This window comes from Danaus plexippus, chromosome 5 (genome assembly GCF_018135715.1).
Source record: "Danaus plexippus chromosome 5, MEX_DaPlex, whole genome shotgun sequence".
Lineage (NCBI taxonomy): Eukaryota > Metazoa > Arthropoda > Insecta > Lepidoptera > Nymphalidae > Danaus > Danaus plexippus.
This window is the reverse complement of record NC_083539.1, coordinates 5,949,633-6,093,811: the sequence shown is the minus strand read 5'-3', so window position 1 is coordinate 6,093,811 and position 144,179 is coordinate 5,949,633. Positions and strand designations below refer to the sequence as shown.

General features: G+C 32.2%; 2 protein-coding genes and 2 long non-coding RNA genes across 5 annotated transcripts in view; 1 reads left to right on the top strand and 3 right to left on the bottom strand.

Annotated features, from left to right (window-relative positions):
• Window positions 1-8,328, bottom strand: part of LOC116769106 (homeotic protein antennapedia-like) — a 169,565-nt gene extending 161,237 nt beyond the window's left edge. For both annotated transcript variants that reach the window (XM_061528251.1, XM_032660116.2), the window contains exon 1: window positions 7,801-8,328. The gene's annotated coding sequence lies outside the window, so the exon portion shown is untranslated. The remainder of the gene's footprint in view (window positions 1-7,800) is intronic.
• A 31,541-nt stretch (window positions 8,329-39,869) lies between these two features.
• Window positions 39,870-59,711, bottom strand: LOC116769201 (uncharacterized). Its single transcript, XR_004353446.2, has 2 exons — window positions 59,664-59,711; window positions 39,870-40,706 (listed from the first exon to the last, which is right to left on the bottom strand). It is a non-coding gene; the product is annotated as an uncharacterized LOC116769201 (long non-coding RNA).
• Window positions 59,712-59,723: 12 nt separating this feature from the next.
• On the bottom strand, window positions 59,724-130,858 carry LOC116769200 (homeotic protein ultrabithorax). The gene is made up of 2 exons (XM_032660231.2): window positions 130,041-130,858; window positions 59,724-60,864 (listed from the first exon to the last, which is right to left on the bottom strand). Exons 1-2 carry the CDS (start codon window positions 130,495-130,497, stop codon window positions 60,563-60,565), a joined length of 759 nt encoding a protein of 252 aa, XP_032516122.2. The 5' UTR covers window positions 130,498-130,858; the 3' UTR covers window positions 59,724-60,562.
• Window positions 92,323-127,362, top strand: LOC133320401 (uncharacterized). The gene is made up of 2 exons (XR_009753772.1): window positions 92,323-92,472; window positions 126,102-127,362. It is a non-coding gene; the product is annotated as an uncharacterized LOC133320401 (long non-coding RNA).
• Window positions 130,859-144,179: the final 13,321 nt, after the last annotated feature.

The window sequence follows — 144,179 nt, the reverse complement described above, 5'->3', positions numbered from 1 at the left end:
TGCCAAAGATTAAATTCAATTGTATAACTATATTATCTATATTGATTGTGAGACGGGATATCATGGCATTCTGTAGCGGGTTTCTTCAACGCGATACATTTTCATAGAATTTGCTAGTGTTTTTCCAACACCTTTCGATTGCGTGTGTCGAATTCTAGAAAGCGATGTTGTTTTTTTTTACCTTAATTGGATATGGTACTTCGAATGTGAGTTTCCATTAATATTATATTACTTTTAACGTTAAAAAACTAATGCTAGTGAGTTTTGATTGACTTAAGACTGACGGTTTGAAGAGTTGCTTATTACACACGGCTTTTGAAATCGTGTTTATGATTTCCGTAAACACAATTAACTTGCTTAATCCGCTTACATTAATAAATAAGTCAGTTGTTGCTATATGAGTGCACCTTATGTTTGCTTTTAATGGGTGTTTGTTGGTGGTGTTGCGACATGCGGTGACAGTTCTATCAATTTATATTAAATAGCAAGTTTTATGAAAATTTATTGTAGCTCATATTTTTTTAAATAATTTACTTAATTGTTTCTATGTATAACAAAAATAAAAGATAAGAAGAAGAATATTTTGGGGTAAGTCAAAAGCAATATTATACAAAAATTTTAGCTACAGTTGTGGAAGTTGCCTGCAAATGGAATAAAGTAGAGGCATAAATAAGAAGAGGTTTTGCGGCGAGCGGTGTAACGAGACGACGAAGCAAGTTCTAGCGGGAATTCTTAGAGTTGGGAATTCTTCAAGTTTTCAGATGTAACGAACTTTAGGTACTATGATGCGGTTACTCTCAGTTTAAGGGAGGGAAATTCAATTTAACGCTTTATACTCCAAAAACTTAACTAAACGCGAACCAATAATAAGAAGTAGTACTGTTATGATTGTTTATAATTTTCATCATTCTTTATGTAACTCGCGTGTTTGAGAAACAATTCTTACTTAGACTTTGTAGTGCAGTGGGACTTGTTAAGTTACGCTCCAATAGCCATATCACGGTTAAACCGTTCTCTTTGATAATCGGAGTTAATTAAATGAAGCACAAAATTATCATATTGCAGAACATCCTACTATAATTAAGTATTTTAAGATGGCTGTTTATTATTATTTATTGTAAAAACTGTAAAACATATTATTTAATAAAATTATAAATGAACCTTGTTAGCAGAATGTCACATAACTGAAAATGATTGTTTGATTGATCAGCCAGTAGGCGAAGCTGTAGGAAATAACTAGTTCTAGACATATCACTGTGAGTCATTCAAAACAACTTAAGTATGGAAAGATATAATTGTATTATTAAATCCTTCGGATGAATTGTATGAATCATAAACATAAGATTTGCAGATAAAATATTTAAGTGGGATAGTTGTCTATTAACATTCCATGTCTTAATCTTTCGCCGTGTTTCATAGATCATACTACTAAGGTATTTGATTAAGCTAACTCAAAATAGGCTATCAATGTAGGCAGCCGAACTTAAATCTAAATTTCTTAACAACGCTTTGTACGACTCTATAATTAAATTTTTTTTTAGCAGAAAGCCTTCACTGAAATTTAATTGAAATAAATCATTTAAACGGAATAATAATAAATTAGGCTTTAAGCTGTAAAGCACCTGGTTTAATACTGGACAAAAACTATGCCTTTCTCTTTCAAGGACTTTAAATCGTCTTTATCCTTATGTTTCGTCTAAGAGATATTTAATAGACAAATGTTCCAAATAACTACAGCATAAGTTTTTCCAACCGAAACGATGTCTCTAACATTGAATATATTCTTGAGTATAGTAGCCACTAAACATAAGATGTCACACCTGATATCTGGCTATACTTACATAGGCATATTTCAAATAAATATAAGTAAAAATATAAAGATTAAATCGTTGTATTGTAAGCAAACTAGTTATATGATTATATAACAGAAGAATATGAAAGAAATATCTATAACATTAATTTAAATTGAACAAAACGATTCCCGTTATTAAAAGAAAAAAAATTAATTATTATTTATTACGTTCTACTTATGAACCTTTGATATCACAATCAAGGAAAGCAGTGTAGTTTCCACACGGTTTTTACAAATACCCATCGTAACAAAGGGCGACTAAAAGTGAATTGAGGAATAATGTCGTTTAGAGGTTACTAGGCTCGCTGGGACCGGTTTGTCACATGGTCGAGACCACGTGCGGCCTCTAGCAGAACGACATATGTTTATAACAAAATCACTCAGGTATATTCCATTGAATTTTATATAACTAACTTGAAAATTTTCATATTTATTAGAAAATAATTATCTAAGACGAGCTCATAATGTATTGATGATTATCAAAGAAAATAAAAATGAGATTTTAACCTGTATATAATTATATTATTAGATTTGAAATATTCATCCTTATACGGTCTGTCTGTATGACGTATTTATAAATAGCATGTTTGCGAAACGAGAACTTAAAACCATTTATATCTAAATTTAGTTCTAGTAAATTATTATTTTGGAAATTTCAAATTCTCTAAGATTATAATAATTAAAGTATTAAGAGAATATTTTGATAAAATTCTGTAACAGCACTTCTAAAGAGGGAGGCACGCACGGGGCTATTTCCCTCGCAAACTTATCGCATTATTCAAGCGAGCGAGACTTCTGAGTAATTTTGAAATATTACAATTTTGGAGCGCGCCACCATCGCTTCGACGAACCAAGTTACCATTAATAAATAAGAAAGTATTATGCTTCCTATAATGACTTAACGATAATTTATTAAAACAAACATATTGCTAATGATAATATATTATTAAGAAATAAAATAAAACCTTTAAATCAAGTCTACTTGTCAGTTTATAGGTTAGGAAGAATTATACCTACTTTGTTCGTATTCTTTATATAAAAAAAAAACATTATATTTTATGTGTTTAATGAAGCATTAATCAAATATTTTTTGATTCATTAGCTTTTTTCACTTATTTTTTATTTCGTTCCATCATCTTGTTGAGATATTATTTTGAATAGGGAATAAAAAAACTCCTTTGAGTGCGATAAAATATTTAAAATGTACTATATCATGAGCAAAGTATGAATGGACGCATCGATTGGAAGTTGAAACAAAGACGTATATATAATATATAAAAAAAACCTTTAATAAAAAATATGTTTGTTTGTTAGAGCTATTGATTAACAAAGGCCAAAACAGTGTACAGTAGCATTTTATAAGAACGAAACAACAGATATTTTAAGTTAAAACAATAGAAAACAAAACATATGTCTGTGTTACTTAACAGTATTAGGAATTCTTCCTAAAAATGTATCACCGTACTTCACGGGACTAACAAAAAATGGCACATTGTTTCTGTATTGTAATGTAAAGCAGTGAAAAGATGCAAATGCGGGGTGTTTCTGTGCCGCTATGTTTACAAATTTCTTTTAAATGTCCGTTAAGTCGTAAAAAATAAAGGTCGTTTAGATGGGAAACAATATAAATGTCCCGTAAGCAAAATGTATTGCGCAAATTGACCAAGAAGATTTACAACGCCTAAACAATTCACCTGTTTAAGCAGGTAACCGATTATGTTAATACATAATACAATGGACGCTTCAATATTTTGAGGAACTGCGGCCAGACTTGCATTACAGCACCTTGTGATAATTTATGGTCCTATTTGTGAAGTTCATTACAAAGTTCGTTTCCGTGTTCTTTATCTAAAAATACTATCATCCGACAAGAATATTTACAGCCGTTCATTCTCTTTCTATTATCTATTGGTATGGTTTTTTGAATTAGCTCAAATAACATTATTTTTCTATAAAAAATAAGTACAAAAAATACCATATAATTCTCTGTATTAAGATGACTATAACGGGATATCTGACGACGAAATCCATCAGGCCTTTTAAGATGCAGGGCGAGCCTTGAAACATACATACATACATGATATACACTCTAAAAACAAAGCAGCATAACTCGTAAAGGCGGTTAAAAATAATATCTATTAAAATCGTTAATAACATATCATGCCTAATTAGAATCTACACTGTGTAATAAGCGAGGTAATTAAAAATCTATACAATTTTTTTCACACAAACTCTTTGAAACTATTATCGAAATTATTTACAACATAATTGAATAATTAACACTATTTGTACGCAAAATGAGTTATTGAACAGATGCGGTGAGTTTACGATGGCTAATAGAGTTTATAGCTTTTTTATTGACATTTATGTTCTCTTGAGTCCAGCGTTTACGACCGGCTCATTCATTACCGAACCGGGGTCAAAACATCTTTAAATCATATACAAAATATGTATGCGGTGACGTTACATTCAGCCAGCGAATATTCTATCGGTCTATGAATATATTAATACATCGATAGTTTTACGATTATCGTTTTTTCATATCTTTATGGTTATGCTCTATTTTGACGTTTCTTGTAATCGTATCGAATTGACAACGGTTTTGAAATATGCATATATTTTTTTAAAGAATTACCTCTTTTATTTTTTATTCAGTGTTATTTTTTTTTGCATTAAATCTAATTTATTTGTTTTTTTTTTTTTTGTAATTTAAATAAGTCAGCGATGTTGTAACAAGCGGTTCTCGATGAGAATACAAACGACGCGTGCACCCACACTACAATTTATGGCCTATTCGATAATTATCCGGATTTAAAGCTGAAGTGCGGTGCTTTACGGGTCGGTTTACGGTTCCTCACGGTGCAACGATAAGCCAATTTGCGTTTTATTGTACGACCGATTCTAAAACTTATTACGATTGACTCCACATAGTTACTGATGAGGTAGGTATGTGTGTATGTGGGTTGATTTATCGATTTGTAAGAACGGCGATATCACCTGTTCTGTGGGTTAAACGCCGTTCAATACTTTTTTGTCCAAATTAAAAATTCGTTACAGCGTGATCGTCAGCGCGTGAGACGAATGTCGTATGCAGTTTAAAATAACAGTGCTGTTTTATTTATAGGTTTGTATTTAAGATCGGCACCTTAAAGTGCCTCCGTAATTAACTTTAAACTATACGTATTTTACACTACGATTTATAAGTTATGTTATTTGTTTTAAACTGGACTAGAATATCGTCAATGTTATATTCCTAAATTAAAATGGATTTCTTATTTGTTTTTTAATATATATATTTTGGGAGTAATATTAATACGTATGAATTGTTATCCACAACGTTTATTCAGAGTTTTCTTTTCATCACGATATTATCTGCCCTTTATGACAGTAATGTGGACCGAAAACACAAAAACAATAGTTATAATTTGCCGTCGTAAATGGTCATTCGTATTAAATAAACAATAAATATACATGAATTTTAATAAATTTCGCTATAGGCAGATGTTCGCAGGGACTTATACGGTAGTAACGACTACCAGCCGCTACACACCCGTGAAACCCTGCTATGCAAAAACCAAAAGTATTGTAAGTATCACTCATTAATTTATTAAGATGGTAATTCATTACCACCACGACGATTTCTTCACTCTATAAGCCATTTTTTATTATTCACTCACACCTCTATTTATTCAGATTGACTCTTTTTCTTAGCCTTTTAATATTTATTCTTAAATTATTTTCTAGCTGGTGTTTTGTAGTTATCTTAATTTTTGATGGCTATTGGTGTTAATACCTAACCAAGCATTTACGTTATACAATTAAATTTATATTTGTAAAACTTTTCCTAAGTAAGTCGTAAGTGGAGCAAACCTATGAATGGTATAACAGCTCGCTATATTTACCTTAATAATACCGAGTCATTCAAATGTACTGTAAATTTAATAAAGAAAATTACTTTCTTTATAATTTAAGCTGAACAAAAAAATGCAATGCACACAATAATACATATACTTTAATTATTTTTATTTAGTAAAATTATTAATTTTTTGTTAATTTGTCACATTACACAGAGTGACGGTCATCTGTATAAGTGGCGATTAAAATCTATCACAAAAAACGTAATAAGACGAATATGGCGGCGGACATTGGTGGAATTTCAAGTAGACTGCGCCCGCGCAGCTACATTATGAAACAGATTTTTCGACATCCAACAATATTTTGTACGAATTATTGTGTCTTTATCATATACAACATACCTTTCATCTTAACACGCTCGGTCGCGGGATTGTTGGCAGTCAATTATCTCGAAAATTTCAAGTGTTGGCAGAATTATTGAGTTTTTTTTTTGTTTTAAAGAAATATAGTAATTTTATCTATGACAATATATAATAGGTATTGACTGAAGGTTTTCCTGTTTAATTTACTCATTCGCATGATAAATTCGTCGTTTAGATAAAGAGCTGTCTATGTGTTACTTCTACTGTGCCACGTTTGATTATATCTTGAATAATTACATCTAGTGGTAATAAAAATGGTCTTTACTAATTATACGAAAAGAACGAGAGGAGGAGGATGAATTTAAAAAATTATAAGAAGAGTTTAATGCTTTCTTTGTAAGTAGATCTTCATAGAATTTATTATTTTTCATGATTCAAATAAAATCTATTCATAACTTATAATAAATTTACAAAGGTTTTTATTGTAAATAATTTTAAATCTTCACTTTGAATTGCATATGATAGGTGTATAATTTAATTAATATTTCTCACTTTATGTTGTAAATTTCTGCTGAACAAACAATTGAAAGATTATGTTTTATTTCAATTATCTCGTTTTATATACACATAATACGAAATATGTGACAACGTTTTAGCCAAACGAAATATATTTATATAAAATATATTTTTTACATTAATATAATTAATAAATGAATAAAACCAATACATATGCATATGCATCAATCAAAATAAGTTTGTAATAAATTAAATCGTTATGAAAAAACATCACAAACCTATTGTTATAGTTTAATTTTTGTACAGTTCACTAAAATAAATTTATTATTTTGACCTCAGATTCAATAATTATTTAATATACAATTTACACTCTCAAAAACGTTTCATTTTCTGATAATTTTAGCTTTTATTAAAATGATATTGATTTGTGACCATGATCTTTATACAAAACTGATTTTGTTTTGTACCTTGAAAAAAACATTTCATCTTTACAAGTCTTCATAGAATAACTCTTAAAGCATATAATCTTTGTCATCTTTTGTATATAAATAATATTATTACAATAAAACTTTATATTGTGTCTCTATCAAGTAAGCAAAGAAAGTTTCATCATCCAGTCTTCAATCTTATTACAATGTGATAAGATTCAATTTCGCTTAACGCTCACGCAAATTTTACATATGGGAACTCTTTTCTCTAACTAGAATATTTGATACATTACTTTTTGGTTATATTTAAATATATTTATGATATATTGTTACCGATATATGAGTTTATATTTTTCAAAGTAACCTATTCTCAGAATATTCATTTGTTATGTATCGTTTGTCTATATTAGACATTGTTTCATCATAGAGTTAATTTTGTTCAAAACGTTTGTTAGGCTTTATTTATTAGAAAACTATAATTTTGAATTATTCCTAAGGTGTCTAGTGTGGAACTTTATCAGTTATAAATATTATCTCACTATACCCTATAACGACGAATTGTATTTATTGAGTTCGTAGTAATGTTTGTTGCATCTATTGATTTAGGGCTATTTGAGAACGGCGCTTCGATATAATAAAACAGTACGTTATATGTTAAAATTTGTATCGGGATGTGTTTTAACGGTCACAGGGACCTTGAAAAGTTTGTTTTGTAAACAAAACTCGGTTGGAACCCTCTGCTCCCGGTCGGGTAAAGTTGGGAGCTATAAATCGTCAATAAACTCACCTTAAGCGTTCCGAACGCCGTTCGCCGTCGGCAAACGTTCGCGCGTCATCCCGCTTCTACTATAAACTTCTTCACAACACACAGTTCTAAAGAGTTCCGATAGTTTCACTCCGCCGAGTCACGTGTCGGCGTTTTGGATCAGATCATGAGGGTAATACTTAATGCGGCACGTGGTAAGCGGTACGTGGTAAATGGTGAATGGTACGTGGTAGGTGGTAGGTACGTCAGGTGGTGAGCCTGATCGGTTCACGTCGTGTTGTTTATGGCGCGGTGTGTTACGCAACGCGTAGTCGCCAAGGCGCGCGTCAGTAGAATGTGCCGACCGATGCTTTACGAGCGACGCCTCACCCCCCGCTAGGCGACGCCGCACGCCGCGGCGCCGCACTAAATCTGCGACCAACAGAAAAGTACACCCCCCGTTAATCCGACACCATTGATATCCGGAGACAACGTTAATCCGACCGATTAATTGAACTCGGATCCGTTCGCTCCACTTGGATGTGATGCGATCGTACCGGCTGCCCGCAGCACGGCCGGTCCGAGCAAGTGCGGCCTCGTAAACTTTCTTGGTGTATCGTTCGATGCACCAGACGCTGATAGCACTGTGCACGACCGGTTATATGCTCCACTTCACTATTATTATAACAAATAATATATATAAAATAAATTTGTATGGTATGTTTTACGCGAAAATATTAATTAGTTTAACTATTGGTGACTAGATTTAGATACAATTGTGTTTTTTTGGTTATTCCCTTATAATAATAAGGGAATAGCCAAAAAATATCCATCTTCTATGTTTAATTCAGTTTTGGTTACTACTTTTCTGGACATTTAAGGGTTTTTGAATATTTTTGATATAATATAAGGACTTATTGTGATATGCTTATTTTCCTCACCAAATCTTTTGTAATATAACTGAATTATTGTTTTCAAATTTAAAAACATTGTATATTTAATACAACAATCACTTCAGGCATATGTTGCTCGACAGAAATTGGAAGAATTTTAATTATCTTTTTGTAAATAGCCAATTCTATGGACATTTAAACTGTAATTTCCAGAGGCTTGGCCGCCTTTGGAAGAAAGAAATATAATCATTGAAAAATAAAAGGTAGATCACTATTACTCTTTTCTCGCTTATAACACTAAAATCAGAAATTTTAAACCGGTTTTAAACAGGTGACATTAACAATGCTGCAACCTCATATAAAGTAGGTATAGGTAATTATAACAAGAACTCATATTCCTGGATATACCTACTTATATTATAAATCCAGAGGTAAATAATATGTAAAAATTTTGTTACGGTGATTTCTATTTCTACATAAATACCTAAATATACAAAGAAAAATTCATAATAATACATGGGATACACATATAAATATTCCATAAAATTAAGTATGTTATAATAATAAACCTATTATTAATATTTTAAAAAGTTAAAATAAACTTAGGTGTTTATTTTTTCTAACTGTAACATTGTTCTTCTAACACAAATGTTCTCTTTCATCTAAGCACCAAATTTTCAATACATTTTGGGAGGAACTCGAAAACTGCCAATCACAGATGAACATTTGGTCGCCATCTTGTTACCCCCACCACCGCACACTTTGAGATAAACGTCCAGTCAAATTCATCTCTTACATTGTGACGTACGTGTCTATCAAATATAGTTACAACCATTCTGTTTATAATTTTTACTTTGTTTAACTCAAAAAATAACGTGTTTTTTTATTTCATTTGTTATCAAAACGGAAGATGTAATAAAACACGTAAGAAAAATTTATTTTGTTTTGACTTAATTTTAAACCCATAATTTTATTTATTATTAGAGTTTTAGTTTATTCTTATACCTTTTTCAGATTTGTTTAAGAAAATTTATATTCTATAAATAATAATATTTAGGAATTAAAAATAAAACCTTATTTTTTGTATTTTTTTTTATATAGACATCTAGGTACCATTAAAGTTTATTTTTTTGGTGATTTATTTATAGGTTGAGTAAATTTTATTATATTTGCTGTCACTTAACAAAAGCTTTACTGTTGTAGTCTGTTTGCATGGCTCTTGATATGTCCTTTCAATATATTTATGGATAGGTTTTATTAAAATTTAAAATTTTCTACGTATGTATTATTGTACATACGTAGAAAATTTTATTTTATATACCTTTAATCAAATGTTGCTGTTCATACGTATTCATATACATATTAACATGTTTTTCAGAAAATTTGTTTTCCTTTTTACCTAAGTATATAATTAAAAAAATGAACTACAAAATATTTAATACTTGTTTCTTTTAGGACATAGACATGGGAATATATTTATGAATATATAATTATTTTTAAAAGAAACCGCCGAAAGCATGACCTGTATCATTTTATCTGCTCTCAATTAAATTATATCTCTTTTTTCTACTGAATCTCAAACGCCTGACCACATCTCCAGAGGCAACACATGTATGAAGGTTGTGTAGAAAGAGATACATAACTAGTTATATTCAGGTCAACCATCGCCTCTTTTTTAGTGCCACAGAACAAACAGCAAAATTTTATTCCAAAGTTGATTACCAATAAGGTCCTATGAAAGTTTTGATGGCTCTTATGGAATAATTACGGGCTATACAACTGAATAGTGGACTATAATGATGGATGCGTAAGAGAAACAATACAAAATCCCAGAGGATATTTGTGCGTCGTCCCCAAGACGTTGTGCTAATAGAGCTTACGGTTCCTTGGGACACCAACATCCCCAAAGACCATGCCATCATGGTTAATAAATATTACGAGCTTACAAACGAACTCACTCGAAATAGGTTCATCATGGACTTGTACCCAGTGGAAGTGGGAGCGAGAGGTATAACGGCAAAATCTCTCTACAACCTTCTAAAAGACTTGAACTAATATGAATTCATTCTTGAAACGTACTTCAAAGGTAGCCCTAACAGGTTCTTTTCAAATTTGGTTAGGTAGAGAGAGGAGCTTGGACGGTGGTGGTGAGCGTTTAACGCGCGTTAAATAGGTATCTATAATCACCCTTAAACCTACACCTGGGTCGCAAATCACAGGCACTGTTGAAGCTCCTCTCCCTGCAACGCGATGGACCCGGCACCCGCACGGTGAATCCATGGAATGCTAGGAGGATTAGTTTTTGTCTTTGAATAAAAATAAAAACTTATAAAAATACAATTTTTCATATACCGAACTGTGGAATTTTGTGGAAGTATGGAATTGTTTTTGACATTGAAGCAATTTGGAACTAATGCTTCGATATAATTAAAGAGTAATGAAAAATTCCTCGCCATAGGCAGGTTTCGAACCCGCAACATCCCGAATATAGCAATTCAGTTACTTGTCCGTGTTGTCAACATCACACACATAAAATTACTGCTAAAATGTTTCAGAATTGAAAGGAAGGAAACAATAGTTAAAATTACAAATATTTTACAATAAAAAAGGAACAAATAAGTATAGCGAACACAGTTATTGAAGACAGACAATAAGCCTTCTGATTACAAAAGAAGATAAAATTTGTGACATAACATTTCTGAGTTGTTAATTTCATTAAGAGCTAATTATGAAAACTTGATCTATTAATAATTCAACTTTCTTTAAAAAATCCACCCATAATAATATAATATGAAGAAAATAAACGAAGTAGAGCAGTGTTCATGCGAGAGCATAATACATTTTGTTCGCCACATTCCTGAGTACGTTTGAAGCATACCCTAAACAGCTGATTTCACTGATATAGTCTCATCTCCTTTATCGTTCAGTAAAACACGCAATAAAACAGAGAGAACTATAGTTTATGTGCTCTCTCCTGAGTCGCGAGGACGGCGTGCGTAACCTACATGCGGCCATTTCGAGATTTACGATCTGGGAATTGTGAGTTGGAAAGGGATGAAAATATTACAGTCTTTGCCGACGGTTAACTTTAATGTAACGGGCCTGCTGATACTCCGAGGGCAAGGTTCCCGCAGTATATGCAAAATAAACAGATATTATTATATCGAATGATTATGCAGGCAATACTAAGACCGAATCTAGAATTCGATGAACCCAAAAACATTTTGAATCGATGTACCAAAAGCGACAAACCTATAAAAGTTGATAATTCTAGCAAGGTTTATCTAAAACTTTTCGGTATACCTGCACTTTCAGTCGCATACTAGCTCATTTCGTTGCATTTGTGTGTGTAAATTAAACTATTCACTTGGGACTGTCGGACGTATAGCTTTCCCTTTTGTTTACTAGAATTATGACTGCGTTAGAGTGAGAAGTCGTAAATCGCTGTATACGACCCGAAGTGACATGTTAATGGGCGGGGAATAAACGCCGCGGAGTGGGAACGCGGCAGTTGAGAGCATGGCGCCGGTAAAGCGGCAATGCTATTGAATTTATTAATAAAATAATAAAATTAAAATTAGTTTTTGTCATTCATTAAAAAAAATATTAAAATTTAAAATTTAATTATTTTATCTGTGTTTAAATATCACCTTTATCTTACTGACAGAGTATAAACAACGTTACTTATCGAAATTACTTACATTTAAATAGTTGATTAGCCAAAGGAAGTAATAAAGGAGAGCTATTATAGGTATTATAGAGGTTGTTATCTGAACATCTAACGGCAGCAATTGCCACGTAATTAACAACAGTCGTTATAAAATCCACTGACGCATTGAGTCCTACAGGTGGTAGCTTAAGTACTGTGAGGCGATATTAAAGATCGGGGTAGAATACTATTATAGTATCGACACAGTGATTATTTATTCATTATAGATAAATGATTTTTATTATAAACAATTTTATAATATATTATAATTATAATTTACACAAAAATCAAATAAAATTCTAAATTAATTCAGACGTAGAGCAATCTATTTATTATGTGTAGAATTCGAATGTAGTTTTCCAAAAGCTTACTACCTAATGTGTTTACAATCAATGAAATACATTTTCGGTTAACGTAACATAATTTGAATATTATTTTTAGTCTATGATATGATGTGTACAGTCATGGCTTCACATCCAAAGTGTTCAATGTCATAAAACAATGTGATAATGATGTTAATATTCATATTAGTATACTCCATGTGTCCTGAACCTGTAAACTAATTGACAATTACACTTCAAGTCACGACGCGTACGCATTCCCCCGATGGAAAGGGATCTATAGATCAGAATGATCTATACATAACTATAGGTATATCGATTGACCTATACATCGATGACAACCATCTCTCTCATACGATTAGCCGTTTTAAAGAAAAATATATTAATTTATTTAATAATGATTGGTCTCTCAAATAAATGTATAATACGCGCTCTACAATATTCTATATTTATAACAATATAGCTAAATAAACATATTTTACATCAAATAACTGACATCCATAAATTTTTACATCCTTTCCAAAGAGACAGTAATTCAAAAAAAATGTCGCGTATGAAAATTTTTATACAACACTAAAAGATATATCGCCTTAACTTCATACAATTTATCAAGAGACTATTAAAATCGAAGAACCTTATCATAATACCCTGAGGATATTGCAAGCAGAACTGGAATTAAAATACTTATACGGTTCGAACAAGTCTTAATTCATATTTATTTAAATTATTCAATATTAATGGATCATATATAAATAATTAGTTTAACATTAGATAGTATTATTATTATAACTCGTTGTACATAACAGTAACATCGTTAAAAGAGAATTCGTACCACAAAACTTTCATTCGTTAACAAAAGAAAAACTCGGTTCCATGTAAGCTTTGCATCGCCATTTATCTTTTTCCACAAAAGCCGGACATTATTGTTCGGTCCAAACACTCCTAAATCTTCGGAAAAGTAATATATTTTCGTTTTGCCCAGTGCGGTGTACGGTACATAGACGCCAGTCGGTTTGCTTCGGTACTTTTCTGTATCTACTAATGTTTTATACATCGCTCGTTCTGTTTGTAACGCTTCACGTCACTCCGCAAGACCGCGCAATGGAAAACGGTACAAATTATTATCTTCTTAAGTCGTATTTTCTGAAATCTATGCATCCGCGTTTAGGACCGTTTTAAGCTAACATTGCGATTGATGTGAGCAGCGTATGTCACAGTACAGGGACAGTGTTGTACGTAATCTAAATTCGCAATAAAATTGCACTTTATATCCATATAATAAGGTCGGTTTTAGTATTGGGATATAATGTGTCATAAATCTTTATTGTTTTGTATGTTGTACCAAATTGTTCGTGTATAGACAAACTTACAAATGTGGATGAATGTTAGCAAAGTTAAGATGATGTTTGGAATGGTTAAATTTGTCATCCCTTTATAAGATTACGAAAACGATAAACAAAATTTCCTGAAATTTTATAAAAACAATAAAAGTTTATTATTATTTACTCAGTGGATTTATTTAAATAAAATATTTGCTTTCATTCTCTACAAGTATGTTTCTTCTTGTGCATATGAATATAACTTAAAAAAATGCGTAAAAAAACTAATAAAAATTAAACATTAACATCGTCTGTAGACACGAGCCCATATCGCCTACTTGGAAATAGTTCTTTCTGGGTATTAGGTAATGGAGGCGCGTAATTTGAGAATAAGCTCCGTAAAGCAGCGTCAAAATATGTAAAGATTTTTATCTTTTCCGTAAAATGGCTTGGGAAAAAACATAAAGAAGGTGGTGTCACCTGATCCCGACAGACGAGATTTATGGACCCCAGTGTGGCCGCGGCCTTAGGACGAGCCACGGAGTTATGATGCACGGAAATAATTTACCTACATGTGACAAGAAATAAAAGTAGGACCGGGATAATGATCACGCGGTTACTGTAGTTTTTTTGACATTTCCAGTTTTTGATATTTCGTTGTTTTTTTTTATTTGTTACGTTCCGTTGATTCATTGTGATGTATTTAGCATTTTAAAAATACATAAAACATTTTTTTCATATAATTTACGAGGTCTCTCGTTGCATTCTAACACGTGTTCATTTTTTCTTGGAAGTTTAATTCGTAATTCTGGGTCGATAGGTTATTATATTTAAATATAAAAAATCGTTGAATATAAAATTACGTTAAGTTTTGGTAGAAGAAAAACATAATTTTTATTTTATTTTTATTGCAATAAAATAAAAGCAATTTAAATATAATCTCATTACAAGCTAAAGACATTTGTAAGGAGTGGGAAAAAATGATCGGACCTACAAAGTTATTCTAAAGCATGAGATCTTAGCGGACAGAAGGCGGAATGTAATAATATAAAGCAAACCAAAATAGACTTTAAAGAAATAAGGATTAAATGTATTTTCTCCTGTTGCCAGATTGAAGATACGTCAGCTTAGAAGAAGATAAAGGAGCTCAAGTAAAGTGGAAGAAGTCCCTGAGAAAATTGGCACAAGTGGTTTTAGCTACGTCGGGGGGATAGGGGGAGGAGTTGGAAGCAAAGTAGAAAATATTTAATATAGACATGCCTCACATTGTATCATACCTACAATGTGTAATATTATGTTTAATAATAAAAAAAATAAAAGAAGTAACGACAGACAGTTGAGATGTCAAAGATATACCTACTAAGTTTTTTGATAGCACAAATTCCGATAAAATTACTTTCTTTGAATTTAAATTTTAAATTTGCAATTATAATATCATCTACAATTCTATTTATTTTGAAGTAATAGATTACTATATAAAAACCAGTTCGATTTTCATAACATAAAATGCAAACAGGTAAATAGGTATAGTTTCCAATGTCTTTAATTCTGTCATTTCTAATTAATAATCTTTGATTTCATAGCATAGGGGTGGTCGTCGAATGTTCGCCCAAAGATAGGACTCGCTACAAGATGTATTGCTGCTTACGAAAAATTTTCAACAGTAGCGTCTATCGGATTGGCCTCGAACGGAAAATAAGAGGGGACATTCGCAAATAAATGAACGCTGTAAATTTCCCTATGACAATATACAGGTCAGCGAAGATACTATCGATGATAGCTGTTATTAATGTAAGAAAAGCAGTAAAATCACGATCCCAAATAAAACTGTGTATTGATTGGATAAGTTTCTGTTTGAATGACGCGATTTTGAGACGTTTCACTGTATTTAAGTCGTGTGTGAATTATATATCATTTATATTACACTGAATAAGTGTCATGGATACTTTTATTTTATTACGATTTTCCGTAATAAAATTTCACGAGGCTTGTTATATACTAAATCCGCGTTTTTATTCGAAATTATTGAGGATAAAGGATATAAGTAGGTCTATTCTAACAAGTAATAAAGGGAATGTCTAAAAGTTTACTAACTAAAAATTGTTTAGATGAAAACAAGCAACAGAAAAACAATATTTTAAGTTACTTTAATTTATTATATCAAGAACATAAAACTCTATATAAAAATCAGATAAAACATTCTGCGAAGCGAGTTCAATTAATAATCCAAATCACACGTACGGAGAGAAACCTTCGCGGATTTTTCTTCAAAATTTATACCCTCGGTGGTGGGGAGGTTCTCGTGGTGGGGAGGGGGGGGGGGGGCAACTTCATTTCGCCCACGTCGTTTATCTTAAGGACCATAACTCAGAGAAGTCCCTGTCAACTTATTCTTCTTTCGCCTAAGCGTAAAATGGGAGCTTTTTACTGTATCAATGTGTTTTATTTATTGTTTAATTTATTTTAAAGTTTTTATATTATATACATATATATTCCTCTTTTGTATAAAATGTTGACTGAAGCCAAACTTTTATTTTGTATTTTATAATGTAAAAGGTGTATAGAAACATTACTTTTATTTGATATCAGCATTAACTTATTTACATCCACAAAAGCTGTAGAAAAATCTGACCTACATGTTTCGTTTTTGGAAATCTAAAATCATCTTTTCCAGTATAACTCATTCAGTAACCGAATATAATGGCGATATGATATTGGGTAGAACGTTATCTATCGTCTGCCAGTCTGCGGCTCATAAATAACGGGCATTCATTACTCCCCCACAGACGTTAGGAAAGTATTTAATACAAAAATCACTATTATACTTGTAAGTGGAAGCGGCCATTATGCGGCACGACTAAGAAACCGCTGTTGTATTTGAAGGATAGCTAATGTTTCCTGTATCACATTTTCTTATCATTCATATAAATAAACGCTAATGTTATTAAAATAAATAAACTGTTTATTTATTTCCATTATAAAGCAGATATATAGATCCAAATACAATAAGCGCAATAGAAAAGTCCTATCTATGGAGAAAAAACCTAAAGCGGTAATTTTTGGGGTCTGGACAGACAACACCAGACGCTAATGACCAACTTACAAGATCGCCCACGTCACGCTCACGCCATCTTTAAGCTACGTACATAAGTACAACCAATACGTCATTTGACGCAATAACGGTCAGACAATAAATATCGCTTTGCGCAGACAACACGCGTAAAGTAATATATGAAGTTAAGAATAAATAGGCAATTTAACCCGGGACGCACGTACGCCCGAATATTGTCGAATATTGCCGACGGGAGACGAATTTCCATATCCTATCGCGATTCGTGGGGTGCTTTTATGGGGTAAAAATTAAGTCGCGATGGTTAAGTGTTGACTTTCAATTGGTTAGTTTTGTGAGAGATAACTCACGTCTAAGATTGATAAAATATATTACAAATAGGTTAGGGTCTTAAGTAATGATCAATTTATTGAACAATTTTTTGGTTACAATGAAACTATGTGATTACGGTCTATTTCAGCTTATGGAAGTACAAACAAAAATAAAAAAAGGAAAAATATGTGTTATTTAGTGATAAAGAAGTAAATGAAAATTTGAATATAATCTTACCCTTCATAGTTTAAAGTACATTTAAGCCGATGAGACATTTTTATGTCATGACACCAGTGTTTATCGTTACCATACTCAAAGAGTCACAGATGTTTTGCTTTGTTATAATTTAAAACAGTCATAAAAATATTGGAAATAATTTCAACCATGCTCTTATGTAATTTTGATGCTTTACGTGGAAATAAATTAAAAAATTTATACAAAAGATCTAAATTGTAAATGCTTATTATTGTCTATAGAATATTTCAATATATTTAATAAATTGTTATGGGCCGTTAAATAATATAATTATTATTTCTCTAGGCTTACAAGAGAAATAACATTATTTTGAAATATCATTAATTTTAAAATATAAACAATTCATAAAAATCACACAAACAGAACGTGAAATGCACAATTAAATTAAATAAAATTTTTTAAAAAATGTTTAAGAAAATCGGTTAGAATGAAGCATGTGAGATGACATTAGTTAATACCTACTATATAATTATGAATCAAATTCGGTTCCGTGTACCTAACGCGGGGGCGCCGCGCGAAATGTGGCTTTAAAAATTTGGAACACAATCCAGCTATTTGTCTTTGGAACGTCTCTTATAAATCAAGGAATAAAGCAGCCAACAATGCTTTATGGCGGAAAAAAAGGAGCTACATAAGACGGAGAAATAGCATACAGATCTTGCACATACATTATGAATGTTAGTGTTGCGTAAGATAACTTCAACTTTCAAGATACGTTACGAAACTGGTCGTTTGTAACGCGGCTTTAGATTAATCATTCTGACAATATATATAGGAACTCCTTTTACAATGACTTAATTTTTACACATCGTCCTTTAAGAAATGAACCGTTGCATTGTTTACAATTAACATACACAATTTTACAAATGTTATATAGATTATACGTTAATACTAACCTTTCATTGACGTCCAAAAATTCACATTACAACTAATAGTTTATCACTTCACTGATGATTCACATAAAACTATTTTTTTTTAAATATTTAATTTAGTTTAAAATAATCGCGTGTTAGTTAGATTATTTTATAACTCCTTATATTTAAAAGGCTTGAACTGCTCGGTCTAAGATCATCTTTCGAAATGAGGTCCTTAAACAAATTACTGCTTAATTGTATTGCGTACACAAACGTAGGCATTTCGATCAATTAATGGGCTTTACAATGCCAGGTTAGCATGTGTTCTTGAAGGACGACAAAAAAGTTACAATTCGTCGAATACCGAATTACATTGTAAAGGTATGCGCATTTAGTAACAGAGCAGAAATAAAATGAAAATGGTATGTTTACATTTCGAAATAGCTAGAACATTATCTTATACTATAATGAGTTATGTTAATTAACATTCAAAGCATATGTTACAATTTTTTACAGTTCGTACTAAGCTAGTTATTTTTATGATCCTAAGTAATGACGGCAATTTTTTATTAAATTGAACAAAATTAAATGTAACCTTATTGCTTTAATATTTACCACAGGCCTAAGGTTAGTTTATCTATTTTTTATAGGCACACAGTTGTACCTATACTTCACTCCAAATATACCTACTTCTATACCACTTCTACCTTCTATAGGTTCAGTAAAGTAAACTTTTGTTGGAAATATTAGTAAAACATGTTTTTTTATTTTTTATTATAAAAACAATACGAATTATAAGTCTAAATCTAGATTTAACTCTTGGTAGTATCTTTTTTTTCCCGATTTTCTTTGTAATTTTCCTAATACTAAATCGTCAAAACTTTGAGTGGTAAAGTAATGTTTTTTAAGTAATGTTTAAACAGATAATAATTTTTAAATATTTTATTAAAATAATATAATGTTTTAATATGTTTTTCCTAATGTGAACGTGTTTTTTGCTTCAAATTTGTTTCAATAATATGGGGTCCTATAGTTAATCCTTAACACAAAAAAATATTATGTATATATATATATTCATATAAGGGATTATGATTTAATTCATATCGCTCTACTTAAACGTACATTGGTACATATATTACAAATACAGACGAAGCTATAGACAATAGCCAAAAATCCATATTCGGCGGCCATTTTAATATTCAACGTCATTATTTAACGCGCGTCACATCCGTCCACACTAGCGAAGCACTCGCAGAGTTATTACCGTGTAACGCACTATATCACGCCGAATTTACGACAACCTGAATATGATAGATTTTCAATCCGGCCCCCATAATGTACAACGAAAAACGTTCCGCTGTCAAAATAGAGATATAAATAAACTTGTGACAACCAATTAATAACTCGTAAAGTGTCAGTGTTGAAGACGATAAAAACTACGGATCGGATAGAAGGGGCAGAAAAAGGCGGTCACAATAGCGAAATGAGAAGAGAAACGACTCTAAAAAGGTTGATATCAGCCATAAATTTAGATCGGTTCCAAAACAAATCGCCCTTATTCATTACATGTATGACATATTGCTGATAAAAAATATAATGCTCTCGAAACGGCACAAAAGGATAGAATTCGTTGTAAAATTTTATTCAGCCATAAAAACAATCTCGGTAAAGAGAGAAATTCGGCTCATTAGTCACGTACGTCACGGGATGAGTAAGGAATTGAAATGTGGAACTGTTTGTTAATACATTTTTTTGGCGTATAAACTGTTCCGACTTTAATTTTAATGTAGTTCCACAATCACACGTAATTGGCGTTTATACAATACTTATTGAATTGAACTGAGTAATGCTTATTGACAGACAATGTTTGATAGATTTTTTTGATTTAATGGTACAGAAAAATAACTATCCGTTTTGAATTCAGTTTAGCAGAAGAAAAAACATATTTCATAAAAACTATCCCTAACACAAAGATAATTTTTACATTATTTTGATACTGAATTATTTAAGTTGTTTAGTAAATTGTTGAAATGTTTTTGATTAATTAAAAATTCGACTTTTCAAATGTATCAATAATTAATTACTCTTAAGAAATTTTCAAACCCCGTCATTTTTGTTTCCTTACCTTATATCTATGAAGAAATTACACTCAACATTTTCAAGGACGAAGTGCTTGTAACTAACGATAAGTATACTAACTATACCCATCTAAGAACTTCTTTAAGTTAAACTGTATAAAATGACAGCTATAATCAAAGTCTTTCGTTGTTTTGCATTACAATAAAACGAATATTTAAAGTAGAATATCGTGTAAATTACCAAAAATATGTTTTATATACACGTATATTTATATTTTAATCAAATTTGATGATAACTTCTGACGATCTGACGCCCACTTGAAAGCATTTATTCCGTATATTCGTACATAAAAAATAATCAAAGCTTGCTGTAAATTTAGAGTAAAGCCGTGGCTTAATGGAATGGTTCTTTGAACGGCTGATTTAATGACGTTGAAATGTGTGATTCGAGATCGAGATGCACAAAATGGGGATAAAACAACAAAATGATATATACGTCCATCAAAATGAATAATTGGGCATTTATTTTACTAACAACCGTCTCTTACATAATACACTATCGAAAACGTTTGAACCCAATTTGTTACCTGATGTTATTGGTACCTAATACGATTTTAGAAGTAAATGTAATTTTACAAAATAATATTACTTATTTTTAAAACTAAATTAGTAAAAAAAACTTTTATTACGACTTGAACAGCTTCAATCAGCATATATACTTAAGATTTTTTCTAAATAATAAATAGACAGTACGTTGAAATAATTTAAATAAGTTTGAATGGAGTATGTAAAGAATTTATTATCCTACAATCTTATTTAACTACCACAAATCACGGCGCTACTTTGAATCTAATTGAAAATACATTACGCAACCAAATTAAAGTGGGAAATGGTACAAGTTAGGAGAGAGGGCGGCAGGTGGAACCCGCGACATCTCCCTTCCCACAGAATGTTTTGGCATAAAATATCGTTTCAATTATTTACGTGAGAGATTTATGGCACTTAGAAAAGTGAGCGCAGAAAAAACTGCCAGCGACGTGTGTACGAAAAGCGTTTTTCTTGGAAAACTTATAATGGGTATGAGTGTAGGGAAAGTTTTGAATCTCTTTTCTATGGTAATTTGTTTTGGGCGCGCTTATAATATTAGGTCGACGGTCTTGTTGTTGAAAAAATAATAAGGAACTGTGATGGATTCGCTAATGATTTACCTAATTATCACAACTCTCATCAGAAGTACCTAATATTAAAAATAATCTATTTTAAGCTTCAAAAACATTATAGTTACTATTGGTAGCAGAAAAAATGTTTTAAATCTTGTGTTTAAAATTTTGCAGAATTGTGTAGGTACGTAACAAACATAAAACAACTAGCAATAGGTCAATAGTCATAAGTTATGTTAATAATAACATTACGGAAGTATGTATACTAAAATGACAAAGTATAAGAAAACCAATATTAACTGTACGCTTACAATGACATGTGAATGATTTTATTCACAGCCTAGTAAATAAAGAATATATATATCTTTGACATTCACACATTACAGTAGTAAATTGAAGAAAACAGTGTGAATTCGCAAACAATGATAATTCGTGTGACATCCCGACACATAAAGCTCAACGCATGTTTATTTTTCATTTACGATCGTTCTGGGTAAGCTCCGGTGCGAATTAAGTAACGATATCATAGCATACTTCATAACGTTTGATAGAGATTGGTAATGTCAAAAACACAAAATTTATGTACTCATTATTTAACATAGGAATTACTATATGAAATTAATACATGTTAGAGTATAAATGCATCTTTAAATGTATATGAGCAAGATCATAATAATGTAATTATCCCACTTTTTTTTTAACAGTACACAGCTTTCAATATTTAGCTTGAATTGTCAACTTAAAATAATAAAGATATGATTTGATTCCATTTGCTCGAACGCGTTAAATGAAAATGTACCTGATTAGTTATTACAGAAGTGTAAAATAAAAATGAAAGCATTTGTTAAAATGCTTACACGTAATAGAGGTCGCTATATCGCTGCGTGATAATGTTCAGTAAAAATTTAATTGAATCTTGTAAGCGAGCGCAGATGGGCATTGTACGCCCTTAACGGAGCCTTTGTGTCGAAACAGCCTAAGGATTTACTTTTAAGAAGTATTACCCACTCGAAGTTTGCTCCTAGGTTTTATGGATTTTTATAACGGATAAAGTACATACATTTCTTTTTAGTGATTATATTTTATTATTATAGTAAAAGAGATTGCAGCAGTCATCAATTACCTTTTAGTTTATCTATTACTAATATTATACATAAATGGTTCCATAAGCAAATAATTAACATACTTTTAAGTATCAGTTACATAATTCTATAAACACGGCTTAATACATTTTCAAGATCGTTTTCAGTGCTGAAATAAATTTTATGTAATTCTGTAAAAAAGCGACAAAAAAGCAAATTTCCCGTGAGCTTTAATAATAATTTGTTAATGATAAATAAACTCATAAATCGAGTCGCGCGCTCACGAATTTGTTTACAACAGATTCACATTTAAGATATCGCGCCGCTTTGTCGCTAATCTCCTAACAACTTGGTAGCGAAAATTTTAAATCCACTAACGTTACTGGATTTTTAATGAAGAAGAACCTTCCATCGCTTCAGCTGGTTTAAGTCAAAAGTGCTATATTATTTGATCTGTGCAACAGTAAACGAACAGAATAAAAACTCTATAGAAATTATATCTCTGTATATTTTTATTATAGTATGTAAGTATATGAAATAATATGTATTTAAATATACCTCAAAGAACATATGGAGGTAGTTAAGTTTTAATAATCCGGTAAATTATAGCTGAGTTATTTACCTCTTGGCATTTCGAAACTCATCCACATTTCAAATTAGGGATTCCTAGAAGACGAATTACGGGAGCTTAGCATCCTCAGCGCCCTTCCGAAGGCATTATGCTAAGGCACGTAGCCGAATGTTTTCACGCACCCCCCCTCATCTCGGGAACAACCCCAAATATAATATATCCGGCAAACTTAACATATATTTGTACCGTAAATCCTATTAAAATATCGCTCTATTTTTGTCTGTTAACACTAAATTTAAGCCGGGAACGGTATTTAATGAATGTTAATGTCAACTTGTATTCGCGTTTTGCAATTGGTGTAACGCCGTGCGGAATTCGGGTGCTGTGTATCTAAGCGATAAAGTAAATGATATTTAAACATAATTCCTCTTAACTCAGAACTTGAATTCAGATTTACTATCAAAGTAATTAATGTTGGGAATTTCGCTTTTGTATTTAATAGTTAAAGTATTTCTGGTAATTTTAGTAGAGATATAAAAAAAAATGTATGCAAAGTAGAATTTAAGGTGTAGCCGTAAGACATCTATCTTAGTAATTACCAACGTCGTAGTGCGGTCTGTTCCACATTAAAAAAAAATTCAAGGAAAAAAAATGGAGATTTATCGAGCGCTTAAAAGACGTATGGCGGACGATTCGTAACCTGAAAATGGCCAGGCTTTACCCGTATTTGACGTAGCGTATAAATTGATATTTATATCAAGGGACATAGACGCCCGCCGCGTTTAGAGGGATTCCCTTTATTGCTTCTTCTTGAAGGGCAAACTGGTTCCTGTCTTGCTCCGAGTTATTATGAAATATACCAACTCTGCGTAACGTCAAAATGTCGAAGGTATATTTATTAGTAGCGCGAGCAGGAATTATCGGAGAGGTCGGATGTTGGGGAAGCCATTATCATCCCTTTTATTGGTATAATATTTAATTTTGAACCTTTAGCTAGTCCGAAATAGAAGTAGTGAAATATAAATCGAAAAATTATTTACTCCAAGTCCGTAAGCAGAGTAATTTTCCTGTTACAAAGACGATAAATTACAAGGGGGTGAAGAAAAATAATACACAATATATACAAGTACGGGTTATTTATAATCATATAGAAAAACTTTTGCTTAATGAAGTATATTTATATCCTCTTCTTAATATATTTCATATTTTTTCCGTGTTAATAATGCGAGTACAATGTTTTAATTTATAAATCAGAAAACAAAAGAAACTAGAAACGGATCCCAATAAAATATATAATACATTGTAACATATGTTTGTATGATTTATGACCCGGTCCAAGTAATCACTGAATTGAACAAAATCTCATTTATGTCATTGATTAAGCGTAATGTTCACGTAGAAACGAAAACATTCCTGTCGATTGGTAAATAATTAACTTTCTTTTTCATTGTCTTAAGCTGCACTAAATCGCGGCACGTTAATAAATTATTGTGATCGGCTGCAAGTTTCAGGAGGTCAGAGGTGTTCAGGGGCGAGGCGGACCGCAATTATAGCAATGGAATTATACTAACTGGAAGCAACCTTACTTTTTTAACATTTACGTATCCAAAACACTCATAAATATACATAGGTATACACCGATATCGAACTAAAAGCGAGAAACGGTCAGACATTGATAGGTACTAAAGCATTAAAGGAATAAAAAAAGAAGAAGAAAAACGTTCTGGATATTTGAAATAAAAAGGAAGGATTATAAGGAAATGCCTTTGAAATAAATTTTCAACAACATACTTCTGTAGAAAGAGATACAAGCCATAATCCTACAACTGCAAACAGAGACTGAATTCATCAACTCAAACAGCTACATAGCATCATCGAAGTAGGTATATTTGTTTGTATATATTTATAATGTACATAATGAAAGATGAACATAAAACATAATTTAACATCCGTTTCATTACCTACATATAATCCACACCTGGCTGTTACGAATGCTGCCTCACCTTTGCAAGTGAGATTCCACTTGAGTTTATATATGATATCCTTCATTCCTGCTCACAAAAAATGGAATCAATTAATCCATATACTGTTAATAGCTTTTTTATTTAACATCCAAAACAAGAAGATGTCATTTACGAAACTGGATGTACCGTAATGAGTTTTGACGCCCACTGTTAAGTATATATAAGTGGATATATAATTATAATGGAAACACAATTACTTCAAACACGTATGTTAATATATTCTTTTATAAAATACCGTATGTTTTATGTCGTTCTTTTAAATAAATCAATCGTTTGTTATAAATAACAAATATGAGAATAGGTACAGGGAATATAAGTATATAAATTGAAATCTCTTCCAGTGTATATATACTGTGGTAGGCTAACGTCACCCGCAGTAGATAAAGTAAAGGCCCGAAGCGTCACCCCTGATTTATGCAAGAGCCCTTATCCAAGATTACGATGACCGCGATCCAGTCGCTTAACTTAATAGTGCCATGTACTGTACCGTTACACGTTCTCTTGATATATTCACGAAGAATGTTTATTTAAACTTAGCTATTGTTAGTTACGTTTATTTTAATAATATTTTAATAACTTTGGTTCGAACGCCATTCTTTAAAACGGTTGTAAAAATTGGTTCGTGACCACACGCTATTCAGAGCATAGCACAAATTGAAGGAAGGCGACTTGTAATAGTAAATGTCTGAAACCTATTGTCTGGCTGAAACTTTATTTTATGATACCCTTTAGTACCTACCTCGGATAAACAAACAGGAAATCTGTTACATTACATATATAATTTATAATATATAAGAAATTTCAAAATTATTACGATAATCCAAAAATGATTCCGCGGCGGTTTGTATAAATTTTCTTCGAAGTACCAAACAATTTTCCGACGATTTTCGCTTACAAAATGTGAGTAATGTGTTTGAATTTGATTATAAAGATCACTTTGGATTTATAGACGGTATGCTCCAAAGGGTGTGTATTTATTAAAATGCTAATTTTCGTTCCTCCGGCTTTGGATGCGCTATCGGCCTCCCGCACGCTTTGTGTACAGCCTTTAGATTTATTTCATATGCTTATAATAAACTACGGGTTCACGCTCTTAACTCGAATATAACTCGTTTTACTAAATAGCCTAATGTTAATTACTATTTCGGGCATTTGATGATATTAAATTAATTGCAAAATAAATGTTATTTAATCTTATTCATCATTTAGTCTACGACAAGTGTTTTACCGTCATTCCATAAGAGAATGATTTTTGCTGTGGAAACAGTGTTTGATATTATTAAAAATTATAAAACGAAAGAGTTAGGGGCAGTACGCACAAGGGGCTGCGAAAACGCAAATTCAATCATGGTAGATTAGAGCCCCCTTAATATTTTAATGCTTGACCGGCGGCCGCTAACGTGGAATCGATTCCCCTCCAACAATATATAATATAACCATATATAACATCTCGACTAATTGGGGTCGCTTAATATGGCTTACCGACGTAAGTACGTAATTTATTTCCTTTTCCTGTAAGAGCGCCATGTTTAACGCCGTGACCAACGCTAAATTACAACTAACAAAAAGTTGAAAATAAAATAAATTTATTTATTTTAAAAGTTGGTCTCGTTTAACAGGAATAAAAATTAAATATTTATTTGATTCCATTTTAAACAAAAATATGTCAACGTCATAACACTACTTGACTAGGAAATAAATACAATGCTGTCGGTTTTGACAAAGATATCAGGATTAAATCGTAAGCACGGTAAACGAATAATCGAGGCATGCAATCTTTACTGTTAATTCCGACTCAAACGATACAATTAAAAACACAGTCATTGATTGGTATTACTAAAAATCATTGAAACTAAATTAGTTTTTATTACCGACGCAAAGAATTCAAGATGTCAACGGATGCTGCAGTCTCTGGTAGCACGCGAACAGCTTAATGCGGGTGAAAAAGAAAAACTAAAGCAAAAACTTCGTTTAACATGCAAATTTGAAAGTATCCTCGACAGAATGAGCGTCGATACTTAATTACCGGCATATCGTTCAATCTCAGCGGGTAAGGGTGACTGTGGAATCAAAAACACTCAGCATCTTATATTTACAGCGGCCCCGGGTTTTGGATTGCGAATGTTTATTTTTAAATATGTTTTTTTCTTTTTTACAAGTAAACAAACATTTATCTATTTCATTAAAAACTGTAATCAGATTTTATTTCTTTGTATTAACACTTTCTCCATGTTTATTTTGACAAAAGAAAAAAACACTCTAATAATTTATAGAATTTTCAGCTTTCTAAGTTAGTAGTATCCAATTTTAAGTATAATTTTATTAATTTAGACTCGCTTTTGGTGGCATGTTAATAAAGAAATCGTCGTCTTTCTTCTTGCGATTTGAGCTTCCGGAAGCTAATTATAGTAATTTCTGTAGACTCAATTAATAAATTACAGTAATATCTCTAGAGACAAGATACCAAGGGAGATGATTACATTATATTACGTAACATAGTGATCATGTTGTTCCACACACTATCAACACAAGCAATACGTACAATGACAAATGTAGCGAAATCGATTTATTGCTTATACTTATTTTTGTAGTTTTTATTATATCCCAGACCCTATTCGGTCTGATTTATAACCCCAATAGCCGCGACAAGAACAATTATAAACAAACATAAATAGCACTTTTTCTGTAAAAAATGTTAGATACATAATCATCTATAATTTTGAAAAAATATAACAAATCAATTTTGTCTTAATGACTAGCGTCATTTAAGATTACTTTAGGTTAGATAGTAAGTACATCAAAAGAGAACATCAAACAAACAAATCTCTTCAAAACGCAATGAATCAATATACGGAACCACAAATAACTTTCCACTTTGAATTTATTGCAAAGCAATCCATTTCTACCTCTGGAACGGGAGTTTGCCAATTATTTGAGCTGCGCATCGAAGAGTCCCGCCATATTACATCCACCTACTTGCCACCGAACTGAAAATAATCAAAACTTTGCTCATAAAAATCCAAAACAAAAATGCATTATTCATATTCGCTACTCCGCGTATCGCAAGACCAACGGATAGAGAGCTATCGTTCCTCTCTTATTTATATAAAAATGGACGAGATAGGAGAAGATTAAGAATTTTCATGGGTCGCAATAAATTGGATGTGTTCAGCGCCCGAGAGGACATCGTGAACAAAGTATGAAACTGTCTGAAAATACATAAATATTGTATTTAGGGAACGTATTATACGATATTCAAGATAAATAGCTGTACGGTAAGTTTGACTTAGTATATATGGATGTATTAGAATACAATGCATATTACATACCTATCATGGTATTAAATTATTTGATGTCTCATAATTCATAATTTTTTTATATTATTTAAAATGATTTCTATTATAATACTTTCGTATATACTGTCCACATTTTCATAATATTTCTTAGAGGATATTCCACGGTATGTATACTATAAATATACTGTAAATAAACTAAGGTATGTACTAGGTAACATATTACATTATTGAGAGTGCAAAATAAAACCGGATTTATCTAAGAAAAACGTAGCTATTTTCTTAATTCGGCGGGCACGTCTGCTGGATCCTGCATCGCCGGTCTTGGCGCAGATTTATTAGAGTTCTATCAAAGAAAAACTTCTCGCTTGCGACCCGCTAGGCGCCGTGACAAAACCCTACCTAAAGACGCTTGCACATTAACTTACCACAGTATGTACTTAAAAACAAAATCTGTCATAAATACAATAATAGAAACCATATAACACAAGTATACATTTAATTCAAAGTAAATGAAACAAGAATAATATAAAAAGATGCGTAATGTATTACGGTTTGGTATATACACTTTAATTTAATTAATATCATCAATGTGAAGTGCCTAGCAGGTACTTTGTGTCTTGCTGTACATTATATACATTTGTATTATGTGCAGCTTGTCTTGGAATATTTCCTCTCATGTGATATCTCCTTATAAAGAGGATACACTGTTATTTTGGCATGCAAGCAGCTGTTTAATACACTGTCAATTGCAACGGAGTCGTTTGTCGATTTAAGTGCCTGGATATTTTTCAGCCAATACGAACTATTCATAAGCCATCTCTTTACTATAAAACGATGTGCAATTTTTCATACGAAAAGGATTTATATTCATATAGACATAAAAATAAATATATTTAATACTTCAGTTTTTTTTATTTATTGTAAATATTAAAATCAACTAAGTTTCTTAATCATACAGATTTGAAATATAAGCGTTATAAGATTTTTCTTATAAAAAATAAATGTCCCATAAATCGACTGCAAAAAAAATGTATAGTATAATGTTGACATAGACTTCCCACTTTAAAGTGTTATTAAGGTCATAAACAAGCTTGAGTTACACATGCCGATGAGAAATTGTTTACTCACCGTGTTTTTAATCGTCACACAAAATGTAAACATGTTTACGTCCTGCAATATTTCTATTTCGCTGTCTAGGTATTTCCATTCCACGTTTGCTGGCAAAGCTACAAAATCTAACTAGAAATACATCTTTGCGAACGAAATGCAAAGAGGCATTATACAGTATAATGCTTAGTAGTCATTGTAGGAATGAGGATCAACATTAGCATTTGCTTCAAGTTGTTGAGCAGGTTTTGAAAAAACCGTAGAATTTTTTCTACTTTGGTTTTTTAGATTTTATGATTTTGGTCACTGTTGTTACGCAAAATACGTTTACTTTGGTTACTTTGTTTTAAAAGGTTAAGGTTAACTGCAATTATAAGCCGGACTTCGTACGTGAAATAATGTACCAAAAATAACATAGTATACCTACACAGATACAACTATTAAAAATATTGATAAATACAATCTATGTATATAAGAAGATAAATGATAGAGCTGTATTCAAGTTTCATAAAGATGCATGATGTAAATAACTGTTGTTGACATAACACAATGAAAATGAATGCGAATAATTTATATCATTTTTCTCTGAAATACGTTATTTCAGTAGTTATATTTTCTACCAGTTTTACGGTTTTATCAATCTTTTATTAAAATGTTGTTATTATTCTAGCTTTAATAGCTACTCATAGTTATAGTTTATAAATTCGAGCAACATCTGAACAACAATTTTATAACAGATACTTAAGCGGTTTCACTTATGGTAGTTTAATGCCTTAGCTTAAACTAAAACTAACTTCGAAGTCTAAATGTTCACTTAACATACTTGCTCAAAGTGAATTTGAAGAAAATTCTCGGTTTGGTCATGAAATAATTTGCTTCTCTGTAAATAATTAAATTAATTATTTAAAGACAATAACGTTCCCAGTGGCTACCGTACTCTAAGAGGCGGACTTGTTTCAAATGACAAACCGGGTGCTACACGTTGTTTATAATACCGAGCTGTGCGCATTAAGTATTCAGTCCTTATTTTTGTTTCGTCATTTATTACAAAAGCAAGAGCCGCTTTATTAAGATTCTTAGTACATAATAATTTATGGTTAGCGTCCAGCCAGTTTGACTCAGATTAAATTGTGGGATTTAAGATAATTGTCATGAACAGAGAACCTCGGGCACGATCAGTGTGCAGGTCAGAAAACGTTTGCTAAGCCGTGGAAAGTTCCGAGGTTTGAGGTCATCTAATAAAAATATTACGTGACTGTTGTAGTTTAGTTTGATTATCATTATAATATAACAACAAAAACTAATTTTGTTCTCTATTCTAATATTTATTACGGGACAGGCAGGATATACACGTACCTACATTACGAAGATGTGGCTCATCGTGTTAGCGATTGATCGCGAATGAACAATACAGATTTTAAATGAAACTCATATTTTTCTGATTACTACGCGTATATTATTATTTTAAAAACTACATACTCAAAACGTTTTGGTTACTTTGCAGCAACCGTGATCACGGCATCTCATTAGCCCGTGTAGTAATCCGAAAAATAATAGTTTTATTTAAATGATTACTTGCGAAAGTCTTAGATCTCATAACACAGATATTTATTTGTTTAAAAATGTTAAAACCTTGTAACGGGAGACGTTGAAAGTTAATAACCAAATGGGCCACCGGCGATTCGTTAAAAATTAAGTTAACATTTGGGTCTAAATAAATTTAAAATTTCGTCGTCTGATTTATGTAGTCATCCCCTCGTCTGAGCGTTTGTAATTGTCTCTTACATTAGACACAAAGGGAACAAAGCACTCCATTATTATTATTTTTCACGTACAGACTTATTTTTATTTATGCATATCATGATTTATATAATTTCCTCGCTCTATTTAAACTCGTCCAACCAGTTTTTAATTTAAATAATATGAAATGTAACCACAAAACCACGGCATCACAAATACGATTATTTAAACAGTCACGAATGTCTTCAGTCAACGGCGACATTAAATAAAAATATACCTACCTATAATGATCTTAACATATATGTAAATATATTTCGATAAACCGAATTTAACATATTTTAATGTTAAAAACTATGATATAAAATATATCCTATAAAATTCAAATACACGATAAAATGTGCATGTAATTTATTAGATAAAAAAAAAACAAGCCATAACCTCATTAACGGAGAGAATTTTAAATTAAAAAATGTTAAAAATGTACTATTTTACTTAATTAACCACCGACCCTATGAATAAATATATTTCTGGCTCATAATTCTAAAATGAATCACCTCTGAAACGGGACATGCAAATTGTGTGAGAATATTAAAAGATGATCACTTTTTAAAAAACTTTCCGACGGCGCGCCGTCACGTGGGCGCTGATGCTTACGTTACAGTGTACGTTGACCATGTCATTGTAGTATTATTCATCGCACTTTGTGGATAATTATAATTTAAAAGGAATGACCACGGAGCATTAAATAAAAATTTCCACGAAACCTTCCCAGAAACTCACAACGTCTTCTCACGTCCGATTACAATCGGATCGATTACGTTACGTTTGGACAAGTTAAACTTGAATTCGCCTTATATTTACCACCGGTAAAATGATACTAGATGTGAACAAAAGATCAACAATTATCAATTACAAGGAACTGAAGCGGTGGACTATAAGCTTGCATTTCTTTCTTCAAAAACGATTATATTGACGTGATTATATGCTACTTAGTGTTTGAGGCGCTTTAGGTCCTGCATTATTGTTTAACGATCGCATCAGTCAAAGGAACCTAAAAGGACAAACACAAATGATGTTGATTAATGATATTAAAGTCGTATCAGAATTTGTCAACTGTAAATTCCTACGTGTGCATCCATATCAATAAGTGGAAGATGTGACGTATATGAGATTCTTGAGCGTAGGTATCCAGTTAAAATTTTTAATTTACAATAATTACAACATTATTTTGATAACTTGCGAAGCTGTTTTCAGTAATCGTTGAAGCTCACATTCTTGATAAATTTCTGTCCAATTTAAAATTATGTGATTCAATTCTGTTATGCAATGTAATTTTTAATTGTTAACAATACGCTACATTCGTGTTTGTCTTGAGTTCCATAATACACAGTTAAGTAAAGCTTTTCATTTAGTTGAAACCTCCGTTAATGAACACGTATGAAACCGAAGTGATGAAAAGTATGCAAGCTGTGACGTCATATGAGGCATTAAATATGCAAACTGAGTGATGAACCTGTAAGGGTTGATACTTCATGTTTATAAAATGTTTGAAAGAAGTAAGTCTGTTATCAAAACAGTACATATTTTGATATACCAAAGTGATAGAATGTAATTGGAAGTCAAAAAAAAAACTATACCAAATATGTATGTAAATAAGATCGGTCACGATAACATAGCATCAATTGATCGCAGTCAACAAATTAACCATTGATTTTGCAGGTAATGAGAAAACGGGCGACCAATTCAGAGTCCTTGTAAAAAATTAAACGTCCCCACTAAGTCTGTAAGACACATAGCCCTGGACGTGTCTGCTGAGGTAATTAGTGGAGATACTAATTTACATTTGTATTCAAAATTCGAGCTCTCTCTCGCCATTCGCCGTCGTCTGTTTATTCTCATCTCTCCTTTTTTTCTGCGAAACGTACCGCATTGCTGTGTTTCGCGTAAAAAATTGCGCGGTCCCCTAACAAATGTCCCACTGTCATTGTCTACTAAACAGTAAACTTACTTGGATATAATATAAACAAAAACGGATACGAGACATCCTCCATGAAATTTTTTAACTACGAATCTTAATGATATTGTGTACGACATTTATTGTTTAAATAAACATAAGTGTGTTTTATTATAAGAGACAGATTGTGAATCACCGGGTGAGTATTTTTAAAGTTACTTTAAAAAAAATTGTTACGTATTATTATAGCGATTCAGTATTTCATAAAAGTGCTTTGAACTGACAATGCTCATTGAATATTATTAGGTGTCCGGGTAGCCTTAATGAAAACATGTTGTTTTTAAGCAGATTATTAAACAAGACATGAATAATGACCGTCGCATTACACACACAATAATAAATGTTCGAAAATAATATGAAGCGAACCATTAATGAAAGCACGTAAAATCCATTTGGTATTTTCATTTCAATTTTATTTAATTAAGGCTTATGCGCAAAAGTCGGCGTTATTTTGTGTTTTAGTGTTGTTCATTGACATATTTTAATTAAATCGGTAAAATATATTGAGTAAGATTTATTTTACTGTAAATTATTCTACACTCACCCGCAATACTGCATTAATTGTAATAAAACACAATTGTATATTTAATGTATGCGTAAACATATACTCTATCATTTAAACTTATACGAAGCAACATAACTTTATGACCATGATAAATTGTTTGTTTTAAATAATAATATAAAATAATATACTAGTTTAACAAATATTAAAGAAAAAATAATATGCATATAACTTTAAGATTATTCACAGGTTACCAGAAAAAATGTCGTCTTCAGTTACTCTACGGTACGATAGTACCATAGTATGTGACGGAAGTCCAATTTCCTGCAAAAACCAAATTTGATACACCATTGTCACTTGTCCAATTTTAGGCTTAGTACATAAAGCAATTTATGAGTTTATATACACTACCAGAACATCCGGACTACCAGCCTGTCATACAATAGTATGACAGTTCTCAAATGTTCCCCACTGTCTATAAACAAAATGCCGTCATGTTTGGCGCCAGCATAATTGAAATAATCAATACTCAATATGTGCAATGCGAACGTGACCGATCAACATCGGAGCTAAACAGATCTACAGCATCGAATTATTTTAAAAATACATATGTATATTTCATTTATATTATTTATGACATATAACATGTGAAGTTAAACGATAATATTAATCTAAGTCTTTTGATGTATTACAGATATGATAAAATATAGAAATGCTTTAATTCAATGGAATAAATTTACGCGCATAAGATTTATCTCGTATCCCTAAAAGGTCTGCTAATTAACTCTATAAGGTCTCGCTATACTAGGCTAATTAATTGAGAAATCAGAGTTTTTATTTGAATGGGCCTACGATGTCATTCCTAACAAGGAGGTGACGCATTGCTTGGTATTCAGCAAAACGTTCGCAAATAAAAAAAACTTGTTAGTATTCTGTAGTAACTCTTAGAAGCGATGATTGACAAGACATTAGGAAGGTATGGGGAATTGCTCATGCCGGTCGCCTTGACTTGTCATGTTGGTACTATTGTTTGTTGAATAATGAAGAGCGTTTGATTTCAACGCTAAATTGACGACAATTGTGTAAATGCTGGAAGATTATTATACTGGGCCTCTTTGGATATGATTTGAATTTAGAATAAGGCAGGACTTAGATTTATTGCTGGCATTGTATTATCACTTTTTATATAGTTGGAAGATAAATTTGCAGTTTACGATGGTACTTATTTACTTTTTCTTCTTTAATTTTATTTTTTATAAATTTCGTCATCATAGAAAAATTTTCATTTCGTATAGAAAAATATAAAAAAATATATTATCACTTGAAAATATGTAAATAAAACGGCCTGTAATTTTTTTAATGTAACTCGATTGTTTATTTTCAAAGTAATTTCTCAGCTTTACTTCATGTTAGCGGGCGGTATACTTAACGCTATCTGTGAAGTCAGGTTCTAGCCTCGAAACCAAACCGTGACTTTATTTACCCACTCCAAAGTGATAAACTTAAATAGACCTTTTATGAATAATATTAGAGTTCAAAACGTGCTGTAACCGTTGTCTTAGCCGGTAAGGTATCGCTGTAGGTTGTCACAGGACTGAAAAGTAATTTATCGTCTCCTTTGCAATGTAATTGCGTAAATCATGCATTTATGACAGCCTTGGTCAAAGACTGCTTTGTCTACTCGCATACCAGCGGCCTCGCACTCGTTATTGTTGTGATAAACAAAATAATGTGTATTGTTCTGATTTGGGTTTACCTGAATGTATTGATTTAGATACACCTTAACTCGACAGGCGTTTAGTACAAATAAATGAGCATAATAATGTTTTTAAAAAACTTATTGTGTAACTCAAAAAATAAGCCCACGCAAACGTCCTTTACAATTAATATTAAATGTAAGCGGGTACAATATCTATAAATGGAAAATATCGATTAAATTAAGTTATATATAATCTTTATAGTAGAATGTTTGCTATAAACTTACAATGTTATCAGTACCAAATGATTGCCTTATCCGCCACCTAATAAATATAATCGCAATAAACAATTCAATCACTCAACAGGGTGTCAACATTGCAAAGATATTTTACTAGATTAAGACTTTAATTCTATTAGTATATAAACTATAAAGCATGAAGTTAAAGACTTAATTAGCGTTCGCGGCGGGGCTGCGCAGGCGCAGTTTATCTTATCTTCCATAGTTGCACGATTCGCGCATGTCTGCCCCGAAGTTTTCTCTCTCGATATTGCAGACAGAAGGATTTATGTTCTCGTACATGAAACTTATACTTAGTGTCTATGTTTTATGCAATTTAATGTTTCTATGCATTATTATCTAAATAAGTAATGTAATTTTTTAACGCAATATATCATATATGATTATTTTAATATACTACTTATTACTTAGATATATCAAATAAACACGATGTTGACTTATAATAAATATAGCCCACTATAAATTTCATGATAAATTATCTCTACTTCAACATTTTCTGCGCTTAACTTTGGAGCAGTGTTCTTCGGAGGTATATTTTACTCTGAACTGTAATTAACAAAACAGATTCCGCATCTTCAAATACCAGTAAACAAATGGCTGTAACATGAAAATACTTAATTAAAGTACCAAAATCCGATATCAGAGCATCGGGGCATCACGAAACCCCAACCACCTAATAAAGTAACTCTCACGTTCCTAATTAGAACGTTAATTATAAACCTCTCATGGAAGCCTTAATTTCACAATGAAAGACCAAAGTCACTTGAACGGATTTTGTTACTAGGCGTTGGATTACCGTCTGCATTATTAAGGACACTTTATTTAACTAACATTTAGAGCTTACTTTATAATAATTTATATTCTGTAAAAATATACACCGGTTAGGTGCATTCGGAGAGCTGTCTTTAAAAACAGATGAATAATTATATTGTTTATGATATTTATCTATGAATAAATACAACTAAGAAAATATTATTACGTCTTTCAAGAAAAACAGTTATAAGTATTATAGCAGTATTTTCTTTAGATAAAATTCATACATTTTAGATCAACTAAATAAACCTAATTAAAACCTATTGATAATATATTTTTATAACATACATAAAGTTTATTCTTTCGTACCTATGACGTTATTTATAGTTAACCACTGTCCAGACAAGATTAAGATTCTAGAAATCTAGATTTTAAATCTAGGAGGCTATCCCTGGACCTCACGGTAGAATGAACGGCTAAATAATAGCATTACCTCAGCAGGTGGACTTGAGTCATTACTCTAACGGTAATCCGGATACACCCTGATTTATAACGGACGAAATTTACGTGTTTTATAAAAAATGGAGCTTAGCTCGCCCGTTAATAATACGAAATATCTAAAGATGTTCCCGCAACGAGCTTCTGACTTTACATCTATTGTTAAATAAACAAAATTGAATAACAACATACTATACTTAGTCTATTGTACTTTAATATATGCATAAGACTTCAAGATCACATACACATGTATGCAACTTATTCTTTGCTGTAAGGCAACCTACAAATTAAGGAATATTTATATAAAAGTCAAATTCATTCGACACAGATTATATAATTGTGTTTTGTATCAATAGAGTTCAGTATCGCCCGGCGCGGCATCGAACCCTACACTTCCTGTTTGGCACGACACTATGGCTTCTCTTTATACCTGCCAAGCTTGCATTTATTTCCTAGTAAGTATATATTATGATTTTTATATATAAAGGAAAATTATATGTGATTTGGACTTCAACTTCATGTACACGGACATGTCTTTGTGAATTCGAAGTAGACAAATAGCTGCTAGCTAACTCTGTTAGGTGAAAAATGCATTAAGAATATTATAAATTTTACTTTATAATTCTCACAAATAAATTCGAACATTAGAATAACGAATTTTTTAACTAGAACAAGATAGTTGAAGTTTTTATGAATTTCCTGCAAACATTATGATTTTTCTAAAACAAATATGTCTGCTACGTTAACACTTAATATGTACAACGGTTTTTTTATATACTTAATTAAGGTTATTCCATTTTATGTAACGAGCTAAAGAAATATGAGAATTCATACATTGGAATCGTTGTATACATGAATAATACAAAAATAGTATTTGAAACAGAAATTGATAGATAGATTTATATTGAATTTATAACTTCTATAGGTAATTAAAATTAATAACTACATGGGTTGTTATATTTTGTGAGGGAAAAAGGATAATAAATAATAAACATAGTACAGTAACAGAATTTTATTTAATGCAGATCCTTGCACTATAGCCAATATTGTACAAAAATGATATCGCTTCACATATTTTCACACAGTTACATTCATAAAACGCAAACATTAAAATCATTTAACTAGATTCCCTCGTTTTAAGTATTTTCTTCATTAATACTAATTAATATAAAGTATATTACATATAAATTGCGCCTAACTATTTACGTATGACCATACTTTGTTACGGACAAATTTAACGTATGAAATTCATGAGCACGTTCCTTTTAAAATAAATATAACATATAATGTAAATAAAATTTCGTTCAAAAATAATGAATGTGAAATAATTTGTCATAAAAATCACCATCAATGTTAAAAGCTTTATAAATAAGTATACATTATTTACAATATATTTAACAATTTTATTAATAAAATTCGGAAGTTGATTCTTTCTTTGAAATTTATTAAGAAGATAATTTTATGAATAAAAAAAAATTATAAAAAATTAACAGAAACTATTTTTATTGACATGACATTTGAAACACAGACAATAAATCTTTTTAAATAATTGTATAAGATATGCAGAGGATACATAAAGAGCTGAATAACTGACTGAACATTTGGCACTTAACTCGTTTATGAAATAGAAAGAACCACGACCAAATTACATTAAAAATTACTTTACTAAAATACAGGAGACGAATTACGTATATGTTTATAGGAATCCAAAAATATTACCACTACTGTATCTTAAAATAAATTATAATATTACTTAGTCTATTAACTATTCGTATACTGGGCACAACTAGTTTTGATTTTGTCATTTAAAGTGACTATAGGTAAGCTAATAATAAGTTAAGCTATCGACTAAAAAATGGAATATCTTTCATACTAAAGCCTTTTACGTTACGTATATAGGTTACTGAAGTGACGCTTTATACACGGAATCACTGTATAATAAAGATCACATGTTATTATAATGTGCTTTTATACATTTCTCTCCTCGTAATTCCGTTGGATAAATTTGCTTCACAACAGTGGATGCTTTAATATTTCACAAAGACACATTTCAAATATAATTCTGAACGTATACAGACGTTGTACATCAGTTGATTTACTTTATTTATTTTTTTTGTATTTATTCTAATAATATTTACAGGAAAACGCACGCTACTGCAAAAAATATGTTAAATGTGATATTAAAATCAACTCAAAAGATCTTAAAGACCTGAGCATATTTGATATAATTTATTCGATACACTTTGCAATAGTATGGTAATCATAAAATCAACCCCACCACTTCTCATTTAGAATATATTTATAAAAAAATTGCTAAGAATTCTTGCAAGAATTCTAAATTAAACCTTTTTTTTTATTAGAATATGAATATCGGAGGTGAATTTAATGAAAAAAGGTGACATTTCAATAATTATGTTTTCGATCATCGAAACGACAGAATCATGATCCGTATTCAGATATCAGTTAAGAGTAAGTTAAGAGCTGAAGAATCGATTCAACTCTACGTTTTGGCAGATAAACTGCGATTCCGAGTGAGCTATAGTGGGGCAGAATTCGCACGATAAATAAAAACACAATTCCATTTGAAGCTGGAGGCTGCGGCGCGGCTGTGTCCGTGTACCTCAGCAGGCGTTCAAGATTTATACATGGAGACATGGGACAATATATCACAAGCAGAACAACGCGGGAACTTATCCTATACCTAGTGTGGAACTGCCACTGTACTGATGGCATAGATAGCAGATCACCCGTCCCGATACCAACAAACAAAGTGACACTCACCAGCCATCTCGCCCATTGACATCATACATATGTATGTATGTATGTATGTTATAGATGGAAATTTAAAATATATAATATTGACAGAAGCTAATTAATATTAATAGAAACGTGTATTTAATAACGAGTCGAGATTAACATAACGTATGCATACATAACTCAAGCTAAGCGATAAATAAGCGGACATCGAAACATGTATTTTTCATACGAGCTTCATATAATTTATAGTCGACGATGATATCGCGACTGGTTCTTTTATTTGTGAAATAGTGATACGCGGAGTGTGCTCGGTAAGCGTTACTAACGGGAAATTTTGACAATAAATCTTCGGCAGTCGATTGCCTAAGCGTTCGTGTGGGCTGGCACAAAAATTTATTCGACAGTCGAGTTTGATATCTCGATCTTTGGACGTCAAACCGAGTCGGGCGGGTGAAGTAAATCAAGTAGCTATAGAACAATCCGCAATACACATTTTACAGCCAACAAAATGGCAGAGGCATGACAAATTACGAAACGAGCTGACTGTTTTGATATCCTACCACCTACCACCTCTACACCTACCCAAGCATCGACAACGCATTACACGCGACGACCACCTGAAACAAAAGGAAAGCGAAATTAATAAAACGCCAATCATAAAATAATAGCTGTACAAATAATAAGCTCTTAACGTTATTGATTCCATATTTATATTTATTAAATTATTATCATAAACATACATTTCAAAATAACAACACCTTATATGAATAAAGCCCCAAGGCCGTGCACAGCGGAGACTAACAGCTAAGTCAATTTATCGCTCACGCAAACGAAGGATTTTTAAAACTAAGTTAATTTCTAGCGTAATGTGAATTTGATAAAATGCCGTATCTCTGGCAGGCAGGCTCCGACGAGCCGGCTCTGAAATTAAGATGTAACATGATGCGGGAACGAGCAAGAGCTGCTAGATTTATTGCTATACCACTTTGCATATGCTGATTTACAAAGATGTTGGACATCACACGGAGATGATTCTGTGTCAACTATATAATTTTATTTGCATATTTTTAAGAAATCAGTCAGTGAATTGTACTACAATTATATATTATGACGTTTTATTTCAGTTGTTTTATGTTTAGATATGAAAATCAATTTTACACAATTTTAATTAGTTTTTGACACATTTATCATAAAAACATAAATATTGGTATTATTATTCCAATCGAAACAATAACTCATAATAATCAAAATATCATATAAAATCAAACAAATCTGTAGGAATAACACTTTAGGCCTTCTTTGAACGTGTGTTTATCAGCTCTATAAAGTTCCCTGTGCTGATGTTGCCTGTTCTGTAGACGCGGGGCTGTCTGCCGTCCGCAGCAGAAAGAAATAACACTCGTACATTAATGTACAACTACTAAGCTTTAACTACGCATTTTATATAAATTAAATATAATGCTTTTGATTTGATGATCTCACATTCAATTACATTCCTTAAACGTCTAAGTTCTTAATTACATTAAAATTTTCAGACCTTCGACATGACAACAACAGACATATATATCAAACAAAAAACATTAATGTTGATAAAGCTAATGTCCTATTTTAGTCCTGACCAGTAAGAACAATAGAAGAGCAGTGCTCGCTCCGTCAAGTACGAGAGACCATAAATCGAATAGGACGAGTAATTCGTTGAATTACAGCATGCGCCAGCCACCGGCCGACTCGAAATTAGCTCCCACAGAGATAAATTGACGGCCCGCTAAATAAATTATTTGGGAAAACCGAGAAAAAACGGGCGTCTTCCCTTGATAAGGGTTGCAGGCATTCTACCGTGGAAATAATGAATATCAACTGGCAAGTTTTGAATTAGATGTTATATTTAATTAATGAGATACTTCTTTTAATAATGAACCGTTTAGGAGAAGTATTAAAAAACTACACACAGCGTTACAGAATTTATAAACCTATGTTCTTAATGTTATGTTATGTTCTTAATGTACTTTAACAAAACAACGCTACTGAAGGTTTTTAACTCACCGCCGTCTGATTCATAACAAAAAAAAAATTACTACCGGTAAGTAGTTGATAATAAATATGTGCAGTATTTTATCACTGTGACGTGTATCTTGACCATCAAAAAGTATTACAAATAGTTGTTTTACTGTGTTTGTAATAAGAAAAAGTATATAAAAAATTATTGTAGAGTGATAGTTACATTGAAAAATATTATGCCGTATAAAGTAGTTAAAGCGGTATATGTTATATTTAAGTGCATTAACGCGTTTGCTGCACACAAAAGGGTTGGTACACCCTTTTCTTTCAGCGGGAATTAATCTTAGTTGTATATTCGAGATTTAGCCGGCAATAAGAAAGACACATAGGTGGGCTTACAGAGGGGCGCGAGTGGCAAATTGTCTCAGATTCAACTTCCCTGCGAAGATTTTATTACATTCGTTAACGCATATTAGATTAATGTGTAAATTCTTTAAATTTGTATGAAAATTAGAAATAACCAAAATATTCTTTTTCTTAAACAAAGATTTTTTTTTTAAATGTTGAATATAATGCTTTTTTTGTAACAGTAAGGAAAATATAACCGCCATCTTGAATGCCAAAATGGACGAAGAATGATTCATACATGCTATATTAAAAAAATCTATAGAGATTTGGATCCCATCTTTAGACTACCCCTACCTGCTATCAATTTTATCCCCACCGACAAATGCGGGCCGATATACGCCATTTTTATTTGTTATGTATTGAAAAAAGTTAGATAGGAGATATATAAAAACGTAGGCGTACATTCTTTAACATTCGTGGCGTTTGAATTAGGCAATTTTTTAATATAAATACATGTTTTTATATGGAAGTTTCAAAAATATTTTTTGAATATTTAGCTAAGTTAAAGACCTACCTATCTAGCCTACAGAACAAAAGTATAGATACCATACGCCTATAACAAACGAAGAAATAATTTATGAATTGTAGGGTAATAATAATAATTAAAAAATATTCAAAAACTGATCTTCGGTTGAGACTCCGAGTCCGCCCCCGTCGCACATAAATCAGGATTTTGGACGGTCGAAGCTAAAATTTTGAACGCTTTAAGCTGGGCGTAAATTTCCTAAAACATGACAATTGAAAAAAAAAAATATCAAGCGATGCTAAGCTATGATGGTTGTTAATATAATTAAAAAAAAACTATTTAAATATTAGTAAGATTATAACAAAAACTTTGTGTTAAGAAGAATAAAAAAGTTTTAGAATTTCCTATTACATTTAATTGTTTATTTGTAATAATCTAAACATCCAATAATATAACTGTACTTAGAGAAAAAAGTAAATTTCTAGGTATAATGTTTACAAAATCATTCAGACTATTTACTTAAACATTTCAACAGTTTTTTTTAAAGTAATTCAAGAACATTTTACTTAATATATAATCAAGAAGCTATCAAAATAATTAAAAAAGTAAACGGAGTCTGGTTATCAGCTAATAATAAGATCATATAACTCAGAAACGTCAGAAGGGATTGTTGAAGTTAACAAGGAGCGTTAGTTGTTAAATGAACTTTCACACTTAGCAGATCAATTTTATTTCTGGAGCGTCTAAGGCGAGGACTAATCCTTCTTTTTTCTTGCTATCTATTTCCGTAACACTTTGTTATGTGTCGCCATTAGGCCGTATATGTTGGGGTCGCTGCTATTAAGTTTCAGACATTAAATTAATTTATTTATAACTACTTTGTTGAGTAAAGCACTCAAATGTTTTTTTTTTTTAATTTTGGGTTAAGTAATAGTTGAAGTAAATAATTATTTTATTAAGTTAAAAATTAAATAACTTAAAAATGTACAGTTATTTTTGTTACAATATTTTTTATTACATACAATTTGACCTTTCACCATTTCAAAAAAAGAACGTCCTCACACATTAATTTCAAAAATCTAGTCGACAAAGATATTAGAAAATAAATAGTATTCCAGGCTTAATAAAATCCTCATGAATCTTAGCTCTATGTCAACGCAAACGAAATATATCACGGGCTTAATTTAAAATGCCGACAAGAAAAAAAAATATTTTTGTTGCCAAATATTGAAACGAGAAAAACTATTTAATCCGAAAACTTTTGTAGGTTGGTACAACAGAATAAATCAGAGCTTCGTCGTCGATGCCAAGCAAATAAGATGATATTATGTTGGCAACATTGCAATTTATACGAGTCCGCATACACAATCTATCATAGCTACCATACGAGTGATACCATCACGTTGTGAGTCCGTGTCCGCTATTAATTACGAATAATCCTTAACGTCGTGATAAATTCCTTTGCTTGTTATACTGAGCTTTTACTAGGTAAATGTTGCCTTATAAAAGTGATAATGCCTGCATTCTGTAAGGAGAAATGTTAATTGATTTTAAACCTGTTCCTTTAACAAATCCTTTCTATTAAGGCGTTGTTTACACGCCTTAACGACAAAAAACCGACATTCATAGTTTTAATGAATATATTTTCACCTTCCCTCCTTTTAAATCGAAAACGTAGGAATTGGTTTAACGAAATTAACTAAAAAACCAAAAAAAAAAAACTTATTCAATTATTATGTATACCTACTATAACAATAACGAATTACAAAAATTATCGTTTGACACACATAAATCTTTTATTTAGCAAATAGATCACAGCGTTTCCTCATTAAAAACAAAGAAGCACGGTGTTTGTTGAGTGGAGAAATTACATTCTTTCATTCCTTAACAAACAAGGGAAAAAATATAACAATTTCTCGGAGATTACTCCTGGGATGTGATCTTTATTACATAGAATCACGTGATCCAACAATAAACTATACTTCATCACTGTTATTTAGTACGCTGCGTTCACACTTATTTTTTCTCTAGAAAAATAACAATCGTGGGCATACATCAACATCCCAGCGCATTACCGAAATCACGCTCTTCATTTATCACATTCGCCTCAAACTATCCCAAAAACGGAAGAGAATAAGTTTAATCTTCCGCGCAGGCTAATTCGATTGCTTTTCCGTTTAAACAGGGATTAGAGTGCCATAAACTCGTTTGTTTATTAAAATGATACGATGTAACAAATCTCGCAGCCACACACGACGAATTACTGACCCGGCGCAGGAAAGTTGGTAAGAATTACATTAAAAATTTGCTCTTTCATCATAGTTATGTTCAATCACGGTAAAGTGTATTAAAATTAAAATTAACAATACTGTTGGTTAACCTCCTAGTTATTTTTATAACAATAAAAATTAAAAAAAGTAAATATTTTCGAAGCCAGATTTTTAATTGAAAATATCAGGAAATGTCGATTAAACATTATTTTAAATCAATGACTGTAAAAGATTATTTTTAAAAAATTAAAATAAAATTCTAACTCCAAACAGCGTTTCTGAACGGAATGCCGCAAGATGGCGCCGGCTCGAGACACGATTTGTCAAAAGGAAAACAAACAGCACAGAAATAGTTTCAGTTGACAAGTTTATAGCATATCGCAATCTTGCTCCAGTGATTTTATAAGTTTATTTAAATTCAACAATAACAAACATTAAAATGCTAAAGTTATTTGTTACGACGAACAACGTAAAGCTTTTTATCATTAGCTGGAGATCAAGTTGATTTTTAATGAACATTTCAAATAATGGAATTTTAAAACAAAAAGGTTCCCCGCAGATAAAAAAAAAATAATCTTTAAGGGATGAACATAGATTAAATAAAAGTTGCTTTATATAAGATATATCTGAGGTAATAAATATTAAAAAGCTACTTACATTAGAGTCAAAACACGTAACTAGTTTCAGTGGATATTTGTCTAAGCAGAAGCTTCTGGGAATGAAAGAAATATAAGGAGGACTAATCACGGACGACTATTTTGACGCATATCAAGCAAATTATAAATATTGGACACTATGTTATTAAATAAAAATTGCATAAACCTGAGAAGTTGTTGAGGAAACGAAGGATATGATTAATGTTTAATTAATTTGTTTCTATGAATGATATAATTCCTTTTCCGGTATCAAGTCTGCGGGCTGCTTAAGAGGGTTGAAGTTAGGCGGGACAAGTGCGCAACAAGAATAATACAAAATGTTTTTCATTTTCTTTATGTCACCCCCGACAGTCGTAAAGGCATTAAGCGTGACCGAACTTTCGTTTGATACCGACTGTGAGAGCATACATTGCACTTTAAAGGATTTAATATTTGAAAAAAAAAACACAATTTTTCTATGATAATTCATTTAAACTAACCTGTGCTGAAACAATCGAACTTCGCTTATCTATGAGAACAAAATAAAGATACTTTTTTATTACAGTTCTGTTAAAGTTCCTTATCATCAGCAGCGTTTTCAAAATAAATTCATAAAAACAGTTGATTTCTATTTAATATAAATTTCACACACGTAGTGCTGTTTCCATTTTTATCACGAATCCTGATTCAAGACAGAGGGGAGAAGACACATGGATATTGAAGAATTAACAAGATTCCGCCGAGATAAAATAACAAAGGAAAAATCTCATTAAGTGCGAGATATCAAGTATTTTTTACCTACTACTATATTAAATATACACAATCAAAATGAATATTAATTATAATAAGGCGAGGACACATTTTTGTATGTTATGTAATTAATTATATATATTTCATGACTGGTTACAACCACAAATAACCAAGTTAGGATGTATTTTCACTTTATCTTGATCATACATTTTTTTTTAACATAATAAGGTGTTATTTATTACCACATTATTACTTATTATAACTGACAATACCCAATTAAGTTATATGGACATTATTAAAAACATCTATGGCGTTTACTTAAGGCTTCTTTAATAGATTTATGGGGAAGGAAGTTGCACATAGGAATGGGCTTTTGATGTAAATTAAACTATCATTATGGGAAATTGAATTCGTGGTGTTATTTTTATGGTTTGTGTGATGCTAATCGTGTGTTCAACTCGTTTTAATTAATATAGTAGAATGTGACTTCAAATAAGACATTAAAATGGTAAAACTGAATTCTTTATAACGGCTTGAATTGGATCGTTAAGTGCCTCCCGTTTATTACCTAAGTACTAATATATCAAAATTATAATTTCAATAGATAGAGTTGATTATAATCACCTTATTCATTTTAATAACTTATCACAGTAATTTCAGCTTGCTAGAAAATTAATAACTTCAACTGCTTAACAGTCCACACCGAGCGATATCTCAAACTAGAACTGACCCACTACCTGTAGCTCTCAAAATAAACGATATTTTATGACTTGCGATAACACTGGACCTTTTTACAATTCAATAACAAGTATTAAAAAAAATAAAAAGTTTGTCTATTGATCTCAGCAGCTTTTTATTTTCTTACAATTGCGCATTCTCTTTTTAAAGGTCCAATTTTTTTAACGGCCAGTCCTTTATGTTGGATTTTTAAAAATTTAAAATTAAAATTGCATTGTATTTTTTAAAGAGAAAGTCCTCTAGTAAAGTATAGTTGTAGGAAGTCGCCGACGGGATGGGGATGTGCCAAAAAGAGATAAAGTAGTTTTATTGATCTATACGGACGTTCGGGCGGCGCGAGTGTGAGTTGAATGAAACGAAGATAACTTGCCGCCCCAGCTTCGGCTGTCCCTGTCAGTTGTTATGATGTTTATATAGCGCTGTCTCTATCGAGCCACGTGACCTAAGCAGGGTGTAACTCACCCCACAACGGCCATAACTTACTCATAGCGATAGGCGGTACTGTCGCGAAAAACATGTCCACTTTATGTTTATTTTAAACCACTTTTCTATACGTTTGACAGGAATTATATCATACCTGCTTACAACATTTCAACCAACAGGGAATACCTTTTGAAATATTTCCCATACAATCTTTTTAAATAAACACTACATTCATTTAAAACAAAAAATAATAATACACGACTAAATCAACGATCAAAATTATACAGCCATTAATTAAATTGTCATATAAGAAAAAAAAATATATTAAAAAATAAAATTAGATTCCTAAACCATACAGAGCCACATTTTATTTGGCGCTGTTCATACCAAATGTGCATCTCATAAATAACGCCGCTCCTTTATTATTTCTTTCTCTCTCTGACATCCGTCTTGTTCCAGCGCTTTATTAACTCGGGTCAATCCACTGGGGCCTATACAACTTTGATAAAAAACAAATTACAAATCTGCTGTTATTATAATATCATGAAAAATTTTAATTTAACTAACAAATCTCTGCTAGGTTCATAGAGATTAAAACTGATATTATAGTAGTAGTTATATACATAACTGCACTATTACGGTTTGTGTGCTCAAACGAAAAAAAAAAACAAAGTCATTAAAAAAAAATTAAGGCTAATAAATTAACCGACCACTAAAAAACTGTTGTAAATAAACCGACTAATAATTTAATCTGTTTACAAAATTAATATGAAGTGGCTGTAAAGTGAAAATCACAGGAGGTGTAAACCGATCGTAAACGTCAACTTAACGATCACGATAATCGTAAACGTCTCGTTAAACAAATAATTAGAGGTTGTAAAGTCGGTAACATCGGTTAATGCATTTTTACGATTATCCTGTATTAATTATGTTTGTATTATATTTTATGACGTAAAAATATAAAGAAAACAATAATTATTAATTATTTCGTAATAAATTTATTTTTAGCTCATTAAATGAACAGTTATGGTTTAATTTTGAAATTATAACGAAATATTCAGAATACATAGTTTTTTCTTTAATGTAATTAGGAAAAAGTATTCAACTGTATCTAATAAAATGACATTAATTTTTCTTACCGTGCTTACTTTAAAAAAAAACTTGTTATTTAGAAACATGTTAACAACCTCATTTGCATAAAGATATAAAGGTAATAATTTTGTTAAAGTATAAATACGTCTGTTTTTTAAAATTCTTTCACATGTCATACAACTTTGTTTTATTATTGAGTATTTTTGTTTGACGACTGTTTCGGTTTCAAGCGCCATCTGTTGTCGAGTAGTTAGATAAATCGATTTCATTAGTAATCACTAATCATTGGCAAAGTTTAAAAAATAATTTTATAAATTAATAAATAATTTCTGATTAAAAAATAAAGTAGTATCATTTATGAATTTTAAGTTCGTTTTTATTCTGATACAAGAAAATTTATTCATTTAATTTAGCAATAACAAAATATTATACTAATATAAGAAATGTATAACCGTCAAAAGAACTGTATAAAAATATATATGAAAAAAGTATCAGAATGACAGATTTCTAACGATTACGTGACGAGTAATCAAAAAACTAATATAATCAGAATGCTGTATAAAAGTGACAACTCGTCGCCCATTCGAATGAAGCTTTATAACCTCATAAAACATCGCTTGTGGTAATAAAGTGATTTATCCGACAAAGTAACAGCTGATCGTTGTGATTACGCACAATACGAGCGAACTCATAATTTTACAACCAATTTACAAACAATAAAAGTCGGTCTCCTGTCTTATACGCCCATTCACCCTCGATATCTCCATATTCGAAGCCGAAGTAGCAGATCGTAAGTTTTATAGCCGTCCCTATAAAACGATAACTCTCGTTGCAGCTTTCATAAAATATAGATGGCGTTGCTTGAAAGCCTACTGCCATCTGTGAACAAATCGTCGAAGCTTTTTACGACCAATTTAAGTTCGTCACGTCGTAAAATAAATGCTGTATTACGTCGAATGATGACGCTACAATAGCGTTGCGTCATTCCCGTCCAATGAAATCGCAATTGTAAAAGAATTATCGAGAGACATTTTTATCTTTTTTTTTTCTTAATTGATAACTTTTATCATAAAATAAGAATAAGTATAATTACTAATTTCCACTACAATTTAGTGAATGTAACATTTTATTCGCTTTTCTACATTGCATATTATCAGTATACGAAAACACCTTGCAACATTCAGTTGCAACTAAAGTAAGGAATTTCGTATGAAATAAAGAAAATTCAGTTGCGTATTGCGGTATTATATGAAGTGCCCGGCAATATACGAACTGTAAATTGCGTCATAAACTTTCACTCGCCACCGCAGTACGTGTCGAACGGCGAGCTTTCTGAAATCCCGCCTTAAAATAGTTTATTGTTTTGCCGCGTCTAAAGTGAGCGCTGTAGTCGATCGCCGTTTATTTTAGGCGACATCTCTCTTTAGACTGCCGAACTTTTTGAAGAGATGAGACTGAATTGATATTTGTTATTCTAAATCTTTTATCAATTTTGCTTAAAAAAATAAATGTGATATAGGAAATGTGCTCTTATATTTTACATTTCATGAAATATCTGCCTGGACACAAAATATGCTTTATTTTTTCAATTATTTATTTGCAGTATCAGAAGATGGCGCCACTTGTAATGTCATGATCAATAACTACAACATTGGAATATATATACAGTGTCCTAACATCATAGAAAAAATATATAATAAATTACATACACTTGTTCTTTGTTTTACTCAATTATTTTCTTAAATATTATAAACACGATTGCAGTAAACTTTAATGATGTATAAATTACTCTTCGTTTTTTACTTTTTATCTTAACTGCGTCATTTATGTAACTTCTCTATATTTATTTTCCATACTTGATTAGATGATAACATATCATATAACATTAAAGTTTTGCAATTTAAGGTACTTTATGCGTTCCATTTGTCTTCTAGATCTGTTTATTACCAAATATACCCAACAAATTTCTAAAATCCGCCTAATTACTTTCCCGTAGTCTAATCCGCTGTACCCGAACCTTTTACATAAATTCAATCTTAAAAGTTACCCGATATCTGGGGTAATTATAAAAGCGGGGTGAGTGACAAATCCTCTAATAAAACAACAAGAAAATAATTCGGAGAATAAATCGCCCTCGGTGTGAATAGAATAGCAATTATTTGGTTGAGTTGCTTTTGTGAACTATCAGATCTCATTTTTAACTCGAACGAAAATAGAAAACGTGGTTTTCACGTTTTATAAGAGTACCTGAATACGTTTCTTGTATCGGATTTGATGCTTTTCATATTTCTGTACCAAAATGAGAATGTATTTTTTTTTTTACTATATCTGAATAAATTAATTAAAAATACATATAACAAACACTAAACACATATTACTTAAGTAATAATTCTGTCAATATATTGAAATATAATAAAAAAATATTTACTACTATGCTTATTGGCGAGTAAAGAGTAATAAAATCCAATAAGATATTGTAATATACCCATATCAATATTAACCCTTTCAGACCTCGCGTGCACAATTGAGGACATAAAAGTTTTGAGTCTTTTTACTACTAAATTTAAATTTTACGTAAATAAAAACTGTTGTCATCACTTGCGAACATTCTAAATTATTAAAAATGAAACAACTAGCGGCATCTATTGATACGTGTGTGCACTTCTAAGCCATTTTCGGTCAGTTACCAGCGAAACTTTGAACTGAGTAGGTAAGTCATTTTTATTTTATTGAAATTTCAAGTTTTTCTGCTAGATATGTTTTGAAATAAATATAAATGGATAAGTTATACTATATAGGCAAAGAACAAAGTATTTTACATCAAAATTTTTAGTTATTTGTACAATAAATCGCGAATATTCGTTATGTCCACAAACGTGGACAGTAGGTATTGGTTAAACATTTTTTTCAAAATAGGTACTTTGCTGCTGTTAGTAAATAAAGTTATTTTCTGGTAATAAATGTTATAATTTATTATAAAATTTGCGTGGTAAAGTCTTAAATTGTGTTTATTACAGGTAAATTTATGATCAAATTATAATCATGTTTTCGAGGGATGCTTTGAGAGCTTTGGAAAAGGATAACCAGTCGGAATTTGAGCTATCTTCGGATGATGAGGATGTGGGAAATAATAATAATGTCCCATTTGCGAGACACGTTAGGTTGGGAGCCGATGTAGTAACTCAGAATCAAAGAGAGTACACCCCACTTGACCCCCCTGACGAACAAGAAGACGAAGAAAGGTCAGCTTTCAATTACGAGTCCGAGCCTGAGGCGCCAAGAGAGCCGGATATTGTGGAGGGCGAAGAGGAGCAAGTTACGCCGAATGCTGAACTTTTCGATTACCTTACGCCAAAACCGAACATAAAGTGGAGGCATAGACAAATAAATAACACAATACCAACGGATTTCTTGCTACCAATAGCTTTAGAACCCATCGTGCAAGATCCCATTTGTTATTATAATAGATATGTTCCTGTAGAGCTTTTTGAACAAATGGCCGAAATGACAAACTTATATGCAGTACAGTCAGGAAAAACCAGGTTTAAGCCTACGTCCAGCTATGAAATTGAAATTTTATTTGGTTTGCACATGGCAACGGGAGTTTTCAACTATCCAGTTTTGAAAATGTACTGGGAAAATCATATTAGCATTCCACTTTTCACTAACAATATGGCAAGAGATAGGTTCTTTGAACTTCGTAACAATCTCCATTTAGTAGATAATATGAAAAAGCCTACTAATTGCACTGACGTGTTTTATAAAGTAAGACCAATCTATAATGCGATCCGAAGCCGATGCTTAGAAATACCGCTAGAAAAAGAATTGTGTGTCGATGAACAAATAGTTCCTTTTACAGGGAAACATTCTGCTAAGCAGTACATCAAAGGAAAACCTTGTCCATGGGGAATGAAGCTTTTCTTTTTGTGTGGGAAAAATGGCCGTGCCTATGACTTTATTATTTATCAAAATTCTATTCCAGAATTTGACAGGTCACTGATAAAGAAAGTAGGCTTTGGAGCTGCGGTAGTATTACATCTAATGAAAAGAGTCGGTGACAGTAGAGGTCATGAGTTATATTGCGATAATTACTTCTCGTCTTATTACATGCTCCAAATTTTGAAACACAAAGGCATAATGGCTACCTGCACTGCGCGTGTCAATAGATTTACAAGGCCACCGTTGCTTAGTGACAAAGATATAAAAAAGAAACCAAGGGGTTTTGCCGAAGAGATTTGTAGTACGGATGGAGATGTCACCATGGTGAAATGGCTTGATAACAAACCAGCCAACTTAGCTTCCAATTTCGTTGGTATAGGAGAAAAAGATATGGTGAAAAGATGGTCCAAAACAGAGAATAGATTTATAGAAGTCGAGAGGCCTGAAATTGTAAAAAAGTACAATCACGCCATGGAAGGGGTAGATCTCCTTGATCAACTTATGAGTTATTATAGAACGTTTATAAAGTCAAAGAAGTGGCCTTTGCGTATGATATTCCACGCATCAGATTTGGCAGTTGTTCAAGCCTACCGCGAGTATGATATGGATTGTGACTTGCTTGGGATACCAAAAGCAAAACGGCTCGCACTTCTTCACTTTCGTCGACGCTTAGCTGAAAGTTTAGTTCTTCGAAACAAAATATCAGGTGCTAAAAGGGGTCGTCCAAGTAGTTTGAGCAGTCCTTTACCAGTAGTTGTTCCTAGAAGACCAGGAGAAGTACGTCCGTCAACTGAAATTGCTCGAGATGGTATTAGTCACTTTCCAGCTCATGACGATGGTTGTGGAACGCGCTGTAAGTTAACGGGGTGTAAAGGGAAATCCCGCATCAAATGCATAAAGTGCAAAGTGCACTTATGTCTGACTAAAGACAAAAATTGCTTCCTAAGTTTTCATACCTAAGTAACTAAAGTTCCTATTATTTTGTTGTCTTTTTAGAAGATTTTTTATGTTGTTTTATTTTGTAAGAAGATTTATTTTTGTTTTGAAGATGTTTAATTATTTTTAGTTTGAATTTCATACTTTTGTAATAATAAAAATGGCCAAAATCAAGCTATTTGTTATTTGTTCAATTATACCCATACATCAGTTATTATAATCACTTAGGCCGAATGTCCACATTTGATCACATAAAGAAAACATCAATTTTCTCGGAAAATAATCTAATAATCAATTTTTTTTTGTTTTTCCATGCTCAATAGGCGAATATCTAACTGAAATAAAATCGGCTCAAACAAATTCTAAAAAATAAAAAATCAGGTCTGAAAGGGTTAAGTTCGAGTTGTAAGTGACTTACTATGGGTGCGGTTCATTATATTTCCAATCTTATTAGACCCTCCTCATAGTTCTCATACCTCATCCTGATAAGGTGTATGAAGGCCTTGTTTAATTGGTTGTTGAAATGGCGGGACGGTAAGCGATAATGTAGGGAATGTGAAATATTACCGCTTAATTTTCTAAAACACACTACAAACTATAAATAATAGACTTTATCGTTCAAGACTCTATCAAAGTCATTTACTTATGTTACATGTGAGTGAAAATTTTTACATTCAATTTGCATCAAACAATCTAATAAATTTCATGAACCGGTAAATCAGAAGGAAGATAGCATCCGATAGGCTTTTATTTTAATCTTCTTCGAACAATACCGTCATGGAGTTTCTTAGTAATAAAGAATGATAAATAAAGATATACATCGTATCGGAGAGACGACGGATGGGGGTCGCGCAGGACCGAGAAAAAGTTGAAGGGTTAAACCCTCGTGCGGTTATTTAGTAGATGGGCTCTGTCACTAGTTTGATAGTTTTTAGTTATTCGTATTGTAGGGTTAAAGTTTGTACGTAAACCAAACATTGCGATCTACCATTGTAAACTTGTTCGGGAGCAGATAATTAATTGATGTTTTTATTTTTATATACGTACCTTTTATATTTAATAGATTATATATTTTAAACAGCAGATTAAATGATTTAGAAGACGTTAAAAAATGCAATATCGAGCTCATTGAAGGCATACGTGCTTAGCCTAGTAAATTGTAGGGTATAATAAATAAAGCTGGCGCATGCGCACTGCGGTACGCACTCTATTAACAACTGCGATTTCAATTAAAACGCCTCCGACAATTTACTGCTCTTCTAATTTAAACACTTTTGTCGCTAATTCCTATTGGATACGGATAAGTCACATAAAAAATTGTTTCCCCTCTATTTGTTATATCATGTCTAAGAAAATAATAGGACTAGGTAAGTATCTATGTTTAATATATTATCTGTATGGGTATTGTTTTCTTTGAATGTTATTACCTGTGTTATATATTTGAGTTATTATGACCTCAAAAAATAGTTGTATGTTTTTTTTTTAAAGAATTAAATAAATTTAAAAATATATTATAAAGTATTGTGTTATATCCCGTGTAGCCCGGGGCCCGTGCGACGCTCTTGTTGCATGTCAAATGCATGTTTTTTTTTAAAACGTATTTACATAAAAACCGCCCACAATATGTATCTTAAGTGCTGTTTTAAATAATTACACAGATTTTAACATAACATAAATTTTTTAACACACATAACATTATTAAAAATTATTGTTTATAACGAGTGAGACGTGTAACCTGGTGTAGCTATTGAACGTAATGATTAGGTAAATGTTAATTTAATAACATTATTTAAAGATTAGATAAAAAACAAACGAGAAATATAGAACGTAAAAACTCAAGCTATATAATGAAACATTTAAAAACGCACGTTAATAGTTACGATGGCAATTACATAAACAAATATTATTTGTCGCCGCAAACCGCACCTCGAGTTTTATGACTTTTGATGTCATAAACCAATAAAATGAAAGTTGGAAGCGAACAAGCCAGTGATAATGAAGTTTTATTGGTCAGTTTTACCGCAGGCCCCCGACGAGTTGTTAAACGTACTAACACGCAACTCATATTATCACAGTTAATATTAGCTTTGATGTTCTCTGATTGGTTCGAAATTTTATTTAGAAAACTTTTTTTTTTGCATCTATAATACTGTAAATGACTGTTTAAAGAAATTACATAAATATGTATTGAACATAAAAGTTTGTAAAAAAAAAGCGCCTTCCTAAATAAACATCGCAATAAAATTATATATCACCGAATAAAAATATGAAAAACATAACTAGTAAATTAATTTTGATTTATAAAATCTTAAATAAATGATTACCTTCGAATACTATTCAGTATATTCAATTTACATTATTTAAATAAAACGTTTACGAAGACCTAAGTCGTAAGATATTTGTTAAGAAAAATAACGAATAATGTGTATTTAAGCATGTTCCGATTTAGTAACAAGTTTGAGACGGACAGAGAAGACAAGAGAATTGGCACAACAATGGCCATTTGGGAACCATTGAAACGGAACCCTAAAAACGTGTGGGGGTAAAACCTAAATAAAATAAAAGAACGAACGATTTATTTCTTATTGAGCCGATGTACCAATATCTCGCTTTGATGAGATAACTTTGATACATCTTGTTTAAAACTAAATAATGCTACATAAAAAGTCAATCAGGTTAATAATATTTATTACTTTATTTGCCGCTAACGTCATGCAAATTTATGTTTATATATTCGATTCCGTATGTTGTTATCTAATGTTAAATAAACGCTGTCAAGGACTTTCGGTCCAAATATCTCGTGTAGCGTGTTCTTTTATCTATACACTGTACACCCACATACAGAAAGAAATAGGGTTACATACATCATAATTACATATTATGTTATATTTATACTACACGATCTTTTTATAAGTAACTTATTGGCATTATTATCGACAGGAAATATATATTAATGTTTTAAATTAAAATGTATATAAGGAATAATTAGAGATACGGAATTTGGATGTCTGTTTCTCAAGAAAATATTTAGTGTGTTTTAAAATATTAATGAAGCCTTCAATACATACAGTTATTAACGAATTTTTTTAGATTACAGTATAATGTATATTATATAAAGTTATTATACAGGAAATGTTATTTGAAGTGGATAAAGTCAAACATTACAGAGACCATTGATTCATATGTAAAACGTATTTATTGATCGGTGCAATTATAGTAAAGAGACTATTAAGTAGGCAGTTTGGATAGATAGCGTTTGTTTATGACTTCAAGTGTGCAAAGGCTCATTGGCTTTAAATTAATAGCTGTCATGGGATATATCGTATTGGGATTGCGTGACATTGAAGAGAAATGGTAATCACATCGTATAGTAGAATGACGACAATATTAAATTCGCCAATAAAAATAATCATTAAACAATCAGTGATTTGTAAATATAATATAATATAATATAATATAATGAATTCCTTCTTATTGTTTCTAAGCGAAGGAGTCAGGGTATGAGCGTGTACAGTTAATTAAATAAATCGTTATCGATTAAAGTGTTTTGCGCGGGTGAGTAACCTATGGGACATGTAGAGTCGTGAGCGGGGCAGGCCGGGTGACGAGATAGTATCGACACGAGTGAACCAAACGGGCCTTGCTTTATAAGGTACTGTATGAGGTTCCTGTATTCACTTTAACATATATCTACTATAAACCGTCCATTCTATTGGCATCGATATTATTTTACGTATAATACATATTTGAAAACGATTTCGTGTCCAACTTAATTCTTATAATAGCAGTCTTTTTTTTTTACTTTACAATTTTTATAAGAATTCACATTAAGCCGCTCAGCGAATTGTTTGCCAAATAAAAAATCTATCGAATTTCTGGATATCGACATTTAAATGGTATAAAACCTGAAAAATTTGGCCCGTTCCAGAGTTGAGTAACCTAACAGCTATCGAACACATAAATAAGAAGTGAGCGATTTGGCTCGCGTCGTTGGAACTGCACATAAGAAAGATCTCTGATCGTCTCAGCGGCTGGAGTTGTATATAAGAATGTATTCAACGGCGGGAGGTCGAAGTCACCCCCCCGCACCCCACGGCCCTCACCGGCACTCCTTTTATTACGGCGGAACAGGTCCGGGAGCCTTATAAAATTGCGATATTTTAATAAAAAACTGCCACTGAAAATCAATTAATTCGTGAAAATTATAATAAAAAAAAATTCTGCCCGCTGTACCTACTGATAAATCACTCATGTATTATTCAAGTGTTCATCAAATTAACTCAAAATTATCGATTTTATAATGGCGGCGATTATATGAATTTTCAAACGGCATTTATGCGTAATTATCTTCGCTTGAAATAAAAATGTTCGTTGCATACCTACAGGTGTTGAAGACTAGTTTGGAAAAAATATATATTTTATGGCGTTAAGTTTTTACCTTACCTACGCCTAATCATTAAGGAGTACGAAATGAATCTATCCTAGTCTATATATAGTGATTATGTTTAATAGTAATGGTGACGGTGGAAAAGAAAATATCGCTATAAGAAAAAACTTCGTTAGGCCGCTATCGTTATACTGATGAATGAAATGATCGAATTCTCGTATCATATATTGTGTTTTTACTGAAGCATCTGCTTTTCACGTAAAAGTATCGCTACCTTTTAATTAAGTGAGAAACAAGGCGTGGAACTAGTCATTACTCTTAATCACTCACCGACTAATGAGATCGTTAAAGTCTTAAACCGCAATTGTTAATATTTCGTGAGAGTAAAATATAAACATGCCGATACAATAATAACAAAAATAACAATTAATTGCGAATATTATATACTAATATATTTCATCAGTACATATATGTTACGTACATAGTATTCAATTTTTTTGTATCGAAATAAGTAATTTGTCCGCTTTTGTCAAGTTCATTTCTGAAAGAGGCCACAAATTTATTGCCAAATACAGTCAGCAGAATTACACATCATAGCTTGGATGCCTTACAATTTCCTGCCAAGTAACTTTTTATTGACTTTTCATTGACTTAAGTGACTATTATTCATAAATCACGTAAGCAACGTCTATTTCAGGCTTCTCTGTAATGAGGAACTAAAAATACAACTACTAATAACATAATAATTTTATCTGCTGTGTTATTTCCTGTCAAGTCTATGAATGTGGATAACTTTAATGTTATATGTATTGATATGGATTTATACAATAATTAATAAATAAATCCTTTTATCAATAATGAGATGTTCACTATCCTTTTAAATTTTTCTTCCTATCCGTATGAGTGCAGTATAAGGACTCCAAGTTTTTAGTGATTGCTGGAATCTTCTCAGCCATATTTGGTACGAGAGAGATTACAGTATAGAACCAATTTAATTAATAGTCCGTCCCATCGGTTATTTTAAATGTAAAGGAGATGAAGTCATTACTAATTCGTAATAATAAAGATCTTTAAAAGGTGTTCGAGTTTTTATCCTTCTTCGATTCACACCTAGTGACTGAGTTAGCTGTTGAATTTAAATATATAAGGTTGAGAAATACCATAAAATGTTACGGTCAATTAGTTGTTAAAAACGAGTGTAGTGTCTTATTATTTACGTTAATATAATACAACATGACAATTATTGTTGTAGGTATTCGGAGTCACTTAGAATTCTTTCATGAATTTAATTAAGTTACTGGGAAATGTGAAGCTGTGACCACCCCTCGACAGCGGAGCGGAGACGGTCGGGAACATCAAAGGCGACATCGGATCGGTATAGTAAATTAAAACATTGCAAAACAGCAATGCCATAGAAGTCTCGCTTGGAAGATTTCAAAAATGGCGTCGCGGATCGGTTGGTGACGACGAGTCAGTTTTTCGCAACCGTCTCCACTCGATAAATAATGCCGCGGACTTTGACAAAAACTCACCTAGTCCTGTTCGGTGGCCGGCGGCGCCCGCTCCCCCGTCTCTCCCCCTCCCTTCCCCCCTCTGCCTTCCGACTTGCCCCGCATCCCTCCTGCACTCCCTTAATACTTTTCTTCTCATTCACCGGCGCCAGCGCAAACGCAAACCGCTCACTTCAATTAACATAGACATAACGCTAACTATTTACATCGCTACTAACTATTATAATACCTACTTATATTTATGGCAATTTGTTAAACTTCACCAACTATTAAAACTGCAGGAACACGACCACGTTTACACTATACTTATGCGAGAGTATTGAAGGTATTGAGGCGCGGTTTTTTTGTTTTACGCTAGTCCAATTTATAAAAAAATTCTGATAAACGATTTATATTATGACTGTTTGCTTAGTTTTAAATGTATGAGACCGAGTCTCTGGTAGGCAAATAGAATTTGTACAATGTATTGTATATAGTCTTTTCCGCCACTGACACTGACAGGGAGCGCTACCGGCTAAGACAGCACATCATGAAAAACGAACTACACCTACAATATGTTACACGGAAGAGATTTCTAAAAATTGCACTGGTTTTCAAACGCGAACATTTACGAGAAAGCGCGAATTAAAATATATGTAAAAATTCAATAAATCAACAAAAAACAAAACCCGAAACACAAAATAATACGACCCGTTTCTATTCTAACATTAAAAAGTTTATTGTTCCATTCCTTAGAAAACATGAGTCTAATTCAATAATATAATTAATTAAAAAAAAACAACCACAACAACCGAACAACACTTAAATAACGAAAAATAATTACAAACAATTTACAAAACACAAAGCTAAATTGTTCGGCGGACTGCGATCGTATCACTGTTAGATATTGCGCAGGCGCATGTCTAGTGCTATATTCTAGTCTAGTGCTCAGGATGGCCCTGAGCGGCTGCCGCGGCCGCTGCCGCCGCCGCTGCTGCCTTCTGAGCTTGCGCCTGTTTCTCTTGCTCATTTAATTCCTTTATTGCTTGTATCTCTTTCTTTAATTTCATCCTCCGGTTTTGGAACCAAATTTTAATCTGTCGTTCCGTTAGGCAGAGGGCGTGTGCCATTTCAATGCGTCTCCTTCGTGTGAGGTAGTGGTTTGTATGGAACTCTTTCTCTAACTCTAGCGTTTGATATCTAGTGTAGGTTTGTCTTCCTCGTCTTCTCAGGCCGTTTGCTCCTGAAACAGAAGAAAAACTCAATTTAGTAAGTATCACTTCAGTTTGGTGAAAGATCGTTGCCCTTAATAGACATAAGGCGTTATTTTCAAGTGGCCATTTTATCTTAATAGAGTGAATGAAACCTAGTGTTCGATCGTTGAAAGGAGACAGTTGTCTTACACAGCTTAGTTTAAATGACTTTACAATCGATTGTGGCGACAGCTTCATTTCGTTCAACTGTCAATTTTGAGAAATATGGCGGCGATATACTTGGATATAGGAACCGAAGGGAATTATTAAGTATAAAGAAGATAGGTTATATAGAAAGGTTGTAAGTTTTTTGTTTATTAAAACTTGTTAATCAAACCAGTTGACCGGGAACAGGAACTTTTCATGCTTGTAATAAATGACATACAAGACCAAGTTTTTATGTATGTATATAATTAATGAACGTGAAATTTCGACCTTATTTAAAAATTTGAATTGGTTACCGAGAAATCGATACTTGATATAGCTGATATGCGGGGCCAATAGCCGCAAGTCGTGAAAATTCGATTACATGTCAGGGCTGCCAATTACGGAACATCTACCTTCAACGTTTAGCAATAATCAGTGGTTAAAGACCAGTTATGATTTTGAGCTATAAAGAAAATTTTGGTTTTTTTATAATGATGACAGCCCTGATTTCAATGCTGACCGTAATACAGTTATGTATTAAAAAGCTTCATTGCATGCGTCGAACTTTAATAAATGAGTTTACACTCACGCTGAGATCAATTTTATTTTACTTGGAAAGTTCTTTTGAACTCGCACAGCGAGTTATAAACCAATCAGGAGGGCTTTTAAAATATAATGATTTATATTTGGACCAACACCCATTGCAATACGGAAAATAAATTCAAAACCTTAATGGCATCTGATAAAAGAGTACTTAATATAGTAATTGAATGAAATATGCTCTGAAAGAATATGGCATAATTTTTTTTGTACGAATAAATGTGTTAGTATCAGCTTCTTAAAAGAGCTCTCTCTTATAACAGATTGCTTTTAAAATTGATACAAAAATAAAAGCATTTTGGAACGAGCCTGCAGAGCGCTTCTCACAATGTAAAAGGGTTGCCAACCGATTTAATGGCTTAATTATCTCAAGTACATCCATCGAACCAGCTTTTAAAGCCCCAGTGCATGTACGTCCTTATCTATTTTTTATTGAATAACAATTTAAGCGAGGTCTTAGAATTTATCAAATTAGATAAAGAATTAAGAATAAAGTCGTCAAAATTATTCTAGTGTTTTCCGAACTTAATTTTTAATTGCTTAACGAATTGCTATTAGACGTTAATTTTACTTACCATCTTAATTTAAGAGCAAAAGACTTAAGTGCAACCTTTTTAATAATTAGTGATATTCTACCGGAGTAGTGGTTAATTGAGTGACGCTAATTGCCTAAGCAGTAAAAGCCTCTGAGGGTCCATGGAAATACGAACCTTTTCTTCCTTTATACAGATCCCGTAAATAAGCCGATGAGTTTTCATAATATAAGTCTTCATTAACTTCAAAACAAGCAAAATATACACAAATTTTTAAGTTAATAATAAGTTTTAACAAAAGAGAATTTTGTCAATTAAAAAAAATCGTACGACATTATGGCATTTTTGCTTTGCATTTTTGAATAAAACAAAGTAAAAACGTTTCGAGAAAACTTTACAAAATTTCTTAACAATCTTACTAAAACGAAATCTTTTTCACCCACATGTATGTAATTAAGGCCGATGTTATTTCAGTGTCAATTTGCGCCTTGTAAATTTTTCTCAAAATCCGACGTATGCCACAACAGCAATAAAATTGACAGAAATGACTTCATTAAGGAGCGGGGTTCTAGCAAAAAGTTGCGTGAAACCTTAATAGGTATATAATGACAACGAATATTTCCGCAAGCCACAAATCTTGTTCATCATCTGTATATTGTGTTCCGGAGTCGATTTTCAAAGGGCATTTGCCTTTCGTAACTTGACTAAAAGCCGCTTTAAATGGCACACACAGTTGTAGATTTTTCATATTTTTTTTTTATGAGATCAGGTTACATGATAAGAAGAAGTAGCTAATAAAATAAGTTAAATATTTTAAAATTAACATAATGTCGAATAACTAAAATCGGAGCAAGTTGTTTCTCAGATTATCTTGGAACAAGTGTCAGGCACAACCGTTTTGCAACACGTGTCGCAAACAAAAGAAACTTGTCCAACTTCCCCCCTTCGCCCCTTAGCGACAAAAGGATTGTGCAAGTTATATTAGCCGTAAAGAATTTTGGACTAAGATCTATAGCCTGTAAACCGCCCGTAATTCTCAATGTTCCCGCAATGCTGAGGACATTCGCAACAACTGTTGTTTGCTCCAATGTTTTAATTGTTTCTAATTCGTAAAAGTTTTCGTTAATTTATGACTGTTGTGTTATTGAAAGCGGCCTTTTGTTTTTGAATGTTTTTTTAAATAACCGGCAAATGTGCGGGTACATTTGTTTACTAACGCGTAATAAGCTGTTAAGTAGTTGGGATCATGAAAAGCCTTGTTAAAAAATATTATTTGAAATACTAGTGCCACAAGAGTGCTTACAATAGTTCATAACAATATCTCAATAGAATGGGCACATTAAATTTGATCACATCGACTATTTGCCCACGCGCAAAATCATTGATAAAGTTATGTAAGGGGGATATTTGCCCGCCCAGTCTAATGAGACGAATTAAGATAAAACAGTGCGTCTGATTGTACAGAACATGCGCTTTCAGTTTATTAATGTATCTAGGGCTTGTACCTTCTGGATAAGCTGCGATAATCTCATGACTATAAATTGCCTAAAGTGGTAATTGCCTTCTTCATTGTTCGCTGGCTGAACCCGTTGAAATGTTTAAGATATTAGCTCAATAATAACAATAAATGCACATTATTGTTTATTATTGAAACAAAAATAATTATGTTACGAACCAAGCATAATATTCTAAGAAAGTCGCTCCTCAAAACACAGCATTACAAGCTGCAAATTTGACCGGTTTGATTAAAAAACACAACGTATAATATATTCAGGTTTCAGATTTCCTGAACAATAATGAGCAAATTGTTATTTCGAAGGTAGAATTATATAATTATATGAACAACGGGACGGTTATTGGGGTTATGTACGTAGTACGTATCTCACTGCGTACGGCTAACATGTGTCCGCTGCCAGCCTGGGTGGTCTGAAATAACTTCGACGATTACAAAGTACATAACGGCCATTTATATCCCGAGCCGCGCCTCTTCATCGGCATCTACATACGATTATACAGGTTGTGTATGACATTTCGCGGCTTCTGGGTATACAAATTTATAAATACGATATATAAAATTCATTTTGACATATAAAACGGGTAACATTTAAATAAAATACTATATGCAATTATCTCATAGATTACGTTATCGTGAATTTTATTGCGTTCGCAATTATATACGCATTCAATTTTCCATCACCCTATATATTCAAAGTAATTAATATTTAAATAAAAGCTCTCTTGAATTTACGGTCCTGATACGTGGTGTAATTAAAGAAGCATTTCGGTACCGTCAGAACAACTGCAATTTATTGTCCGCAAAATTTTAACACTATGTGCTATAAGACTTTAAATGGTTATGCATTGTTTCTTAATAATAATGTTTGTAACCTAGTCCTCGATTCAGGAAAATTATGAGGTAGTCAGTTCTAGAAAGTACATAAGTAAGTGCGTTTGTGACTAGCATTTAATTATAATAGTTTTACTACGGTACAACCTTCGTTCTATCTACTCAGAGGAGTTCCAATCCGTCCACTAGATGTGTATCGACTTAAGAAGCTGCTTGTTATCTCAAAAACACAATATGAATAATACATTAGGACTCCATGCAGCATACTCAGGCACTCTTAAATTGGCAAAGTATAATTGACTCAAAAGGATGAAATTGAAACGGTGAAATGTACTCGCATTAATGGCGAAGGTTCAGACTTTTTCTGCAATCAGTACTGATTGTGTAACGGTTCCAAATTTAAACTGGCTGTATTCGGATGCGTTTTTAGGCTGCGGTAAAAATCACAATATTAAATTACCTAAACTTTTTTGAAAAACGCTCACGATAAGTGAACCTATTGGAATAAACCAAATTTTAATTTATCGTGTTCGATATTGGAATAGAATTTAGCTTCCAAAACGAATAAAATATGAAAAAAATTATGAATCTACAAAACTTTTCTAATGCTGTTATAATCTATTAGTCACTAATAATAAAAGATATATAACTTTTAAAATTAAGTGTCAAGCGACATACTAACATTTTAAAGTTGTTGTAAGTAATTACATACATGTAATTTTTGCCGAGGAATTTACCAGATTTCTTTTACTACAAGGCACTATTAACCAATCTTTATATCGCTTCTTATGCAAGACATAGACTATAAAAGTTGACATTCTAAATGCAAATTACTGATTGTTAACCACGGTGATCATTTAACGTCTTTAATTTTATTACTAAAAATTGGCATCAAAATAAATTAAGAGACTCATTGCCCTTTATACGTATAGGAGAATTCAGTATGTAATGATATTATTTTTATCTTTTTAAAAGTGCACCCCAATATCAATAGCAATAGCAATATCTGAACCCTTTTGACATCGTTTTTCAGTTTATTGGTTCGATATTAGCCCATACATCAGGGCCGACTGCAATAAAAATTGGACGTCCCTTCCGGATTAGGTTAAACCTTGACGTATGTGGCATATGAAAGCCTCAGACTTTTTTCTTTTGTGGAGAGACAGTAGGGACTTTCCAAGTTATTTAAAAAACAATTCCATAGTAATTTTGCGGAGCTTATATCGTTATATTGCTAAGGGTGTCGAATACCTTCCAAAAACCTTTGTATGAGTACATAAATATGATGAATATATTCGTTACTCGCAATGAATGAGTCAATAAATCTATAACGCTTGCAGATATTTGATTTACGAGGTTATTCAACGTATAAATTCTATAATGCACGAATAACAGAAACTGACGTCTAAATTAATTTCAAAACTGAGGGGGCTGCGTTATTACACTGTTGAAGTACAATTAAAATCATTCAAGCAAATAATGTTAACAAAAAGCAAAATTGAAAATTCACTAACAAGATACAGCTGTTGCGATCTCTCAAACGAAGACCATTTTGAAAAACTCGTTAGGGTTTTCGAAAATAGAATATAAAATGTGTCACTCCTTCCCTAATAAATCAGTCGTGATTAACGTCCCGAGCTGTTCTTGTGACGGGGCAGTGCCTTATTGGGTGGCGCAGTCGCCATATTGCTCCGAGCTTGTAACTGTCAAACTTTGAAATATGGCTGCTTGCCTCGCTGCGTTCGGATTAGTCTTCGTCTTGTCTTAAAATAACAAGTTAAATGCAATACATAATGTTGCAGCGAAATCACAAAAGTAACAACACGAACGGTATTACTGTAATAAAAAAATATCGGGACGCCTTTTGTTGTAAAAATCCCTGACTTCACGGATATTTGATAAATTGATGTTTTGTTCTGAAGGTGTAAAATTAATGATATATATATTTTGATTCAAAGAAATAATCTTTTTTTGATTTATTTTGACTTGTGAAACTAAAAATTTGTATTCCTTCTTATTGTTAGTGATTTTAAATTTATTGATATCATAAATATGATATATAGGTACGTTAATAATTTTTATTATACATACATAACAGGTAAAACTTTACACCTTTTCCTAAATTACAAAATTCATATAATATTTATAAATTCGGTATGCGAGAACATATTTATTGATAGAATACAGTTACATTTACAATATGACTTCAATATAAGTTTCATTGTAAAACTAAGCGGAAATTCTTCACATGTTCCGTAAATCGCTAAACTTTATTGGCCCGGTAACAACTTTGATTGCAGACCGCAAAGTAGGCGGGCAGTCCTGATTCTACCTATATCCAGTACCCATCGGCAAAACAAATCATAAGCTGTCACGCGCGCCAATTTAATCCTTAAGTTAAGACATTAAGACTCATTATTTACCATAAACAGAATACTACGTGATGCGTTCGTACTACTAAAGTGTCCGATTAACTGAACCAACAATTTGCGATTTAACCAACATGGGTACCTACATGACAGGGAATCATAACATTCCGATAGCAATCTTACTAGATTTTATATTATTATAGTACGAGCAGCAGAAGCGTTTACTATTTGTTGTGATATATAAAGACTATAGGGGTAGTACTTCAGGTGTTTCAAATACTAGAGCAGATGTACACATATATTTTACTAAATGTATAAAACACTGAACAAAATTATTATGATCATACTTAAGGTTCATCTCTAATGAAATATGCTGTTATTACAGAAGTCGTTCTAGTACCGCCATCTTGTATGATAATACATGAGTAACATTTGTTTAACATTTTTTATAGACTACACGGATTATAAAGTGTCCAGTGGTAACCGACTAGTTCGTGACCATCCTTGCTAACCGTACGCTTCATCGAATATAATAAAATATCAGGGGAAATAATGCTAAGTCGCTTTGCATTGCACCGACCGATTATATTGATAGCCTTTATGAGATTGCTGCAAAAAGATTGTTGACACAAGTAAGTATAGGGTCTAGTCTTACTTAGTAGCAAATAACGTGCAATAATGTTCACTTTTATGAATGAAGTTATAAAATTATTTTGAGAGTTGTACTATATTTCACGGAATAAATCTAGGAGTGCGATATTAAGATTAAACCGTTTTAATCGATTACAAAAAAAAAAAATATCCAGAAATGACTAGGAATTTTTAAATACAAAAAAATATTCTCTAACACCTTTGGTACCATATTTTTTCAACTACGCTACCTTTTAGAGTTTGATAGTTCTTGAATCAGAAAAGGGAAAAATAAAAATGTTGGTAATTATCCATAAAATAAAAGATAGAAATGCGTATTAAAGTGATCAAGTGACTTGAAAGGAAAGATAAATTGCCATGCTCAAGTACGTAGTGGATAATACCCAGAAGCAAGTTTTGCCGTTGAATCCGGGATTGCGAAGAGATTTCGTCTGTATTCAAAGTTAACTTTTCAGTCTGGATATTAATTTAATTTTTATATAAAACTAATATTAAATCTCTTCGATTCCATGCTACTAAAGACAAATCGTGTCTGTACGTCTTATTGGAAGACAATCATAGTATTATATCAATAAGAACAAGTTCTTTTGATTCCTGATCCCGGAATCATCTGTCGTTAAAACAACCAATAAAATATTCCCCAAAACCTGTGTCAATAAAGATAAAGGGAAACTAATATAAACAGGAATAGATACGTGATAAGAAAACATTTATTCCCTATGTTTAATGCATGATTTGTCATAATTTTCCTGCCTCCCCCGTCCGTTGTTTTGTAGCGAGGAAATGGGCGGTTATGATTTATTGTCTATCTTATTTATCTCGGAAAAGAAAAAGTGTAATAGGGAGAAATTCGATGTTCTCCCAGGTTTATTTAGTAATATTATGTCGAGGTTATCACGACTGATTAATTAGTTATTTTATTAATCCTCTTAATAAGTATCGTCCCTAACAATTATACAAGGTACTTACAAAAGCTTAATAGTAGTATTATTATATTACATTGCAGAAAATACAATCGTCTCAAATACGATCGAATTGTAAAAAATACCACGTTGAATGTAAAATTGTAAACATTGCATTACTTTCGACCCTTTGTAGCAAGCGGCAATAAAGCCGCGAATCAAAAGTTTGAAATAAATCACAATATGGCGTCCAGTGCCCCGTGTTTGCACTCGCCCACATAATCCGTTCATACGGCGGTAAATCCATCCTGCACTGTCGCGTACGCTACTAAATCATCATAAGAGAATCCCGTTCTATATTTATACCGATACCAGCTATACATTTCTCTCAAACAGTTCCCTCTACAATATTGCCTAAACATACAAGAAAACGCTGTTACCGCACAATATGTTGAGAGAGCATCGCATTATCAAATTACTTATTCCAAGTCGAAGCGAATATATGTTTTTGTTAGACGGAATTCCCGAATCATTATCGGATAGTTCTGCTTTACACAATAGCAAAAAATGTTCGGTATATTCTGAATATTTTTGTTCGATTTCCACACGCGCCGTTACTGAAAAAGTTTGCATCGTAATGCAATCGCGCGGCATTAGTTTCGCAGTTTATCAGCGTTCACTGCAAAGCTTTGAGGGATTAATACGGCGGCGTTGTGCGGAACGGAATTGTATCTCCGAACTGAAATAAGGCTGCTTTGTTTGTTATATTATTTATATCCTGTACGTTGTTAATTTTCATTCCTTCTACTTCTTTATTTATTAAATCACCTGAAAAATTTATCTAAGGAAAACTAGTTTATGATAACTGATGCACAACATTTTGTTTGCAATTAAATCAGTCAGTAGTTGGAACTATAGCTAGCAAAAAAAAAAAAAAACTCAATGAAGCAATAAAAATATAGTGGCACAATATTTGTGTGGAACATTTTTTTTAAGTCCGGTGAGCTATTGCTGCAATTTGGCTTTTTCGCTCGATTTATGCGAATAACACCACTCCGCGGAAAGCGAGCAAACAAGCGGAATTTGTTGGCAAACAAAGCCATTTTTTTGTTTTGCAACTCTTTATATCAGTCAGATGTCAGTTGGATTGCGTTGTGGACTGATTTGTTTAGAGTTGTGTTCAGCTCTTAACATGATGCATGTAATGTTCCTATATCCACGATTGTTCTATGCTCGACAGCTTTCGTTTTATTTATGTTTTGAGCGTTTATATTTTTTTATATTAAATATGTTTAAATGTAAAAAATATAATAAAGAAAAAAAAATATTCAAAATGTTTATATTCATTACAAACGACTTCTTCGTTTTCTTGTACTTTGTATTTATACTGTAATTGTTGTTACAACCTATAGAACTTCTAATTTGTAAAATACATTTTGTTTTAAACTTGGTAAAACTATTAAAAGCCCTACAAAATTAAAAAAAGAATAAGATAATGTCTAATATTTTATTTAAATTATCTTTTCTATACGGAGTCTGCTTTGAGCCATAAATTACATAAATTGGTCATTTCGAGATAAAATTACCTATTACGTATGAAGTTGTATATGATAATTAGACGTCCAATTTTAATTAAGCAACCTGACCCAAGAGAGTCCAGTAGGTCGGCTTTAGGGCAACAAGGTTTTTTTAAAAATGCAAAGCTGTTAAAAAAGCTCGTTAACGAACCTCATATCCTTCTTAAAATTCAAACTTAACTAATATCACATTTCATGGCTTTTTTAACTAAATACTTCGTACGTAAAAACCCATAGAGGAAACTTATTCAATTAAGATTAACCTTAAACATTCGTCATATATGTATGTTTGTATCCCATTGTAGATCACAAGCAATAACTCGACATGGGTTGGTACTTATCTGGGCTACATTGGGCCAGGCAGAGATAAATGGCTGACTTGAAGACACTATTTCAAATTCAATGTCTACGATCCACTATGAAAGCCATATAGAAACGTGAACGTTTGTCTATATTCTTTTTATATTATTTACTAGTCAGCTATTGATTTGTTTTGCTGTTTAAATAACTAAAATTAGATATATATCTTTCATGAGATGAACATACTGGAAATTTTCTTATTTTTGTTGAGAATAAATTTACTTGAACATCATTTTTCATCATCATTTTGCTGTATCCATTTTAATGTTAGTGTGGTCGTAAAGTACTCCATACAGTTACATACAAATGTACCTATCTTGAATGCATCCACTTTAGTTAGAATACAAAACATGCCTTCCCACTACATCTTGCACTGTCGCAGTGTCTGTTTTGTTAACTATAGCCAGTTATATAGATCTTTGTATATCTTAAGACAATAACAATGCATATAAACTTTGCCGGTTTAATTTAGGTGGCCAGAATTAGTTTTGATAATGCCTGTAGATAAGTTACAAAATGATATACAAGTATCATATTTTGATGATTTTATATTAAGTAATTTTTAAGTATGTAATTAGGAAATTATTTGTACGTACATTTATAATATGTGATCAATTATCTGTAGGTACTTGTGTGGTTTATGTATAAAAGCTATTAAAAAATTAAAATATAGCAATAGTAAAGTTACAATTCGATATAGCGAGATGGATAATATCACGTATAGGTAAGTAGGCATTAAACTAAGGGGTTAAATTTAGCTGTTAATTTGTCACAGTGAATTAGCCGACGGGGTAAGTGATGGCCTTAGCATGTTGCACCCTGGCGCCAATATGCTCGTAAATGTCGTTGCACCACAATTTAATACGTAACTATGTAACTAGATACATATCAGTACGATCTATATTCTATTACACTAATTATTATTTAATACAATAGAAAATTGAGTCATATAATCAACGTTCAACAGATCGATTGATGATAAGTCTGCTTCGGACAAACCCTTTACATTTATATTAAATTTATTATATGCTAAAATTGAATCATTGTTAATATTATGTCGATTTTAATTCTCAGGATAAATCGATATATTAAAATCGATAGATAATATTAGTGCGCTTTCATGATTGTTATCACAGTTGTAACTGACAAAAGGCTGGTCTTAAACAATGTTTACGATACAAAATTTCGTTTAACAATAAATGTTTAATATTTAGAAAGCTTAAATTTTATAATGTAATATAAAAAAAAAACAAAGAGAAAGTCAAACTTTGACGCATGGGTTTACTTACGCATTAAAAAAGGGACTATTAAAGTTTTTGTACCTTTGTTTAAGATAAAGGTAGAAAGTTGCGCAACGGACGGTCAACTTTCTAAGATAGAATATTGCCTATTGTTCGAAATAAAACTGTATTTTGTGTAAGATATTTTAAGACGGCACAGCACGAAACGGTGGCCTTTTGTACAGTTAGTCTTGTTAAAGAGGTTGGTTGAATGTAATACCACAGTTAGCATCCGAGTGACGACTATTTGGATATTGAAATTAAGAAAACTTTCTAAATTTTATAACGTCGGTATATTGTTTATAAATTCAAGTTTTGTCGTGCCTGGGTGTGGCTAGACCGGCTTCAAACGAACAATGCTGGGGGAACTTTGTATGTATCACCATATTATCATACAAAACTAGTCGCATTGTCGACATTTTCACATTTATACACTAAATCGTTTCAAATAATATATCACACACTAATTAATAATTATGTACACGTTGAAACTTAAATTTTGTGGATCAAACTATAAACAAAGTACCTATATATATGTATGTATCTGTATATAGTCAATTTTATACCGTCAGTATTTATAATAGGTGTAAGGCGCTAAACGATCGTAAACAATGAGCTCGTGTAATGCAGACATTTACGATTGTCTAGTAACATGACAATACATCAACTATATCAAGCCTCATTGAACTAGTGCGCGGGGCATAAATCTGCGATTTGTACTGAAACATTAATGTATCCAATCGAATAGACAGATATTTTAAAATGTTTTGCTATAATATAATTTTTATTCTCTACCTATATCTATATACAGGTATTGAGTTAAGGCATAATGAGTACATATTTATTTTTTATCCACAATAATTTCTTTCTCACTTCATAAGTTAAGCCCGAACTTGAATATAGTTCCTTATACAGAATTTCCACCTAATAAAAGGCCACGTTACGTGTAGGGAACGACTCGCAATTACAAGGCATCCAGCATTACGAGAGCCACCCTTCCCCTCGTTTTTCAAAACGAATAGAACAAAAAGGGCCGGATCTATGAAAGTCTACAGATCATGTTGTTTTGGACAAATGCTTAAGTTTCACGTTGAACGTTAATTAGTGCGTGCCTCTCATTCCTAGTCGTGTTTGGATGTTCATTTATGAGGAATACTGTCTCAGGAAATAGGTAGCGTCAAACAGAACCTGATTTGACGAATGTGTGGAAACAACTTTCCTTACAAGAATGTACTAAAAAATTATTCACCATTTTAATTACAGAGACGTCAGCAGACTAAAAACAAAAACGAGTTATTCCTTATTTAAGAATAGAATCCGAGAGTATCTTTATGAATTTAAAAGTTATTTTATTTAAAATATAATTCTGCGACTCATTGAACGTCATTACGATGAGATAATTTGATGTAGAGATTAATGTGCGTGACAATTTATTGTCAATTATCGTAACCGACGTGGGATCAATTAACACAAAGACGCTATTGCAAATTACACTAACCAGATAGTGATATGCGCTCATGGGTGTTACGTAGATTACACCGTCTAGATTTAGATTTTATGCCCTCCGGTATAAGATAAGAACTAAATTAAAACATTCCAGGTGTAAAATTTTAAAAGTCTACTCAACCATACGCCGATACACAAATGTCATTGAACAGTGATCGTCGTGAAGACTTAAGAGCCCCTAAGGTTATAGTTTAAAGTTCGGATCGTGCGGCATGATTTCATTTAAATCTCATCTTTTTGGGAGCGAGTAATTTTTATTGCCATTGTTAAAATCAAAAAAATAATAAAAATAAAAATCCTTATAAATAACATATGGAAATGCTAAAAATTGGAATTATTGTTTCGATAATTAAGTTTTTTATATGCGTTGATGCACTTAATATTATATGTAATAGATAATATATAATAAATTCCTTTATATATTAAACACATTATTGCCAACAGTCGTAGCCGTGTAGCCGAGTAATCCATCCCAGTCGCCGAGGGCCATGCATTCAAGGAATTACAATGAATATTGGGTCTAAAAGTCATCAAAACGCTTTCAGTACTATTAAGTTTAAAAACATTTGACAAAATGTTATTAATAAAATATGGCACAACTTTAACTACGAATGAAGTATAACTACGAACTTGTAAAAATAGATTTGTAATTTTAAGAATATTACAAAAAAATATTGTTTTTGTAAGCTTACCGAGTTAGATATACCAAATAGTCATAAGGTGAGAATCGGTTCGTGAGATAGGTTTGGATGTAGATTACATCTTTCAAAAGTGTTTATAAAATATCTGATGGTCTCAAAGATATAATAAAAGTCACCAGCTGTTTTATTGCATACCTACTATTTATTAAACTAAAAAATATATTCTATCTGAGAGACGTACAAAAAATTTACAATATCAGTAAAAACAACGATTTCAGGGAAACTGAATTTTAAATATATAAATAAAAGCTTTATAGTATTGTTGTCTGTGTTGCCAGCCCTACATTAATTAAAGTGGCCCTCGAAGGCAGCGTGTTCTATACCATTGAAACTGCACTTCGTTAGAGATCATTCACGCAACCCTTGCTTTATACTATTCAGCACTGTTGATATTATACACTATTTCCATATTTGTCTTTAAGTATAAATTTTCAAATAATGGACGATGATATTGAAATGGACCTTATATTGTCGCCGTGTAAAAAAATATATGGGAAGTAGAATAAATTACGTCCATATAAATATATACAATAGATTATAAAATAAAATAGATGAGACATCGTAGTGTTTATACTCTAAATTTATACCTAACTGGATATTTATTAATAAAAGTGTATAACGACAGTGTGCACTGGCTCACTCATAATAATTCTGTCTTAATTAATTTGATACGAAAAAATACTATAAACTTAGGTTTCTAGTCTTATCTGAATAATATTTAAATTTACATTTCCACTTGACAGTTTTATAGACATTATAATAAAGCGGGTCTATGTTTATGATATTAAATCATGTCACCAACAAAAATATATAAATATATTACTTAGCTGTTTTAGACAACTACGACAATTTATTAAGTACAAACATATAGTACATTATATACTTATGTATGCTTGAGTGCAAATAAATATTCAATAGTAGGTAACCAAGAAAACGTTGCATTGACATTATCAAATTATGACATTTAACTTATTTCCCAAACACTCATTAAAATTACAGATCATCGTCGACCCACTGCAGTTCTTATCTCGTACATGAATAAACATTCAATAAACCGCCTTACTAAATCGAAATATTTTAAGGCGAATTTCAAAAACATTAAAATTCAAGTTGAGAATTAATAAAGAGATAAATAAATTTAAGAGCAGTGGGAATGTGGGTCTGCCATTACGAGTCCGGTTCGCTTTATGTGCATATCGAAGATGGATGACGGCTGAGGGGGGCTGGGGGCTCGCGGATTGTTCACCGGCCGCGCGGGGGCAGCGGAGGGGTAGAGGAGAGGGGCGCGGGGAGCAGCTGATACACAGCGAATACCTTCCCCCTCCACGGAACCCCTCCACCATGCCGCGTAATGGCCGCGACCACGCAGCCCCGTCAGACGACAAAAATGCCATAATAATGGCCCCTGAATGGTTTTTGCTGCACCGCTCCAAATACCCACTCCGTCCCAGTACGTGACAACTCGCCGGTCATCTCCCTTTTATTGAGAAATTCGTCAGTTTTATTTCCCGTACGGAAAAAAGTACATGTAGAAAGGGATGGAATCCGGTTGTGTCATTTCAAACACTTGATAAGTATCGCTCGGTGAGTTTTTCGGTGAAGAAATTCAGTGAAGCTGCATTCGTTAGTATTCAACGAATGCTTGCTTTTTATTAGTCTTTAAGAATAGACGGTCACCTTCAGGACGCTTTAATTATGAACCAATAAGAAACTACTCCTTCTAGTGAGTTAGGAGGACGTTTTGACAATACCTTATTAGTGCACATAATTTCACGATCTTTTATTGAAAAATTAAAACATTGAATCGATTTTCAATTATTTATTTAAGGATCCAAAGGATTCCTTTAATTATTTTAAGTAAGGCATAATATACAATCGTAAGCTATATGCATTATGCATTGTGAAGTCATTGCCATTTCTTCGAAAGTACTAGAAACTGAAAACAGATAACAAAATTAAGGTTAATTACAAACAGGCTGTATAAATATATCTGTGGCAATAATTCTGCAAAATTTAATGCCGCTTTACTCCACCAAATGATTAACTTGATCAAATATTGAGAGTAATTACGTTTAAGACGGTAGTTAATTAAGCCAACGATCTGTTAATAATTATAGTGTTATTATCAAAGCAGAGATATTGAACGTCAACAAAGGTGGACCAATTAAGAATTTCCCCGAATGTCCACGGCGAGTAGTTCAGAATGATAGCACCGTCAATTATGCCTGGCCGCCTCGCCCGCTCTGCCAATTACTGAACAGTCTGCCGATTGATAAAAAAGAGTTCCGAAAAATTCGCCCAAAACAAATTCAGGCGATCTGCTCAAGACCTCGGGCGCTAAGAAACCGCAGTTTTCTTGGACCGATTTTGGTATCGCAGTAACTGTCGATAAACTTAATTATGAGAAGGCGAGCGTTCGCATGATAAATATTATATAAAAAAATGAGATCTTAACGCAAGAATAAAAAAAGAGAAAGAGCACGGAGCAGTTATTCGACATTTACGAAATGACATTTATTTACGGCCACAGGGCCACGAAAAAACTAGTTCGCGCTTCATGTATGAACCATGGAGTGGCCGCAGGAACAATCATTGGGAATAATTCATAATCCGGACGCTCTGTAAATATTCAGCAAGGATTTATGACAGCCATTTTCCGTACCGATCGCATCTTGTTAACGACGAATTTTTCAATAATAATTGGATCTTTATTGTGTTATAACGTATTATGTCATCAGTTATACTACTGTTGGTTGTTTTAGTTCTTTTTATATAGCTTTATATTGCATTTGTATATCTTTCATACTTAGTTCCCATAGGCGGCTTATTGAAGGGGTGCCGAGAGGCGACACCTGTATGCGTATTGTGTCCCATAAATTCGCCGTCCGCAATTCAGTCGCACAGCAGCAGCCGTTTCCCTTGGTTTATTGAACTTTGTATCGAGATAAGACGCGTATTCTATCGTATGGCCACAAAACATTCACTTTTTCGTAGCTTATTTGCATTTCTCTCATCAAATGAACAAACATCGTGTAACTCAAATTTAATACAATTGAATATTTACCCACAAGTGCCTAACCATTGAACTTTTTTTTTGTTGAAACTGTGCCCACATAAAAGCAAAAGCGGCAGGTATTAAATATTTAATAATGATATTATGAAAACAAATTTGTGCTAAAAAACTTAATAATCTGAACACAACCATAAAAAAAGACTTGCAGTACTTGTTTTTTGAACATAAATAAGTTACTCTTATCCAGAAACATTTTACTAATATTTTATTTATTTGGTAGTAAGTTAATATAATTTCTTATTAAAATGCGGCTCGCGTTTTAACTTAAAAGCATAAAAAATTATTTTCCCCCAAAAACCAAAAGCTAATAAATATTATGGAGTAGGCAGTTCGTATGAATGTTTGCATCGTTACTAGCACTCACTTTTAAACGAATTGGTCGGTATAACAATAAAAACGTCTATGGCCCTTTCACACATTCTAATGTGCTCAATGCTCCTTCATTTGACGAGGGCTAACACGCAGAGGAAATATTTTCCCAAATCCATACAGCCTTAAGGATCTCATAAAGCAGTCGTTCTCCACGCGTAAGTATGGCAGTGAGATTTATTCGGGGAACTTCGGTCTAGAGCCTAAGGCTTTTCTATGATGAATTGTCACTTTTTCAGGGCTGCCTACAAATTTCAACTCAAATATACGCACCCTGAATGAACAATGAAGCTCCGGTAGAGTTGAATGGCTATGAGTTGGAAACTTTTAATGTCTCTAATGAGGTAGGGCGATCATAAATATAACCATTCGTAAGATTATTCGTTCTTTACGGAAGTCAGGTAATGCGTGGCGCCGTGCCTGAAGTTAATTACCTTTGAATTTATAATGATGTTTACAGAATGTTATTTTCATTAATAATAATCTTACTTATGCAGCAACAGATATACTATCGAACTTGAAGTATTCATTCTTAATATATGATTATTTTTAGTTAATTGTCCATAATATATAAATACTGAGTTACGTGTCGACTTGCAAAAATAGGGGCTTATAAATGAACAGTCGACCGTCATGACTTGGCGTCACGAAATCTGAGCTCACATTCCTGCATATCTAATACCGCTATGATTTGCGACCCCTTGCATCTGAAGCGGTTATTATGCAATTTAAATATCGTGAAAATAGAAAATTTCTATTGAAATACTATGGATACGTTTTAGGAAGCATTTATAATATTTATCGTTATGTAAGTTGGCAACCGGCATATATATACATTATACATAAGTGTATCAAACTGGTTATTCTTAATATGATGACTTCATTCGGTCAGCGAAGCTTTGGGCAATCGTCTAAATTATAATAATAAGCGGGCGTGAGCTCATCCGATCGCCTGTCTTAATAAAGCCATTATAAATATCTTAAGGCCTACGTATGCCATAAGATTCTATAAAACCGAATACCAAACAGTTGTGAATGGAAATATGTCAAAAATTTATAATAGGTACCAAGATGTTATAAAAATATCGTTTTAATTAACCTATGAAATATTGATTAAAATATCTTATAAATCATAATTTTCAAAATATATAGAGATGAAACGTTAATTTCATCCCAAAACAAACGAAGGAATACTGGCCAAAACAAATATTTAAACACGCGAAGTGGCTACGAAACAAAACGTAGGGCCGGTCGTAGGCTGTGATTTAAACGGCCACCAACCAACAATAGTTGCTTCGTATGAATAAAACGTATACAAATTTAATCAAAGAGAAATCTATTAGTAAAATGAGAAGCACGGAAGGGAGCACCTATACATATTCAACAAGGCACTGTATCACGATCGAGCCAATTTATGCGTCGAGTCCTCGCTATATCGTTCTCTTGCCGGCCATATGTAAAACTGGACTATTTCTTTCGTCGATCAGATTGTCACATGTAAACAGAGTATTTATACCGCTGCTATTCAAAATATCGTTACGTAACTGTTATTAAACATAAAAACGGTCTGTGAAAACAGTACAGATTATATAAATGAGAAAGTAGATTTTATGAGAAGACTGATATTAAATCCTCCAACAACGTAGCTCACATATCACTGAAGTTCATAAATTATTATATCTACCTAATAACATTATTTAATTTATCCATACCATCTGGGTAAATATCTTACTGCTTCATATTTATACTTCTAAAACACAAATAATGTGTATTTCAATACATTAGAGAAAATAGCGTTTAGTATATAAATATCCTGAGTCAACATTCGTTCTTTTTGCATAGCAATCTCGGTATCAGCAATGCGCCCGTCTACTTCTTTGACAAGTTTCCTTTAAAGTATTTATCAAGAACAATGTTGTTTCTTTCTTTGTTGGTACTTTAAATTCACTCGAATGAATTCAATATAAAGAGTTTTATTACAATAAACTTTGTTAAATTCAGACCAGTGTATATTTTTTATTTTATTAGGTACAGTTAATTAAACTATAAATTTTGTGAAGATTAACATGAAATACAGTGCTCATAAAATTAATTATAATTATATTTGAAAATTTTACTACGTATTCAATGTAGTTAAAGTATTTATCTGCTGGTAATTTTTTTGTCAACAAATATGAAGTAATATTTGGTAGACGGTATTACGGAAAACGTAAAAAGAAATAGAAAGAAAAATTAATATTAATACCGACTGTAAATTTTTAGATCCTAATAATATTATTTTTTGTTTACAAATAACCACAACACAGGGTCGAGCAAACCTTTTTTAAAGATTATAATAAGAATTATCAAACCTTAGACCGTGCTAAAACGACTAGGATTAATTGGCCATACATTCCTAAAATCAACAGGTCACTTTAATGTATTTAGCTATAGAATTATTTTATTTTCAATAAAGGTGACTATGAATACAAGTAAAAAAAAAAAGAAATTTGGACAAAGGTGCAGACCAAAAGTATGCTTTGAAGTAAGTTTATATAATATTGGATATTTTAGGAGAATTACAAGTTGATTTTAAAGGTATCTTATTATTAATTATTAGTAATAAAGTGTCTTTTAAAGGCAATATAAATAAAACGTCCAACGTTTCTCATTCTGGGTATTATATTACTGATTTAAAACTTATCTCAAAACTTTAAGACTAAATCAAAAATTTTACAACTTCAAGGAATTGGAATGACTTCTTTCGCATAAACTTTACAAGAACGTCTACAATATATTATAATAATATATTATTGAGTCTAGTCATAGAAACATGGATATAAGTATGAAACCCTATGTTTTTATTCTATGTTTTACATACATAAGAAATAAAACAAAACATGTACATGTACATAAATAATAAAAGGCATTCAGACTTAATTAAAATCGCCCTTAGTCATTGCAAAACTCATACATATTCATATATTGTTTTCCAATTAACAGTTTGTAAGGCTCCACTCAAATTCAATTCAGAAGTCTCGTGGCTATAAATGGTAGCAATATAATAGCGGCCTTAGACATATTTGAATATCTCGGAGCGCATCGGAGGTTCGCCATTGTTGCCTCCTAGTATGGACTTAATTAGGAAGGGAATAGGTGGGAAGACGTAGTGGCATTCAGAGATGTCCGTGGCAAGCCACGCGAAGACTCCCGAGTGTTATAGAATTGGAGTGAATTTAATACAATGGTTATATAAATAGGTTTAAATAGATTTGAGAGGAACAACCGTCTGTAACGTTGTGTGAATTCCTTTTAACAGATGCTGATGATTATTTTTTATACGTTTGATATGCATAACGTATGTTTATGAGAGCTAGTTCAATAGATAAGAATGAAATTAAATACGTTTAGAGTAAGGAATTGCGGGAGAGTACGTATATAGCTGGAGAGCAATAACGATCATTTGATAGAGTTAAGACGATATTGCTTCGAAATTTGGCTAGAGGGAAATCAAGATGCTAAAACTTGTATATCTATTGTTGTTACTAGTTGCACTCGAGGGAATGATTCAAATTATGATTTCAAATATGAACTCTGTCTGAGGCCATTGGACGTCGTATTCATTTTGGATGCAAATTATATATTAATAACTATTTTTAATTAATAATACCTCGATATTCGTGGATTAACATAAGAAAAATAAGTAAATGTACTCATCAAGGTACTCATGGTAGTTTTAAAATGTAACAATTATTTTCAATTATAAAAAACCTTGAGGCGTAGTTTTTTGCCGATTCATTAACAAGAACTACTTAATTTATTGAACACTGTTGATGAAGTGTAAATTAAATCATTAGCATAATGTAAATCAGTTCTATTATCCATAAATAAATAATTCAATAACAAATGGAGCAAGCAGTTCTTAATGACGCCGGCGAATCCTTTTAGCTTTCAATTACTTCACTTTTACAAAGTCAATAGTGGAGGTAATTACAATAGTTTATGCTAGTAGCGGTTCAGCTACGCATTTTTCTACATCGGAATACAACGAAAATGAAGTGGTGTGTGAAAGTTAAGCTTCCAGCGGTTGATTATCATAAACGATACTCTTGTAATTTTTTGTTTATTTATTATTATCGATCTTTCTTGTATTGCATATAAACCCAGCGTTTTTATAATTTTCTCTGTTTTTATTTTTTGTTTGTTTGTTTCAATTTAACATTATAGTTGTATGTATATCGCTACCGCTCGTTACTTATCCCACAAGACTCTTGTTCGTGGAGTTAGTGCAGGGATATAAATTAAATGCTTACGTTTCGCTTGCCCCGCTCCGCTAGTTTAATTAAGCTCCTCCTTTGTCTGTATGTGCGTAACATTCAACATGTTCTCTATACTCTGAGACGACATAAATGAGACTTATTGCTTTTTCTAATACAATATATAAAATGTTCACAATTATCTTATAAAAAATTTCTTGCTTAAAGACTATTGACGTGCATAGTTAAGTACAAATTGTTTAAAGTATGTACATACTACATAGGTAGTGACTTACCTGAAAATTTTAGGTAGGTACGTAATATATGGATTGGTAACACTACGACATTTCTTTATTTACACAAAACACATGCGATCTACAGCTAGGTTATTCCATAACTAAAAAACTTTAAGCCGTTGACTCTCCGATTCTTTTCGATACAATAGCCTTTATCTAACAATCGCGACTTTCTCTTGCGCAATAACTCAAAAAAGTAATGTCCTTTGTCCGACGAACGCAACAAAGCAAACTTTCCCCGTACACTTGTACAATGAACCGGCACTAAAACGCTCTTCATGTTTGTTTAACAAAATAATAAAAAATGTCAGTAGTTATGAAACCGGCGATCGAGCTATCCGATCGGACGGACAATCGTGACGATACTGAAAAACGGTATTCTTTTATCCAGAAATCTCGTAACGAGGTTAGTTTAGGCAAACTTTTGTGATGCTCATCGTTTTGTAGCGTTTTATTTGGGCCCATATGAGTCCGCATGTTATATTATCCTATGGAGGCCGAGCGGCCTCGACGGAAGGGTTGCGCCGTTCGCACGAATCCACCATGCGCAGGAGTGAGTGTGATGAAGTGATTTCCACGAGACCTATTCAAAGAACGAAGAACACGTTTGAAAAATAATTTGAATACCGAATGCAGATGGCTTCTTTAATCTGTGGGACTTTTGGCTTCGCCGGCAAACTACAAGTTAATTAAGGTTTGCCCATCAATTAAATATTGGTTTTCATTGTTTTAATTTTGCTGCCGAGTTCATGATTTATTTATACCGATAGTTTCTAAATTAAGTTGTTCATTGTTACTTAAATTTGAAATTTATATTAAGCCGACGAGATTAATGGAGTAAGTTTCAGTTTGTTACTGATGAATGTTGATTGTTTATACCTAAAATATATAACGGATAACTTGGCTCATAATACTTAAATGAACGTTTGACTTAAACCGTAACACTCGTCCAGTATCTGGGACGATGCATTCGTACACCGGATTCATTGCGAAACACCAAAATTTATTAGGTTAGTAGTTACGGTAGGTCGATAAAACTATACAACGCTCCAGAAGGACGTATCTCGATAAATCCGCGAGAAAAATAAACGACCATCGACAGAAAGTAACAGAGTGAGCTTTTCAACAATACTACCAACACTAGAAGGCTGTATGACTGAAAAGAGAAATGCGCAGTGCAATTTTGTGATATCTTTTTCACTCTTTCAATGGCGGGCCTCTAGGCGACATACGGACGGTATAGTGTTGAATTAGCATATTTATTGCTAGTAACACGACAAAATAAATTTATCTTAACCCACTGGCTCTGGGACGTATTTGCTTTCTTTTGGTCTACGTATTCTCGCTTCTACTTGATATCTTCATAAAAAATATGACGAAGTAATCATTACTTATATTTCATTTGGGAACTAGGACGAAATTAATATTATTGTCATAAAAATATCAGCGCTCATTGCTCTTATTTGGAGTTAAAAGTTTCTGGATAGGTACATATAACGAGTCAAATGTCAAATCTGTTCCTAAATGACATAATTTGATACCTATCTGCAAACTATACAGCCTTATATTCTGCCAATTTCATAGTAGGTATGTGAATAAACTGCGATTGAAAGTTCGTGTTTAACCTGCATAAATTTAGTGAATAACTACATTACTGCTTTTAATAAATTCTTCACAATTGACCAAATAAAAGGGTTTTATAGATGCCGAGAAAAACAAACGGATTGATCAAAACTTTCACAACAATAATCACGTTACTAGTTTAATATACCTATGTTTTATTAGTTTTCAGTTAATAGTTTGTATAACAACATACGAAGGTAGGTAATAGGTATACCTACATATTATATGATATATACCTACTACTATATGCAACGATACAAGTTAGAAACTTTAAAAGTAATTCATAAACATTTCAACGTTCAATTAAAATTTCTATGTAAATTAATATTTTTTTATACAATTCTTGATATATTGTTGCAAGTGGCGCCATCTGAGCCGTTCTAATTATAATAATTATACTATAATCCTTAGAATTATTTTTATGACTGATTATAATTAATTATAATACAATGGTTTACCATTGTTATTTTGTAATGACAACATTTGAGTATGAATATGTATTTGAAAACTAAAAATACTGGCTCAAGACATTTTGTAAGACATTACTGGAAGTAACGCTGAACATAAAAACAGATCTGAAACTGTAGGTACCTCGAACAATATTTAGTCTAATATAATAGGTATATCTCTCCAATATGAGTAAATAATAAGTACTACTAACATATTTACCTACGTCGTCCACAGAACCAATTACAGACTGATCGTCAAATCGCTGTATAAATAAAATACTTCATTACTAAAATTATACTTATTCATCGCGCATCCACTCTGACATTCATAAAAAAGTACCTGCAAAAAAGAGAAATTGAAATTAAAAATTCAGTTTTTAATTCATACGAAGCACGCTCGCCTCGCTCCAATTCGTCATTATAAATAGGTAGCGTTCAGTGTTCTACCTGCGGCTGCCATCGACACATACGCACACTGTAACCGCCTCTGATGGAACCGGTTTGAACGACGCCAGCGTACGAATGTCATCCTTGGAACATATTTTCTATCTTTCATCAACATAACGATATCAAATAAATCTGTCCCGCTCACACGTCCGAGCTAACTTCACGCAGTACGGAGCGTTGACCAATCCCAGCGCGGGAAGCCATCGCCATATTAAATTTTGCTACTGCCCCGCCACCTATCTGAACTAATGCTAAAGGCGCTTGGAGACGCTTTCCGTATTGTTTTAGTGAGTTTTTCTTAATTTTCACCTGTTTTTTCTATAGTTTTATGTGATAAATGTGATATATTGCGTGTTTTTTACCTATTAAAGGCAAGTATGGCTTTAAAATGTTGGTTCCACGTTATTTAAATCGATAGGACAACAAACAACTACACAAGCTAAGTTCAGACATGTTGATTGTTTTGAATATTACCGTAATGTAATTTTAGTTATTACGTATATTCGACTTTAATTTGCTGCTCAGATTTCATATTATTAAATGTAGTCACTAGTATTATATTTTTATTTTATGGATGAACTGCTTATCTTCTAATAAGAAAACAACTTTGAGTGAAACTAGGTACATAGATTTTTGATACTAGGCTACAAATCGTACATAAGAATATTGTGCCTGTACATTAGAAGCAATATAAATAGCTAAACGTCGATATTAAATATTTATAATATAAAATCATAATAATAATTTTGAGGTTAAGATTGTATTGACCCTAGAGATTTTTGTACAAAATTCACTTAATTTCTTTTCTTGGTTTACATAAAAGAATAATGGTAACATGAATTTATCTTTCCTTTAATATATTATATAACATATTTCAATCATTTTACATTTATTTAAATACCGACGGATCAAAATGGAGGCGCGCCGTCGGAGAGCGCATGCGTTAGAGACAGTTTAAATTATGACTAGATGTACCTACACATTAATCATATTTAAAAATTCGACACTTATAAAATATAATCTATAATTAAAATTTAAGTTAAGTATTTATAGAAACATTAAAATATTTATTTCTTATAGTAACTGAACAATGCTTAGGTAACGGATGAAACAAATGAAAATTTTAATACAAATAAAAAATTATTAAAGTTACACCTAAGAGGAAACAATTTTTCTCAGCACTGTCCTAGTCGACCGTTGAATATTCCTTAGGTGCTTGAAGTTAAAGATTGAGATAAAACTTGGAGTGGAATAGTGCGATATTGTAAAAGTTGAACCTCGCACTGTATTCTGAATCGTAAATAGTGAAGACTACAGACACCATCGCAAACCCACAGTAAAAATATTTATCTATAACATTTGGTTGTAGGTATATATCCAACGCATATACCTACATATCACCTACTCACATAATAAATGTTGATAGTTTGCTGGGAGCTATTATAAATAATTGATATGATGATATTAAAATTAAGATTGCTTCAAATAATTGTTAACTGTATGAGACTGTATGTGTGTACTTATAACGATAACCTAAAGTACATAAAGAATATTAAAAATGCGATGGTAATAGTTAAATACGTTCCCAAAGTTTAAGTGATACCCTCAGTGCATTATAGACTTCTTTAAGAATATAATATACAACCGCTATTTACTTACAGTGCAAAGCTTGCATTACAGAGATAAAATACGCTGCCAAGTCCTCCTCGGGCAAAAGAAGCGAAACGAAAGACGAGATTTAGTGTGGAAATTTTGGAAGTCAGCCGGGCTGCATTTGTGGTGGTTGCATTAATCACGAACGAAAAATACTCTCAACTTCCGACTTTCTGGACATCATATCATTAATAATTTATGAGGTCATTAGACAGTTTCCTGTTATTCTACTATAATTGAGTTTATAATTGGAAATGTAAAAGAATTAGATATTTCCCCATAACGGACGTTAACAAAGTGGACGTTCTAAGCCTACTTAAACAAATTTACAGCGACCGTTACTCCTGAAGGTTACCCAAATTACCATGAAAAAAGTTTAACAGCCCTTTATTTCAAACAAACAGAGGCTGTTGGTGGGAATCCCGTGTAATCCGGGATACTTATCACGCGTGCAAAATGCAAATTCAAGTTGCCCGGCTGTACGCAGAATTAACGAAAACGCTAACCGGACCGGGGTAGGTGCGTCATGGATATTGTCAAAGTTTGCGTAACGCTATCACAGGATAAACAACATAATCTCAGTCTTCGCACAATTTATATACATATATATATACCTAGCTAAAATGTTTATTAAACTAGTCCTACGAGCATATCGTTACGGAACACTGAAGGTGTTTTATAAAATGCAAATAGTTCGTACATAAAAAATGCATTTCTAATAAAACAAAGTTAGCGTGTTTAAACGCTGTTTAGCACTCGCTTTTCAATGAGAACCTCTCCACATTATTGATTAGTTTCCGAGAAAAACTTGGCACGCCTATACCAGCATACTGTGATGTGTGGTTGACGCGTGTACAACTATTACATGTCAACATTACCTGTCATACTAAAAACAAACCGTAAAAACGTTTAGTACTTTTGCTAATAAAAAAGGTAATACGACTTTTTAACATTAACAAGTATTTTATAATTATTATACGTGTAATTACACATCCTTCATGAGTGGGTATGTTTATACAAAACTGGAGACAATAAAGTTTTCAAACACTAGTTACGTTTGGTGTTGTTTACGGGCGACCTCTGTGATAATATTTCTAACGTCCGCTCCGGTAATGTTATCGCAACATAATTAAGTCTTAGCAACATTTTGTATAATATATAATTATGATCCGTAAGTCCGCGAGCTAATCTTCGACCATTCGCTGGTCGAATCCGTAAGCTTAGCGCCTGTTTGTTTGCTGTAATACGCTTTTAACACCTGCGCTTCACAGTTATGTAATGTGTGAATGAGATAATGTACATTTTGTACGGAGTGTTGAGTTAAACGTTAGGCCTGAGAGCCAACGGCGCAATTTCTGAGAAACGCAAATAGAATTTATAGGACGGATGATTGATCATTCCATTTATATCCAAATATTTTTATTACATGTCACTTGTAAAGTTCATAAAATAAGGCATTTTAAATAATTTATAACCGGTATTATACTATAGTATATTTTTTATATAGGTACCTACTATAAATCAATCTTCATTTCATTAATAAATATTTTATTAAAATTTATTTATAGACGTGTCATGAACGGGCCAATAAATTGTTTGTTATATATCGCTAACATATAACATAGCGATAATATGATAAAACATGATAGACAATTATTATCGGTTTATATTTGAGTAATTAATGAGTAATAAGATAATTGCATATCTGTTTTGCATTTAATTAGATCGCAACTAGAAATTGTTTGTTGACAAGTATTAATGGGTATAGTTTACTTTTAGAACAATAAATAACTCATAATAAAATTATATTGAAATGACAATCATGTTAAGATTGGTTTAAATTAAAATCAATTTGTGCTTCTTGTGGAAAATTAATATCAATATTAACATTGTTTCCGTCTACAAGTGTAATCGTGAGATAGAATTTTATTTACGGCCTTTGCACACAAAATATTAAAGCTACTTATGCTAAAGCACGAAGCGTCACAAATCTTTTCAGGCGTAGGTACGCAAAGAAGGCTGGTTTGTTTACGGGCAAAATGTTTCTATTTAGATAAATTGGTTTACTAAATTTGGTCGCTTAACTGCTTAGCCCAGGTGCCCATATCTACATATTTATGAAACCGGAAACCTTTGGGAGTGCGGTTTAAAAATACCGGAAAATATACGATTTTTTTTACGGTAACTTTTAACGACGCCTACTTTATTTATATTAGGAGGGTATCTTTAAAGGGTATCCGGATTTATTAACGGCAAGCGTGACGGATCAGAGATTTAAGTAACGACGGAAATAATAGCTTTCTCATTATCTGTACTATCTTTTCATGAATATATTTAAAAACTCTCTCATGATAACCGGCATGGAAATATTTATCTTTTTAAAGTCGTAATTAAACAGTAGGCTGATAGGTAGGTAAGTACCTACTTTATATGCTAATGTTAGTTTTTGAAACCATTAATTTATTGATGATGATATGATAGGACATTTAATAATATAATCATGTCAAAAAGATTTTAGGAAATTGTAGTTGAGTACCATTCTATTTTATTTTTATATATATAAACTTATTCTTTTCATGATTCATTGAAATAAGAATATATTTAAAATAACTTATAAGTTTTTAACATCATATGTCTTGACCACTAATTTATATGTCTAAGATTTTCGCCATAGCACATATTAATGAAACGTTATTAAGGTTATTTTATAGCAACCGTGATCTCAATCATACGAGAGCAGCACTTGTTTTATATCCGGAAACCATAGTATCATTCAAATTATATATTCTTACGTCCAAATTTAGAATAGTAAAGGTTCAACGAGAGGTTATAATGTAAAGTGCAAATCAAGGAAGGGTGAAGAAAGTTCAAACGTGTGCTGAAAAGTGAGAGCGTCCACGGAAATGAAATGCATTTATGTTGTAATTATTTTTTGCATGTTATAGATTTGAGTGTCAAATATTTTTAAAAATACGTCAAATTTCAAAGGCAAGTGTTATAACGCAGTAAAAGTTGATTAAAGCAACAAAGCCACTTAACAATTACTTGAACAAAGAAAATAGCCATTAAAAGTACCGCGACGGCTACCTAATTAAGACCAGTAACTAACTGAAAACTAAACTTTACACCTTCATAAACTTTACCAGCATACAATTATAAAGAAAAAAGACATTAATTAAACTCAGTTGCAAAAAAAGCCAAATCTTTATTACCTCGTGGTAAATGGAAGGAAATTTATTTAAGTGGTAATAAGTTTTCTGAATTATTATACCTACTTATAATATATCGCAATTTGTACAGGTATCTAACTACAAACAAACAAAAAACGCTTGTTGTTGTTGTTCAGTTACAAAATTTTTGTTAACACAACACTTGAATATAATAACTAATTATTGTCCGTTAAAAATATTCACATAATATTTTTGGCTTAGCTAGCAAATAAGATCCAGAATGTTTGGTGAGGCTTAAGTTAAGCTGTTGCTTTTTTATATAATTAATATCTGCAAGCGAAGCGGCTTTTGCAAAATGACAAAATTTTATGGATAAAAAGATAAAATATAATTATTCTCCACAAACGCTATACGCTTCTATCATGGATTAAATAAAATAAACACGTCGTATCAAAAATATATTCTCCCCGCACGAACTGAAGGTGAAACTATAAATCCACAAAACAAAACGCAAACGATACAAGTGTTACATGTGTCAATTGGTCCGATATGCATAAACGGTTATGAATTATGTAAAGATTCGCACCGAGCTCACTGAACACACTGGACGGACGATGAATAACACTACCAACAACAGAACGCATTCATATAGGTATAAGGTATGTACAGTATTTAACGCAATAAAGCTGAACAGATATTTATAAATTCTATTAACAAACAAAACTTTTATAAATTAATTCTGAAACGTATGTACCTATATCTAATTCGTAAAGTAAATATAATAAACTTAATTTGGAATGTGAACGTAATTGAAACGCTCCGACGCGGTTACTAAATTCCATTTGAAATTTGAATTTTAATAAAACATAACATGTTCGTGTATTCATACGTCACGTCAATGCTTGTTTCCATGGCCTCTATGTCCGCAATTTACGTCCCTCGTGGGAGACGAAGAGTAATGTCATTGTAGGGAGAAAAAGTAAAAAAAAATACTACGACTCGACCAACAAGTTCAGCCAATTATAACTGACAAGCGCGCTCGCAATTTGAGGCTCACGTATTCAACTACGATACAGTTCCTTAGTCTCGATACGATTCTTGAAGTCTTATTACGTTTAATTACAGTTATTTACAACCAAACGGCCGTCATAAGACATAAGATAACGCTAATGAGATGCAAATAAATTGAGAATTCATTTTTAAATTCTATTATCTCCATACCTTCATTAAAGAAACATTCGAAATGTAAAAAGTGACTGGAAATGAATCATGGTGTGCGATCCTCGTGAAATATTACTCCCGAGCTGGCACCATAAAGCAACGCCGTGACACACAGATACAACGATAGCAACACTGGCCTGACAGACACCAGGGAACGAGAACGCTTACAGAACAAACACAGGGTGTTCCTTTATATATAATTATTATAATATCATTAATATAATTACACATATCGGTGCTGTTATTAGAATATAATAAGTAGAATAAAGCTGGAGTAAGCTTCTAATGAAATAGTGGGCGTGTTGGACCAGTAAGAAATGATGGAAAAACCAGGGTCGTATAAAAATAAAAAGTTTTTATCAATGGTATTTTAATGTAACCTTCATTTGAAGTTGGTACGCTTCTCTTAAATGTTAGACATTATTTAAGAACCTCTGTGACTAAGACAAATCCTCGGGAGCAACCTATAAGCGACTCCCACATATATTATTCAGAAACCCTGGGACGTAATGAAGCAATTATATATCGATATTTTTATGCATAAAATACTTGGCTTATATCTGGCCAGGGCGATGGAACTCAAATAAAACAAAGCGGAGGTTATTGTTGGCTCGGGTTGGTGTGTGAGTGTCGGTTATCGAGGTTTTAAACCGACGCGCGACACGCCGAGACATCGACAAGATTTATCACCTCACTAGCACACCGCTCATTTGTATTTCACTGAAGAAATAAACATCGCTGGACCGAAATGATAGAATGCCGTTTCCAGATGATTATCGAATGATCTGTGCTGTGTCGCATAAATACCGAGATGCAATGATCTAACTAGCCAACAGGATGAGGTGTGAATTATTTATTTTCCAGTTGCATTTTTCTCACTCAGAATGCGGATGTTGCTGATTTATATATGACTTTATATGTACCTACGTTCTAAACAACTAGTTTTTTCACCGTCCTCTTCTAATAGCGATATTATATCTTTTAAGATCTAAATAAAAATAACAAGAGTATTACTGATTGCATAATAAAGTATTATGAAATGAATGGGCTGACATAGAGACACAGTTTAATTTATGTGTTTCAGTATACACATTCACTTAAATAACGTATTGATAGTGTTTTTAAGCACGCCATTCATGCCTATACTAATAATAATTTACTTTATATACTAATAAGATATTTTAAATATATATTTCCTTTTAATATTAAGAATGTTTATCAAAGTATATTATTATTTTTCAAAATTTTAATAATTCAACTTTAACATTATAAGTTAAATAAATATTCAGATGACCCTATCAATGTTGGTTTCTTTGTTTTTGCTACTATACAATGTTATGGACATTGTTCTAGGAAACTCATCCTAAGCTGGTTTTGGTCTGGTTTGCTTATTTCTTTATTCCAGCTCATTTTTAAATAAGATGCCATCCATTTATAGGGTGCAGGGAAATAGATTTTAACATGAACTAGCTTAGTTTATTCCAAAATGATTAAATGTAAATATAAATCCAGAGATTTTCATAAGACTATGATAAATATGATTTCAAATAGTCTCATCGGCAGAAATCTTTTTGGGATAATTCAAGTTAATAAAGACGCGAAAAATAAAATACCCATACGTGATATATGATTCTAAATATATTGGATAAAGTTAGTGATAAGGTATCCACACTTTCATTCGTACATTTGGCTGATAAGACGGGACTAATACGCCCTTAGCATTTATCTTTAAGATTAATGAGCCAATTTTCTTAGTTGGCTATAAAAAGAATTGCCACAGTGACCTCGCTACGTTGACGTTCCTAACGCTACAAATTAATGCATTAGATATGTATATATATATTAAAAATTTCATTCGCATATAATTTTCATAAATTAACTGCTTATGTTACTTTAGATTAAATTAAATATTAACTCATATCAATTATGTATTTATTAAAGGGCATTTGGAAGTTCAACAAATTGGTGTTTGGGGATTCTTCACAAAATATATGAAAACGGAAAGTATCAAAAAAGCAATTATAAAGACAAATTTTCCCCTATCCCTTGGGCGGGCCATAAGGAAAGAAATTGGATTAAACTGTCAAAGGTAAAATAAAAAATGTTCATATTATTTATCTTCCCCGAGTCTGCGAAACATCAAATTTCTTTGCGTATTCTCAAATAATTTTGGTTATATTATTTCTAATGATAAAGAGATACAGTTTCAAACTGTGTAAAAAGTAAATATTATTCAGATTGACGTCACACCTCCAATATTATCGTATTTGCATTTAAAATGGTAAGTAAACATAGAGTGGAGTGTTTTATGAATGGACGAGCATGTTTATGAGTCGTTTTATGACCTGGCAGGCGTAAGGATCGCTCGTAAAATTAATTGTATGGCGGTTAACCTTTTAGTAACTTTTATTTACAAATTGATATTATTTGTTTCCATAACAAAGATTTTATAGTCAAACACTTTTTACAAATGAATCTTTTATTATATTGATACACATATAACATCAATATAAACATAAAATGTGTATATAAATCTGATGTACGGCGCGCTTAACTTATTTTTGTTTGAAGGCAGGCAGGATAGATGATCCAATTCCAAATTATGTCTATCTTGGGAATTAACGTCGGAGCGGGGAAACCAGTTTATCCAAAAAAAGTGCGGGGTTGAGCAATGGTGGGAGGGGTTTACGTACGGATGGAAGTTATTTTGGAATTATGATTCCGGATGCGTTCCCGGGCGCCGCGTGTTTCACGCCTCGTTTCGTTGTAATATCGGTCGCTTGCAACCGTTTAAGCTGCACCGGAGCAATATTTGCGTTAAAATATTTACACTATGACTTTAGTTCGGAACGGAAATAAATCGCCAAGAGATCCCGGCGAGTTCATTTAGCTGTTGACTGTTAATTCATTTGAATCTTCAAAGACTACTGTATATTGATGTTATTTATGTAGCCGATCCATATCACGACTATGTTGCGAGCGAATGAAATGCTGCTGTTATTTTCGCTATAGCTAACAAACAAAGTTATCAATAAGCTGTAAACATTGAGACCATCTGTTTCTTTATTTAGAACATCTACCAGAAAACGTTACGGTGATTTTCCCCAACAATAACTTTGATACCAAATTAAATAGTCTACCTAAAAATGCAGGTCGTGTGTTTTAATAGGGTGTCACAGGGTTCTTAAGTATTCCGCCGGCCCACCCCACAATACCCAGTCTCCTTAGTCTGGCACATCCTCCCCTTGATATATTAGTCCCAGTTCGTCGTACATAATTTTGTGGAGGGTGGTATCTCCCTTTACCTCCATCGCCCGCCAGCGAAACGTCCGATCTGTACAATACGGCGGTTTGTTTATTGGCATATAATAAGCACGAAATTTATGTACCTATGCGTAACACATCATTAATCCTATCTAATTAGCATTAGTAAAAATTTAAACGTATAAAATATCAAACTATTTTTGTTATCATTTCATAATGAATGTTACTAACGAAAATTAATTTACAAGGAACATATCATCACGCATGATTGTCCATTATAACAGTTTAATTCGCTATATTTGAGTTAACTATTACCGAAATCCCAGTCAACATATAGCTGATGATGGTTAATGCAGTCAATAAATTAGCTTATATGCTCTGACCCTTGACAGGTTATTGAGATCAGATATGAGTTGTAACTATTGTGAACCTACCTTCTTGATTTCATACTTTTCAATTCTAATATTTAATGTTATAATTTGGAATTAAGTTAACCAAGAGAAGTTCAACAATATGAATGTCAAAATAGTGTGGTTAGTTGTAGATTAGTAGTTATGATTCTATTGTCATTCACTTTAACGTATGAGTGCTGTTATATCTAAATAAAAAAATAGTGTTATATTTAAATAAAAAAATAGAATAAATAGATACATATTAGGTGCCCCACTATGTACAATTTATTTAAATTAGGTTTCCTCACTTAATTGTGAGATTTCTTAGAAAAGTTACAATGAAAGTAAAATTTCTTAGTATACATTTAAATAAAACGGTTTGTTCAACTAGAAACATATATTTTGTGGTAGAGCTACATAGTAAAATCTCATTAGCAATACACAAGAGAACGATCTATCTGTTGCGGTCACGTGTGCCTCTATACTACTTACGTTATTGCAACATTCAATACATTCAGTACTGGCTGTAGACACTAGACAATTTTAAATCGAATTTACTATCTATATTTATGACAATTCGGTAACCCCACAACATTCACCAAATTTGGTACAACATGACAAATTATACTAATGTGTCATATAATTCCATTAGTTAAATTAGTAAAGATTTCCCTTCCCGTCTTGGTAACTTATTTGTCATATACTATAGGGACGTTTCTGCCAAGGGCCAAACGACTAAGTCACTTCATTGCGTGCGCAATAAATTCTAATTTTGGGTAATGTGCGGTGCGCTGTTAAAATAGTGTGTAACCGGGGTCAATAAAATTATACATAAATTTGATATTATACTGGATAAAATCTAAAATTAGGTACATATTTTCACATTATTAAATGTAGATAACCGCATAATGCGTTCCAGGTTTTAGAATTGATAGGTGTTTGCATTTTGCGGATAATTAAGTTACGTTATTAGTTTTAAAAAGGCGCGCTCCATTGTTTGGTACAAATGTTTGAGAGGCGTTAAATTAAATTTTAATAAGCCTATTGAGTAATTAGAAAACAATATAAAGCTGGTCGTATATCAGCGCCCACGTGATGTCACGGTGAGCCTCTGTGCTTTATGACGGTCCTTCGTTCAGAGAAACAATAGCAAGTATGGTGATGTTGTTTTAAACATAATATAGGAAAGAAATCATAATATAAAGCTTCACAATTTACAATTTCTTTGACTTATTTTACTGGTTAATAGCTATTATAAAATTATGGATAAAGATGAAAATATAATTAAAATAAATCAAAATGTTATTACGGTGTTGATTTGTTTACAATAAGCCACGAGAGCTCACACTTGAACTTAATCCTTGTGAGTGTTTACTTGTAGCGTCCTCGGTCTCGTGAAATTGAACTATCCTGGCGCTGAATAAAGACTGATTGTTGATAAGATAAAGATTACAAAATGTGATTAAGGTTTTGCAACATTATAATAAATTTAACGTCAATATTTTTGTTCTCGTAACAAGTTTTTCATAACTATCATTAAAATATCTACTTTGTACATTTTTTCCTCAACAAAAAAAAACACCATTAACCGCACCGTGGTGTTGATAACATTTAATTGGACAATTATATTATTTTTCCATATATTTATTAATTACTGTAATTGTGATTTCAATGAATCATATTCTCGCCATTTATAATTTAATAGCTTTCTTAATATTATTAGCATATACGAGTTATGTAAGTCATATTTATTAAAATGCAGTCTTAATACTCATAAGCAATAAATAATAAAAGTTACAAATACATATTTATTTGGTGCCTTAAATTAAAAGAGCAAGGCTCGCGTGCATAAAGCATGCATCCCACTAACCAGTCATACCAACCAAGCATCCGACCATCCAACCATCCAACTAAATTATTTAACGTCTTCATTCCCCGTGGCGCACGCATCGCATGCCGACACGCGGATGTATAGATACATGAACTTGCAAAAGTTCCTACATAATTTTAACAACATTTGCAAGTATAAAGTCTGACGTCTATAACATCCTTTATTAAACCGTCAGATTTTGGCACGACCACTCTGCGACCGGCATCCTTATAATGTTTATATATGCTTCAGTTACGGAATTCATTTCTGTTGGAAGATTAAATTGTTTCACAAATATTAACTGTAATCCAATATAAAGCCAATAAAGCATAACTGACTTCAACTGTAGTATATTATTTAATATTAAAGATCTTAAGGTAAACGGGTGGAGTGCCTGCAATTCCGCGATAAGGCTCACACCCACCACCTTCTTTTCGGGGGTGGAAGCCTTAAGAGCCGCCATACTTCAAATTGCGTTTAACTTAGATAGCTAGTTTGATACATTGCCTCCATTATTGCATATCAAAAGGTGTTTGATAAGACACTGGTTATATATGACAGTTTTTATGTCTCCTTATTGGTTGTAGAAAAATATGACGCTTAATGTCACATTAATTATGTGTAATTCTGTTCTATATTCATATTATTCATTTAAAAATAATACTAAGCTTTTAATTGTATATATTATTGTAAAATAATGCTTTTATTACTGGTAGTGAAACTGCTCCTATATCACTCAGGCCCTGTACCACGGACAGAACAGCCTGTGTACTACGACACTGGACATGGTGACCACGTGTTCACGTCACTGTGATTTGATAAAACTGCCATCTTGTGACACCTTTATAGTTTATTAGGTGAAAAGTCATTGGTGTTCTTGGGGATAATGCAATAGAAGAGGCTAATGAATCTGCTTGTGTCTTATTGGCTAGAAAGCAGTGTAAAGATGAAAAAGAAAACGAAAGACATTTAGTTGTTTACTATAGAATGTTTATTTTAAACGTACATTTGTAACTTTTTCATTAAAAGATCAAACTACGAGGATGTTTTGTTTTCCGTACTGTTGCTTTATTTATTATAGAATATGCAGGAATTAATGACTATCAATAAATAAAATTTAATACATTGCAGAACTACATTGGAAACTCAAAACAGCAGTAGGTACCTATCGCTGGACAGATTAAACATCGGGGCCAAATGAACATGCGATAATTTATCGCGCGTGCCCCGTGTGTATTAGCTGTATCCGACTAATGCCGGCTTTCGATATTCGGTGCTCGGTCGCGATTCGATATTTACGAGCCAACGAGTCGCATTAGACTGTCCGCCCGTAGGTAAATTAGCACAGATGCCGGCCACTGTTACTGTGATTCATTCCAAATTGGCTTTTCAGCGGGAAAAAACGAAGCGCTGCGGTAGACGCTATCTAGGGATAGCAACTAAATAGCTTTTAAAAGAGTTGCATTTTATTTTCCTTTCTCATCCAGCAAGAGTAAACAGTAAATGAAGAAAGAAAACTCTAACGACTTTCATTGAGTTGAGTTCTGAGTTGCTTTTATTACTCTTAGAAATTGATTCGGCTCCTTAGGCATTGATGAACTGAAAATGAGACTTAATGTGAATATAATAGAATAGTAAAACAATCATAATATGTTAATAATAAATGCTATTATAAAATAGAAACAAGATATTAATTCATACACATTTGCTATCATAAACTATTGATACGGGCGTTTCTTAACTCAATTGTGATTATTATCTACAGGACCGCCTTTACGCGGCGTAGATATAGTAACTATTCCCTGTTGAACGAGCGTTTAAATTTGCCGTGTAATTTGATTTGTTGGATTCATGTGACAAAACGATTTTTTTTTTTATCTTAAATGTTGCAGTAAAAATATAAACATTTTAAAACAAAATTATTTTGACTACGTTTAAATGTCTCTCTCATAATATATTACCGAAAATATCTTGTAGATAAGAATGAAATAAAAGCCGTACAACGATGAAGAGCGAGTCTCATTTTTAATGAACTGCAAATGACAGCGCATGAAATGCACAAATGTTGCATTTCCCAATAATGAACCGGGAAAATTACCTTTAGTATAAATAATCCGTGCCAAAGGGTGGATTCGATGAGCCGGTACTGCAAATCACGCCCTCCCCACTATACCCCCCACTACTGTCGTCGATAAATAAAATTCACGTTTTAACAATAAAATGCATTTTCCGCAAATGCTCCCGGTGAATTATTGTCCGGGCTTTACGAGCTTAAAATTATATGGGCACGTGAAATTTTCGATCTCGATAATGTATACGCTCTGTATCGCGACGCACTATTTTCTGACGTTACTGTTTTTATATTGGAAATTTAAATTACTTTTATTAATGTGGCAATGCATTATTTATATTCTCCAATTGCTCTATAAATAACTGGAATATCCGTCGCAGCCACATAGTACAAATTACATTTATTTCGGTGGACCGTCTAAAAACTACAACTCCCCAAAATAACACGTCACGTAGCGACCCTAAAATACTTATGAAACATTTCCCAGAGGAAAAAAACAATGTTTTATTTCCAACAAAAATAGATCACACACCCGCTTGATGGAGAACCAATAGCGTCCCTGCGGCAGATGGCGACACAGCACAGATAGCAGAAATATGAATTGTGGCTTTCGATATTTGTCACTTGAATTACAACTCCCGACGGATAGACTCTGCTGGACTGCCTCACACCTCGTTTGGATGATCTATTTTTTGACCAATTTTTTGGGATTTCACCTTTCTATCTTTGGTGTTTTATGTAACTCGATACTATTTTCTATTTACATATAATGGATATTTGCTGGCAAACTTACATAATCGATTAGAACACATTAAAATAAATATACCGCCACCATCGAAACCCTTCCGTATTCAGAGAGAATTTAAAGTATTTCTATGTAAGGGGTGGTGTAAATATTCTCGCCTTGCATCTTAATAGAGTGTAACATTTCTAGGATAAATTAAATATTTCGGTCCTATGTAGTGTACCCTAGTTACGCATAGCGAAAACAATGCTCCCCAATTTAGGGGTTATTATAAGTGATATAATTTGTTTGTTCCTTACTATTGGATGATTTAGGTATTTATACAGAAACGTCTCTCACAAATATATATATAGAATAAACCATGTTTATAAATATTAATCATATATTATTCCATCTCTAAACCATATTTTTGTTAGGTATCGAGTATGAGCCATATTCTGTTTACAATACGTCCTGTTTTTGAGTAATTCATAACAATACTAGAAGTTGAGTTAAGGGAAAAGCGTATACAAGTCGAAAACTCGTTGCGCCACGTGCGAATGATTCATAGTCGTCCCTTAATTAAAGAAGATTCTAATTGTATCGGATGTCTCGGAAACGAATATAATGCACTCCTATGTTGGGGTTAGTACTCGAAAATTTATATTTAGGAGCTGTGTCGAAATACGGGTTTGCGTGTTTTATCTATCTTCTGGATATTGGCACGGTATGTCCAATAGCAGTCCATTCTTCTTCTTCTTCCTGGCAATTATCCCAGCATTAGCCAGGGTCTGCCTTCCTGCTCAAACTCCTCCACTTTGCACGGTCTTTAGCATCCGCGGTGGTAAGTCCATTGGCTCTCATGTCCTGCTTCACGGTGTCCAGCCATCGCTTTCTTGGGCGTCCTGGGGGTCTTGCTCCAGGGACCGTCATATCAAGGCAAATTTTTCCGACGTAGTTCTCAGGCCGGCGTGCAACGTGGCCATACCATCTCAGGCGACTCTCTTGAAGCTTATCCGCTACGTCACGGACTCCAAGACTACCTCGGATAAATGTGTTACGTATACGGTCAGCCCGCGTTACGCCACACATCCACCTCAGCATCTTCATCTCCGTGACGTGAAGCTCCTGAGTGTGCCTGGACAGAGTTGGCCAACATTCGCTTCCATATAAGAGAACCGGTCGGATTATGCTCTTGTATATTAGTCCCTTGAGCTTGGTAGGTATTCTGCGGTCGCAGACCACACCTGTGACCTCACGCCATTTCGCCCAAGCAGCGCTGATCCGGGCTTGGACATCGTGATCGATGCCTCCGGACTCATGCAGAATAGATCCAAGGTACCTGAACTTTTCCGACTTAACGGCTGGTTCAGGTCCTATATGGATAGTGCAAGAGTCCGGGCTTCCGCAAGCCATGTACTCGGTCTTCGTCACATTTAGTTTAAGACCACCGTTCTCAAGCGTACCCTTCCAGAGGTTCACTCTTCGCTCTAGCGTCAACCTGCTCTCATCAATGAGCGCTATGTCATCGGCATACATCATCAGCCATGGAGGCTGGTCCTGGATGTTAGCCGAGACAGTGTCCAGCACTACATTGAACAAGAAGGGGCTAAGAGCCGAGCCTTGGTGAACCCCTACTGAGATCGGAAAGGGTTTTGTATCGCCAACAGCAGTCCTAACCATTGAAACGGAATCGCGGTACATGTCTCTGATGATGTCAATATAGGCCTCAGGGATCCCTTTGAATCGCAATGCCCACCAGATACATTGACGAGGCACGCAGTCAAAGGCCTTCTGCAGATCTAGGAATGCGACATGCAGAGCTCTCCTTTTTTCCCTGTATGCCTCCATCAGAGTTCTGATGGCAAAAATGGCGTCCATGGTGCCCGATCCTGGCTGAAATCCATACTGACACTCCGAGACAGTACACTCTCGGCGGAGCCTGAGGTCGATCATACGCTCAAAGAGCTTCATGGTGTGACTCATGATCTTAACGCCCCTATAACTACCACAATCTTGAACACTGCCCCTGCCTTTGTATATAGGGGTAATGTAACTATAACGCCACTGATGTGGCATAGTCCCAGTGTTCAAGACGCGGTTAAAAAGGTCCGTCAGTATGAGCACACCAAGAGAGCCCAATGATTTCCACGCTTCGATCGGAATATCGTCAGGTCCCACCGCTTTCCGATTCTTCATGCGTCGAAGACAATTCCGAGTTTCGTCAGGTGTTATCGGGGCAATAAGTCCAAGATTAGGAGGTATTTCGGTAGGAAGACTGCACGGGTGCTGAGTATTTAGCAACTCCTTGAAGTAGCATCTCCATCTCTCCTTGATCCATCCATCTCTCCGTGATCGTCTAGTGGTTAGGACCCTACGTTGTGCAGTCCATTGTTCTCACGAAATATAAAATTTATTACTATTATTTTAGTCTCTGATAGCTATGCATATTTAATTTTGTTACTTCATTTCTCATTACAGCAACTTTATTGGGTTAGATTCTGTTTAGCAATAAAGAAACGAAACTCCATTTAACAAAACTTGAAACGCACTTAATCCAGTAAATTCATTTTGCGTATAAAGCCAAGCTGCCGCCGACTTAAAATATCTTTCTTAATTACAAAAGCCTTTGTTGAACGTATCTGATCTATGTAAACAGACGGGGCGAATGTTTTAAATAGCAACCCAACAAATAGGTTCCGGTTGGGAGAAATAAGCGAAAGTTCTTAATGAAAGAAAATTTAAAGGATTTGGTCCTCGACTTGATGAATTACTTTAACTGATAGGTACCTACGTTCTAAATGAGATTTCATAAATTTTGCTTTTTATTTCTGAATTGTACTAATTATTGTTCAAATTATTGATAGGTACCTACAGCTCCAAATAGAATATTGTATAAAAAAACTAGCCTAGCCACATAGAATTTTCCAAATGATTCAATTTCCATATAACCAAATTGTATTCGAATTGGCTGCTTTAGTGAACAGTGTTACTGGTGTAGGTTGAAGGTAGTTCATTTAGTGAACAATAGGCGGTCTGCCCCATCGGCCCCGAAGCGACACTGGATAAATTGAGTCGAGTTGTGGCGCCCTCTGTCGGAAAATCGTGGAAATCGATTTAAGCATCCTGAATGTGATGCCTTATCTCGATCGAAAGATTTAATCCATATTTAAAGGGAATTTAGTTGTGATTCTCAGAAATTTCAATATAACGTGAGAGAAATCTGATAGAAACTAAGAAAGTAACTTTTACATTTAACGTTAACAAATTGTCAATTATGAGCAAAAAACGAGTACTTAAGATTATTATTGCGATAAAATTAAATTGGTGATTTATATCCATCATATCACGCTAGCTTGGAACACGAAACCTTTAGATGTATACTTGAATATAATATTAAATATTAATTAGTATTCTCAATCGTTATGACATTCCGGTATTAAAATTGAAAATCTATTAATACAAAATAAAGGCTATTACCGTAAACGGCAGCCGCAAGAAGTTTACTCAATCTAAGAAAAGTTTACACAATCACCTCGGATTGCTTTCCGATATTTACTGTTTGATTTTTTCCCCTCTTCCGGATTCGAAACGAGGAAGAGGCGTGCACCGGTGATAGTAATAGTCTTACCGTAACCTTCCTAATTAACAATTCACCCTATCTATGAGCAGCTACTTGATTATTTTAAGAGCTTCTATACTGTACAGGAAATTATTATAAAGGGTCTTAATTTTTTTTTTCCTTCTATATTTCGGTTTAAATGAATATTATTTTACTTGTGCAACCTACTGCATTATATTTATAAGAATTGTTTTTGTTTTTAAATAGATCGACATACAAGGGCAGGCTTTGTTAAACGCCGGACCCTTCATGTTCTATTTCACTATCTTAGATAAGCAAAAAATGTTTCAATTTTGCTTAAGTTTATTGAATTAATCATGCGCAAATATTTATCGATGGGGATGTCAGGATGGGGTCACAATTTATTGTAAACTATGATACATAGGTAACTTATGTACATTGACGGTAGCAATCAGACAAATTGGCTCCAACCAAGCCCCTCTGGACGAATTAATCAGATTCGTAGGTTTCTTACTAAAACCACTTTACTTGAGAAATATGACATGTAACATCAAATAGAAACTACAACAGTGAGCAAGCTGGTTCGTTCAAACATCGTTACTTACGATCTCGATACATTTTTGCTGACGATATTATAAAAGGAGTTGATAAAGATAAGGTTACAAGCACTTTACCATTTTTGTCTTAAATATATATATAATTATTGAATGGTGACAAACACGTTGTTATTATTTTATTATGACAAATTAAATATGGTGTCTCATCACAGATGCCACTGGCTTTACACATCCAAAGCATAACCAATAAAAAACATTGAAAAGTAAAAAAAAATACACTTAAAAGGAAGTTCTTTCCTGATGCATTCGCTAAGAGCATGTGTGTCTAAGAATAAATATTCAACAAATCCACCTTTAAATAAACAGTATAAGGGAATAACGTTTTTGCCTCATTCCCAGTAAACGATGCTTAAGATATTTATTGGGGGATGAATTGAGTTTTTAGATATTACAGCATCGTCTCGCCTCTTTCTGTACTATAAATACGTTTAGAAATGTCTGAGACGTTTATCTTTTGTCATATTTATGATGGAAGGGAAACCTACTGCAACGTGACACAATGTTCTATACCTACTTATTCACATTGAAAAATATTCACGGTTTTATTATAGGAAAAGATTAATGACAATATTTTTTTAAAGTCAATTAACATTATCTCTTTCTCTATAGGGTTTACTTATGCAGGAATAAATAACAACAATGTTGCACCACAACCCTCTTATAGACTTAATCCATTTTCAAGAGAAAAACTGATCAGGCAATTAGAAGAAAGCCGGCAGTCTCAACTGCGGGCTAATCACAAATTAATGAGGTCTTGTACCGTAGTGTCGCGGCGCGATGATAATTCCACGCCCTGCCGCGCTAAGAATATCATCAATTATGGTGAAGCCACCCTCACTGAGCCCTGAAGGCACCCCTTTGTCACAATCTAGTGGCTATATCCAGATACAGGCAGATTTATAACTTTTATTTAGTCGCCTAAACCATGTGCAATTATTAGGTAGGTACTTAATTTGCCTTACATAGCGAAGGGTATTATTTTCAAAAAGCAATTTCTTCGTAATGTATTCTTCCTTTTTGAAAGGATATATCAAATATATCATAGATAGATTTATTGAACTAACTACTTTAACATCAATAATGTGTGAATTTAATATGTTTTTTCTATATATAATTATTAATATCTACCAAACATTTCATTATGAGTTTTGAATTGTTTCAAATGTGTTGTAGTTATTATAGACCAAGACCCTGTTCTATGAGTTACAGCCCTTAAGCAGTTGTTGTAGCGACACTAAATGCTTCCGCCCAAACCGCAGTTGATTTGTTGTTTAGTACAAGAGTTAGTATCTGTTCGAAACATTGCCAACCATATGCCACCTGATTTACGTAAACTAATAAATGTCTAAAGATTGATGTATTGGGTTCGGATCATTAAAATATGACTCTGTTTATAATTCAGGGTCAATTCAAGCACGCTCCCCAATATTAACCATAAATAAGTCTGCCTCTTTTGTATTGAAAGCCGAGCTGCCTGTAATGTAAGTTTTTAAAATAAAACTAAAAACATTTTCAGCATTTCCATTGCGGAAAAAGTGAACGCTTGATTTGTATATTTATTTGGAATAGGTAAGAGTTTTATTGGTAGATTGTAATTTAGGCAACTTCACCCTAAACTGGCTCACGTTGCTATGCCATGAATATAAATTGTGATAAATTCCTCGCGGGATGAGGAGGAGCGTGAGGTACACGAACGCCGAGGGGGTTTCTTCTTAAAAATAACTTTTGTCAAGGAAATTCGGTCGGGCCGCGAGATTTATAGAAAGGTAGTGTCACCCCAGTAATTAGTTTTTAACTAGTTCTGATAAGGGTTCTCTACTTTATACCCAGTTTATAAATCCAAAAATACTAGGGTGACTTAAAAAGTTTAAGATGTTCACTGCGTAATCTGCAGGAATCTTTTTGGTCTCATATTTTTGAATGTTCTCTTAGTGAAAATAATGCTTTTTAATTACAACTTCTTCCAAACCTTCAATTGTAAGTAGAATAGATGTGTAAAAATATTACCCGTCACAATGCATGGCTATGGTTGATTTATAATAAATAAAAAAGTTCTTCTTAGAAACTTCTTTTGTGTTCGGAGAAAGTTCTGTAAAAAAATGAAGGTGCTACGAAAAAAGCAATTTTCTAGCTCAGGTGTGTGAGATGTTCTTTATCTAACTTTGCATCCGAACTGCTTTGTTTATGACGGCATATTTTTTCTAAGTTTTGAACATTTTATTACCTTGTAACGTGAGCTCACTGTTTTGTTACATCTAAACACCGACAATGGCGGAACAATTGTTGTTTTGTAAACTACTTTTTTTAAATAACAACCTGCTACCTGTATTTTTAAAGTCAGTCATATCGCATAAATTAATGCCAAGTTACTGTTACTAAACAGTTAAAACGAGATGATAAATTACCCAAAACATAAAAAAAACAACAAATTCAATTGTTTAATAACTTAAAGCGTGCTTCATTTCATTTTAATGGAGATGGAAAATATAATTTGAAATACTTTTTATAATGTAACCGAGTGGGCCAAAAAAATGGTTGTCACCGTCTGGCGACGTACATTAACATGAAGGGTGTGAGGCGAGGAGGTCTTATCAGAAGGGCCTTTCCTGAGGGAGGGCCAAATAATGTGATATTGCTCGTTTGTGCGAAGCTCTATTTATCTATTAAAAAACGCGTGATTTACGTCAGCGTATAGGAAAGTTTCGGAAGTTTTTATTTTGTTCCTTCGTTTTTTGGCCAGTACACGAGATTGATATTTATTTTATCGCAATACTTCATTTTTAGTAAACAAAACAAGCGTTAGAAGTAAAACAATATTCTATTCAATAATGTTGTTGTGCTGAAACTCTTCTTAAACAAAAAAGGGCTATAATTTATGTGAAAGATTTATAGTTTTGTATCATATAACCTTTTTTTTTTACCTTTATTACTAGCAAAAAATTACAATTTAGTAAATAATGAAAATTTTACAACTGCCATTATGATCAGTATAACAAAGATATAAAGTCTAAAATTCCAATTAAGATTATGACGGTGTTGGGAGGTCTCGGTCAAAGTAAGGTTTGTCAGATAGAGCCCCGTCACGAGGATCACGACATGGCGTGGATTACCTTACAACTCCAGAACAAGATACTGGTTAATTTAAATTACTTATATTAATCATAAGGTGTATTTCTGCTTTACTCGCAAATAGTCCGTATTTTTGCATATTAGGTACGCGTTTTTTATCAAAATCTTATTTATTGTTACATTCCTACATATTCATAAAATATCCCCGAAATTTTTTTTTTTTGTTTGTTGCAATGCGTGCATTTTTCTGTTATTATAATGTGTAAAATTGGAAAAATACCGATTATGACGATATGTGGGCTGAAAATGACAGGTTTATTTTTCCATATATATATATGTATATATATATCATTAACATTTTGCTTACAACTTAAATATTTTCATTTGAGTAGATTTTGTAATATCCATTTCGCACATAAATTATATGTCTATTCAAAAACTTTAATTAACTAGAGTTTTTTATCCACCCCCAATTAACATAACGATTACGCTGTTACATTAAAATAAATTACATTAAGTCATCACATATAAAATGAACTCCGATGATAATTGCATCCGTAATAACACATTAAAGAACGAACATGTTTATTATCGAACGGGAATATTGGCTCGGTGCAGTGCTAAATTCGGCCGGACACCCGATACTATGGTATTATCTACCATTACCTATTTGTCACCGGATGAACAATGCGAACCCTCGTAACGCGTACTATCTTACTCAATTTGTCCATATAATTACCGGTCGAAAGAATTTAAGCGAATTTTTGCACCATAACAGGAAAAGTCCTGTAATGTTGGTAATTATGAAATGAGTAACATGTCGCGGTCAGATTTAATGCGTTTTACATTTCTGTTTTTGCATTTCTTTTGAATGTCTAAAAATATGATTACATATAATGTTGTTGTGTTTTTAATGAATACCAAAAAAGGATTTCATCTTTCGACCAATTTGTGCGAATTTGTTAACCCGATTACCACGACACAAATATAGAGGTTGTTTGTACGTAACCTATACTTTATTTGAACGTTTTGTAATTGCTATAAAGTAATCATTATTATTCTAAAAACGGTTTCCTAATACACCAAAAACTGGTTTAAATGGGATAAGTTCATATATTTATATGAAGGAAAATATGATGTTGATGGATAGTTATCATACGTGTAGCTAGCTACTGTTCTGTAGCGGGGTAGCTAATAAATAATACGAGAGAGAGTTAAGACCACCCAGTGTTCAGCAGAAATGTTTACGGCGTTACCCGAGCAGTATTGTGCCCACCTACGCTATATATTTTACTCAGCAAATTGCTCAGTTTGCTCAGAGTCTAATAACCACTTAATGAAGCCGGGACTTTTCCATATTTAAATTTTAATCAGGCCGTAGCAACGCCTCGTGTTGAAGCTCTGTTAGAGTAACTTTAGATGGCCAGCTTATTATGTTTATATAATAGATACTCACAATTATAACTTTACAGTGACAACAAAATATTTGACATTTGTAAGGCTAATTGACTTTAAAATTGTATGATTCTCGTAGAGTTACTTTACCGTTGAAGTTTTTGGCAGTTTGACTTACCTGTAACAAAAATGTACATATTTAAAATTAAATAGTTTTGCATAATGAAAACAAAAAATAATTTGAAGGTCATCAACGTTTTGCTTATACTAAAACTATAAAAAAATAATACGATAAACAAAATATAATTACGTACATTTTAAATATATTCCTTTTTTTATAGTATTCTTACTTATGAACATTATATCAAATTTGCCATTAACTAATTACATTCTTATTGGGTCACTGATTGGGTATAACCATTTTTGATTTAAACTATTTTTTAGATACTTAAATTCTGTTATATACATAAATAGTAATAGAGTAAAAAAATATTTTATTACTATGAGCTTTAATTAATAATACTTTTCATTCAAACTCGAACACATTTATAGACCTTGGATATGACAGTCAAAATTAACGGTGACCTCATGGCCAAACTAAATATACTCCCACAGCTGAGTTTTAGAGTCGGGTCAAATATCGATCTTTTTATCTCGATAAAACATAAATATATAGACGGGTGCAGACATTTCTTCGATTGCGTGAACATCTATATGAAATTAACATTTCAAATTAGTTTCTTAATCTAATATTATATTTTTAATATAATACGTGTGGCGTCACGCACACATAAAGTTCGAACTTTGGCACACTGCACCATAAATCAGTGGCGTTATGCGCCATGTTTCACGAGATCGTGCTCTCCCTATCGCTCTAGCATTATTTGTTATATCGTTATCCCATTCTAGCTTTAAGCAGGGTCCAGGGGTGGGGGCAGCTGTCTAGTCGTGACGTATTACTCAGCTGGCGGTCGCTCAGGTCAGTTCGCTCTGTACTGAAATATTACTGTTTTCTTTATTAACAGCAACCCGACCGAAACGTTGCTTTATAAAAACGTACTATACAATTGTATTTCTTTTTTATATCCAGCGAAAAACGGAGGAAGCTATAGCTAATGAAGGTCCTGATGCGAATATCGATATCGACATACGCGCTAATTACTTACGTGCCGTGCCATCGGCTTAATATATGCCAAGTAGGTTCCCAATGCAAATCGCAAGTTCGATTCCAGAATTGACAATGCGACTACAACTAAACGACCACCCACATTATTTTGATACAATCGTTACGTAAGTAACACAGCAATGCAACAGCGACAATCAGAATACGTCCTAGTTTAGACAGAGCTAAGAGGTACATATATTATTCTACTTACCCTCACAACAGGTCGCATTCCATACAAAAAAAAAAATTATACGAGGAAAGGAAATTGCAATTAAGCGGTGTTAATTTATGAGCAGAATGTAATCAGAATCACACCTCAGCATAGCGCTGTCTAGTCATTTGTAAAAGCGAATGATGGCCGACACGTGATCAGCATGTTAATGAAACGGAACGGTGACTTACGTGAATATATCGTTCGGTACCTAACCGATTGATAATAATTTATTGACGGTTTTAATAGTTATCTTCATTATATTTACACATATGAGAATCAATGATCATTGATTCAGACTCCCGATACATTGGACAGCCGGAGTTTTTTTATATCAAAATACTTACTTGTTCAATTCATAAATAAGTATGTGTTTGAATAGAGAAACATATACAGGGATAACTTAAAAAAAAAACCGACATCAAAAAGCCCACAGTTCGAGACCAGTATCACATTAAACTTAAAATTCCACTGTGAACATACAAACTGAGATTTAATATATCAGAACGAGGTTCGTGTAAGTTGATTGTTGTGGTTGAATTTTAAAGGAGTTTAATGTCAATCGTTTATTTATATTAAACTAATACGACTGCTATTATAAGTATAGCGGCTTTGTTCAACATCCCATTGGACGACAATAAATACAGCGTTATCTCTGATATCGACCGAGCCAGAGGCGACCTACCCCTACTAATGAATTACACAATGAACTCTCATCTAAATACAGAAAAAAGCTTTTAAAGGCACATATCAAAAATGCCCACAAAGCCTACTAAGACAGCGACCACAGATTTATAGCACCCTCTTTGTTAAATCACGTAATCTCCACGTGGAGCCGCGATACAAATGGAGCCAAATGAAAATAAATGTAGTTCCTCATTCTGATGCTCACCTATTTTACATTACGAATATAAATCTGGCTCCGTTAAGGGGTAATTTATCCTTAAAATTACCTGGTAAATCACATTCAGGACAGATAACACATTGTTTGGGCTCTGTGGTCCATATAAAAAATGTTTGTCGGTCAAATCGGCTATTATTTGTAGCCTTCAGGGTGGCTTGCTTCTCATTGGACAAATAAATATATAACAGTTTTACATATACATATTAGACAAACTTATTTATTTTACATTAATGCGATCTCAACGGTAGGTAGGTACCACCATTTCTGAGTGCTTTTAGCTAAATCTTAGGGTATAAAGGTTTTAAGAGCTATAAAATATTTGTAAACATATTAGGCAATATATAACTCTATGTGATAGCATGACAAATATTTTAATATCTTAAATTATCGAGGCAGCGTGGGCGAGTGTCGAATTTAAATTAATGATAATATATTATCTATGTTTCGGTAAACGTTATTTGGATGGTCGCGGCCATTTTCGGTAGTTTCCGGTTATCTGTTGTATGTGTATTTATGTTGACTCTTCATTTATATTCTAAACAGCCTGTATCTACGTTAGGTACAGCATAGTTAAACTAATGTTATTCAAAACAAAAAATATTTTTAACAGCATTAAGGTTGACCTATTTCATACTGTAGGTACCTCACACATTTTCACATTCTTGTTATGGAATAAACATTTAGGAATAAAATTGTTTATTTAGGTACTTCTACTTTTTATAACAATATGTATTGATATTAAAGATTTAAGAATACCTACATAACTTTTAATATTTTCAAATTAATATAAAAAGATTTTAATTTCAGTAGGCCTCTTATAATGGTACTTATTTGAAGTTGAGTTGTGTCAATGAAGCTAAATAATTTATCCAGACAAATAACTAATTAATTTCATGACGTAGGGCTTGAAGGTGGAGTAATAGACCAACACAATTATGATTAAATATTAGCGCCCACATATTGTTTTACATAATAAAATGGATTTGTATAAGTTACAATAAATTTATTTCTTGCTTATAACTACTTAGTTATATTTTACTATCGTTGTATGTTTCTCATACAAATAGGCTTTATCTATTGATCATATAAATAAACGTAACCTTTGATATAACGTACATGGATTATAATTTATAACTTAAGTTTCCTTATAACCCATTTATTCAGCTTATCGATAAAGGCAATTAGCGCATCACTAGACAAACGTTTTCGGGTGCGAGCCCACAAATCATACAGATAGCATCTTCAACAAATTTGAATCGGATCTTATTTATGATTTGCCTTTTTCACGGCTACATTTTGGGGAAAATTCAAATATAAGTCGATGATATACGACCGTCAGAACCGATATTTGATATCCCAACTTAAATAAATAACGTCGATAGCTAGTATATTTAAATTAAATCCACATATAAATTGTCAGACAGTCAGATGCCGTGAATTATCATCAATTTAAAGTTGGCCCGACATCCTCTTCATTATCCATAACAACATAATAATCATAACAAAAGCATGTACAAAACCCCGTACTTGGTTAAACAGCAATCGCATAAACAAACCCCAACAATAAAGCCAAATAAACGCTCGAGCACGCCATCCAATAGCACCTTGAATCGCATATAAAAGCCCATGAACACCGGTTGAATTGAATACTATGCCGCTCTACAGAAGCCGAGTATCGCAATTCCAACCTAACTCGGTCGCTTAATACGACTACGGGACCGGGGCGAGTATTCATAAAAACGTTTACGACCTGCCGAAGAGCCCTCTTCGATAAACATGCTATAAAAGTTCAGTTATTCTCCGCTAGATGGCGACTCTAGTGGGCGCTTCAAGCCGTAGCGACGATTTCAGTGCCATCTATGGAGCTTTTTACTATTTAACCACTTAGCGGAAAAGAGAGAGGTTGAAATGTTCTCGTTCTACTCTAACTCCGTTCAACTGATGCGTGCTCTACTTCGGCATTGAATCAAAATTAACTAAAACTGAAACAGAATTCATCAATCTTATAATGCCTTAATTTTTTTATGATCGTAGGTGATTTTTTTTTAATTGCTTAGCAATGAGAATCGAGCATAAATTAAAAACAGCATAAATTTGTATATAATTGTGGTTCTCTGTATTTTCATTCTTGGAATTAATTAGTGAGTATCGCATTACAATTACAACCTGCCGATTTGCTTCAAATGTTAAGTGGTTGTAAATTATCGTCCGGCGGAGATACCGCGGCGCTTAGTTTAGATACGAGAGAGATAAAATTCTCTTAGATAATTTTCTATTTGACGTTAATATTGTTTATAAAGCTAAATTTAACAAATACCGATATATTAATTAAAGAATTATAAAATTATCAGCAGAGATTAAAACAAGTTTATAATATAAATCTTAATAAATTAATCTCATCCTTGAAGCATAGACTTATAATGTAAGGTCGGATAAAAAATATGGAAAAAATATATATATATATATATGTACATTATCACGCGACTTAATCTGTAGTCAGAAAAAATAATTTTTCAGAGTTCATGCTGGTTGTACTAAAATATTTACAAAATTTGTAATTAAAAAAAAAAAACAAATTTCTCCAACAAATTGATTTATGCGTAATTGATGTAATATATAGGTATACCTTAAATATATATTCAAAGTTGAAAATATAATGGAATTGTTTTTCCTACATTACTTCCTAAAACTCGTTTGTATTACCTACACATCTCACACTAAAGGCTATCTCTCTCCCTCGCGAAATAACAGATTGCTTGTATATAATTACGTATATTGTAAAACAATGCAACCTTCATTTTGAGAATGACCTTTTCTTTTGAAATAGTACATTATTAGTATATACATACGTAAACTTATACATAAAAAAATAAGAGTTCTTTGCATCAATTTCCCTAAATTTTCACACACACAACATAGGTATCAAAAAGTAAACAATATACAGTCCTTTAAGTATTTTTTAATGTGTGAAGTACGTATTACAAAAGCACCTACGATAAACTTAGGAATTTTTAATAAATAATGCGACACGGTGAGGCAGGATGTTTATATAAATTTTTAAACACACTTAAAATCGGATTAAATTAAAATAAAGAAAATATATGTACATACAGACTACAAAGGGCGGCTATCTTGATATCAACATGCAAGCGGACAGACAGACGGACAACGATATTTTGCACAATTACGTAGATCGTAATCAGTCCGATATAAGGCATGCATCCACTGCCGCCATGAATTATGAACACGTGTAATTATATAGATGATTTTTAATTAATATTACAACGGCACCGATTACGGAAGACAAATTGACGTATCCATTTGATATTGTGTACAAATGAAAACTGTATGAATCATTATAGATGCACCACCTACAGATATTGTGTTGCTGAGTAATAATACATTTTGAGAACTTGTTCAAACTGCTTCTTAATTGATGGCTAAAAAAATAAATTAATGTAGGTATGTATGTGTATGTTATAATAATTGTATTAATGAATAATTCAATAACTTACTTCTAGATTATATTTATGTTGTGTAAATAATTTTTAAAAGCAAGACCATTTAGTCGATAATAATTTTAATGGCGATGCAGTCAGCCGTTAGTGTTACCTTTAATGAACAAAAAACGTCCCGACTGTAGTATGTGTTTCATAACGCAAACTATCATATTTGTCGAATTACGTTTAAATTTTATAACACTCTGCTTGCTTTATTCGACATAAACAATTTAAAATATTTTAAACATTTTCTACGAAAGGTTATAAATTAGGAATCGGATAAAAAAAAATTGACACTCGGTTAACTATAAAACTCATACTAAGGATACTGTTAATGAAATAGTGCATGTTTATTTTCGATGTCAAAGAATCGGGTGGTCCGGACAAAGCCGCACGGGGCGGTTACTCGCATCTCATTTTATACTCAGATAATAATTTATTGAATATTAATTGTGTGAAAACACGAAGCTGTCGGTTATCAAGGAACGATTAAACAGGTTGTAGGAAATTAAAAAGTTTTTAATATTATAAGTATAGCGGAATTTCGATCTGCATACCGACTGTAAAGTGTTCAGTGAAAGTTAGTTAAATGGAAAACGGCTCGTACAATAGATCGTGAGAATGCATAGAAACGCATTTAACAACTAGTTATTATGACGTAAGCTTGAAATCAACACTAATATAGCTATACGAGAACACAATTTGGACCATTGTGTTCTTTCCCCGCGTTAAATTTAGTTTCCAATAAATATTTTTCGTACCTGACCACAATAATCCGTAATCTTTTTAACCATCGCCTGTAATATGCGAAATAGCGAGCGGGAATCAATATTCGGTTTATACCATAAACTTCTAACAAACGTCTTAAGAATCTCAATCCCATAAAAGCAATATAAACCAATCGGCAACACCTTAAAGTTCATACTTCAATAAATAACGGCTGATTTATGAAAATTTATCATACTCTTGAGGCTTAATTTTGAAATGATCTTGAGCTCATTTCTAAAAAGCATTAACTTTGATTTCAATGACAATGGAAATGAGGCCTTGGTGTTTACGTAATAAGTTGAATTATGGCGTGTTAAAGGTTGTGTAGCAGACGTTTTTCACTATACGGTTGGAAGTGTGTCTGTGTATTGTTTTGATAAGCTGTGGAACGGGTTTGCGCGATTTATGGCTGGTATGATTTAATGCGAATAAACTAGTTGTTTTGTGCTCGTTGTCTTGATAAATACTCCATTTTTAGCAGCGTCACCTTCATCTTAGTTTTTATCAATATTCATTAGAATTGTTTTTCCGTCGATCTTTAATCTAAAGGAAGCAGAATACTAAAATACTCTACAGTTATATTAAATCTAGTATCAATTTAGATATACATACGTAGGACAGGCCTGATTTCGGCGGCAGAACCTGATTCATAGCAATAAATTCATAGTTGCAAATTGTTTCGTAATTGTATCAATTACGAATTTGTATGAATTCTATTATGTCTTAACATCTAATTAAAATTTAATTCAAAACACGTTTCTTTTTTTAATCCCTCAGACGTTTAGGGGTAACTTCCATTTAGTGGATGCTTAGAAAACGATGATTTAGACTACGATTATTACAATATATTATGTAAGTTGTTAACAGTTGTAAAAGTGGAAGGCATTTCATCATGAGAGTCTTTTAATCCGGTTACCAGAGACGTAACATAACATGACATAGAACATATAATTAACATTGTCAAGTGTTCATAGCAGTTGTTTGACGCATCACTTGGTAATTTATTCGCGTCCTCAATTAAATTATAATAGCTAACAGTGTGGGCTCGTTATTTCAAGATTGGCAGCCCTATCGCTTCAGGGCCAATAGGGACCTTGTAAAGCGGCGCCTGCGCACGATCCCCCGCTGTGTATTGCAAAGCAAGCATAATAAGAATTGTAGTAGGAAAACTAATCTCTGGTTTTACTCTCAGCGACTCTATCATGATAGCTATCGATGTGTGTTTTCAAGTCAATGACGCAACCAAAAAAATGCGTTAAAGGTTGCGTCATGAGACGCGTAAAAAATAAGTTATTTGGAATGCTCACAAGAATTCAGTTAACGTAAACAAGTGAACAATTTAAAGCAATTCTATTATGAAACTGATCTGGAACTATCAGTATCAGACACGGCTGGAGCAATTGTCTGTATTCGTTGTTATAAATCATCAGCGTTTAGTAGAGATTTGCGTGTCACAACTGTTGAATTTATAGTCGAAGCAAGGTCGGCTTCACTAACATACACTGCATTACAGTTCCTCCTTTGTCTGAATTTTTCAACTCCACAACAGTAGAAGTTGCAATGACAGTTTTTGTTTTAAAAACAAAAATATCTTACTAAATATAACAGGCAAATGGTTTTTAGACAAGAGCGGGCGTGATCATTTTTAAAGGGTTTTACTTTTTAGTTCGTTGTAATGAAAAGACATACTACAATCAAGTAAGAAGTAGACATAAGAGTCATAATATTTATGTCTTGCAAATTTTGAACAGATTCTTTATCCTCTTCCTTAGATAATTATATGAAAATTAAACACTTATACTCCTATTTTGACCTTAAATTTACGATTTATTAATGTAATCAGTTAATTTTATTTTTAATTGATTAAAAGTACCACGTTGCAGTTAGTTAAGTAATATATATTTTATTAACTATATAAATTGATTTTATATCCTAAATCGTGGGAATCTCTCGGAAAAGTAATTGATAATGCCCAAAAGTAGGAAATTTCTAGAATGCGTGATACCATACTGCTCTTACACACGCAAACCTGTTATAAAGACGTTAATATCGGTGTATAATGTATCTACGCATACGATGTTAGATACAGTAGTAAAATAATTTCTGATTATTATACTTACGAACTAAGCATAATGTAGTTTGTTAAGATCGATGACATTAGTTTTATTTCTTTGAGGATATATACATATATATACATATTGATATATAACACAATCTTAGACGAATGAAATGAAATGCTTTATGTATATGTATTTTATTTTTACGTTTATATTTATATTGAATTCTAACTCTATATCTCGTTCGAAATTTAAAACGTAACTCTAGAAACATGCCTCTACAAAATCAAAGCTTTATTATATTATACCGCAACCAGAAGTAATAGATCTCTACACGTACATAAAAATGGGAAGCCGAAAGTTTGCGGTTCACCGTCAACGACCTTTCATTTTGAGCATGACATACATAGGAAATAAATTTATGATAAGCAATAAAACACAAAAGTAATATATATTTTATTATAATAACATTACAATAATATTGATTTCAATAATATCTTTATTGTAAGTTGTATTTTATCCAAACATATTTCTAACTACCTTTCTACTACAGTATTGTATTTGTAGTATTCACTACCAACAGGAAATAGGTTAATCAAAACCAAATATGTTTATTTAAAAGCGAATTTGTATATATGCAATTTTACCAATATCATCATTAAAAGCAAATATACATTTGTCTATTATATTTCGCAATATACATTTCATTGAATATTAAGGTAGGTATTCCTCAAAAACATACAAATTGTCAACGTATACAGTGTAGACAAATACGTCATACCGTCGTGGGAGACAGCAACTGCTACATTGCTCCATAGAATTCTTTATTTCTTTTATATTTCAAAACATTTAAAAACTGAAAAGAATTCAATAACAGAACTTACATACGTTAGAACTTACACGTAAACATATAGATATATTTAATCTGTGTCATGACCCATTGGTTAGATCGTAAGTACATCAATTGATATTTTATTAATCTGTGACAATATATTAACATAATCTATGTATTATCGTCAAGTTGTTTTCAAAAACTATAAATCTCTATTAATTCTTTTTTTTATTCCATCTAATGTCATATTTCCTGTTTCCGTCTGTGTAACAACATTAAACGTTTCCACTGCGTCCGGAGACTGGTTAGTCCTAGCATTACTCACTTCGAGACATTATCGCCTAAAGCTTAAATTCATAAATGTTTTCGATATAAACGAAACAAATTCTTAATATTTAAAAAAACACACCCATATCTACATGAATAGTTTATTCGTAAATCCTATCTTAAATAATATTAATACACTCATGGTCCTAGACTATTTAATTGCATGTTCTCAAATTATAATTTAAATTATTCGCATGTATTTTAATAGAAATATCTAATTAATTTTTCGAATTAAAAGTAATAAAAATGTTAGAGTACAACTAGCAAAACAAGCAATTTTCAAAATGTTCTACATCGAAGATCACTATCAAATAAAATGTTAATTCTGATGTTACGATATTTTACTAATTAGGGACGTAAAAAATTTTACAGCCCCCACTAATATAAAGTACTCAAATTCGTTAGTTAGTGACCACTAACGACTTAATTAAGCCATATTTAGTTTATTAGTGTATCATAACGGATTAAGGAAATGTAATTAAGAGGCGATCCGGTACAAAGACTACAATGGAAGAACCGCACTACGAAGAACTGGGATTGTTTAAAAAATATAAAAGTTTTTTCTGCCTAAAATATTGAGGTATATAAAATGAACTACAAATCATTAAAACAATTACTGTTTCACATAACGCTCCGCTGCTCTCAAAGTTATAATAAATTAATAAAATTATAATTTTCTGTCCTAATTATCCAGAGACATTTATCAACATTTGCATAATAAAGGTATTTACGACAAACTATTTTTACTAAGACGTATTTTTTCCCGCGCATTTCTCAATAAAACAAGTCTTATATTTATTTATCTTTGTTTGTCAAAGAATGGAAAAATTCTATCATTTTTATCTCTGAACTCGCAATGTGTCAATTGTGGCTATTAAACTCGTCATAACTGCGAGCGGCCACGTGGGCACCTTTATTTCATTGGGTCCTTGAACTTGCACACTATTTTGTCGGTCGATAATTTCAGCCGCAAACATATTACCGTCCTTGTTTTTAAATTTATAGAGTATGATATCACACATAATAACGGGTGTTGCCGCAATAAAAGCGTACTAAGATCAATTGTTGCTAACTATATTTAACGAATGATTATTTATTTTTATATTTTATGTACATTTTATTTGTTCGTCGGTTGAAATTTCTTTACAATATCGCTGTACAAGTATCAGTTCAAAACAATATCTGCCTTCGGGCGGCGAGAACAAGTTAACGTAATATGGAGATCTTGCAAATTGACGCTGTGTTTAACTACTTGGTGCTTATATTAAAATTATTTATTGCCTAACTAAATGGAGAGATTTTTATTCATAATGAATATTTATACCTAAAACCTTTCTACCTAAAATAACTTATGATTAATCCTTTGTTTGCTCCGACTGATTGTTTGGAGATTTAACACGGATTCAAAATATATTTAAATTTACTGTATACATACAAAGTATAAATATTTTTCGTATAATTATAGATGCTTACTAATGTAGAAAGAAAATCTCATAACAATGGCAAATTGCTGATCTTTGACATGTGGGAACAATGGAGGCGCTGGTTTAGATTTACGACGTTAAGAGACTGTCGCGATTTCAATAACTTGCACTCGTAATATAACCAAAAACGAACTGCTTACGGATTTTATATTACGTTATCACAAATATAAAACCATTTTTGGTGTGTTTTTAGTAAATAACAGCAAATTGATTCAAATAAATAATCTATCTGGTTGTATTCCACAAGTATAAATATTATTTCTTATTGAATTCAGCTGACATATTATACCTACTAACGCAGATGTAGTTATAAGATGTGAATCAATAAAACATATTATTTATAATTAAAAATAAAAATTAGATTAATTTCAGACTAACGCACAATCGACCGTTTCATAGGGCTTGATGATTTACTCTATATGAATGCAGAAAAGATTTTTTTGAACTCGTCTGATAATAGCGCAGCTGCATTTATATTCATTTATACGACAACACTCATTTGCATACAACAATTAATTATTTATCGACGAGACTCAAACACGACGTTGATACAATATATCTAAATTTATAGCTAGTTTACAAGCTCTGTCCAAACGGAGTACTTAAAAAGGTAAAAAGGAATTCTTGGAAGTTAATTTTTTTGTTGGACGTTTTCAAAAAATTCTGAAAATGTCCATTGAATGAAGTCAACAATGGCAAACCGTTAATAATTACGCAACGTTCCTGCAGCTCGTAAAACAGTTGAGCTTTCAACATAAAACGTATTCAATAATAGATTTGTACCTGAAGAATAAATCTTCATTATTTAGACCGCGTTTATTTTAATACAGTACATTTTTATTGCGCAAATTACCACGTCCGTTATATTTTTTATTCTTATTTATTACTTTAAAAACGTCATTTATTAGTTATTCATAAAATATGACTAGGTACTGAATTATAAAATTATCGTATATGTATTCATATAACGGATTACTTTTAGCATAAATTGATGGGAGATCCCACCATGTTTCGGTAATTCAAGAAATGTTATAAGACAGGAGAATTAATTTAATGAATTTAAATAGGAAATTTGCCTAAAATACTGTTCCTAACATCTGTAGTGACGCAATCAAGCAGCTGATCCTATAAAATATGTTGTAAACAGTACTGCAATAAAAAGAAGGGAACTTGGGCTTCGTCGACGGAGGTAGCGACGACGTACACTGACGTCATTTATAAAGAAAAAAATAATATCTATCATTCATATCATATATATATATATATAATAACTATTTAGTAATTTTCATAGTTAGTATAAGAATTTAGAATAAAAATATATAAAACAAATTCAATGAAATCATATGATCAAATCAAGTTACTCAATTAAACTACAGACGCATCTATGCATGTCAATACCATAATAAAAAGTTATTTTTTTTATTATTATTAAATTCTACAGCCTCATACATTGACAGAGTAAGCTTCACATTTTATTTCTCAATAATTCAAGACGTCGTCAAGTGAACGTTGCACGCTGACCGGTCAGATGATAAAACTCCTAAATAAAACAATTAAACGATTATAAAATTGAGTTAACATGAATAAAATTAAATAAACGTTACATTTATTTAAATATCAGCCGATAACGCGATCGATAAAAACGATTATATGTTGAAATTACTGTAAAATAATAATAAAAAAAAAAAAGGTAATCGAATCGTGTCGTAAAATATTCGACTTACAACACGAGGCTTCCATTGTGACGTTTATATACTGGCAGGTGTGACCATTATCTTAATACAGCCGCTACTGAGCGGTCGGAAGGCAGGCTTTGCACTTAAATACTGAAGATCAGTACTTTTGCTGATATCATTTTATTGACAATTATTTCTCTGCCATTTGTCACCGGCTCCTTAAGTTGAGTTTTATAAGGGAAATTGAATAAGGCTTTTTACACGCCTAAATAATAAATGTTGTAAGAGAAAATATTTTTGTTTATTGTTTATTTATCTGTTTCCGCCCTTATATCAGTATATATGTATTGCATTGATAACACCGATAACTATGAACGCATTAAGTCACAACAACTATTATTTAGTAATTAATTAATAAATAACGTACCTAAAGTAAAATATTTTATTGATTTTGTTAAGAATATTTACCGCGACTGTTTGAATCGTTACTTTATGTAAATTGTATGTTCACGGTAATTTATTGTAGCAAAGACTCGTTGTTTACGGATTTTCTTGAGTTAAATTTAAACTGGGCCTAAATATTTTTGTTTAAACCTTATCTCTATATAATAATAATAACAATGACTTATTAAACATCCACAACGTATTAAGCTAGGTTTTAAACGGCTATATTATAGTACGCACTTATTATGAAACCTTTATAAAAATAAATAACCTATGTAGAATTGGAAAAGGTCGACAGTTAAATTGTTATAATATAATAGATAACAATTATAATTCTCATTAACATGCCACTAATGTAAGAATAGTTGTAGGATTAAAAAATATTAAAGAATGAAAGTAAATACGTCAATAAATCTATGATATGTAGAGTCCTCTCTAGGTGTACATGGTAGAGTTTAGTAAGGTCATCGGGTTAGGGTCGCGCCCGCTACCCGCAATACTGCGTAAACTACAACCTTTAGTGAACTTTGAGTTTCCGGATACACTTAAAATATTATAACGCTTGTATATGAAATATTACGTTTAGAAACTTAAGGGTTTAAATTAGATTATTTTAATAAAATATAGCATGTAGGTATATACAAAACTATTACATAATAAGCTTTAATTAAAATTACAAAGTAATACAGTATAATTTACGCCAAATCAATAAATACAAAAAATTTTCAAAATTATTGGTGTGAAGTTACGTTAAAAAAATATATTACACGTAGCAAATGTAATTACAGGTTTTATTACAAATTATAATTTCCACCGCACTAGCTCGAACCGATAACATTTTTATTCGAATCATTCAAATTAAAAAAGACATTGACATTTTTATAAGTGTATATTTTATTGGTGTATATTTTATACATAAGTGTATATTTTCGCTCAGTACTTTTGTTATTTAAAGATATATTTCATATAGCACTTAATGATAAATATTAATGATGTTATGAACTTATTGATTCATTGACAAGAATAGGTATTAATGATTGAATTCTTCATAAATGATTGCAATATTTATAATTTATTAGGTCGATAAAGGAATGTCGGTTTAACGATTTATGCCTAAGTTAATATATTGAATTATAAAGAACACGGAGTTGATACGTTCAAAGTTAATGAATAAGAAACATGACTTCCAGATGATTATTATATAGCTTTGAATTTTCTTATGACTGATTCCACGGTTAACATCTTTGTAATTAAGAAAGTGAAAGGATATTGTTCTATTAATACATTTTTCTGAACGCTTCTTTTTGTTGCGGAAAAATGATTGAAATATCTCAGAAAAAGCGCGTATTAACACTTACTGCTTATGTATTAATTGGTAGCTAGAGTTATTTTTATCGCTTCACAATTCAAGTGAGTCTCTTACGTTCCTAACAGAAGGCTATGTTTGGTTACTCGGCGAGACATATTTTCGCGGCGCGCCGTTCCGTGCTCCCGCATTCGTAAACGTCTCGGGCTTAACCCTTTTAAAATTACTGACACATTTTAAAACACACTAAACAATGACTCGCGATCCAGAACACTCATTGTCCTTCGCATCACGTTCAACATATACCTCAATACAGCACTCCGATACCAAAGATTCCAATATTTATATTAATGGCTAATTTAAACCACATTATAAAACCGCTGCTAACACCCAGAACCCATATTTTCCGTTGTAAACATGACGGACAGCGTAATGTTTTATGTATCTCAAGCACAGCAAAAGGAAACACTCATTACAATTCTGCATGGACGACGCTGATTCTAACATTCGTGCGCAGACAGATAAACACATCTCCTGTCTGCGTGCGAAAAGTAAAAGCTAATCCTCATCTTAAGGCGAAGCTGGTTATGGTCGACGATCACCGGTTATAGCAGTCTTAGCCTTAAACACGTTGTACTAATTAATATACTCCCAATAAAAACTCGATTTGCTCCAGACGTTATATTGTAGATCATAAATCGACGGAACGTGTGTCGCATCGAATGGCTGGAACTTGGTAGGTTAGCTTCGTCAAATTGGACTGCGGTAGGTCACGGCGTCCCAGCCGACACTACATACATAATGAACACTACAATTCTTCTCACAACTACACCAGCTAACATGGTCTAACAGCTAGACTGGCAACGTCCGTTACATACGAATTTCTGAACTGTACTACGGTCTATAATTACGTTATAAAAGAACGCCGCCATTGATAGGGAATCGTGGATAACTTAATTTCGTTGTCCTGCGGGTTAGTAAATTATAATTTACGACTGAACATCGGACATCGACCGTCATGAAAAAACACAGTCTATAATAGAAACGTCCTTTTTTTCTTGCATGTATCGTTTAGTTAACTTTTTGACCATTTTGTAGAATGTCCTGTTCTACTATCAAGAAGAACTTCTGTATGCATAGTCGTCTCACTCTAAGACTTGGTTTTAACAAAAATTAAAAAGTTTACTTAGCTTAGCTAGTGCGGCTAAGCGTTTGGAGCGGCGAGATCTTGTTATAGATATATTTAATTACTAACCATATAAATAAGTAAAATATTATCGATACCACTCTTAAAACAAGCGATTAATAAAATTACAATATATTATCTCTGATTTACAATTTATGAATAATATAAAAATAAGTCTGTCACTTTTATAATATAAATATACGTAGTATTGTTTAATATTTACATTAGAAGTCTATTCTTAGTAATTTAAAATGCACGTTAATAGAAATATTATAGGTATTGAGTGAAAAGAGACAGGTATAGATCCGTAAGTGTTTGATATTAGAAGGGTTTATGAGTGAAGTATGTAGAGGGGCGATACATCATGGACATCGGCGCCAGCGCAAGCTTCCTTTTACCGCCGTCAATTTATCAAGTTCGGGACATTCTCTATAATGGACAACATTATCCTAACATTACTTTGGTGGTACCAAAATCTAAGGACATTAAAAATTTTGCCATGAAAAAGAAAAAAATGTTATTGCAACTTTCACCGACTCCGTAGGTACAATAAAACGCTAACAATCGGATCGTCTATAAAATTTTATAGCTACATAATTATCAGATTCCTACCGAAATGGTGTGATAAAGTTTAGTTATCGTTATAACGAGGTCCGATGAAAATCTTAGAGTGCCGTAACTGATCGGGCGGATTCGACTCGGGCTGTAAACACGTCTGATTGACTAACAATAATTAAAAAGTAGCGACTGCAAGATGCAGAGGTGACTGAACCGATCGCTGGCGACGATCTTACTCATATTATTCTGCTATTAAAGACAACATCGTTCGAGTTTTTCACGATTAAGAAGACACGGTCTTCATTATAATTGTGATATAGAGCTAGAACACTCTGAGACCGTAGACGCGGCGCTTAAAATTAATATGGGGTAGTATCAACACGATTAACCGACTTACTTTAAAAAGAAGACACATTGTTCTGTTAAACGTTGGTTTCGGCACGAAGCCCCTACTTCAGACTCTCATTCCATAACAGCATATGACAATTAAGAGCCTCCGCGAAAATAAACCCTGCGTCATTAATCCTAAAGCCCACCCAAACGGCGAGGGTGGAAAAATAGAATATTTTTAATTTTATGAAAAATGAACGTTTGCGGAATGAAATAAAATTTAATTTCGCTTGACTATAAATATTTTTGCATCAAACGTAAAGGTGGTGTGGCGAAGTTATTTATACGAGGTGTATGTTGCCATGCACTGTTTATGTGAAATTAAATATGGTTTAATAGTTTTCTAGAAACGGGTTAGGGCTCGGACAAATTAGGCGGGCGGTTAATAAAAGTGGTTAAACGCTTATGTATATTGACCGTTTATAATGACCGATGTGGTTTTTAATATTTCTGTAATACATTTACGCCACAGATCGCATTTGACATATCACGTAGTGTAAAAAGTATAAAAACACGTGGATATTTTTTTTGGTCCGCTGCATATCATCATGTATCAAAGTTTTATTTTCGTAGTCCGCCAGTGATTGTGGTTGAATCGTGCAAAATTATTAATTGCTGAGCAGACTTCATGAGATCCGACGAGGCTTGCGCTACACGAACGGCAGTAATATTACATTATAGTTGTCCGTAAAATCGTGTTATATATTTAATGTTTAATTATTCAATATATAGTATATTAAATTAACACAATTTTATTTAAATATATGTATATATATTTTATGTATTTAAATTCGATCGCGTGAACTAAACCTTATTTGGGTACGTGTCGCTGATTTTAATCGTTCTGAACTTACGATAACACCTTTAAACGTTATTTATACGGAGTCCATTTTAAAAATATCCCGAGCTATTATTTCATGGGAGTTGTATGAAGTGCAATCTGTGTTATATATTCATAATTACCTTGCCCTTTCATAATTGCGGGAACTCACGTGTAATTAACGTCGGCGTTGTAACTAGATCAAAATTCTCATTTGTTTCAAAACCTTAAATGTTAATGCTGTGAGGATTATTCCTACAAATAGAACTGTTCACCTTTTAAATATTTTATATATAGCTTAGGTACATCGGCTTTACAAAATGTTTTATTTGCTTTAGATTATATTAATTTTAATAGCTCAATGTGGTGTTATGCCCTAAATCGTCCCTCGGGCTAGCGGGCCAACCAACTCTGAATGTATAATAATACCTATTTATCCTTCGATGTCGAATAGCGTATGTATTAAATAATAATTAATAAATATATATGTTTCTTCAGATTGATGTAACTAAACTAAAAGTTAATTTTAATTCAATAAAAATATTATTTTAGTGCTAAAATTCGAAATAATTTATCTGACACCATATTTTAAATGTTTGACATTTTGTATGTTCTCGTTTTAACTTACGGTTTTCGCATGCGGGTCATTAAACCTACAATTATAGACAAACAAAATTGTTCGATTTCTCATCAAACAAAGAGCTCATTCGGTACAATTGTAAGATGTCTGTAGTCACGGTTTTATCTGAACCGATGATTTCCAATGCAACGCGTAATAACAGGACCTCAGTACACGGCAGATTCATTTACTTTATACTTCCATAGATCATACTGTGATAAATATTTAAACAAATTTCTGTTCTTAAAATACGTTACAATACTACAAACAAACAATAATGTTAATCGTGAGCAATGATTATCGCTAAATGTTTTCCATCTCACAATTTATACATTAAAAAAACTTGATCCATTATGTTACATTCGGCAACACATCTATCTCATTACAATTCATATATTTAATATAAATTAAAATAATTCTAAAACTTCTTAAACTAATTGATATTAATAATACATAAATATATAATGATATTATTTTATTTTACAGATCTCGGGGACACGTTAAAGAAAGCACAGCGCGGGCTCATCGTATTTATCACTTCACAGCTGCAACTATGATCGATATTAATTCAAGATGGCCGCCGGCTCGGGCTGGCGGGAAACGAACGCGTACGCACCCACTTGCACTACAATATTAAACACAACGAAATAACATTTTAACATGTTAAAACACAAAATGTAACAAACGTGCACTCGGCCACGAGCTTTTTGCTGCACTAAATATTTCAAAAAACCTTAAACGTATTCAAAACTTGAACGCCATAAAACATATCTCCCCCATTATTAGTTTATGGCGACTGTTGGAGCTATTATGTTGTTATTTTTGTGTGTACTGTGTTTGTTTTGATTGTGTGCGGTGGATGGGCCAATTTGGGGAACCATTACCGAAACTATTGACGTACAACGTCCTTTATTAACTGTTCTATTGACTTGAAACGTCTTGTTGGTTTTACTTACTGTTTGTTCTATATAATGTATGTTTCATATGTAGGAGTTGCTTCGTAATATGAAAATTGTAAAAACAAAATACTTAGGTATTGTAAGTACGAATGTAAAACGTAACATTTGCATTTAAAACACATTAATAACATTATGTGGAGCATTCTTCTGACAGGCCACATGACTCACAATGCGTTAGAATGCACTCTATAGGAATCAAAGATTTAGTGTTTACGACGGATGTTTACAAACTAACCGAATTATGTATTATAAGAATTTTTAAATTAAATAAAACTGTTTTTTTTTTTAACAAAACGATCTACTTATCTTGGAATTAATTTATATTCATCGAAAGGAGGTTGTATATTAATATAAAATAGCACTCATCGAATGTTGTGTTACCTGTATTTTTTGTTGACAAACTAGTCTGTTTGAATAGTAATATGTTGCATAGTGTTTGTACATCTAAGATATATTTCTTTCGTATGTTTTATTTAAATGATTACTTGTATTGTAATATCAGTATTTAAGTGTATATTTTGAAAGTGTTATAATTTTTATCAAATTAATATTGCGAGTTTATGAATAAAATCTATTTTATTAATTTCAGTATAGATACGGTATTTCTAAATTGACATTAAGACATTCTACACTGAAGTTATTTCCTCACAACACCATTGCAATGCTAATGCAATGGAAAATATGTTATAGCGAATAACTATACATATAATATTTCTTAAAATGTAACAGGTTTTATTGTATACAAAAAAATAAATGGCATATCCAAAAGTAAAAGTCCGAATATGTAATAGATGTTTATTGAATACCAAGTAGAGTATCTTACCGGCGAGCGTGAGTCACGCTACGAGAAACAATTTTGTTTGTAACTATATATATAAATATATATGCATATAAAAATAAAATAATTTAATTTGTTAAGATCATTAAGACCCATTTTGTTAATGTATTAATTTATTTAATTTTATATCTATCTTCGTGAGATTTTTCTGCTTATATGTGTAATGTAAGGGACTTGTATATAAAAAAATCTCAGTATCTTATATTACTTTTTATGTAACTAAAACATGACCGAATCTAACTCGTTCCGAAGTCAACTCTCCATGAAGGTTCAAACCACATTATCGCACGTTTTAAATAATTGAGGTGCGTCCATTATACCAAAGATTGGGCGAAGCATTTGAACTTACAAATTACAAGTAGGACCGCCATCTTGGACAATTTTAACATACTTTGAAATTGATTATACTCGCTAGAAATTGAAAAAAGCACGTACCTAGTGCGTACCTAACTGTGATGTATAAGGAATATTTTTGTTGTTATATTTTATAATTACGCACCTATATACCTATTAATTCACATCGGCTGTATAAGCCACAGTAAAGACAGGTGATATTTAATTAATTTTATTCTGCATAAAGCTAGAGGAATTGACATTTTCATGTCAGTCTATTTTGTTCAATGTTACTTTATTACCAATTTAAAACACTTAAATAATAATCATTGTTCTAAATGGTATTAATGAATAAAATATAATTCGATGAAAAACCGCTAGGTAATTCATTAAAGGAATTGTTTTGTAATAAAAATACCTAAATTGACCATATCATGTAATACACATCGAAGTAAATAACTAGGTGGTCATTACAATATCTCATTTCCCTTTAATAAAGGACCATTTAAAATATTCAGCCGCAAGCGAAATTCAGTCGCCAATTTTGGAACCTGTTTAGAAATTATAGGGTTAGCTCTCAGGTTAGATGCAACGCGAGCCTCTAAAGATTTTACATATGAAAAACATTCAAAATTACTTTTATCACTCAGATAATTAATTTAAATTTAGTCGCCTGTTAAAATATTCACCCGTTCCGACCGATAACCTGACTTATCTGTACAATAGTCTTGAAAATTTGTTATGAGAGACATTTGAAGTTGCAAATTTATTTCCACAGCCTTAAAATGTTATGCTTATTAAATTACCCCACCATAAGATGTGACTTTTTATCTTAATTTGGAATACATTAACATAATAATTATAAAACACAGAAACGAAATTCAAAATTGGAATTATAAATTATAATGAAGGTAAGAACAACACTAGCTTCATAGAGGTTCAAATGTATGAAACGGTCAGAGAACGTCGATGGACACCACAGATAATATAAAAAAATAGAATTCGAATTTCGAATTCAAATTATTAAAGATGGATTCGATTCTGAAGTTCTCGAACGGGCCACGGCCTTGTATTGTTTTCGCGGTCCGCGTTGCGTGAACCCGAGTGAAATATGGCCGACATCTCGACTACTTATTTAAGTTAGTTTTATTTTTTAAGTTGTGTTACTTAAATTTATCAAGTTGCATGAGTTATGAGAATCGGGACCACACGTGCGTTAATTACGATTTTTTTTCACAGGAAATTCCTAGATTTTTCTTTATCGCTTCCAACGTTATCCGTTTATGTGTAAATCATTTCTAGGCTATTATTTTATCGTCGTTATATAAAAATAACAAAGCATTTTATTTTTTCACTTATACTTTTAAGCCGATTTTTAAAAAATCTATTTATTGTTATGACTTTGTTAGTATTTGTTTGTAATTCGTATTGGAGGCGACTTCAATATGATACTATCTTTTCTTTAGTGTCAAGTTCGCATTCTGAAGTAGTTGAATGGTCATTTAAAGCTAAGATAATAATAATGCTCCCAAACTAGACCGGGCCATTGACCCGGGTTTAGCTGCGCCCGCGCTCAACACAGAGCCCTAAAACGTAACATTCTCTTAACAGATATTACTTCACCAATAAGATTTATTTTTGTACAAAATTATTTAAACCATACGGAATATTTATGTACGATTTAAAAAATTATTATAGTGTATAAAATCTTTTATATATTTATTTGTTCGTAAAATAAAGGAATAATAATTATTTCCGTAACACATTTATTTAATTTTTCATTTAAAATTATACTTCCGAATGTTATAAATCTCTTATGACGTAAAACATTGATTAAAAATATTAACATAAAACGAGATAAGACTCCAGACGGTTTTAAAAACAATCATCTATAATGGCATTCGAAAATTAAATATTATATTATAATGTTATATATCGCTGAAGCATTCTGTTAACATATAATAATGGGATAAACGTGTGTTTTAATAAAACGTCTTTATCACCGTCTGATAAATTTTATATGCGGTTTATTGTCGTTCAATAAAGTTTGAATGACACTCAAATGTGTCGCACTAATAAGGTGTTAACGAGGGATCCTTCATTTTATGTGATTTTTATTGATACTTATGTTACGCTACCTGCCATTCTTATTGGTGTCTTGTAGGAATGCAAGCCTTTTGATAAAAATCTAAACTATATGCAGCGTTTTAGTGTTACGGATATTCTTATTTACCGTTACTATTATAAATTTTTCTATGCAACCTTTCTGAGAGTGTTAATGTATGCGTGTCTTACCTGCTATGGCCATCCATGGGTAGAAGGTGTGGTTGGTTGGTTGATGTTGTACTGGTTGTGCTGAGGCCGCTGCTCCTGGTAGCGCACATTGGTTGCCCCAGGGTAAAGCTCTGCTGGGACTCGAGGATTCACTGTATCGGGCCTCCGGAGTACAGGCTGCAGGTCTCACCAGGGCTCCCAGTCCGGACCCCCAGGCCTCCTTCCCACCGTAGCCGTTCTGTTGGTCGCCCGCCTTCGAACAATCCGCCTTCGCGTATTGCTGTTCCCCCGCGTACAGTTTACAGGCAGCAGCCACTGATGCATCGTAAGGCGAGTCTTGCGGCCGGGGCTGGTGTAATGCGTGAGGCTGTGCGTACGTCAAGCCCAATGGGAAGCCGCGATACTGATCGCCACCACCGCCGCCCTGGTGCACGCCATGGGCTCCATAGAAACCACCCTGCTCGAAATATGAGTTCATTTTGCTCGGTCACAAACGTCACTCGGACAACACTTATGTCATCGCGGTCCAACGGCCTGATAACGCGACCTTCGTCCGTTGGAACTGCTTATTAACTTTATTAATTTGATTGCCTATCAAACGTCACTGGAGCGTCATAATGTTGAGGCGATAGAGGCCGCTTAACTTTTTACGATTATTTTACGAGGGCACGTGTTTATGGAGAGTGTTATAAGTTGGTCACGTGTAGGTCGGCGAGTGTCGTGTCAGTATACTGTGCTCGGTACATGCGACCCGTGCGCCGTCGAGCGAAGTTTTGACGCGTGTGTCGCGCGACCGTGCGAGCGACCGACGCGGTTCGACTCACGCAGTCTACTGACTACTGTCCAAGTGCCTACTGAGCGTTCGCTTCTCGCTGTTCGCTGTCCGCTGGTCGCTTGTCGCTTATCGCTCTCCGCTCAGCCACTCGCCGGCTCGTCCGCGCCGCCCCGCGCGCAGTTACCAACATCATTGTTCCATCCCCTTTTCGCTAATCACTATAAATATTATCAGTCACGCTCTTTCGCCTTATCACTGAAGCACGTGCCACTGGTACTGAACAACTCTAAGACCTACTAAACAAATAATCTAAACCTCTCCAAAGAAACAATAACACTCATAATGAGTTTACTAACAAAACATCAATTAGACGCATTTAAATCATTACATCTTTAAAGTAGGTACTTAAAAACCTCTTAATGTTGCTTATTGCTAGCAAGCAAAAAAAGTCACAAAAGGCAAAATAATGACCGCTACTGAAAAGTTAAGCCGCAAAGTCGTAAACTCATAGACGTACAATTAGTGAAACGGGCCACTAAAGAAATGATTTTACAAGCAGTCCTCAGTCGGGCCACAATGAGCTTCCAGTATCGTAACAAGGTGCTGAATAGAGTGAGAAGTCGTAAAGATGATTATTATTTCTTCTACTACCTGTTTTATACGAGCTCTATCCCCGTCTCTGTCTCGCGGATCGGATATCTATATGCCAGATAGAGACGGTCTCTGACAGCGGGCTGAGAGTAGAGTCGCTGGTGTCGTCGTATATATATCCGTCTAGCTCTACCGCGGTGTAGCGTTCCAGTAGTTCAAGACGCACTATCGAGGGGTAAACAATAGCGCATTATCGTAAGCACTCGGCCCGCGCGTTCAAATGAAGCCATCAAACGAATGAATGGCTCCTGACAACGACATCGTATTTTTATTGTACAACTCTTTAAACAAATATTCACTAACAAAAAACTTACGTTCAGATCGATTTTTGCATATTTAATATAATGCTATATTTTTATTATTTTTTCAATGTACTTATAGAAGATGACTACGTATCTATAGCTCAGTAACCTGTCTCAGAGATCTTGATATATGAGAGCGAACGAACTGTTGAAGAGCTGTTTTTTTTTTAAATTAAATTTAGAGTGATAAAATTTTAAAGAATAAAATATTAAAAAAAAAAAATTAATACATCAATTAAAATATTGTTTTTATTTTAAATGTAAATTATTTAAGGATTAATTAAAATGTTTATTTAATATAAAATCCGGTAGATTATGGAACGAGGCTTTATAGATAAAAAAAATTATTAAAAAAATAAATTAAGTATAATGATTACACCATCGTACATTTTTTATCATATAATTTTGAAGGATCAACGTATTTTAACATATAATTCTAAAACGTATGCGTTTTTATATAGAATATTTAAATATAGTTTTTCATGAATTTTTAAAGAGAATTTTTATGTAATTAACTCATTTCTCATTAAATATTCGTCATTTCCTTGTCATACTTTTTCAGTTCCTATCTTTCGTGTATCTAACCGAAGATCAACTGTATTTTTTTTTTGTAATAAAATCTTCCGAATTTTCGTATGTTTTATTTTAATATTAACGCAAGTAGCTAGTAGTAGTAGTATTGACATTTATATTCAATGAAAATACAAAGGTCATAAGTATTCAACTATACTTAGAAAGCTATTTATTTGTAGATATTGATGCTCGTCTTCAAAATATATTTTATTTTAAAGCAAGTTCTGTTTTAAAACCATTATGTAGATGTGTTACGATTTTTCTCTAAAACTCTGTGTAAAACATTTTTCAGAGGGAAGACTTTTTTGACATACACTCGAAGATGCATTACGAAACTTTGATGGCATAATTAGGTAGGTATCTGTATACCTAATACTCGTTCACAATTTTATATGAAAAATTATGTTTAAAAGTAATACACAATGTGTGCTCTGGTCTTATAAAAAATGTATATCTGATTATCTTTAAAGAATACCGAAAAGAACTAGCGCTACTAGCGATAATTTAAAGTAATTGGTTTCAACGGAATGAACATACTGATAAGGGTTGTATAGAACATGCATTAAAATAATAAGAAAAAATGCACTTTTTTCAACTGAATTGAATTGAATTCTACTCATAAAAGTCATTCCCATTAGGTACTAATCTAAAAGGATGTAGCGTTTCTTATTAGATTAAGGCTTCCTTAGTAGATAACTTAATCTGTCACGTTAGAATATCTTAATGATTTTGAAATAAATGTCTGTCTTCATAATTAAGAATCAATTTACATGTTTCAAGCAATAGAATAACAGTGGCAGTCCTGTTTTACTTATCTGTTTTTCGGAAATGTTAATTTTGAAAATATTCCGAAAGATGGCGCCACTGATCTTAAGTACGTTGAATATACAGCGTTTACTTTAAAGGTTTATTTTAGTAAAGATTGTTAATATACAATTCCGCAGGCAGTTTGAACATAACAAGCTTTTAAAATAGGAATGAAAATATACATTACAATATTAACTATACTCTTATAATAAATATGAGATAAAAATTATGCTATTATACGTCCATACCTACCTAAGTATCTACAGTCACACAAGGCTGCCAATCAAATAAAAAACAAACAATTGTCACACAAAACTACCAACCAAATAATGTATGTATCATTAAACATTTATATAAGGTATTTTATAATCTAAATGTCTCAATACGTGGTTCGGTTCGCATTTATCGTGTAATATGCGCGGGCGCAGTCGCGTGCCTTCGTCGTAAACACGATTTTTACAACCACTTTAAAGATCGTAAACGTCACGTGAATGAAACGTAAGTCGTATTCAGTGAGCACCGCGTCCCGTACACGCCTCCGGGGCTAAACATCCACATAAAATCGATGTTTTACGACACCACGTGCTTTGTTATTATGCGATCCTTTGGACTTTTATTGTATCGTTATAGTGCTGTTAAAATATCACTTAATACATATAAAGAGAATTATGTTCTCATCGTCTGTTGGTTCTAATTAAAGTTGATGTATTGTACGATCATCTCGTCGTAGATCGAACCGATCAAGCTTTTAGTGTCATATTTAAATAGCGCCGATTTATTTTGACCTCCCGCATTTTAGTGCCAATGAATATTTAATTAACTATGAAGGAAGTGTTATGTATTATATATTCTTATTTTTTATTTTCTAATGCGGTACTAGAGCCTTGATTTGGTTTAGATTAAGTACAAAAATTTATTAGTTTTTGTCCAACCGTGGACAAGAGAATTTTTTTACATACAAATACTCGTACCTTTTAACGTTTCAATATTTTTTTCGATTGGTAAATAGACGTGAAATTTAATTGATTAATTAAACTCCAAAAAAAAAAACTGTTTTACTAACATAATGATTATCACTAACTAACATATTAATTTTGTTATCTACCAACCATTGGTCTTACGTGAGAAAATTTGGAGATTTAAAAAGCCAATCACTATTATACAAACTCCTTAAATTTTTATGTTTTAAGTTAATTGGAAAAAAAATATTACGAAAGTTTTTAATATTTATATATATATGTACCTACCTGTGTTATATTTGTACGTCTCGTCCAGTTCAAGGTACTTGTTATATAAATTCCTTAAGCCTTAAATACCTGACTATTCATACAAACACACTGCTTAAGCAAATTATTCCTCAGATATGCCTTTTAGGTATGTACCTACATTAAGGTATCCACGTAGTTGGTTTTGTATCTCATGGCTTATAGTATAAATTTATAATCATCAAGCTCCCTACTCACATGTCAGAAATAATAAAGATATTGCATCAATTATAGTCTAAACTCCGATACAGAAACAGCAAAACATTCAGTAACGAAGTAAACATATGACTGTATTTATAAATAAATATATACTATAGGCTTTATTAAGCACAATAGAGCATATCAACTACACCTTCTTCATCTACCTACATTAATTTCTAAATAATAATGATAATATATATTCTACAACTAGGTACTTCTATGTCTGCTGTACATACAATGCAAAATCATTATATAAATAATTTAACTTACCAATATAGTACTTGATGTAACCAATATACTCTATTGTAGTATAAATTAAAGCTATGTACATAAGACACGAATAGCGGGTGATGTTCAGAGGGTATGACGGATTAAACTATATTAATAAACGTACATACATTTAGTAACCGACAATAAACCTTGGCAGTGGTTCAGCGAATCAATTGGAGAGTATAAATTATTTGAGTGTTTCTTTTAGAATTGGTTTTAGGTCTGTCTTTCAACATTAATATATACAGGAGTATATTTAATGGTGGACCGTTTTCACGTAAAACAAGGTGTAATCGACATCAATATGAAGAAAGATTTAAATGCTTATGTAAAAAATTCGTTAGTAATTACTAATTATAACTATTTATGAAGAAATACTTTAATGACTTCAGTCATAGGTCATAGGTCATAGCTGGTTTCGTATATATACTGCAATATAGTCTCTAACAGATAACATTTATTCAAAACATTAAACACTTTTATAAAAATTTTTAAAATTTTATAAAAATTTATTACAAATAAAGTAACTAACTAAAATTCTTAAAAATGTAAAATAATTTGTACGCAATTTAAAATAACAATACTATTTCTATTATAATTTTTTAGTGACAAATAATAGTAGGCAAATAGTATTAGTAATGGCAGGATTTCTCTGTATATATTTCTGTCACACAACGAAAAGACAAACGGTAATACCTCCTATTTTTTTACACCACATATTAAGTTCGAAGTTTACTTTTTCATATAATTTTAAAAACTGAATGCACTTGCAGGATGCAACTCCACTAGTTACTCCATCTATTGCTTAAAATATGAAACGAATATTCTGTAAAAATGTTTTATTCAAACATACCATTTTAAAACCGAAATTAAAAGTTGTTTTTTGACATGAAAAAAATAAATAAATTTCTTAAAAACCTTTATTGTCACATTTTAAAATTTGATTTTCATGCCATCTGTTGCTCAAAGCATGAATCTTAAGAATCGTTTTCTCAGTAAAAAAATCATTAAAAAAATATAAAACACAAAAGTAAAAAAAAGACATACTAATAAAAATAACACACTACTCGATTTTTAGAACCACAGAATATCTTCAAATTATACAAATTAAATAACAAAACATTAAAAAGTCATTTAATAAAACTACTTATCATAATATATTCGAACACCAAAACGTTTTGTATTCATAATAATTCAAGTTTATTGGTTTTTTATCGCTTGTTACGTTGTCTAAGAAAAAGTATCATTACCGCCAATAGAGTGACGATAACACGATCGTAAAATAGCGTTTTATGGCTGTATCCATCATTCGGCTGTATAAATTCATCAAAACACTTGTTAATCGTAAAATAAATCTTATTACATAGTAAAATGATGTTTAAATTGATGACAAGCGTTTTATTTTCGTCATAACAATAAAATTTATTTTTACGAGTTCTCTTAGTGCGGTTTGTTTTAGTGCCATCTAGCGGCGGCCGCTTGAACCACTACGTCACGGTACTTACTGACGTCATTTGATGGCGGCGCTTAAATGAATGGCGGTGTCGTTAATATGGACTCCACGACTTTGAGAACTCATTTGAGTTTACGATCGAAGACTACTCAAGATTTCATTTTCATTAAAAATAATCTTTTTAATGCAATTATCAATATTATTATCATTTTTTTAAAGAACGTGTTCGTAAGCTTAAACATTACGAGGCCAACTACACACCACTTCTCAACCTTATTAAGTACACATCTAATTGTAAGTACAAGCTAAACAATTATAAAGCGATTGTATTATAAGTAATCATAATAGCAAAACAAAATTATAATTAGATCTATGCCACCATGGATATATAAATAAGATGGAGCACCTGCGTACCTATAGGGAGTTAGTAGGTAAGTACCTACCTACATTTACATTTTTACAATAACATTACAATTAGGTACATTTGGTATACAAATATTTTACGAATTAAAACTTGTACCTGATGACACGTCTTATAAATGTATGAATATAAAGACAGGTGACTTCTTACACTTAATGCATAATTTTAACCTAAGCACTAATTAAGAAATATTATTGTAGGTAGGTATATCGTTACATAGAAAAAGTCAATTGACCGTTTACAAATACATACCTACAGCTAAAATATTAAAATACAAGTATTTATATATTATACAAAAATATATATAAAGGTGTATTTATAACATGTTCTATTTCCTCAATGAAATGGATGTTTGTATCAACATAACAATTAATTTCCGTATCTAAAATTAAATCAGGAAATAAATTACTCAAATTAATTTATTTTCTACGAGGTAAATATATTTTTATATATATTATTCCACTTGTACTACGTCCGTACAGATCGTCGTCCGCGAGTCGCGAGATCTTCTGTCGACACTCCGCACAATAAAGTGTCTCCAGAGCCCACACTCTTCCAATATCGGAATCATTAAAACGTTACTAACTTTACATAATTGTCTCATTCACGCACGTGCCTTATAACGACATCTCGCATCTTCCGTCCCTCTCGCACGCGGTCGTCAAAATGGCCTCCAAACGAGATGTTTTGAAGGAACGACGCTGACGACTTTTGTTGCTTGTAATGGGCGGGGCATGCACGCACAGGGACGGATTATGGTGGATGAGTTTATATTGATATGAATTTAAATAATTTATTCATTTAGCAATTATTTTAATGCGTTAAACATAAAAATTAATAAAGACTTCATTAAACTTATAAGAAAATAGAAAAGATAATTTCATTTTCAAGCGTCGTGAATATGTAAGAAATATAAATGAAACATAAATATAAAAAGTACTAATTTTTTAAATATATTCCAAGTGTTTTGTAAAATGCTATAAAAATGTGAAATAAATTTTAAAAGAAAAACATGTGAGCATTATACATTTTAATAATTAGTAAACAGAATACTAATAATAAAAAAAATGATCTGTCAGTTTCATAATTTCAAAATGATTTGTTACTAGAAGATTATTAAATATTGGAACAGGAATTGAAAATCGCAGATATTGCTCGTGACTTTTAAAAATATTTTTCAAAACCAATTAACATAAAATATTAATATTTTTACAATAAAAACTTATATATTTCGTAATAAATTCTAAATTAAAATCTTTCTAATGTAAGAGATTACTTATTATTTATTAAGTTTAAAAATATTCGCTTTTTTTTATTATAAATGTATATTTTTTAACAAACACAATACACCCCTGAATAACCGGATTTGGATATGGCGACCGATGCCTCGTGTGATGAACGGCTGATAGTTTTCCTTAAATAATATAATTTTTAAGTGTTCAGAGTATTCTATATGATTGTATTAATTGTATAATGAACTTAATCGAACAGTGTCAAGTGTTTGTGTTTTAAAGTAACATCGATATCGTTGAGTTATTAGTATTTTGGATATTTTCGTCCGCCATTACGAGTGCGTCGCGTAAACAGACGATGGCTGTATCTCCGTCTCTCTCACTCTCATAGAAAGAAACGAGATGGAACAATACGACGAGAATGTATGGTGGTATTAAATGAAAATAAAATATTGTGTAAATAGTACATTTTTATTATTATATTATTAAGGTATTGTAAATGTACGTTTATGTAAAAAAATATTATTAATTAGAATATGGTTTTTAGCTATAAATATACACGTATCTTTATAAATAGGTGCAGTTTTGTATTGAACTTATAAGTAGGCACCTCCTTATAATACATATTTAAAATGATTATTTCAGGAATGTTATTCATTTGTTAATATTATTTGTAACCGTTGATATAAAACGTTATAAGTGTTAAGTACATGAAACATTTCCTGTTAATAAAAATTCCAGTTTAATGAGTTGTAACAAAATATGTAAGTATGTATAAGACTTGGTTAATATTAAAGTTTTTATTGAAAGTCTTAGTTGTTAGATGTTTGAAATGTGATCAATATAATAAATATCAAGTAACTCTATATATACTTATCACTTATTAATTTCAACATTTTTCAAATATATTTTAAAGTTATTTCAGAGCTTATTAAATTCACTATCAGGGTTAAGGAAAGTAAGTTGAGAATTATTTCTATTTTTCATATTCTTGTTTAACACCTACCCATGTGAACCAAGCTTTACTAGCTTCTCTTAACTTTCTACTAAGAAGAATTGAACTTATACTATATGGTCTTCAAATTTATTTACTGAGAATTCAAAAAGAATACTAAATTTAGATTATTTTATATATTTTTTTAAAGGTGGCCTAAACATTTAGCGAGTAAACTTTTAGTCTAATACAATAATATTAGACTAAAAGTTAATACCGGAATTCCGGTCATAAGACTAAAACGGTTAATAAACCGTTTTAGTCATAACACCGGTAATCTGATTTTCTAATACCTATACCTAAGTAGGTATGTGAATTCAACTTTTATTCCAAGCCAAACTTATTTACCCCAACCTATTTGGTATTTTAAAATTAGAACTCCTCAATAGGCATACCTATACATTTTTCAATTGATTATAATAATTACCTAAATGTTTTCAAATTTCGAATCACGATTTAAATCTGAACGAAGTCAGAACAAACAGATCACAGTACTGCAACGAAATTAAAAATTGATCTGGCGATTTAAATTCAGAATCACGCGCATCGCTTCCCCGCCGACGGTGTTGTTTATGAACCAGTGTAACTTGAGCCGCAATCTTAATATAACTAACACATGAAAGGAATGTACCTATCAGCTGGGTAGCTCTTGTTTTTTTGGCCTTCGTCCAATCGGAAAAAAAATATTTGAATATTTATATTTCGTCAGTAGCAATAGGTTATACAATTTGACATGTTTGGTTTGAAGAAATATTTGAACGGAACTATCGGGTTTATAGAAATTAATGTTAGGAATACATAACTAAATCGATTTTAGTTACGCACTTACTTTGTATATATTTCTTACGAGTTGTGTTGTATAAAGTCGATTTTACGAAAGTTTTTCCATCACCTAGTTATCATATTCTTGGTGTATTGTTAGGTATAAATGTACAATATTTATTTAGGTATATTAATGATATGTACGAGCTACCTCTAAATACCTCTAAATGAGTATATCGCGGTGTAGTTACTATTATGAATTGATATGTTTGTCGAAGTATAACATTTGTAAGGAAATTTTATATTTTAAAGCAATCTAGAGACTTAAAGTAGGTATAATGTCATAAGCTTGTTATTTATACACCTTTTGTATAGAATTAATATAGTAAATATTCTCTTTTCGATATGTTTAGACCGTTATGATATGTTTTTTCAGCCATACCTGAAACTAAAAATTACAATGATATGAACAAGAATAGGTATTTTATATACTTAGGTACCTATCTCTAAAACAAGCTTAGGTACATTAAAACCTTTTTTTTTGTTTTAAACTAGGGTCAGTAGTTACCTACTTATATTTTTTAACGTGAAACGTTTTTTGCTCCTTGCTATATCCAAAACCATGATTATTTATTTTTTATTATTTAATAGCCTTGAAACAGGTTCGGTCGGTAGGTATAGCATACTGTGGACAACATCAAATCATTCGCTGATCAACTCCTTATATTATAATTTTCTTTTGAAGTTATTGAAAATTTTGTTCTAAAAATATTATACCTAATATTTTTCTTATAAAGGAATAATATTTTATTTGGACGACCGCAATGAGAAATGTTTTTGTTATCTCATATTTGGACGCTTAATATATTATAAATCAGCTACCGCTGAAATGATACGGAGATGAATATTACGTGTAAACTTACAGTAGCTGTGTCATGACTTCTAAGTGAGCAGTATACGTGTTAAGTGTGTATCTTAAGGTGTCATAATAGGTATTATGAGTAAGTAATTGAGTATATCAAATACACAGTCTAACCCTTGTTAGATAACAGAGTTAGCTTATAAAGTGCCTACCGCTCATTCTACAAGCTCCTAAACAAACACTAAGGAATTATATATGTTTGTAGACAAGCTCAAATATATATTATATAAATATAGATACATACTTTAAAACGCTGTGTTCGTAAGTTTTTTTTTAATTTCCTTTAAATATCTATATTATATAGGTACACCTACTTAATATTAATATATTTTCCATCGATATGTAACAATTTACATTCTCCTAATTAATTTTTATTAGATATGTAGGTATTAATCATTACAGAATCTCAGTTTGTATACACAGCACCCACCTACTCTAATTTAAATATATTTTGGAGTTCGTTCTTTTTTGTAATAGTTATTTATAGAAGCGAGTGTTTTTAAAGTTCACTTTATAACAATTACATTTTAACTTAAAAGCATTGAACATTGTAATGGTTCGTTTGTCTGTCGTCGCTGGTGACGCCAGTGTAAATAATTATAAATGTATCTTCATATTCACTCTCGTGTCATTCAATGGCGTCTGAAAAACGTCGGACATCGTGATTGTTTTATTGATTCAGTTCTCCTATATTGTCTATGGCGTTACCACCGACCGCGTTCAGTATTCCATTACCGGATGACGCATAATGAATTGATAAATATGTATTTTTGTTTGAAACGTACCCAAAATAAGGTATATTTTATATACAATGCTATCTATCTATGTAATATATTGTAATCGTATTGCTAGTCCGAGTAGTTCCATTGTTGCGATCTTCAGTAGATTTACAGGGACTCGTTTCCACTCTTATTTAAATGGCCTTTATACTGGAAGCTATCTGACTGCGGGATAAAATAGACTGTAGCAGGATTCAATATCTTTGATAACACCGACGAGTACCATTGTTTAATATTACAATACGCCGGTTACACGGGACTGGTGAATTAAAATTAATATAGTACCAGGACTCTTTATAACTTCTAGTGTATGTTTAGGTAGGTAGGTACTTCAAGCGTGCATGGTCACACTGTATACGGAGCGTTAATAGATTTTATAAATCTTCTCATAATATAAACTTGGGTTATTGAAGGTGAAACGGGAAACGATTAGTCTGTAGTAACGATGAGCACTTGTGCTAAGCACACCGATGTTTGCTTTGCTTCCTCTTGTGAGATAAAATCTTTGATATTATCTGAGAGATATCATATCGAATCGATAGATTTAAATCCAGCGTTATGGGTTGGAATTTAGAATTTGTTTATGCACTAGGGTTTTTAAGTCTAAATGAGGTACTTAAATTAACACTATAGTATATTTATAAATAATTAAAGATATTCCAACAATATCTATAAATTAAATTTACAATAGTAGAGCGTTAATTTTTATTAAATTTAGATAAATTTAATAAAAATTTATTAATACCTAGATAGGTAGATACTAGTTAATTATGTATAATGGATATGTTTATATTAAAAATTTGATATCCATTCGCGTTTTCTTTATAAAGCAACACAGTTATCTGGAGGTGAGATGTGGATTGTGGAGGCAAAGAAACAGCTATCGGCGCCGGTGGAAGATGAAAATATCAGACCCCGCCCAGCACGGCTTACATGATGACGATGTATTATTAATATATTATATTATATGGAGAGTTTTAATTATTTTATTTTTCAAAACGCAATAATGTCGTTAAAAATCTTAATTTAGATAACCAAATATTTATTTGGCATAAATTTATTTTTGTATTTTAAATATTAATTTGACAATGACACTATATTACAGTGACGACATTTCTTAATTTTTTAGAAACTATATGGTAAAAACTTTCTCTTCATATTAAATTATGCAATATCACGCTTCATAAAAAAATTAAAATATATTTTAGGCTAGTTCCTAAGATATATATACGAAAGAATAATTGTTTAGGGTGTAATAGGTAGTTTTTAAAATCAGTAACTAGATACTGCTTATTTATTTTAGAATGTAAAAATATTACAGATTTATATATAATGAGAAAAAATATGTGTAATGTATCGAGTGACACCGATTGCAAATCGAAGATTAGGTATTCGCTTATAAAAATCCCGGAATTTTTAAAGTTGAGCAATATAAAAAAAATATAAGCCATGGACAGTTTTACTTAATACTCGTGTATTAATCTATACCAACCTTTATTCAATAATATTTAAAATATCAATGCGATATTAGTATCTATGGACGCGACTGTCAAATTCCGTGTGCGTTTTGCTTGCGACAAAAAAGTCGGCCATTTTGGATCCGTATGTGAGCCCGGAGTTCGAGCCCCTCCCGCCAGGAGAGGGAGACACGCGGCGTTCAGTCTAATACGTCCTTTAATCCTATAGCGTTAAGGGCCATGTTAGTGCCGATATAATCTGGTTTAGGTTAGTGTTTATGTAGCCGAAACGGCCGCTTCATACAGTGATGGCGTCACTTTCATTATTATCAGGCTATTCACGACGTTTAACCAACATTCGCCCGAATCTCGGCTCGCTTGAATTAAAATATCGCTGATCTTTATTTGTTGCTTTAATTATTCTTTAATTTTTGTTATTTTTTATTTGAATTGAATTATATTTTTAAATTCTTTTATATTTTAAATGTTTATATTTAATAATGATAATAAATCTCAGTCAGTCTTAGTTTAGTGTTAGAAAAGTTTTTAGATATTATATTTTATATTCGTATTTCTTATAGAATAATGTGTTTGTGTAGTCTGTAGTAAAAATTAAATGACTCGTTCATTTCTATTACATTTAGTTGTTTGAATATAGCGGAGCTCATTTTGGTTTTTGGCCAAACCGTAACATGCAACCCGTTCGCTCCTAATTGCCCAACCTTATTAAATTTATACTAGATACAGTTAAATTTGAGCTGTTTAATTATACGGAATTCTGGGTAAGGGAAACCGCGAACGGCTTCCGCCTCGACGTCCGCCAAATAAACTGGACACCACTAAGTATATAGGTATATTAATATATATTTAGTTTAAGTTTCCATTAAGACATTCACATTCCCCCAAAATATATATATACATGTATGTATGTATGGCTCATTAAGTACATATATTTATTGAAAATATTTCTCATTGATAACTAAGAAAGGAATAGGTTTAAGTTTCTTTAACATTAAACCCGTGTCTGAAGTTTTTTAAGATATTAAACTTATATGAACTTACTCTATAGTATTTGAATATATCTATCTCTATCACATTGTATCTCCACGGTATGTCTATCTCTTTCCCGCGGACGTTCTCGTAAACGTTGTTGAGACGTTCAAAGTTTTATGTTACGAGTGTATCGTTAAATAAAAGTGCATCAAAACGGGCCCGTCGTTTGCATTGTCCGCGATCGAGAAACCGACTGAATCGGAATGTCCAGATCTCACTCATAGTGCCGTTCGCGGCGACGAC

Coding starts and splice junctions, on each gene's coding strand:
- LOC116769200 (XM_032660231.2), bottom strand. CDS start 130,497: ATGAACTCATATTTCGAGCAGGGTGGTTTCTATGGAGCCCATGGCGTG. Junction 60,865..130,040: donor CCCATGGATGGCCATAGCAG/GTAAGACACGCA, acceptor CTTCTGTTTCAG/GAGCAAACGGCCTGAGAAGA.